Source organism: Chlorocebus sabaeus, chromosome 10, assembly GCF_047675955.1.
Source record: "Chlorocebus sabaeus isolate Y175 chromosome 10, mChlSab1.0.hap1, whole genome shotgun sequence".
In the NCBI taxonomy this organism is placed as follows: Eukaryota; Metazoa; Chordata; class Mammalia; order Primates; family Cercopithecidae; genus Chlorocebus; species Chlorocebus sabaeus.
The window spans coordinates 111,340,054-111,454,630 of record NC_132913.1 but is presented as its reverse complement, the minus strand read 5'-3'; the positions used below and the strand labels follow the sequence as shown (position 1 = coordinate 111,454,630).

General features: G+C 41.9%; 2 protein-coding genes and 1 pseudogene across 4 annotated transcripts; 1 reads left to right on the top strand and 2 right to left on the bottom strand.

Moving 5' to 3' along the window:
- Nucleotides 1-3,237: 3,237 nt before the first annotated feature.
- On the bottom strand, nt 3,238-16,103 carry MRPL44 (mitochondrial ribosomal protein L44). Of its 3 annotated transcripts, none has more exons than XR_005241194.2 (5): nt 15,832-16,068; nt 13,135-13,603; nt 8,902-9,080; nt 5,234-5,462; nt 3,238-3,468 (listed from the first exon to the last, which is right to left on the bottom strand). XR_005241194.2 is itself a non-coding variant. In XM_038000620.2 (5 exons), the coding sequence occupies exons 1-4, from the start codon at nt 16,008-16,010 to the stop codon at nt 5,291-5,293; spliced, it is 999 nt and encodes a 332-aa protein (XP_037856548.1). In that variant the 5' UTR covers nt 16,011-16,103; the 3' UTR covers nt 3,238-3,468; nt 5,252-5,290. The 3 variants fall into 3 exon arrangements, 2 of the variants coding, with proteins under 2 accessions (XP_037856548.1, XP_072876206.1); XM_038000620.2 differs by having other exon boundaries at nt 5,252-5,462; nt 15,832-16,103; XM_073020105.1 differs by having other exon boundaries at nt 3,238-5,462.
- Nucleotides 16,104-29,704: 13,601 nt separating this feature from the next.
- On the top strand, nt 29,705-98,581 carry WDFY1 (WD repeat and FYVE domain containing 1). Its single transcript, XM_038001459.2, has 12 exons — nt 29,705-29,919; nt 56,961-57,028; nt 62,701-62,774; nt 68,953-69,007; nt 73,716-73,866; nt 76,007-76,119; nt 79,439-79,565; nt 80,701-80,806; nt 90,686-90,787; nt 93,113-93,243; nt 94,976-95,084; nt 97,149-98,581. The coding sequence occupies exons 1-12, from the start codon at nt 29,783-29,785 to the stop codon at nt 97,206-97,208; spliced, it is 1,233 nt and encodes a 410-aa protein (XP_037857387.1). The 5' UTR covers nt 29,705-29,782; the 3' UTR covers nt 97,209-98,581.
- Nucleotides 98,582-114,409: 15,828 nt separating this feature from the next.
- The window catches only part of LOC103217956 (chromobox protein homolog 1 pseudogene), a 1,043-nt pseudogene continuing 875 nt past the window's right edge, over nt 114,410-114,577 (bottom strand).

Here is a 114,577-nt window from a genome sequence, read left to right as displayed (position 1 = left end):
TTTAAATGAGAAATCTGCAAAATCAGAAATCACCGTTCTTCATCACACCAAGTACACTGTTAATGTTTGCAGATAACATTATTATTAGGGGCCTGGTGCAGTGGCTCACTCCTATAATCTCAATACTTTGGGAGGCCCAAGGGTTTGAGACCAGCCTGGGCAACCTAAAAAAAAAACAAACCCCATCTCTAAAAAAAAAAAAAAAAAATAGGTGGCAAAATGAAAATGAAATTTTAAATTTCTAAGTGCTATACCCCCTTCATCTGAAGTTTATAACCTCTTGCCAAAGGTCAAGAGAAGAGTGGCAGGCCTCCATGCCTATCCTTCCTAGACAAAAAACAGTAAAAAATCCCAGGACCAAGAACGGAGTCCTGGGGGTGGACGGCCAGGAACCCCACAAACATCACCGTCAAGTCAGTTCATCTGAAGATGGTCAGCTGATGTTTTAAAATTAGATTTGTCTTATTAACTGTGTCAGTCTATTGCTAAATGTCTCCTGGCCCTTACTGATACGTCTTCGTGTGAAAATGCTGACATCAATAGTTGATGCACAGGAAGCATCGTCAGAAAGTCAAACTCTTCCCCTCTCGGAAATATTCTTCCAATGACCTCTTTACTCACGTCTTCTGCAAAAAGGAGGATCAGAATAGAGCAAACTGAGTTCATTTGAAATTTTTAAAATTTTAAAAATAAAATAAAATAGGGACAGGGTCTTGCTATGCTGCACAGCTGGTCTCACTCCTGAGCTCAAGCAATCCTCTTACCTTGGCCTCCCAAAGTGCTGAGGTTACATGCAAATGAGCCTCTGTGCCAGGCCTTCATTTGCGATTTTAATATGCAACAGCTCAGATGAAAATATACGCTGAATAATCAAATAATGTAGTTAGTTCTTCCTCAGTTGAAGAAGGAGTAAGTTAATGTTTTTAATTTTCCCAACTGTTTTTCTCCCAGAAAGTTTTCTTAAACCATTCGTCTTCTGTAGTTAGCAAACACTCATAGGCAGGCAGATAAATGAACAAGCAAGTATTCATAGAAAGCACAAACACCACCAACGCCAAAACATCTTTCTTTTTACAGGAGCATGTGTGATTGTGATTTTTGATTGCATAAGTTCCAGGAAAAATTGTGATTAGTTTGCATGATGGGATTAGATCTAGCAATCATTCTTGGTATTATACAGAGAGAACCATGGCTTTCAAGTAAGTGCTCTGATACCCAACCAAAGTTAAGAGCCTCTAGGTCCCAGAGGAAACGATTGAGGGACTTTGCAAACTAAGGCTGGGGGAGATGGAACAGGGATGAACTGAGGGGAAAAAAAACAAAGTGGGCTTAGGATGGAGAACTTGGGCAGCATGCCAGCAGCTGAGCATCCTCAGGGCACACCCCTCTGCTGAGGGATGCTGCGAGCTGGCCGCCCTGATGGGAAGACTGTCTACGTCTGGCTTCAGGAACTGTCCCGATGGACACAGGATTCCCTTGCCTCCGCAGTGCATCTTCTCCTATCAACAAAAGGAAGTAGGAAGAAAGAAACAGCAAGAAGAGGCCTGCAAAAAAGTCTTTTAAAAGTTTTATCTATGGCAGCCCTGCAGTCTTCCTTCTTTTCAGTGAATAGAAAAGAGCTCAAAAATCCATACCTTCACATCAGAGGTGCACTGTCCATACATCAAATTCTTGTAACATCCAAAGGCGAGGGAAGAACAAGGTGAGCTGGCTCCTGAAGAAGTATTCATGGAATATTAGAGCCGAAAGGGGCGTTGAAAAGTCATATTTCATGGTAATCCTGTGCCATATAGACATAATCTTTCCTGTATCGGTAGAAAATAGATTCCCCATAATGGCACAAGTCACATACTAAATTGTGCAATAGGATTACAGCACCATCTTGTGGCCAAAATCAGTACAGCGCTGAACACAAAAAGCTCCCATTTGTTCCATTCTTACTTGGAGTTTAGTATTAGTTTCTAGTTTACTTTCTTGTGACCACATACAACATTTTGAGAAAAATATTCCTCATTATACATATGCATACAATAAAGAGTATGAATTTAAAAGAATAGGGGTTATGTAACCAAGTTTGTAGACATTAATGTTGCATTTTTAGCTAGGGGATGTTTTTGGTACAACTATACTTTGGGCACAGAGAACTAGAGTGGGAAAAGGTGGAAAAAGTCGGAATTTCAAAGTAAATGACTAATGGCTTTCTCTGGTGTGAACCAATCCAAATGTCAGTGCTTCCTTCCAGTCTTATGACTGTCTTCTCAACATGGACGAGGCATTAGTCAAAAAGCTTCACGTGGTCACTGAATGCTCTTGGTCACGTGCACCATTTGACGCCACCCTTGTACTCACATGTTCCTTCTGCCCACGTATCATACTTACGTAGTTAGGCTCATAGGACAAATAGCTACTCAGAGACTGGTTCCAAATTTCAAGCTATATTTGATACGCAATTGAAAATGTATGTCAATTTTTCTAAATTTTCTACATTTCTACCCTATTTTAGTGGGTGCTTTTAAAAAGTACAACTTAAGTTCAAAGAAGCCTTTACTTAGAAATATGTTGAAATTACATTCTACGTGAGGCATATGGATCTCTACTTGCAAAGCAGTTTTATCAACTAGAGCTAGACTTGTCCCACATGTAAATTTGGAAGCATTCAAGGTTTAAAAGCTTGAAAACCTAAAAGGATAGTTCCCCTCCAAGATTGTAGGTTAAGGTCCTGCAAACTCCCCTGAGCAGGCGAAATTTGGGAAGGCACAATCAGCACTATTTAGTGGGGGTGAAAAAGGATTACTGGGTTTGCAAATGAATTATCTCTAGACTTTCTTAATGTTTACCTTAAAAAAAAATTAGAATCATACTACAGTTAGATTCTACCATCTCACAGACGCTGAGGAAGTGGTCATGTCTTTTGCTTTCCAGAAAAGTTCGTCATACAATCTCCTTTCTCCTACAGTGCCAATGAGATGCTTATCGAATCATGTTTACTTGTGAGTAACACACATAAATGGCATTTTACCACTGGTTTTGGTCCTCTATCCTTGTGTTTCATTACTAGGATTTGAACTCTGAAAAAAAGGTAAAATATAGTTGACCTTTGAACAATGCAGGGATTAGGGATATTGACCCCTCATGTAGCAGTAAATCTGTATATAACTTTTGACTTCCCAAAAACTTAACTCCTAATAGCCTATGGCTAACTGGAAGCCTTACTGATATTAATAAACAATCAACACATTTTGTTATATGTATTATAAACTTTATTCTTACAACAAAGTAAGCTAAAAAATATAAAGGAAATCAAAGGAAGAGAAAATATATTTACGACTCATTAAGTGGACATGGATGATCAAAAAGTTCTTCATCTTTGTCTTCACGCTGAGTAGGCTGAAGAGGAGGAGGAAAAGAGGATGGTCTTGCTGTCTCAGGGTGGCAGAAACAGAAGAAAATCCCCGTATACATAGTGATCTGCAAAATTCAAACCCACGTTGTTCAAGGGTCAACTTTAACTTACTTTTAACCTACCAATTCAGTCAACTAGTTGTTTTTCAAATGTTCCCCTCCAAAAACAGTCTCTGCTTTACCTTTGGGAGCTATAAACCCTGTAATATAACTGAAGTTCCACTTTCCTCGCCATTAGGAAAGGCACTTCAAAGTTCCTTTATCTTTCTTTATAAAAAAATGTCAGGCCGGGCGCAGTGGCTCACGCCTGTAATCCCAGTACTTTGGGAGGCCGAGGTGGGCGGATCACGAGGTCAAGAGATTGAGACCATCCTGGCCAACATGGTGAAACCCCGTCTCTACTAAAATACAAAAAATTAGCTGGGCATGGTAGCATGCACCTGTAGTCCCAGCTACTCGGGCAGCTGAGGCAGGGGAATCCCTTGAACTCAGGAGGCGGAGGTTGCAGTGAGCTAAGATCGCACCACTGCACTCCAGCTTGGGCAACAGAGCGAGACTCCATCTAAAAAATAAATAAATAAATTCATGGTAAAAGTGCTGTTGGTTTTAACATTTTACCTCTTTTCTATTTTCAACTCGTAGGTCTTGCTATTCTTGTTAACCCCTGCAAGTGACTACTGGAAGACTCAAACTAAAAATAACTGTTGCCAAAAAGTTTTTAAAAAATGATAAATCAAAAGGAATTTGCAGTTAGGGGATTATTGAACTGACCACAAAGGATTAGAACACCAAAACCTCTCTACTGAATTAAATGTGTTCCAATACTTAGAAGAGTTCTTGGTACATACTATTATTATGACTAGAATACTAAATTGAACTGAAATCTATGCTTTATTTTCCCTTCACCATTAACATTTTAAGCTGTTTTTGAGTTTCAACTTCTTAGAAAAGGCAATTTCTGAGAAGCATAACATTTGCCTTTTCCTGCTATTTATAATAGAAACTGAATAAGAAACATACTAGAAGTATACAGAATTTTAAACTTAGAATGTGGGGATCATGTAAATAGCTGCCTACTTATAATCTATACCATGCATTTCCCAAAGAGTTTTAACATTACTATTTCAGTTAAAATTGTATTACAGAAGCAAAGTTCATCAACCTCCTGCCATTACTGGGTATATCAAATTAAAATGCAATGTAACATGTGGAGAAAAAATGTATTGGTATTACAGCAAAAAATTCACATGAGATACATAAATTATGATACCTCAAAGCTAAAGGCAAATAAAATACACCTAATTATACAAATTCTATACAATTAAATCAAGAACTTTAGGAAAATTTCTTGTAAAAATGTCAAGAAAAGATTTGATCTGGTTGGGCACAGTAGCTCATGCCTGTAATCCCAGCACTTTGGGAGGCCAAGGCAGGCGGATCACCTGAGGTCAGGAGTTCAAGACCAGCCTGACCAACATGGAGAAACCCCATCTCTACCAAAAATACAAAAATTAGCCGGGTATGGTGGCATACGCCTGTAATCCCAGCTACTAGGGAGGCTGAGGCACAAGAATCGCTTGAACCTGTGAGGTGGAGGTTGCTGTGAGCCGAGATCGCACCAGTCCAGCCTGGGTGACAGAGTAAGACTCCATCTCAAGAATAAAAAAAAAAAAAAAAAAGATTTGATCAAACCAAGATTTTACAAAAACAAAATCAAAAACACTGTGACTTGATTAACATTTATTTAATTTTGGGAACACAGTAAAAAAGAAAAACAAACCAAAAAGCCACCTATTTCTTCACAACTTTGAAAATGTCTGGCTTGAAACACCTTTGACATTTATCTCACTTTCAGTCTCAAGTTTCAGGCTGCCACATTCATGGCTGGCTAGCTGGCAGTGATGCTCTTCTCTGCTCTCAAGGTTTCTTTGGGCTTGGAATAGTTCCAAGGCCGTCTATTCTCTGTGAATCCATAAAGTTTTCTAAGGGCCACTCGAGCAGCCTCTTCTTCTGCAACCAATACTGTTTCCCCAGGTCCTTCTGCAATCAACTTTTTATCACTAGAAAGAGAACAAATAGTAGTCTTAAATTACATGGAATATTATAAGACAGTACATAAAGCATTTATAAAGCAATTATGCCTTCTACATCTTATTTCAATAACACACATTAGAAGTAACACAATAGCTTTGATAGATCATCTTTTGGATTTTAACTAGATTTGTTGCAAGTTCATTATATATGGTAATCAGACAAAGATACACTCATGTTTCATCAGAAATATATACAACTCTATCAAGTCAAAAAAACAAGTAGGGGCCAGGCACGGTGGCTCAAGCCTGTAATCCCAGCACTTTGGGAGGCCGAGATGGGTGGATCACGAGGTCAAGAGATTGAGACCATCCTGGCTAACACGGTGAAACCCCGTCTCTACTAAAAAAAATACAAAAAAAGTAGCTGGGCGAGGTGGCAGGCGCCTGTAGTCCCAGCTACTCGGGAGGCTGAGGCAGGAGAATGGCGTAAACCCAGGAGGCAGAGCTTGCAGTGAGCCGAGATCCAGTCACTGCACTCCAGCCTGGACAACAGACTGAGACTCCGTGTCAAAAAAAAAAAAAAAGGAAAGTAGTATCTATATTTTCAATTGTTGATGAGAGAATTGGAAGAATATGTAATTAAATAAGTCCTTACAAAACCCTGAAACTAGTAAAAATATTATCAGGAATTATGACTATTTTTATTTTTAATGTGTGATATAACTTGGGAAAAGATTCTGTTGAAAAAATTATGCCTTTTGAGTTTTTGAGTTTGTCATCTAAACTTTAACACAAAACTGAGAAACCAGTTCTATATTTCAAATTAAGAACTTTAGGCCGGGCGTGATGGCTCACACTTTTTTTTTTTTTTTTGACAAAGAGTCTCACTCTGTCGCCCAGGCTGGAGTGCAGTGGTGCGATCTCAGCTCACTGCAAGCTCTGCCTCCCGGGTTTACGCCATTCTCCTGCCTCAGCCTCCCAAGTAGCTGGGACTACAGGTGCCCACCACCATGCCCGGCTAGTTTTTTGTATTTTTAGTAGAGACGGGGGTTTCACTGTCTTAGCCAGGATGGTCTTGATCTCCTGACCTCGTGATCCACCCGCCTTGGCCACCCAGTGGCTCACACCTTTAACACCAACACTTTGGGAGACCAAAGCAGGAGGATTGCTTGAGCCCAGGAGTTCGAGATCAGACTGCACAACAGAGTGAGACATCCAAAAAAAAAAAAAAATAGTAAATGAAAAAAAAAAAGTTAGAGCTTCAAAACAGGCTCAGATTTTAAAAGTATTTTATATATTTCTAATCCACTCTAATTTATTTCCAAGTGAGGTAACACTCAATGTTGGCTATGAGTATTCTATTGAAAAATCTAAGGTAGGTAGGTATTCCTCTGCTTTATTGGTATTTCTTTTTTTTTTTTTGAGACGGAGTCTTGCTCTATCGCCCAGGCTGGAGTGCAGTGGCCGGATCTCAGCTCACTGCAAGCTCCGCCTCCCGGGTTTCCGCCATTCTCCTGCCTCAGCCTCCTGAGTAGCTGGGACTATAGGCGCCCGCCACCTCACCCGGCTAGTTTTTTTTTTTTTTTGTATTTTTTAGTAGAGATGGGGTTTCGCCGTGTTAGCCAGGATGGTCTCGATCTCCTGACCTTGTGATCCACCCATCTCGGCCTCCCAAAGTGCTGGCATTACAGGCTTGAGCCACCGCGCCCGGCCTATTTCTATTCTATATCATAATGATTTATCTTCTTAAAAAACGTGAAATGTTCCTTCAAGGGAGCAGAGAATGTAGAGTGTGCACATCAAATAACTATAATCCTTTTTGTTTTGCTACTTCTGAAATATATTTAACTACTTCCTGGAAATTTTCTGACCTAAAATTTCATCTGTGCCACTAAAAGAAGCATCTCCAGAAAGTTTCATGCACAGCAACTGCATTTACTAAATCGGATTCAATATAAGCTGATTTGAAAGTGAAGACTAAAGCCAAATTAAAGAAAAACTAGTGAAGCTACACAAATAAAAGAACAACAATATTGAATAAATTTGCTAAAAAATATCTGTTATGACAATAATTGGAAATGAAACAAAGGTTATATAAGTTAAACTTTATAATAATAAACACAAATTTGCACAAATCTTGAGAAACAGAAAAAGTCATCTTAAAGTGAGTAACGAGCATAGAATTTTGTTTTTAGTCTAATGTTGCTGGTTTTATCATTGATCATGTTTTAAAAAGTCTTTAAATTAAATCTATAAAGAAGTCATTAAATTAAAATCTACAAAAACACGACTACCCAACAGTAATCACTGTAGTGATATGGCAAATGACTTCTTACATTTTTTTTTTTAGATAAAAGATCATTCTCTAAAATGTAGCAATCTCATTAAAAATTCTTTTAAAATGTTGCCTGTAATAGCTGTACTATATATTACATCATGTACATGTATCATTTCCCTCTTGTGGAATATCAAATTTATTTCTAATTGTTTTTCAGTTCAACAACTATTTACTGACCACCACGTCCCAGCAACTGTTCAAGGTATGGAGCTTAAAGAGGTAAACAACAAATGTCTTTGTTCACAAAATTCCTGAAAATTTAAGGCAAACAACCAAAAGTTGAAATACCAAAATCAAAGAACATAAAAAATTTTCAGATGCTTGGCATTTTGTCAAAATTATTCACAGAAATATGGTACATTTTTTTCCTACCAGCAGTGTATAAACTGATGATAAAAGATATGTTTAAAAGGCTTGCCAATCAGATAAGTAACAAAGAGTAGCTCACTGTTTTTGCATTTCAATAAATAAAACTTTTTACAACACTATCCATTTTCCCCATGTGGTAACTTCTATTTTTTTTATACTTATAAAGTCTTTCGTGATACAAGGATTAGAAAAATATTTACCTAAATCTTAATATAGCTATTTTAAATATTCACTATTTACATTTAACACTTTAATCTTAACATCTGAGATTAATTTGGGGCAGGTCAACTGTTTGCTAACAAAACTAAAAAGCTCTCAACATGGGTTGATTTATACATTTTGATGGATAACTAAGGCCCTTCCTTTTCCAGATCTAGGCTCAGTTGAAGCTACTGACAAGAATGGATTAAGGTTAAATCTGTAACATGAACAAGTCGACATTTGTACTTTTACACAGAAAAATTTAAGATAACATACTGAAAGTCTACAGCAAATATTATTGGCTGACAAAAGCCACTATTAGCAAAACTCAGATTCTTCCCCTAAGCATAAATAGCGGGAAGGGAAGTAGTAAATAATAACATGGGGAAGAGTTCTTTTTTAAAATCTGTTAATGCAATTAGAAGTTACGTTAAGGAATTTGAAGAGGTTATGTTAACATTCCTTATGGAATGTAAGAGTCTGTTTTTAAGGCTTTGTGAGGAGTCTGTTTTTAGGATTTCCTCAAAGTTATAAAGTTATGATTAAAATTTCACTAACCAGTATAAGCCAACAAAATACAAAGGCAAAGCTGTGGTGCTACCAGACTGCCTTGTAAGTCTTGATTCAGGGGCTGAAATATTCCTTTTCTTCAGTTCTTCTACCAATAGCCCCATGGGATCTATTATCTTCCACATCTCAAAGAGCTCTTTTCCAGTCATTTGAGTAATTAAGAAGTCCTACATATAAAAATACAATTTATACATTTTAATTAGTAGAAAGAACATTAGGACCACAATTCAAAATATATTCTTTACACTTTTTAAATTAGAGAAGCCACAGAGTACATTTTTAACAGAAATTTAAAACTTAATGGGAAATGAAAGACAAAAATGTACTATTCTTTTTCATTCCCCCAGTTTTTACACACATTTTATTATTACAAAAATCATAGTTGGATTAAAAAAACTTGAAAGCCCAAGAAACCTATTTCAAGCACTATGATCTACCAAAATTCCACAGAAGTTAGAATCCTGTCATTTTTTCTTTTCTTTTTTGAGACAGGGCTCCACTCTGTTGCCTAGGCTAGAGTGCAGAGGTGTGATCACAAGTACACCGAAACCTCAGCCTCCTGGGCTCAAGCAATCCTCCCAGCTTGGCCTCTTCAGCAGCTGAGACTACAGGTGCACACCACCATACCCGGCTAGTTTTTAAATTTTTTGTAGAGACGAGGTCTCCATAAGTTGCCCAGGCTGGTCTCAACTCCTGGCTTGAAAGGATCCTCCTGCCTTGGCTTCTCAAAGTACTGGAATTATAGGCATTAGTCACCACACCCTGCCCTATCTTATAATTCAGAATTATATTCCTACTAGTAAAAAAAAAAAAAATTTAAAGAATTGAGTTAACAAATAAAAAGTAGTAACTTCTCACAGAAACTCATGTAAAATGGCACTCAGAGCCTCTAGATAACAATATTTCCTCCATTAATAATGTTTTTAAAAACTTGGCCGGGCAAGGTGGCTCACACCTGTAATCCCAGGACTTCGGGGGACCAAGGCAGGTAGATCACTTGAGGCCAGGAGTTTGAGACTAGCCTGGCCAACATGGTGAAACCCTGTCACTACTAAAAATACAAAAATTAGCCAGGCGTGATGGTGCACGCCTGTAAACCCAGCTAGAAGGGAGACTGAGGTGCAAGAATCACTTGAACCTGGGAGGTGCAGGTTGCAGTCAGCCAAGATCATGCTACCACAGCACTCCAGCCTGAGCAACACGGCAAGACTCTGTCTCAAAAAATAATAATAAATAATTTTTTAAAAATCGCTTAATAATTTCACATAAACTTTTAAAACTGTAACATACTAATAATTATTTATATGACTAAGATAACTGAGAAATTATGAACATTCAAAGCAGAATTGATTTTGCCAGTAAAAAGCATTATGCTGTATAGAAACTATGGAAGCAAATATTAATTTACAGCAATTTACATATTCCAATTAACTTGTATTAACAAACATTAGTAATACGATAACAGGATGGATGGATGGATGGAGGCAGGAGGGAAGAAATTTAAAAAGACCCCTTAGTTCATGAAATGAAGTCAATTCAATACAACACTCCTCCAAGCACCAGAACACTTTCAACTTCATTAATAAAAAATATTAGGCCAGGCATGGTGGCTGATACCTATAATCCCAGCACTCTGGGAGGCCAGGGTGGGAGGATCAATCACTTGAGATCAGGAGTTCAAGACCAGCCTGAACACCATAATGAGATAGCGTTTCTACAAACAAAAAATTTAGCTGGACATAGTGGCGCATGCCTGTGGTCCCAGCTACTAGGCAGGCTGACAAAGGAGGATGGCTTGAGCCCAGGAAGTCGAGGCTGCAGTGTGCTGTGATTGTGCCACTGCACTGCAGCCTGGACAACAGAGACACTGTCTCAAAAAAAAAATTTCTAAATCCATTCTCAGTAGGGGATTTTGAAATGTTTTAATGTACAGAAGTAGATATGCCTTATGGGATATGTATGTATATGCACATATACAAAAATCACTGAACTGCTATCTGTCATATAGAATAACCAAGTGTAAGATACGGAAACACAACTCTTTCCCATCATCGAAGATATGAGTAGGAATACAGAAAGAAAGCTCAATTTTTCTTAAGTGATTACCTTCTATTTTTTGCTATTTGCTCCTGGTCTTACTAATTTATTATCATAACTTTCTAGTAGGGTGCAAGTTGAATACTCCAATCTCACCTCCCGAGAATAGGGAAGGGGTATGAAGAAATGATGTTTCTAAAATGCGCATTTGATCATTAAAAACCTCCCACTTAGAACAACTCCAGCTGTCACTATATAAGATCATCAAAATACATACTCCGTAGCATGGCTAAGAGTGCTGTTCTCATTTCCAGATGCAGAGATATCACCTGGAGAGCTACTTAAAATACAGATTCCGGCTGGGGGCGGTGGCTCACGCCTGTAATCCCAGCACTTTGGGAGGCCGAGGCGGGTGGATCACGAGGTCAGGAGATCGAGACCATCCTGGCTAACACAGTGAAACCCCGTCTCTCTCTAAATATAGAAAAAATTAGCCAGGCATGGTGGTGGGTGCCTGTAGTCCCAGCTACTTGGGAGGCTGAGGCAGGAGAATTGTGTGAACCCGGGAGGCGGAGCTTGCAGTGAGATGAGATCACATCACTGCACTCCAGCCTGTGCAACAAAGCAGACTCTGTCTCAAAAAAAAAAAAAAAAAAAAAAACAAACCGGTTCCTAGGTCCTACTCCCAGAGATTATGTACTCTGAGGGGGTGCCTGAGAATCTGCATTTCTATCAAGTTCTCCAGTGACGCTGATACTGACGCCCAAACCACTTTCTGAGTAACACTGTTGGCTCTTCTGTACACTGGCTCTTGAAGGTCCAGACTCATCTTTGATCACTTCTCCAAATGCAATATGATTCAGTCACAAAAAATTAACTGTAGTTCCCAAGCACACGCTCACCCTTGACATTGTCTTCCCAAAACATCTTTTTTACGGGCACAAATCGCTTCTATAAAACCTTTCCTACCCTTACTAAAGTTGGTTGTTGCCTCCTCTGAATTCACTCTGCGCCTTAACACCTCTAGGAAAGCACTTCCACATTGCATTCCATCTAACTAATGAGCTGTGAGTAGGATCAAATCCTATTTAGATTGTGGCTCCAGAGCTCAGCAGAGTGCCTGGCCCATAGTAAGGCACTCAACATTAAGTGGATGAACAAATGAAACAGGACAATCCAAACCTGTCAATTCTACTATGAGAGACATCAAAGCTCAACTTATAAACAGATATTTGAATTATCTATGTTTCGTAAGTACTTGGAACTGTTAAGACGCATTAAAATATGGTAAATATTTCCAACACAGTTTCATGACTACCTTGTAGAATTTCAAAACGGTGACCAAAAATTATTTAAACTCCAAAGAGGTTATAGTAAAGAGAATGGAAATCAAAGAGGACTTTGTCAGAATTTCTATAGAAAAAATTGGGGGGAGAAAGATAGGTCTTACGTATGAACAAAGTCTGAAGTGTCAGTAAATACAGATATTCTCTTAACAAAATTATCAAACTTGGTATCAAAACTAAATGAACAGATTCCAATAGCATGTGATGCTGGTTTAAGGACTGAATGTCAGTTAGATAGATTCTTGAATCAAAACTGTCTTTATGACTTAAAGAGATTGTGTGGACTCTCTATTATCAAAAAAAGTGAACAAAATCTCATGTTTTCATCCAATGGCAGAGGATAAAACTTCTCCCAGTTAATAAATTACAAAAGGATAGTGAGAGTCAAGTTGTACCAATTAAGAAACCGAATTAGCTAAGTCACTAGCTAACAAAGAGTTGGGCATCAGAGGGACTTGAAATCCAAGATTTCATCACTTAGAAGAGCAGACAGCAGCTGGTACTGAAGCACAGGCCTCTGCATACTGTCCTTTGACTTCATTCATTCACCAAACATCTACTGAGTATCTCTCATGCAGGCAGTATCCTTGGCCCTAAGGATGTCATGGCTTGTGGTCCTTCAGAAATCACAACCCACAATTTAATATTCACTTTTTATGATATCCATAATAAGAGACAACTGGAATAATTACAGCCCTTCCATAAAAAAGTTTTAGGTTTTTCTCAGTTTTTCTTGGGACAAACATTCACTACCAAGGTGATGTATCAAAGAAGCGAATTACAAAAGAAAATTTTCCCTTCTGTCTTTCTCAAGCATGTCCAATTAATAATTACGTACCCTGATAAAAAGTGCAGTCCTCTCGGGTCCACTGCTCTGTAACAGGGCTCCAATAACTGCAAAGAAAGTTTGCTGTAATACAGTCGGGGGCACTGGGAATTCCTCACTCAGTGTCAACTGCTCCACAGCCAAGTTTCTAGCCACGTGACACACGACTTCCTCACCAGTGAGAAAGTCAACAAGATTTCTGATGCCTTCAGTGGGCAAGTCTGGGAACTCATCTTGAAGAAACTGTGTGAGGCAAGTCTGTGAAAAAGATGTCCCTTGTTCAGATAGTTCCTGATTACTTTTAAGATTCAGAAGTACAGTTTCTTTCTCTATCCCAAGTCGTTGGCGCTTGGCCTCCTCACTTTTAATATAGCAGCTATTAACAAATGCAGTTTTGAGAAGATCTAAGGAAAAGTGTTCCTGTAACCGATGTCCAAAAGCTTGTATTTCTGCATGGTAATCCCAGTTCGGCTTCTCGGAACTGAAAATGTAAAGATAGTAAGAGATGGTAAAGAGAACAACCTGTTACTGTGATATAAAAATTTTTCACTGTGTTGTAATGTTATTAATTATATAAAGGAAATGAAAGAAGGTTATATTTCTTTTTATTTTATTTTATTTTTTTTATTTTTTTTATTTTTTTGAGACGGAGTCTCGCTCTGTCCCCCAGGCTGGAGTGCAGTGGCCGGATCTCAGCTCACTGCAAGCTCTGCCTCCCGGGTTCACGCCATTCTCCTGCCTCAGCCTCCCGAGTAGCTGGGACTACAGGCGCCCGCCACCGCGCCCGGCTAATTTTTGTATTTTTTTTTAGTAGAGATGGGGTTTCACCGTGTTAGCCAGGATGGTCTCGATCTCCTGACCTCGTGATCCGCCCGTCTCGGCCTCCCAAAGTGCTGGGATTACAGGCTTGAGCCACCGTGCCCGGCCCATATTTCTTTTTAATGCCAGGCTGATATTCTAAATGTTAAGACTGAAGTCAGATAAATACTGGAAGTCCCTTGCTATATTCTACATATATGATCGGATTAATTTTCCCATTGATCCAATTGTCACATGAAATTGGTTCTTCAATATAAAAGACTAAGCCATTAGCCTAACTTTTAGGTTCCTTATTTCTGCTCTAATCATGAAACTGTTTTATACCTAAGTATGAAACATAAACGATAATTTCACAGATTCAAGCCATAAACACTAGGTATGTTATATTTACGGTCATCCCTCAGTATCTGTGGGGAATTGGTTCCAAGGACTCTCCTGAATACTGAAATTCATGGATGCTCAAGTCTCCCATATAAATGGTGTAGTACAGGCACACTTCATTTCACTGTACTTTGGTCTATTGTGCTTCACAGATTTATTGCATTGTATTTTTACAAATTGAAGGTTTGTAGCAATTCTGCATGTGCTCACTTTGTGTCTCTGTGTTAGCATTTTTTTGCAATAAAGTATTTTAAATTAAGGTACATACATTGCTTTTTAGACAAAACTACTGCATACTTAATAAACTACAGAATAGTATAAACATAACTTAGGTATGCACTGGGAAATTTAAAAAGTCACGTGACTCGTTTTATTGCCGTGGTCTAGAACCAACCCTACAATATGTATGAGGTATACCTGTATTTGTATATAACCTATGCACATCCTCCTGTATACTTTAAGTCATCTCTGGATTACTTACACGTAACACAATATAAAACCCCTTTAAGAAACAAAGGGAAGCAAAGTATAAAAAGCTGGGTTGAAAGTCATAAGATATACTATACATATAATATATACACCTATATAATCTGTACAAACCATAAAGTTTCTTCCAACTTTGAGAGCCTAAAATACTTAACCTTATAATAAACAAGGGAATGGGAATTAAGAAGAGATTTTATTTTTTGCCATAAACTTATGTGTTAGAAGACCGTTCCTACTGGTAGGAGTACAAAGTGGATCAACATTTTTTGGAGGGCAACGTTAAAGTACTAATAGCATTCAAAATTACACACTACATATGCATCCCCAAAGGTGAAATAAAGATATACGCTGTTACATAGGTTTTAATGGCAATAATATGGAGCTCGTAGGTCCATAAACAGAGCCATAAAAAAGAGTGAGGTACATCTATTTGTAACGGCATGACAACATGTCAAAGACACATTATTAAAGAGAAAAAGGAAGATGAAGGAATTTAAATTATGTAAAGTATGATCTGATTTGAAGCCATAAAAACCTGTCTCTTTGCCAAACCTGTTACCAGAACAACATTAATTAGAGCAAAAATCGAAAGCTAACTTTTTTTCCTTTTTCTCTAGACAGTAGACTTCAGGTTGTAGATTCATTTTTTTTTTCTCCTTAATTTACAATGCTGTGGACTGCTTTCTTCTCGCTTATCGGAATTCTCAGGTATTACAAATGGGGGCTACAACACCCAAGTCCACATAAGGAAGACCCTCCGGCCAGCCCCATTTCTCCCAATTTCCAGTAGACAAAATCCTAAATGGTAGTTTCAAAACGTCGAGAGCAGCCTGAAGCTCTACCACCCGCGGCACAAATCCATTTTCTTTGCCTCAGGCCACGCGCCCACAGCTCACGGGTGTCTCCATCGCAAACTTCCTAAAGCTTAATCCAGGGGCGCATCAGCCGCAGGCATAACGCCGCGGGAGGAAGACCCAGTGTGTGCGACCGCCACCCTGACACCCTTCCCGAGGTGTCTCCTACCGGCGCACGGGCGGCGGCGGGCACCGCAGAAGGCGCAGCCGCTCTAACTCCTTCTGGAAGCGGAAGGCGGCGCGGAATCCCTTCTTCACTCCCCGAACCGGAGGGACCAGCTTGGGGACGACTGGAGCAAGGAGGCAGCGAGGCCCCTGCTGCAGCACTCTTACCAGCCCGGACGCCATTGCACGGGAGAGAGCGATGAAGGACGGAACGAAAGTAGTCGGGCCAGTGTCCCCGTAACACACTTCCCCCGGAACCCGGGACGCGGAGAGAGGACAGGGACGGAGACCGCCCCCGGGGCGGGGCGACTGAGAGAGGGCGGGGGCGGAGACAGCCCCGGGGGCAGGGCGACTGAGAGAAGCGGGGGTAGAGTCGGCCCCGGGGGCGGGGCGACTGAGAGGGGCGGGGGCGGAGACAGCACCGGGCGGGGTGACGGCGGCCGCGTTGGTGCTGCGCGTGCGCTGGTTCTCTCCTCTATTGGAGTTACTTTCCAATGATCGGGCCTGAGGGCGTTTGCGTCCAAAAGTTTCTGGGAGAGGTTGCTTCACCCTGTCAGTTACTCTCTTGTTCCTTCTTCTCTCGTTACAGCAAAACAAAAAATAATCTGTTTCACGTTCAAGTTAAGGAAACATTTAAATCCTCAAAAACAAAAACATTTTTATTTATATTTAGTGTTCCAGACCATCAGTACTGCCATTATTGAGCAGGTATTTACCGAGCTTCTATTTTTGACCCAGCACGTCTCCAAAAGCCTTAGTTTTGGAAACCCTAGACTCAGAAATATTGGCTTATCCAAAATTAACATTTTTCTTTAAAAGCAATCTAATAGTACATTTCTTTTCTTTTATTTTCTTTTGAGAGGGAGTCTCGCTCTGTCGCCCAGGCTGGAGTGCAGTGGCCAGATCTCAGCTCACTGCAAGCTCCGCCTCCCGGGTTTACGCCATTCTCCTGCCTCAGCCTCCCGAGTAGCTGGGACTACAGGCGCCCGACACCTCGCCTGGCTATATTTTTGTATCTTTTAGTAGAGACGGGGTTTCACCGTGTTAGCCAGGATGGTCTCGATCTCCAGACCTCGTGATCCGCCCGTCTCGGCCTCCCAAAGTGCTGGGATTACAGGCTTGAGCCACCGCGCCCGGCCCAATAGTACATATTTTTAAACATCCGGAAAATGACTGGAAAAAATCATAAAATGGTAACGGTAGAATTAGTTTCTTCCTTCTTTAACACTCTGTAACAGTGTAATTCTATTGCTTTCCTATCAAACTGTTAATACAGTACAATTTTTAAAAGAACATATTAAGTCACAAAGGGAGGCTTGTTTGAATTCCCCGTTTTGAGTTGCCTGCTGAACATCTAGACTCTCAAAGGGGCAATGCTTTCTGAGATCTATGTTTTAAAGGCATCTGTGTCCCCAGCAGTCACCCAGATTGAACTCCTGTGTCTTTGATTGTTCTTTCCACAAACCCCCACTTCGGTCCAGTTACCACCAAGTGGTTTTTCAATTTATTTCCACTGGAGGTACCTGGTGGCTCTCCTCACCTCTTTCCGTGGTTACTGTAATTGACCTGGTACCAGCTCCGTTCCCCAGATACAGCTCACCTACATTCATCTCTCTGAAACACAGACCACAAAGCATGTTATGACTTAGCTGGAGAACCTTCAGTGCCAGGATCATACAACTCAGTTTGGGTTTCTCAGCTTGACCATTTCCAAAGGGAGAATCTAAATGGTTCATCTCAGCTTATAAAAGGGTTCCCTTTGGGAAGAGAGAGAGCAAAAGAGGGCCTGAGCACACACGGTTGAAGGAAATTCTGCAAGAAGGGGTGAAAGGAGGTCACAGTTGACCTTGTTATAATGTATGTAAAGTATTGAAAATTCATGAAACATCAATCCAATAAATGGATTAGGAGAAAAGGCAGGGAACTGTCATTTCTGTAGAATTTCATTTATTAGGAAAAATAATCTAAAGTCAGTTGTAGCACAATCATGTTAAGTTAAAATGAGGTGTTTCCGTGTTGAGAGTTTCTCAGTCATACAACAATGAAAGCATCATTTGCAGATTAAAAAATGTAGGTCCTCAAAAGATTTACTAATGCCCTTCATGGAGCTCAGGAATTAACCAGTTTTTAAAAATTTGCTCATCCATTTGTTAATTTATTCAATAAACACATAATAGGAGGAGCACTTGGTTCTAGGACCCAGGCTCAGAAAACTTTAAGGAAGAAAAAGGCTAATGTGTTTTTTGGCCCTCAAAAACCTGATTTTTCCTTTAACCTGCTGGTAGCCGTAATTTGATCAAAGCTCACAGATGTCAACAACTTTCAGGTTTTCACTGGGTAAGGGTCAGGTGCAAGGGTGGGGAAAAGTCGCACTTAGGAAGAGGAGGTAAGGCGATTGAGGGTTCACTTTAACCCTTGGGGAACACTTCAACCTTTTGTGTTTTGATGCCAGGGATATTGCTTATATATTCCTTCAGTGATGGTGAGGGCAGCTGGAATACAGGGCACAGAAAGATGGATAACAAAGTTAGTGAATTCTGCTATAGGACCTTCCTGGACAGTGAAGCAATTCTGAACCCCTGAGATTACTTGCCACTACTTCATAGATTAGCTAAGGAATAACTACCAAATAGTGGCCTTTAATCCAACTCATAAGGAAAATTACAGACAAATAATTACCATAGGATGAAAATTATTATAGTTAAAACTGTTCATAATACAAAATTGGAGTTACTGATAAATATCGATATAGAATCAGTCTTCACCAAAGTTATATCTGTTCAACCTAGCTTTGGAAAATTTGACTTGATGGAAATTTTGACTTGATAGATCTAAAAGCCACAACAGAAAACTCATGATAGTAAAACTGATTAGCAAAAAGCCCTAGTAAACCTGAGCAACAAACAACATCTTAGGAAACAAATGCGGAAAAAAAATTCAAGACAAGACATTAAGTAAGCAATATAAATATGAAAATACAATTAGAAATAGGATACTTGAGCTGTATAGAAAATTGATCAAGACATTTAATTGGTTTCATGGAGCTTATTCCAGAAAACATTTTCTCAAAAAAAATGCATCAATGTTAATATAACTCTGTTAATTCAGAATTGTGGAAGCAAAACCTTTTTTGGTGTGTTAGCAGCCAGCAAGATGGCGCTCGACAAGCTCCACCTCCTGGTACTTACACCCTTGTATATTCCCCTCTCACATTGTGCTGGGATTCGTCTGTGTAACCAATAGACCATGGATGTTTTTATCAATTCTGGGGTTAGGTAATAAAATACATCATGGCTTCCATTTTGGTCAGATACCTTGTATTTCTTGGATTAGGCTCCTATCAGGAAGTCAGCTGCTATGTTATGATGTTGCCTAAGAAACTATGTGGAAAAGCTTATGTGATGAGTAGCTGAGGCCTCTCACTAACAGCCGTGTGAATGAATGAGCCGTCTTAGAAATGGATCCTCCACTCCCAGTCACACTTTCAGATGACTGCCTACTGGCCAATGTCTTGACTGCATCCCCATGAGAGACCCTCTGCCAGAATCACCCAGCTAAGCTGCTCCCAAACTCCTGACCCTCAGGAAATAAACAAACATTTGTTGCTTTATGCCACTAAGTTCTGAAGTAATTTGTTACATAGCAACAGATAATTAATACACTTACGGTCAAATCAACTGGATGAAAATGGCAATATAAAAAATACTCTATATTCATGAGACTTAGGGGATGGCCTCAGAGTGCTGGGTCTAGATGGAAGTGTGGATTTTGCTGGATGCAGAAGAGATGGCAAGGAGGAACAACATTCCATAACATGCACAAAGTCATCAGGAATGATGAGGACTTAGTAAATTCCCCTCCAAAAAGTGAAAGCTGCCTGACCCTTTAACCCCTGTAGGTACAGATCCTCTTTCCTGTCATTAGGGATACTTTTGAGAAACAAGTTCAGGAAATATCAGGGAAGATGTCGAGTGCGGTGTTTCTACTTTACCCATGTTCCTTGATGTTTCTGCTAAACTGAGCAATGTTTGGATCTGAGAGAGGGATGCCTATTACAGGAAAAAAGGAATATTTTAAAGGGTCATAAAACTAAGTAAAAACTGGTAATGAGGGGGAAAGTAGAGATATTAGACCACTATGACTATAATATTGAAACTTTACACTTTTGTTTCGCTTTTTAAATAAATAAAACATTGTAAAAGTGGTTTCAGATTTTTGCAATGTGATCATTATGCTGGTCTGCAGTGTAAACCTTGGGTAAAATCCAGAGGATGGGTTAAAAGAACTCCTGGCAAAACCACTGAACAAAATTACCAAGTCTTCTTTCCTCTCTGGGGTGAAACTGTGTCTCCAAATCTTTTGTGAAGGCCCAAGGAGACGAAGCATGTCCAAAAGCAATAAATCACTGTAGACTTCATTTTCAGTCTATTGCACAGATTTAACATGTATTGAATAGATAAACATTGATTAGGTATACATTATAACAACTATTGAAAGACACTGATAAGTTTTTGAAGTATTTCCTCTTGATTGGAGTTAACCAAATTATAGCCATTACAAGTTATAAATTTAAGAATCTGGGCCGGGCGCGGTGGCTCATGCCTGTAATCCCAGCACTTTGGGAGGCTGAGGCAGGCGGATCATGAGGTCAGGAGTTCAAGACCAGCCTGGCCAACATGGTGAAACCCTGTCTCTACTAAAAATACAAAAATTATCTGGACATGGTGGCGTGTGCCGGTAGTCCTAGCTACTCAAGAGGCTGAGACAGGAGAATTGCTTGAATCCGAGAGGCGGAGGTTGCAGTGAGTGGAGATAGCGTCACTGCACTCCAGTCTGGGTGACAGAGCAAGACTCTGTCTCGGAAAAAAAAAAAAAAGAATCTGGATAATCTGGATACTGCATACTAATAAGTTATTCTTTATGAGACTATCATTTATATCATTATATGGTTTATATCTTTTTTGAAAATACTCAATTAGTGAAATATTGCCTTATAATTTACGTATGTAATGTCATGTTCTCAGTGAGTTATGTCCTGCAATCCTCATGATGGCGTTAAAAGAAAAACTGTAGAACAATTAAATTTAAGAGTTTGAGCAAAGAACGATGAATCAGGCAGCCCCCAGAACCAGAACACATTCAGAAAGACTCCAGGACTGCCACATGGTCAGATAACATTTACGGACAGTAAAAGGAAAAAGTATGTACAGAAAATGCAAATGAGGTACGGAAACAGCTGGTGTCTGCTTTATTTGAATAGGGCTGCCTGTGGTTGGGTGAGACTCAGCTACTTTTACAAGAGCAGGTGACAGTCTTTTACACATCAAGTTAGGTTAGAGTTCACTGGGTACTGAGAAACCTTTAGGCCAAAATTAAAATATGTACGGTGGAAGCTTTAGTCCAAACTTAATTTAACAGTACTATAAGTTAAGTAACAGTATCACCATAATTGTATCAGTCAGGGTCTTAACAAGAGAACAAAGGCACACCAGATGCTCCAGGAAGGAAATTTAATACAAGGAACTAGTTATAAAGGTGTTAGAAGAACTGAAAGGCTTAAGAGATTAGGGACAGCAAGACGGGAGAGACAAAGGGAACAGATGGTAACAGAGCACAGGAGTTAGGTAAGCCCAATGGGACCAAGAACCCCAGCAGAGACTGCCTGTTGAGGGCTGGGACAAAAGAGGGAAGCTATAGCCAGTGGGGACTGGAGCCACAGAGAAGGCACACTCCCTAAGCAGAAAGAGTGGAGGAGAAATACCCTGGTTTCTTCTCTCCTCCTACCTTCCAATGTCCCACCACTGCCTCCATCATACAAACTTATCAGGAAGCAAGTCTGGGATATGTAGTTTGCATAAGTCAACTCCCGGCAACATAGACCAAGCAAGGTACACATAGAGTGGATCTGATAGCAACAGGCAAATGGCTAGCCTGTGATGACACTCAAAGTATCTGAAATGTGAAGAGTAGAAAGTCAAGGCCACATTAGAATGCTGACCCATGAAGCTAACATACCTTAGTTCATCCAAATGTTGAAGGTAGGAACTTATTTATTATTATTATTTTTTTGCATAAAGGAATATAAAACTATTAACAACAGTTCACCAGTATTTACAATAAAGTAAACAATATACAGTTGGATAATACTCTGATTACTACAAAGTTGTTCTTCCTGGCTTTTGTTGAACCAGTAAAGCAAATAACTGAAGATTGAGCCTACATGTAAGGAATGAGTTGGGGTAAAGAAAAAACATGCAGGTCAATAGATTACAAAAGGTTGTTCATACATTTGTGGCAGCAGGTCCTAAACTGCCAACATCTCTAACCATCTGATTAGGTTTATATGAGCCAAGCCTTACATATTCCATTCATCATGACCTTTTAGTCAATTTAGCAACAGGGATTTCAACATTTTGTTAAGGAATGGCCCGCTAGGGAAATTTTTAAATGTTGATTTAACTTAGTTTTGTTTAGCTAGTTAAAACACACTAGCATTTGTGTAATTTCCTTATCTGGATGAGGAAACCTGCTGTGATGGCAGTGATAAAATTTTTCCTTTTAGGAATTTTGCAAATAAACCACTGCAATTATAGATAGTTTTAAATTATCCAATTTAAATTATCCTATTTAGAATTACTTATTTCACTTGAAATGTATGGCTTCAGGAAAATAGGAACTTCTTATTACAAGAAATAATATTGGCATTTATTATTATCATCATTATCATTCTTACAGTACAACTATAAAATACTCCCTTAAGGAAGTCTAGCATGATACAGGTATTTAGAGTCAGAAGAGGTGATGGCGGGACAGATATTTTGAGATTAAGGTCCAAGATAGGGGCTAGACATGGTGGCTGAAGCCTGTAATCCTAGCACTTTGGGAAGCCGAGGCGGGTGGATCACTTGAGGTCAGGAGTTCGAGACCAACCTGGCCAACATGGTGAAACCCGGTCTCTACTAAAAATACAACAGTTAGCCTGGCATGGTGGCATGCACCTGTAATCCCAGCTATTCTGGAGGCTGAGGCAGGAGACTCATTTGGACCAGGGAGGCAGAGGTTGCAGTGAGCCAAGAAGGTGCCACTATACTCCAGCCTGGGCCACAGAGCGAGACTCCATCTTAAAAAAAAAAAAAGTCCAAGGTAAGAAGCATGAGTTAACAATAAATACCACACATTATCTCTGCAACACCACTAAAAGGTTACTTTATTATTCTTACTTTAGAAATGCACAATTGATAAAGACACAGTTTGCCAAAGATTTCACTGTTAGTTAACAGCAAAGCTCTCTGACTATAAAGACCATGCTGTTTCTACTGTTAGGGTAAAGTGACTTGTCCAAGATCACATAGCTGTCAGTGGATGGTAGAACTTTATTCACAGATTCCACCTTCTAACTCAGCAGGGCAGCTCAGAAATCAATTATCTCTGTGTCTGGGAGCTAAGCTATGATGACGCAAAGGCATAAGAATAATACCATAGACTTGGGGGGAAGGTGGGGGGTCGGTTAGGGATAAAAGAGTACGGACTGGACTGGGTATGGTGGCTCATGCTTGTAATCCCAGCACTTTGGGAGGCTGAGGCTGGCAGATCACAAGGTCACGAGTTCGAGACCAGCCTGGCCAATATGGTGAAACCCCGTCTCTACTAAAAATACAGAAATTAGCTGGGTGTGGAGGGGCTGCCTGTAGTCCCAGCTACTGGGGAGGCTGGGGCAAGAGAATCACTTGAACTTGGGAGGTGGAGATTGCAATGTATCGCACGACTACACTCCAACCTGGGCAAGAGAGCGAGACTCTGTCTCAAAAAAAAAAAAAAAAAAAGACAACACACTGTGTAGAGTGTACACTGCTCAGGTGACGGGTGCACCAAAATATCAGAAATCACCACTAAATAACTTATCTATGTAGCCAAACACCACCTGTTCCCCAAAAGCCTTTGATATAAAAAAAAATTCTCTTTGTGTACCTAGAGTCTTTCAGTTCCAAGAGGCTGTGCTAAGGCTCTTCCATCACCACTTGAACCCACTCCAATCAGATTTTACCCCTGCCATTCATGGAAACTTCCATTCATTTCATTTCATTTCATTTCATTTGGTTGATCTGCAGCATTTGACACAGTCGATCACTTCCTCCTCCTTAGAACACCTTCTTCCTTTGTCTTCAGGACAACACACACAATATCCATTTTCCTCTTACCTCATGGAGTCGTGGGGAAGGGGAGCAGGAGGAGGCTGGCTCCTCTCCAGTCTTTTTTTCTGGTTCCTCCTTCTCTTCCAGACTTGTTGATGTTTCCGAGGCTTCTGTCCTCGTACCTCTTCGCTATTTACACACATACTCCTTCTTGGATTTCATGTACTCTTACGAGTGTAAATGCTATATGCATACTTGATAAAATCATTTTGTGTTTAAGCACTGATTTTGCAAAATGTATAAAGGTGAATTAAATTTAGAGCTTAATTTGTTTATGTAAATTGCCTTCAAAATACGTTATAGCTGAGATGTTTTCCATGTGTTTTGGAAGAAATCACACAGAGTAACTGCTTTTTCAATAAACTGGATCCGTGTTACATCTTTGGGTCAGTTCACTGTCATTGTGCAAGATGAGAGTTATGTGGGCCTTACCTTATTGTTCACATTGAACCATTCTGGGTGATGATTTTTCTTATTTGTAACACAATTCAATACATAAGGCCTATTATAAAGGTAAACTAGGCCAGGTGCAGTGGCTCTCACCTGTACCAGCACTTTGGGAGGCTGAGACAGTTGGATCACTTGAACTCAGGAGTTCAACACCAGCCTGGGCAATATGATGAACCATGTCTCCACTACAAATACAAAAATTAGCCCTGCATGGTGGTGCACGCCTACTCCCAGCTACTCCAGTGGCTGAGGCAGGAGAATTGCTTGAACCCAGGAGGCAGAGGCTGCAGTGAGCTGAGATTGTGCCACTGCCCCCCAGCCTGAGCGACAGAGTGAGATCCTGCCTCAAAAAAAAAAAAAAAAAAAAAAAAAAAAAGAGGGCTGGGCACAGTGGCTCACTCCTGTAATCCTCACAGTTCAGGATGCTGAAGCTGATGGATCACTTAAGGCCAGGAGTTCGAGACCAGCCTGGCCAACATGGTAAAACCCCATCTCTACTAAAAATACAACAATTACCAGGGCATGATGGACACATGCCTGTAGTTCCAGCTACTCAGAAGGCTGAGGCACAAGAATCGCTTGAACCCGGGAGGCAGGGGTTGCAGTGAGCTTAGATCCCAGCAGTGCACTGAAGCCTGGGTGACAGAGTAACACTCTGTCTCAAAAAAAAAAAAAAAAAAAAAAGTAAACCAAGGCACAATAATATTTTAAAGGGCTTATATGTGCAAACAGCAATTCATGAATTGGGCTGCTCTAAACCGGAAGTGTTTCCAGGGCTCTGTTGGAGCAGCTTGGAAGAGTGAATGCAGAAATAATGCAAAGAAAATAATTGATTACAGGTATAAAGTGGTTTTATTTGGTCTATCCTGTGGGAAAATCCCGAGTTATTTAATTATAAGTCTGTTGACTGCATCTGAACGGTTGAGCTGAAGTTTTGTTTTTCTTTAATACAGGCATTTACAAGAAATAGCTTAAGTGAAGTTTCACTTACGTTTGCAAATCAAGCAAGGTTAAGATCACTTAGGAAGACTGACTGACTTTGTCTCTTCAGGAATTCTTCAGCCCTGGTTTCCATTTTAATTTTGTTTAACAGGCAAAACCCTGATTAAAATTTTTGAACAATTATTTGTAGAGAGCCTTTCTCTCACTTAATTTTGACCATCCTGCTGCCTTAAGATCAAGCATAAACTTGGCTCCTGTACTCTGCTACCACCCAGTGAGCATCTGCTGATCCTGCAGAGGGTGGCCCAGCATATTCCATCCCTGTGCATTTAACTCCCAAAATAATGGCTGCAGTCCAGACCTCTTTACTCTTCAGTAGCATATACAAAACTCCTATATTCAGGCTGGGCACGGTGGCTCACGCCTCTAATCCCAGCACCTTGGGAGGCTGAGGCAGGTGGATCACCTGAGGTCAGGAGTTCGAAACCAGCCCGGCCAACATGGCAAAAGCCCGTCTCTACTAAAAATACAAAAATTATTCGGGCATGGTGGCACGTGCCTGTAATCCTGGCTGCTGGGGAGGCTGAGACAGGGGAATTGCTTGAACCAAGGAGGTGGAAGTGCAGTGAGCCAAGATCGCACCAACACACTTCAGCCTGGGCAACAGAGCAAGACTCCATCTCAAAACAAACAAACAAACACCTCCTGTATCCAACTGCCTACTCAGCCCCTTCACTTGGAGACGTAATACTCATCTCAAGCTTCCTATGTCCAAAAGTGAATTCTCCTTCTTCCCTTCCAAACCTGCTCCTCCTACGTCTTCCACAGATCAGTAAATGGCAGCTCCACTTTTCCAGTTGCTGAACCCACAAATCTTGGTGTCATTCTTAACTCCTTCATATTCCATATTCAACAAATCTCACTGGCACCACCTTCTAGATAAGTCTAGAATCTGATGTCCTCTCACCAGCAGCACCCTTAGAAAGCCACATCATTTCTCAATTACCCTGTTAATTTCTCAATTAACTTCCTGACTGACACCTTGTTTCTACTCTTGCCTTTTAAAATTGAAGGCAGATTAGCCCAGGCGCTGTGGCTCATGCCTATAATCCCAGCACTTTGGGAGGCCAAAGTGGGTGGATCACGGGGGGTTGGGAGTTCGAAACCAGCTTGGCCAACATGGTGAAACCCTGTCTCTACTAAAAGTACAAAAATTAGCTGGGTGTGATGGTGGGTGCCTGTAATCCCAGCTACTTGAGAGGCTGAGGCACGAGAATCACTTGAACCCAGGAGGTGGAGGTTGCAGTGAGCCAGGATCGCACCACTGCACTCCAGCCTGGGTGACAGAGTGAGGCTTGGTCTCGAAAAATAAATGAATAAAAATTTTAAAAAATTGAAGGCAGATTAAACCAACCTTCTGTTCAAAACTCTCCAATGGCTTCCCATCTAATTTAAAGTAAAAACCAAAGCCCTTATCAATGGTCTCTGGGCTCAACATGGTCTGTCTGGTGACCTGTGTGTACTGTCTTTCTCTGAGCACTCCCTCACTCTGCTCCAGCCTCATGGGGTGCCTGGCTGTCTCTACAAAACCCCTGGCATGTGCTCACCTCAAGGCCTTAACACGTGCTCTTTTCTTTTCCAGAACAGTACTTGGCCCACATTTCCACAAGGCTTACTCCCTCCTCTCCTTCTTGGCTCAAAATGTGACTTTACAGTGAGGCTTTTACTGGCCACCTGTCTCAGGTTGCATTCTCCAGCAGCAGATATGATGATAGAGGTTGGCTCAGAGGGTATTTATTAGGAATCAATGCCTGTGAAGGGAGGGGGAGGTAACAGGATTAGGCAGGAGAAGTCAGCTGCAGTACATGCCTTACAAAGCCTTGTCCAAGCTAGGAGGGAGTTCTAGAGCAAGTGTTGCCCATCGGTCTGTCTTGATGGTCAGGCTTTTATCTTCCTATCTTGTTCAGTTACTGAATGTAGGCTTCCCTGTGAAGGGAACAACTGAGACCCAGTGGTTCTCAGCATCTGGGACAGTCCCTGAAGGAGCTGAAGGCTGGAGGCTCTCTGCTGACCACTCTTCTTCCCTGAAATCTGATCTGTGCAGTGTATTCCTGAATCTATCACACCATCCTATTTAAAATCGCAACATTACCTAGTGTCCCTATCACCCTTCCCTGCTTTATATTCTCCATAGCATTTAATAGCATTTAACATCTTCTAATATATTATATAATTTATTTTGTTTACTATCTGCTTCCTTCACAGGTATGTAAGTTCTAACAGCAGAGGTATTTTTGTCTCTCTTGAGCACTGCTGCATTTAGAATGGCACCTGGCTCACATCAGGCACTTGGGAAATGTTGGTGGATTAAACAAAGTTGTTCAGTAGCCTGTCTAGTCATTATATTGTACAGCCTCACAAGAACCATGCCATATTAATCTCATCAGCATACAGCATATAGTAAGTGTGCGATATATGTCTGTTGAGTACATGCATAAATAAATTCATGAATGTTTGTTAATAACTTCATCATGAGAAAGTATTAGTACAATGGTGGCTCATGCCTGTAATCCCAGCACTTTGGGAGGCTGAGGTGGGCAGATTATTTGAGGTCAGAAGTTTGAGACCAGCCCGGCCAACATGGTGAAACCCTGTCTCTAGTAAAAATACAAAATTAGCCAGGCATGGTGGTAGGTGCTTGTAATCCCAGCTAGTTGGGAGGCTGAGACAGGAGAATCCCTTTAACCTGGGAGGCAGAGGTTGCAGTCAGCCGAGATCGCACCACTGCACTCCAGCCTGGGTGACAGAGCGAGTCTGTCTCAAAAAACAAAAACAAAAACAAAACAAAACAAAAACAAAAGTTCTAGTACATCACTGTACATAGAAGTACCATGGGATTCACATCTGTAATTTAAAGTTTTTATTAGCTACCTTAAAAAAAAAGAAGCAGATCATATTAATTTTAATAGTATCTAACTCAAAATATCCAAAATAGTATCATTTCAACATGGAATCATTGTAACAATTATTGATGAACTATATTACATCTTTTTTGTTTTGTGCTAAGTCTCTAAAATCCAGTAGTATTTTGCACTTGTACTACATCTCAATTTGGACAAGCCACATTTCAGGTGCTCTATAGTCATGTGGATAGTACGGTTCTAATGCAATTCTGCAATTCACGTGTCAGAATAATATAGTGGGGTCAGACTTTTGGAGTCATTGACTTCCTGAGTCCAAATCTTGGCTCTTGAACTTACTAGTTGTCAATGACCTCTAGCCAAAAACCACCAGGAACAAATGGGGTTGATTGCTGGTTGGAGGGAGAAGACACACCATTGGGAATGGTGAGGTGTCTGGGTAAAGTACAGTTTTATTAAAGGATTTGTATTGGTGTTAGGTGACCTGGGACGGCTTAAGGAAGAGAGGTTCTCCTCTGGACTGGATGTTGTCAGGAAATGGGTATAATTCTAAGGTTGCATATCTTAATAAATCTTATGTAAATAGAGGAAGACTAGATAGCGGTTAACATTATAATTAATAAAGAAATACGAGTCACTCATATGAGCCAGGATAGGGGGACGTTTGGTAATTTGTGGCTTGTACATCGCTCATATTTTGGCTGTGTTTAGATGTGATTATGGAGTGGCTTCGTCTGATGTTTATGTTCCACAGGAAGTAAGCACCTCCTAGCAACACCAAAGCTCAGCTGATAGTACCAGGCAGCTCCTGGAGATCAAGGGCTGCTTTTCTTCCTCTCATAGCTATGCAATCTTAAGGTAGTGATCAAACTTATCTGGTTGTTTTCTCATCTCTAAAATGGGAATACAAGAGCATCAATTTCTTCATCTCTTAAGATTATCAGTATTAAATGAGATCCAAAAGCACTGAGTTAATGCCTGGTATATGGTTACCACTCAATGAGTGCCATCTATTGTAGTTCAAAGAGTCTAAGATGCACTATATTTTTTCACATTTTAACATTTCTGAAAGTGTGTGTCTTTCAAACAATGGCTTCTTCGAATGGATGAAATGTAGTATTGTTATTTCTGAAATCTCTGGTTTGGCGGACAATTCCTTGTCCCCTCCAGGTGCTCAATTTATTCCTGGGAAAATGGCTTTACTTTTAAACCTTCCTTACTTTCCCCATTTCTCCGCAGGCGCCCTCTGGGGTCCTCTCCCAGCCACAGACTTTTAGTTTGCGCGGCATCCCCAGGCAATACGGGCGGCTGGCGGCAGCACTCGGGGGCTTACGGCGGCGCGGCGCCCACGAGGCCCCAGCAGCAGAAGGGAAACCGGAGCGTCCGCGCCCGCCCAGTCGTCAGCTGATGGGCGGCCTGCCGAGTAGGCAGCCGCTGTCGCCGCGCGAACATGGCGGCCGAGATCCACTCCAGGCCGCAGAGCAGCCGCCCGGTGCTGCTGAGCAAGATCGAGGGGCACCAGGACGCCGTCACGGCCGCGCTGCTCATCCCCAAGGAGGACGGCGTGATCACGGCCAGCGAGGACAGGTAGGCCCCGGGCGCAGCCGGGGCGGCCCGAACTCCGCGGCGACGGGGTGTGGGGGCAGTGGGGTCCGCGGCCCCGGTCCTTCCTGCGTGAGGGGGTTCCCCCCGGCAGCGCGGCCCCACACCCACTCTGTGCCTCTTAGCTCCGCCGGGTTCCTAGTTCCCTCCCGCCGGTCCTCCAGTCTCGACTTGCACCTTTCCAGCCTGGGACCCCGGTTCCGCCGCGCCCCTCCAGCCCGGATCCCCTGTCCCACTGCGCTCCTCCAGGCCGGGAACTCTGTCTCACCTCGCCACCCAAGCCCGGGACCCCTGTTCCAAAGCGTCTTTCCAGCCCAGGACCCCTGTTCCAGTGCGCGCTACCGCGTCCCTCCCAGCCCACCTCGCACCTCCAGCCCAGGACCCCTGTTCCAGTGCGCCCCAACGCGCCCCTCCAGTCCGGGACCCTTGTCCCACTGCGCCCCTCCAGCCCGGGAGCTCTGTCCCACCGCGCTCCTCTAGCCGGGATCCCCTGTCCCACTGCACCCCTCCAGCCCAGGAACTCTGTCCGACCGCGCCGCTCAAGCCCGGGACCCCTGTTCCAGTGCGCCCCAACGCACCCCTTCAGCCCGGGAACTCTGTCCCACCGCGCTCCTCCAACCAGGGAACCCCGACCCGCGGTGTCGCAGTAGCCTGGGACCTTCGTCCCGGTCTCTCTCCCTTGCGGGGTTTAGCCTGGTACTCGGAAGCTGTTTCTTGGCCCTCCTGGGTCAGTTCCAAATCGTCTCCTCTGGAAGCGTGGAGGACCGGCGGCTGGTCACCGCGGGCACTGGTGCCCGGGTGTGCTGCTTTGCGAGGAACCTCCAGCCACCTTCGCTCTCTTCCTTCTCGTGTACTCAGGGATTTCACGCCACGCCAGCCCTTTAGATCAGTTATTTTTGCCATGGCTGCTAGAATACCTGAACTCTTATTTACTAAATAGGTTTTTGTGAAAGTGACTCATTTTTAAAAAGATTTAGATGCGTTTATTTTAAAAGGAAATTTTATTTATATCATTAGGAAAACATTACTCGCCAGAGTAAACTGATAACTAAAACGTGTTAATTGGCGTGCACACAGAGTCCTCTCTTGTACTGTGACATGGGGCATTGGATGCCCACCGCGCTTTGGGAAACACTGATTGGGTCCAGTTTTCTCATTTCTCCTAAGAGGACACCGAGGCTGGTGGAGGTGTAGCTTGTCGCTAAGTCACAGAGATACTGGTGAAGCCAGAAATGCAGTCCAGGACTCCCACCAGCTGTGGGCCTGAGTGATTGGATTGGAACAATATTTATGATTCGACTTTAAACTTTAGCGTCTTTCAGATCCTAAAGGTTTACAATGTCAGTAGCTTTCCGGTGGGAATTTGAAGGAAATGACTGATGTTTATTGAATGAAACTGTGTTTCCTTGATGCAATGAGCCGTCTTAAATAGGGATAGTCCACAAGTCCAAAGGCTTTCTGGAGGATGGAAGGTAGTGCTGTACTTTTAAAGCTGAAGGCGTAGTCTCTAGCCTTGTGTAATTATACCATTTGAAGTAACTTTGACCCTGTCCTGAATGGGAAGAGAAAGCCTGAAGCCCCCAACTTCTGTTGGTGCTTTGGATTTTGCTTTTGAGTGAGCTTGTGCCTGTTTCCTCAATTAGATAACAAGCTGGTTATGAGCAGGCAGTGGTCTCTCCTTGCTGGTTCACCTGTAGCTGACTTCAAACAAAGAGGGGAGTGATTGGTAGGACCTGGGTGTGGGTGTGTAAAGCAGAAATGAGTGAGAGAGATTGAGTGCATGAAACATGGGGAGAAGATGGGGACCTGAAAAAGGCAAGGGCAGAATAATGACTTTTTTTTTTTTTTTGAGATGTTGGCTTGCTCTGTCACCAAGGCTAGAGTGCAGTGGTGTGATCTGGGCTCACTGCAACTTCCGCCTCTCAGGTTCAAGCGATTCTCCTGCCTCAGCCTCCTGAGTAGCTGGGACTACAGGCGCTCACCACCACGCCCAACTAATTTTTCTATTTTTGGTAGAGACAGGGTTTCTCCATGTTGGTCAGGCTGGTCTCAAACTCCTGACCTCAGGTGATCCACACGACTCCACCTCCCAAAGTGCTGGGATTACAGGCATGAGCCACCGGCGCCTGGCCAGAATAATGACTCTTGCATGATGTGAATGTAGATGCAACAACAGTCTTTAAAAGTTAGCAGCCTTTATTCAGTCAAATATTTTATTCATGACTCATGCGTGTTGGGTAAGTTGCTGAATATTTGAGATTGCTGGTTAGGAGCAGTGCTGATAAATGTTTTTGGAAAGTGATTACTAAGCTGCTCTGGGACTGAAACGTTCTAGGGGAGCTTGCATCTGCTCGCTTTTTCACTCACGCACTGCTGTTATTGCAGAGCCCAGGTAGATGACTGGACCGGGAGGGGGTTGGCGTTTGAGGTTTCTGTTCTGTTCAGGCTCTTGCAACTTCCTTGAAGGGAGAACAACCCTTTTAGTAGGTGCTACACTTCATGAGATGTAATGAAAGCACATGGGCGTGGGTTTTTTCTTGGTGTTGGCCATGGTGGTTTGTTTTCACATTGTCATAAATACGTGTCATGCTCTTCACTCATTTACTCATTCATTTAGAAAAAGTTTTTTGAGTGTCAGGCGCTGAGGATACAACAGGGGTCAAAAGCCACAGCACCTTGGCCAGGCAAGGCAGCTCACGCCTGTAATCCCAGCACATGTGTGGGGCCCATGCTAGACCTGTTGGGGAAAGAGACAGCTGACAGCTAAGTTGCTCTTTCCCAAGGGCTGAACAGTCTAGTGAAGAGATGGCACCTAAGTAGTCAGCATCCGGTGCTGGGAAGACATAGGAAGAGGAGGCTCTTTGGGCTGGGCCAGTTTATGGGGACAGCCTCCTAGAGAAGGTCTTTGAGCTGGTCTCCATGGATAGAGGAGTGGCATCTAGCAAAAAGGAGGGATGCACCCCCATCCCAGGCAGAGGAAGGAGGAAAGGACAGGAGGGAATTGTAAGAGAAAGAACCATAGCTATTTCTAGGTGACCAGAGCAAAAGATGTGCAGTGACAATCACTTGAACCCGGCAGGCGGAGGTTGCAGTGAGCTGAGATCACGCCGCTGCACGCCAGCCTGGGCAACAGGAACAAAACTTTGTCTGAAAAAGTTTTTGTTTTTTAGAGACAGGGTATTGCTCTGTTGTCCAGGCTGAGCGCAGTGGTACGATCGTAGCTCACTGCAGCCCAAACCCCTGGACTCAGCATCTAGTGCTGGGAAGACACAGGAAGAGGAGGCTGCTTCAGCCCCTCAAAATGCTGAGATTACAGGTGTGAGCCACCATGCCTGGCCAGCATCCAGTTTTGGAAAGGTCTTCCTGTGTGCCACTCTTAGGAATTTGGACCTTATTTTTCAGGCAGTGCAGAACCATCAAAGAGTTCAAAACAAGCAAATGATCGGAATTTGTAATTTAGAAATAACAATAGCTAACCTGTTGAAAGTCCCTTTATGAGTACAGAATTGGACCTTATGTGTTATTGGATTCAATCCTCACACTCCCTCCCTATAAGGCAGATATAGTCCCCTTCTCTTATCAGCAGTTCCAAAATTTAGTGCATTCTAAACGTCAAAAGTGTGTATATGTGTGTGTAAATTGGACCTGCAAACTCCTTTGGTGCTAAAATTTGGCCTGAACAAATGAGACTATTTGTAATCTTTATTTACTTCATGCATCACAGTGGTGTGATCTCGGCTCACTGCAACCTCCGCCTCCCAGGTTCAAGCGATTCTCCTGCTTCAGCCTCCTGAGTAACTGGGATTACAGGCACTCGCCACCACAGTCAGCTAACTTTTGTCTTTTTAGTAAATACAGGGTTTCACCGTCTTGGCCAGGCTGGTCTTGAACTCCTAACCTCGTGATCCACCCACCTCAGCCTCCCAAAGTGCTGAGATTACAGGCACAAGCCAGTAGCTTTTTACATTTAAAGTAGGGTCCAGCTGAAGTGAATTCATTTTACAAATGCTGAAAGCAGTGAGAACTAGCTGAGAGCATTTTGAGAGGAAAAGTGAAAGGTATGAAGGTCTTCCTGAAGTTAGTGTCTGCTTTTGTAAAATCTAGGCCAGTGGTTCTGGGCCAGGGGTGGTTTTTACCCTCAGGGGACATTTGGAAATATCTGGAGACATTTTTAGTTGTCATGACATCAGGGAGGTGATATGGTTTGGCTGTGTCCCCACCCAAATCTTATCTTGAATTGTAGCTTCCATAATTCCCATGTGTTGTGGGAGGGACCCAGTGGGAGATAACTGAATCATGAGGGCAGTTTCCCCCATACTGTTCTCGTGGCAATGAGTAAGTCTCAGGAGATCTGACGGTTTTACAAGGGAAAACCCCTTTCACTTGGTTCCCATTTTTATCTTGTTGGCCACCGTGTAAGACATGCCTTCTGCCTTCCACTATGATTGTGCGGCCTCCCTAGCCACAGGGAACTGTGAGTTCATTGAATCTCATTTTGTTTATAATTACCCAGTTCCTGGTATGTCTTTACTAGCAGTGTGAAAATGGACTAATACTATATGTGACTAATACTGTCATCTAGGTAGAGGGTAGGGATGCCTCTCAGTATCCTTTTATACCCCACACCAAAGGATTATTGAGCCCCAAATGTCAATAGTGCTGATATTGAGAAACCCCAGTCCAGGCTTCATGTATGTGTTTATCTGGCCTCTCTAGAACACTGGTTCTTTAACTTGAGTGTGCATCAGAATCACCTGGAGGTCCTGTTGAAACTCGGGTTGCTGGAGTTAGACCCCAGAGTTTCTAATTTAGAAAGTCAGGTGGGGCCTGAGAGTTGGTATTTCTGCCGAGTTTCCAGGTAATGTTGATACTGATGCTGCTAGTGTAGGGACCACACTTAGAACCACATCTCTATGAGAAAGGAGGGTTATTTGTCACTGGGCTTGCCTATGTATAACCACCAAGAAAGAATACTGAACACAAAAATTAGCCAGGCATGGTAGTGTGCACCTGTAATCCCAGCTACTTGGGAGACTGAGACGAGAGGATCACTTGAACCTGGTAGGCGGAGGTTGAGGTGAGCTGAGATTGTGCCACTGCACTCCAGCCTGGGTGACAGAGCAAAACCCTGTCTCAAAAAAAAAAAAAAAAAATAAAAATAAGAGAATACTGCTTACATTTTATCCCTTTTTTTTTTTTTTTTTGGTCACTTTCTGGGGTATATTTACCTGGGGTCATTCACAGATAGCCACCTAGTTCACTGTAATCAAACTACATATGACAAAGCTAGATACAATCAGCCCTCCAAAAAGTATTAAGCAAATATGGAATATCAAAGCTTAATGCCATTGTATCTGGGAGTCACAGGTCTTTAGTGGTTTGGGTGGTCAGCTTATGGTTCTGCTTAGAAACCTTTATGGATTAAGGTGTCATGAATGGTTAATAGAAAATGGTACTTCTTTTTGTATGAAGTCATCTGTATTTTGCTAAAGTAATAATTACCTTAAGCTCTTTAAATTTCACTCTTTTGCTAAACCTAAATTAGTATTTTTAACTTTAGTTTAAATTTCCTGAACTTTGGAACTAAGGATTTTTGTAAAGTATTATTAGGTTTTTTTTTTTTTTTTTTAAGGAGATGAGGTCTTACTGTTTTGCCCAGGCTGGATTTGAACTGTGCTCAAGCGATCCTCCTGCCTCAGCCTCCTGAGTAGCAGGGACTACATTGTTTGTGCCGCCATACCTGGCTAAAATTCTTTTTGTTGTTGTTGTCTTTTGTTTATTTTGAGGCAGGATCTCACTCTGTTGCCAAGGCTGGAGTAAAATGGCGTGATCTCCACTCACTAGCCTCTACCTTCCAGGCACAGCTGATCCTCCCACCTCAGCCTCCCAAGTAGCTGGGACTATAGGCACGTGCCACCACGCCCAGCTAATTTTTGTATTTTTAGTAGAGACAGTTTTTTCATGTCATCCAGGCTTGTCTCAAACTCCTGGGCTCAAGCAATGTGTCCACCTCAGCCTCCCAAAGTGTTGGGATTACAGGCGTGAGCCACTATGCCTGGCACCGGCTAAAAAGTAGGACCGTCTTTCTATCCAGAAATTGTATTTTAAAAAAAAAAGAAGGAAACAAAAACAAGATAACTTCAGTAGTAAGTTTAAGAATTTGAACTACAGTGGTGCCTTTCCTGGTAGGGGAAACAGAAGATAAGACTCTGCTTTCAGAACAGAACTAAAATGGTGAGACAGTAGGAACCAGTATGTTTGCTTTTTGGCCTTTTTTGCTGTGGACTGCACCAAAACTGTAGACAGTCAGTTGATTGATACAATTTTTAAAAGGTAAAAGCTTTATAAAGCCTTATAAATAAGTTAAGGCTATAGGCCTACTGTCTTCCCTTTTGAGAAACAGAGTTTGTGGATGGACGTGCTTATACTGTTGCATTAGGGGATTGTAGGCCAAGATTGGTTTCTGTAGGAAACTCATTTTGTTTGTCCCAAGTTAAAGATAAATCTCATGTGATTTAAACTGTTTTAAGATACTGCACTTAGGCTGGGAAAGAGTAAAGATTACAGAAAACCAACTTTTAGATGTTTTTTAGCATTTTCCTTTTTTAAGAATTATACCAAATATTTAATATATTTGCTTCCACTTAGATATATCTAAGTTTATTGAGACAGTTTGGGGAAAAATTTGTATATTTACTAATTGTTCACATAGAAACAATCTTAAATAAACAACTTGATTTTTAAGTGTTATGCCTGGGAGGAAGCCTGGCATAGCTGGAATTCATTAGTTAATACAGAAAACCAGGATGTTAACTGCTGTATTTTCAGTTAACATCTGAAAGTAGAGCCTACAAGTAGACTTTAATTTGTGTTATAAAATAAACTGAAGACCTGAGAAGGCAGGAAGCCTGGGCAGCCACACATTTACTCCTGTATTGTTAGAGTGATCCTTCATGGTTACAATCATTTTCTTTTTATAGCATAGTTAAGAACAAAGGCTTGGGAGCCAGAATGCCTGTTTGAATGCCAGCCCTGTGAGCTTAGACAAGTTATTTAACTTCACTGTATCGCAGTTTTCTCATGTGCAAAACCTGCTTTACAGAGTTTTGTGAGGATTAGGTGAATTAAATAATGTGGAACAGTGCCTGGCCCAGAGAAAACATTATACAGTGTTAGCTGTTACTGTTTTCATTTCCATTTATTTTCCATTTAATTGCTTTCATCTTACAGAGACTAAACTGGCACAGATAAAGCACTATAGAAGTGTTTTAAGCTGCTATTATTTTCATTCCCATTTATTTTGCATTTTATTACTTTAATCTTATGAAAGAGTAATGTTTCTACTTACTCTGTATGCATGTTTGTGTGTGTGCGCGCACGTGCATGTGTGCAAATAAAAAAAATTTTCCTGTTTGAATAGGACGATACCATTGGAGGGGTTATTTACAATCCTAAATTCTTAGAACTGTCTTTGAGTCATGGCTTTTCTTTTTTTCCATATTTGGTTGCTTGCATGCCATGTTAGTGAGTAGTTTCCCTGAGACATCTTTCCCCTGCTGTATTTGAGATCCTCAAGATCGGGTTCATTGATTCACTAGAAAGACTGACACGTTATAGTCATACACATGGCTGTGATTTATCATAGCCAAAAGACGCAAAACAAAATCAGCACATGGGATGAAATCCAGAGGAAACCAGACACAAGGCTTCCAAGGGTCCTCTTCCTGTGGAGTCACAGGACATGCTAATTCAGATTGAATTAAGATAACATGTGTGAAATATTGTTTATCAGGGAAGCTCATTAGAGACTTTATTCAGTGTTAGAGGCTGGTCATATAGGCACCCTTGGCCTAACATGTACCAAAATTCCAGTCTCCCAGAAGGAAGGTAGGTGGTCAGCATAAACTACATATTTTATACAGGCACGAAGCACAGTGAGCCATTCTTAGGAGTCAGGGAATGGTGAGACCCCCTCTGAATAAACGAGGTCCCAGACACCTGCCAAGGGCCAACCTTGCAAGCAAGCCTTTCTAAGGACAGCAGCGTCAGGCCTGCTGTGGAAACTCTTTTCTGCCTACCTGCCCATAATTACCTTAGTGTTTGTCCTCATCATCTTTTAAACCTCATCTTTCAAAGCCTGTTAACTGGCTTCCTCGAGTTCCAGCATACTGTACTTGGAGCTGTCCCACCAATCTCATATCTTTAACCAGGCTTTTATTGTGTCTTTCTCCTGCTCATGACCTTTCATTAGCTCCTTCTTTAATCATGTCTGTAAAAGGACTTTGGGGGCCGGGTGCGGTGGCTCATGCCTGTAATCACAGAACTTGGGGAGGCTGAGGCAGGCAGATTGCTTGAGGCCAGGAGTTTGAGACCAGCCTGGCTAACATAGTGAAACTCTATCTCTACTAAAAATACAAAAATTAGCCAGGTGTAGTGGCACATGCCTGTAATCCCAGCTTTTTGAGAGGCTGAGGCACAATAATTGCTTGAACCCAAGAGGCAGAGGTTGCAGTGAGCTGAGATCGTGCTACTGCCCTCCAGCCTGGGCAATAAAGCCGCAAGAATCTATCTCAAAAAAAAAAAAAAAAGACTTTGGGAACTCCATAACTGGTCCCTGCTAAGCTTTATTTCCACCTTTTATCTCTCACTTATTACGGTTCTTTTGTGTCCAGTAAAGTCAATGTGTGTTCTGCCCCGCTCACATCTGGTACATTTCCCACCTGGGTGCCTTGGCCTTCCTCACCAGGAACCTCCCTTGCCCTCTCTCCTGTATTCAAACCCTCCTTTGTCTCGTAGATCCACTTCAAGTTCCACCTCCTCCGTTGAATAATTCTTCCCAGCCCATCATTCTCTGTCCTTTCTGAGCTTCCCTCAACATGCCTAGTATATTACTGATGATGCCTAGTTAATTACAATCAGGTATTAGTTCCTGTTGCTTTGTGTTTATTCACCTTATCTTCCCACATAGTCTGTACTCCACCAGGTACTGCATAACTAGCCACTGGTTGAATGATACAGACTTAACTATTTCGGCACAGTAGACATTTCCTCCGCTGTGTTTACCTTTAATAATCTGCTAGTTCTTTCCTAAGAAGCAGATTGTAATGTAATGAATATTTGTTTCTAGAATTTAGGTATTCATCTTCCCTCTCTACAAAGTGTGCTCTGTAAATCTTTCTGAGAGTTGTTAAGATATGAGCACATATATACTGATTTCATGATGTATTTTTGTCATACTTCATGGTGAAATAATCTCTTTAACCATTCATTTTTCTTTGTCAACCACATACTACTTTGCTGAGAACACTTCTCTTCAAGGTCAAGGTGAATCTACAGCAGACCACCATCAAAGAAATTTTAAGTAAAAAGTTGACTTTCTCTTTCTTTCTCCTCCTCTTTATACTTGATTTAGATACTTTCCATCAGTAGAGTCCAGTTTCAAAGGTTAATGGGGAGATGAGGGTGCTTGTAGTGAAACTAGTATTGATGGGGGGCATTTTTGGTTTCTAGGTTATGGTTTGTAGAAAATACAGCCTAGTATGGAATTCCTGGGATACCTGCAGTATCCCAAAGAGGCTTCTTACTACTGTGCTGCTCTCCCTCGCTGAAACCCTCTTCTCAGTTTCGTTTGCTTAGCTCCCTCTCATCCATTCGAACTTCTTCTGCAATGTTTGCCAAATCCCCCAACCCACTATCCCACCGTTCCCACTCTCTAACATTAATCTACCCTTTTGTTGTCCTCATAGCTCTTACCACATTATATTATTATTGTCATTCATTTACATATTTGCCTTTACTAATTAAATGGTGACCTTTAAAATTTTTCTGGCCGGGCGCAATGGCTCATGCCTGTAATCCCAGCACTTTGGGAGGCCAAGATGGGTGGATCACCTGAGGTCAGGAGTTCGAGACCAGCCTGGCCAACGTGGTGAAATCCCATCTCTACTAAAAATACAAAGATTAGCCAGGCATGGTGGCGGATGCCTGTAATCCCAGCTACCGGGGAGGTTGAGGCAGGAGAATCGCTTGAACCTGGGAGGTGGAGGTTGTAGTGGGCTGAGATCGTGCCATTGCACTCTAGCCTGGGCGACAAGAGTGAGACTCTGTCTCAAAAATAAAAAAATAAATAAATAAAATTTTTCTAACATGTAAAACAGTGTAAAACTTATAGTAATGTCTCAAGTGTTAGTTTGATTGAATCAGTCAACAAATCTGTTAGGAAAAAGAAGCATGGAACATAATCTAAAAATAGGCCACTGTCTGGGTGTTGTGGCTCACGCCTGTAATCCCAGCACTTTGGGGCGCCGAGGTGGGTGAATCACTTAAGGTCAGGAGTTTGAGACCAGCCTGGCCAACGTGGTGAGACACCCTGTCTCTACTAAAAATACAAAAATTAGCTAGGTGAGATGTTGTGCGCCTGCAGTCCCAGCTACTTGGGAGGCTGAGGCAGGAGAATGGCTTGAACCTGGGAAGCAGAAGTTGCAGTGAGCTGAGATTGTGCCACTACACTCCAGCCTGGGTGACAGTAAGATTCTCTTTCTTTAAAAAAAAAAAAAAAAAAAAAAAGCTCCTGTTCCTTATTACAAACTGTGCTTCTTTGTGGTTCCTTTGTGTTTCGAGACTTCTAGGCTATGGATAGAGTTTGAGACTTTTTTTTTTTTTTGGAGACAGGATCTCACTCTGTCTCCCAGGCTGGTGTGCAGTGGCACGATCAGAGCTCACTGCAGCCTCCACCTCCTGGGCTCAAGCGATCCTCTCACCTCAGCCTCCTGAGTTTCTGAGACCACAGACATGCACCACCACTCATGGCTAATTTTTGATTTTTTTGTAGAGATGGCGGTCTCACTATGTTGCCCAGGCTGGTCTTGAACTCCTGGGCTCAAGCGATCCTCCAGCCTCAGTCTGCCAAGTAGCTGGCATAACAGATATGTGCCACCATGCCCGGCTAACTTATTTTTATTTTTTGTAGAGACAGGGTCTTGCTATGTTGCCAGGCTGGTCTCAAGCCCCTAGGCTCAAGTGATCCACCCACGTTGGCCTCCCAAAGTGCTGGGATTACAGGTCTGAGCCACTGTGCCTGGCCAGACTTTTTGTAATGTAAGAAAGTATTGCCTGTATTCTCCATGTACTCCAGCCTGTCTAGATTATTCCTGCTCTTCAGTGATTAGAGTAGTTTCTAGACTTCTTGATGGCACAAGGATGACAAAAAATTATTTTTATGCTAACAGTGAAGAGATTACAGCAAGAATTGTTTTGAGAAAAAAACCAAACAACAACAACAAAAGACATCTGCAGGTTTTCAGCCATCTGGCTTCTGGAAGGGTGGTATTTGTTTAAAGGGGGTGCAAATGCTGGGGCCACCTGGTGGCTTCCTCCCTGGATAAAATCTGCCTGTGGTGACATCAGCAGTCTAATTCTTGGTCACAGACCCTTTAAACTGTCCAGTAATTCCTCCCCTAGATTGTGGGAGGAGATGGAAATTTCTGTTTTTCTCAGCCAATCTAATTCTCCTCTACAAAATGAGGCTGGTTTCTCTGCCTTTTAATTTAGAGAATAAATTCAATAACACTCTAGTGTTTTCTCTCTCCATTACCAAAGGAGAAAGACTTCTTTTTGCAGCGAGAATGAACAGGGCAGAATTCCGGAGACTCGTTGGAAGGAAATTGCTATTTATTCGATAAAAACAGATGGCACTGATGGCTATGTTGTTGCTTCTCCCTTTCAAGCAAACGTCTTAATGTTATAGAAACCATCTAGCATGCCAGAAGTACACTTTTTTTTTTTTTTCTGTATCCCCTGGAAGTACTGTCAGACTAGGAAAAAATATCCTTTGCTATAGGTGACAGAAATGTTCACAGATTTACCAAGATTTGAATTAGTATCAGCATCTCTAAGAATGACCAGAAATTCACATTTTCTCAGAATTACTGTTTGCCCAGAGTTTAAAAGAAATCAGGGCTTAATTTGTAACATATAGTATGCCCTTTTTAAATGATTAGTTGATCTCTTTTTATCAGTTTAGAATTTAAAGGTGGTTAAATTTCTTTAATTCAGCTGTTTCTGGAGTGATTAGGGTGTGTTTTCAAGAAAGTTTAAAGAAGACTTTCAGTTTCAGAGATGTTGCTGTTTCAAGCCAGGTAGAACTTGTCGTGATTTTATAGAAATAATTATGTGCTAGTTGAGTCTGCTTATTAAAGCATGGACATCAATTTCAAGGTAATTGACTGGGCACAGTGGCTCACACCTGTAATCCTAGCACTTTGGGAGGCTGAGGTGGGAGGATCCCGAGGTCAGGAGATGGAGATCATCCTGGCTAACACAGTGAAACCCTTTCTCTACTAAAAATACAAAAAATTAGCTGGGTATGGTGGCGGGCGCCTGTAGTCCCAGCTACTCGGGAGGCTGAGGCAGGAGAATGGCGCAAACCAGGGAGGCGGAGCTTGCAGTAAGCCAAGATCGCACCACTGCACTCCAGCCTGGGCGACAGAATGAGACTCCGTCTCAAAAAAAAAAAAAAAAAAAAAAAAAAAAAAAAAAAAAAACAGGTACTCATACTGGTAATACATACTAGAAAATATGTATTGAACCCAAATGTATATCCTTATGGAATTATAGGTTTAAAAATATTTCCAGTGCCCTTTTGGTATGGGGGGAAAAAGAAAAAAGAAAAAATATTAGGCCAGGTGCAGTGGCTCACGCCTGTAATCCCAGCACTTTGGGAGGCCGAGGTGGGCGGACCACTTGAGGCTAGGAGTTCAAGACCAGCCTGGCCAACATGGTGAAACCCTATCTCTACTAAAAATACAAAAATTAGCTGGGTGTGGTAGTGCACGCCTGTAGTTCCAGCTACCTGGGAAGCTGAGGCGAGAGAATTGCTTGAACTTGGGAGGCAGAGGCTGCAGTGAGCTGAGATCACGCCACTGCCTTCAGAAAAATATTAATGACTCCTGCGATATGCCTCCTGGTTTGTGAGCCAGTGGTTTTCAGAGGAAAAAAATCGTACCTTGAATCTATCTTTGCTCCTACTATATTGTGGCTTAAACAGATGAGGCTTTCGAGACTTAGTGATTCCCTTAAATGTATTTTAACCTTGTTTTTAATTAGCTCTTTGATAGAGTTTAAAAGTAGAAGAAATAAGGAATCATTCTACTTATGATCATCAGGCATATATTTCAGCAGATCAAAGATTAATCTCCCTGGAATCAACACTTTATTCTTAATTGTAACTGTGGTTATAACTCCATTTTTCATATATCTACTATGGGAAGGTAAAGCATGCAGAAGTTTTATCCTTGGTAGACAGGATGACAAACATTGTATGTTATTTAAGAGTAATAACTTTATTTTGTACTTCCAGTGACTGCTTGCATTTTTAAGGATTCAAATTAGCACTTGTGCAAAATGGGAATCCCATATTTCAATTAAGAGTTGAAATGGAGTTATTTGTACTATCTACTTTGAAATCCTTGGCATTCAATAAATGCCAATTGCTTTTTATTTTTAATTTTAACCTCAGATTCCTACATATTCTTAAAGGTATATTATTTATTTGGAACAGAAAGCATGGTGTCAGTTAGCTCGTGCAGCATAACAAACCACCTCAAAACTCAGTGGCTTAAAACAGCAGGGATTTGTCATTGTCATGAGCCCACGGGTCACCTAGGCAGTGCTGCTAGCCTCAGCCAGGCTCACTCATGCTTGTGGCCAGCCATGGGCCAGCTCTGCTGAGCTTAGCTGGACTCCTTCTCATGCCTGGGAGTGAGCTCACTACAGGCAGGCTGAGGATGGCTTCAGCTGGGACAGTTGAGCTCTCTCCCATGTCGTCATTTGTCCTCTGGTAGACTGGCCCCTGTGGTTTATGTGACGTGGCAGTCTTCCAAGACAGGGAGTGAGAGCAAACCAAGCCTCTGGACTCAGTACTAGCAACCCATTCAGCCACATTATTTTGAACATAGCATCACTAGCCAACCCATATTCAAGGCTCAGAGAAATAGGCCAGGTGCAGTGATTCATGCCTGTAAGCCTGGGAGGCCAAGGAGGGCAGATCACATGAGGTCAGGAATTCGAGACCAGGCTGGTCAACATGGTGAAACCCCGTCTCTACTAAAAATACACAAAATTAGCCTGGCGTGGTGGTGCATGCCTGTAATCCCAGCCACTCAGGAGGCTGAGGCAAGAGAATCGCCTGAAACCTGGAGGGGGGAGGTTGCAGTGAACCGAGATCAAGCCACTGCACTCCAGCCTGGGTGACAGAACCAGACTCCATCTCAAAACAAAAGCAAGGCTCAGAGAAATATATTCCATCTCTTGATGGAAAGAGCTGCAAAATGGCTGATTGTAAGGAGCATGGATACAGAGAGGAGTAAAGAATTGAGCACATTGTGTTTTAAATCGTTTCACCACAGGCACTTACAAACTGTATTGCACACTGTAGCTAGACTGGGCTAAATCTAGACCTGGAGGTAGTGAGAGACTGTTGGAATCACCACTCCTATTTAGCACAGAGGTCAGTATTTCTTTGAACCAAGTGAGCTTTGAAGTTAGACCTGAACTGTTCCATACTCTGATGTATTTGGGGGGAAAAAGTAATTTAATGCTTCTTATTTCCTTATTGTTTAGGAGTTACTGCTTTGGTGGATAAAGTGTCGATTTCTAAAAAGCCTTTTAAGAAGTTTTACTTATTTACCATATAAGGCTGCTTTGCTTTGAATTGTTTACTTTGGTAATGTTTTGAAAGATGAACTTCCACCATCTTCTGATAAGAGAGAAAGTTGGTCAAGCAACTAACTGAAGTCAGTCTGATGCAGTGCTGCTGTTGGTTTCTATGATTTTCAGACTATGTCTCCTTGCTTCTGCTTCCTTAAGTGTAAAATGAAGGCAGAAGTGCCTGTCATCCCTGCTATCATGATGTGGCACCTCGTTCTCAACAGACCACAAGCTTTTCATAAATCTCTCTCTCTCTCTTTTTTTTTTTTTTTAGAGAAGATGGTAGAGTAGAGGGAAGTTCAGGGAGGTGTAGGGAGGTGGGAAATCACAGAGTTGCTTTTCATGAATCTTGATGTATGTCTAGAATGCAGGAAGTAGCCTTGTGTGTGCCACAATATTCAGTGTTGTGAGCTTGCAAGAAGTTAAGCAGGAGGTTGGGCGCGGTGGCTTACGCCTGTAATCCCAGCACTTTGGGAGGTCGAGTTGGGCGGATCCCCTGAGGTCAGGAGTTCAAGACCAGCCTGACCAACGTGGTGAAACCCCCTCTCTACTAAAAATACAAAAATTAGCTGGGCATGGCGGTGGGTGCCTGTAATCCCAGCTACTAGAGGGGCTGAGGCAGGAGAATCACTTGAACCCGGGAGGCGGAGGTTGCAGTGAGAGGAGATCGAGATCGCACCATCACACTCTAGCCTAGGCCTAAAGAGCAAAACTCTGTCTCAAAAAAAAAAAAAAAAAAAAAAAAAAGAAGTTAGAAGTTAGGCAGGGACACATGTTGCTGGAGGCACAGTTTATTGCCTTGTAACTTTCAGGCCCAAGAGGTAGGTGCCTTTTGGGAACATCTTCTCCTTCACTGTCCTTCTGCATCTGATGTCTTTGCCAGCTCTGCTGGCCCTGCCTTCTGCTCACTGCTCCTTTGGGAATGATGCTGTCAAGGCCCCCGGCTACCCAGGCACCTCTAGTCTGGTGTCCAGGTCCATGTCTCCTTTTTGGTGCTGGGGCTGTCTCACCTCTGCAGTAACATCTGCAGACATGTCAAATCCCCTGACTCATTGGGGGCAGATGGTGCTCCAGAATCCCAAGCCTGCCCCAAGGCACAAGTTCATGTCGAAGGCCAGCATAGGCCAGGGTGAGCATCCTCAGTGATGGACAACTGAAGCCTCTCCTGTCTGCCTTATTGAAAAAAGGAAAGTCGTGCCACTATATTTGAAATTGCTTCTGATTCCAGTGACTTCTGTTTTTGCTTTTGGTGGGGACAGCAATTTAAAGGATACACTCTTAGGGAGTGGAACATTTTTACATGTAGAATTTTAGGTAGCCACTCTTGAAAATCAGACAAAATAAGTCCCTAAGTGCCTCAAGGCTCATTGCGCAAAGTGTTTAATTGTGGCTCACTGGGGAAGTCAGCAGGTACCCTGCTGTTCTGTCAGAACTCAGCCTCCGCATCTTTTCTCTGGGGTTCTCACAAGAAGCCTAAGACATTGTCTGCCGTGGAGGGGGGTTCTCTTCTCCTCCCCTTCTCCTGTCCCTTATCAGGCTCCCTACCTGCCCTGCCCAGCCTGATGCAGTGTGGATGCCTAATTTAGTTATATGATTTGATACAAGCATACTTTGTTTTATTGTGCTTCTCAGATACTCCATTTTGTACAAATTGAAGGTTCATGGCAACCATGCATCAGGCAAGTCTATCTGTGCCATTTTTCCAATACGTTGTGCTCACTTTGTGTCACTGTGTCACATTTTGGTAATTCTTGCAGTATTCCAAACTTTATTATTATATCTGTTGTGGTGGTCTGTGTTCAGTGATTTTTGATATTACTATTGTAATTGTTTTGGGGAGCCACAAACTGTGCTCATATAAGATGGCAAACTTAAATGATAGTGTGTGTGATCTGAATACTCCATCAACTGGCTGTTACCCTGTGTCTGTCTGTCTGTCTGTCTGTCTGTCTCTCTCTTTCCCTCCTTCCCTCCCTCTCCGCCCCCTACCTCCCTCCCTCCCTTCCTCCCTTTCCCCCTCTCCCCTCAGGCCTCCTTATTCCCTGAGACACAACAATATTGAAATTAGGCCAGTGAATAACCCTACAGTAGCCTCTGAGTGTTCGAGTGAAAGGAAGAGTCACATGTCTCTAACTTTAAGTCAAACGTTGGAAATGATTAAGCTTAGTGAGGAAGGCACATCAAAAGCTGAGACAGGCCGAAAACTAGGCCTCTTGCACCAAACAGCCAAGTTATGAATGCAAATGAAAAGTTCTTGAAGGAAATTAAAAGTGCTAATCTAGTGAAAACATGAGTAAGAAAGCAAAACAGTCTTATTGATGATGTGGAGAAAGGTTTAGTGATCTGAATAGAAGATCAAACCAGCCACAACATCCTCTTAAGCCAAAGCCTCATCCAGAGCAAGGCCTTAATCCTCTTCGATTTTTTGAAGCCTGAGAGAGGTGAGGAAGCTACAGAAGTAAAGTTTGAAGCTAGCAGAATTGGCACATTAGGTTTAAAGAAAGAAGCAGTCTACATAACATGAAAGTACAAAGTGAAGCATCAAGTGCTAATGTAGAAGCTGCAGCAAGTTGTCTAGAAGATCTAGCTAAGATAATTGCTGAAAACAACTACATTAAACAATAGATTTTCAATGTAGACTGAACAATCCTTTTGGAAGAAGATGCCGCCTAGGACTTACATAGCTAGAGAAGAGAAGTCAGTGCCTGGCTTCAAAGCTCCAAAAGATAGGTTGACTTTCTTCTTGGGGCTAATGCAGCTGATAACTTTAAGTTGAAGCCAATGCTCATTAACCATTCCAAAAATCCTAGGACCATTAAGAATTATGTTAAAGCTATTTTGCCATGTGCTCTATAAATGGAACAACAAAGCCTGGATGACAGCGTTTCTGTTGACAGCATGGTTTACCGAATATTTTAAGCCCATTGTTGAGACCTACTGCTCAGAAAAAAAGATTCCTTTCAAAATATTATTGCTTATTGGCCAGGAACGGTGGCTCACGCCTGTAATACCAACACTTTGGGAGGCCAAAGCCGGCAAATCACTTGAGGTCATGAGTTTGTGACCAGTGTGGACAACGTGGCAAAACCCCGACTCTACTAAAAATACAAAAATTAGCCAGGCATGGTGTTGCACATCTGTAAGTCCAGCTACTTGGGAGACTGAGGCATGAGAATCTCTTGAGCCTAGGAGGCAGAGGTTTCAGTGAGCTGAAATTGTGCCACTGCACTCCAGCCTGGGTGATGGAGTGAGACTCTGTCTCAAATATATACATATATATATACACACATATATATCTACACATACACACATTTGTATATATATAAAAATGTATACCCACACACACACATATATATATTTACTTATTGAAAATGCACCTAGTCACCCAAGAACTCTGAGGATGGAGACATACCAGGAGATTAATGTTGTTTTCATGCCTGCTAATACAACACTCATTCTGTAGCTCGCGGATCAAGGACTAATTTCAACTTTCAAGTTTTATGATTTAAAAAATATACTTTTGCTGGGCACAGTGGCTCATGCTTGTAGTCTCAGCACTTTGGGAGGCTGAGGTGGCAGGATCACTTGAGCCCAGGAGTTTATGACCAGCCTGGGCAATATAATGAGACCTTATCTCTACAAAAACCTTAAAAAAGTTAGCCAGGTATAGTGGTACGTGCCTGTAGTCCCAGTTACTGGGGAACCTGAGGTGGGAGGATCCCTGGAGCCTGGGAGGCATAAGTTGCAGTGAGCCATAATTGTGCTACTGCACTCCAGCCTGAGTAACCGAGGGAGACCCTGTCTCAAAAAAAAATTTTTTTGTATAAGGCTATAACTGCCATAGATAGTGCCTCTGATAGATCTGGGCAAAGTAAGTTCAAAACCTTCTGGAAAGGATTCACCATTCTAGATGTCATTAAGAACATTCATGATTCTTGAGAGAAGGTTAAACTGTCAATATTAACAGGACTTTGGAAGAAGTTGATTCCAACCCTCATGGACAACGTTGAGGGGTTCAAGCCTTCAGTAACTGCAGATGTGGAAATAGCAAGAGAATTAGAATTAGAAGTGGAGCATGTAGATGTGACTGAATTGTTGTAATTTCATGATAAAAGCTGAATTTATAAAGAGTTTCATATGCATGGGTACAGAAAGTGGGTTCTTGAGATGGAATCGACATCAATGAAGATGCTGTGAACATTGTTGAAATGACAGCAAAAAATTTAGAATATTCCATTAACTTAGTTGGTGGGGGAGCAGCAGGCATTGAGAAGATCGACTCCAATTTTGAAAGAAGGCCTTAATCTTCTTCAATTTTATGAACCCTGAGAGAGGTGAGGAAGCTACAGAAGTAAAGTTTGAAGCTAGCAGAATTGGCACATTATGGGTAAAATGCTATTAAGTTGCATTGCATGCTACAGTGAAGTCTTTTGGGAAAGGAAGAGTCAATCGATGCAACAAACTTCATGGTTGTCTTATTTTAAGAAGTTGCCACAGCCACGCCAACCTTCATCACCGACCATCCTGATGGATCAGCAGCATCAACACTGAGGCAGGACCCTCCACCAGCAAACTGATTACCCCTCGCCGAAGGTTCAGATGGCCATTAACTATTATCCCTCGCTGAAGGTTCAGATGGTCGTTAACTATTATCCCTCTCTGAAGGTTCAGATGGTCGTTAACTATTATCCCTCTCTGAAGGTTCAGATGGTCGTTAACTATTATCCCTCTCTGAAGGTTCAGATGGTCGTTAACTATTATCCCTCACCGAAGGTTGAGATGATTGTTAATTATTACCCCTCGCTGAAGGTTCAGATGATCATTAACTATTATCCCTCACTGAAGGTTCAGATGGTTGTTACCTTTTTTTTAGCAATAAAGTATTTTAAAACTAAGGTATGTATGTTGATTTTTAGACGTAATGCTACTTCACACTTAACAAACTATAGTGTAACCACAACTTGCGTATGGGAAACCAAAAATTTGTGTGACTCACTTTGTTGCGACATTTGCTTTGTTGTGATAAACCTGCAGTATCTCTGAGGGTTATAATAATCTCTGTGGTATGCTTTTTTTTTTTTTTTGGAACAAAAAAACTGACCATTTCATAAACATTTTCTTGGGACGCCAGGTCTTCATAACTATTTGTAATTATTATATAAGCTATTGAATTACTCTGGCATTAACCGATTTCATTTTTTAACATATTTTCCACGTTTTTGCTCCTTGGATAAGGCTTATATGAAGTTTTTTAAATTTGTAGGTCTTTTTTTATTCTACTAAATAATTTTTATAGAACCAATTTCCAATCCTGGAATTCCTTAATCAAAGTTTATCATTAGTGGTGTTGTCATTATTATTATTGGGCATTTGTATTTATTTCTCTCTATATTGGAGCAAAATTCTTGCCCAAGAGTTAGTTCTAATTTACAATTCTGACAAAGAAGTATAAGAGCCCTAGAAGTGGCATTTTGTTATTGTTTTGAGTTATTCATTTGCTTTCCCTGCACAGTAGTACATTTTAAAAACATTTAAATCTGCAATATTTAACATAAGAAAGAATCAATTTGGGAATTTTATTTACTTGGAAAATAAATGAATCATCTACAGTGCTGAACAATGATAAAGTGATGGGGCCAGGTGCAATGGCTCACACCTGTAATCCCAGCACTTTGGGAGGCCAAGGCGGGTGGATCGCTTGAGGCCAGGAGTCCAAGACCAGCCTGGCCTACATGATGAAACCCTGTCTCTACTAAAAATACAAAAATTAGCCAGGCATGGTGACACGTCTGTAATCTCAGCTGCTCGGGAGGCTGAGGCACGAGAATCGCTTGAACCTGGGAGGCAGAGGTTGCAGTGAGCTGAGCTTGCGCCAACTGCTCCAGCCTGGGTGATGGAGTGAGACTCTGTTAAATAAATAAATATGTAAATAAATAAATAAATAAATAAAGCAAGTAAGTGATGGTAGTGGCATGCATACCCTGTAAGTTATATATACAACATAGTCATATGTGGAGATACGTTTTCTCATTTGTTCCTGGAATATTTTGCAGCTGTAAGTCCTTGTTTCTCTAATTGAAAATGCAGAGGAGATAGATGGTAGAAGCCCTCCATAGGAATGGTAGCATGGAGAGGTTTGGAAAACATTTATTAGGCTCTGAAAGCAATGACACAGTTCCTTTCTAAGGACCTTCTGGAAAAATATCAGACTATTGTTTTAAAACAACTTAAAAATAGAGCTTGGAAAAGAATGAACACATTTCTAAGGTTGTGGTTTTAAGGAAAGATTTCTTTTTTCCAGATTGATGTGGTCCTGGAATATAAAAGAAAATCTAGCCATTAGAAAAAATAGGCAGAATAAGCAGCAGGAAAAACATTAGATGAGTTTATGTAGGTGTAAAATTGTCAAAATATTAAAGGAAAACATAAGCCATTTTATCTTAGTGGAGAGAGTGGTTTAGACATTCAGTCTAGACAGAACATATTGTGATTTCTACAAAAACAATACCATCTGATCTTGACACTTTAGTGATTAGATGGTTTATTTATTTATTTATTTTTTGAGACGGAGTCTTGCTGTGTCATCCAGGCTGGAGTGCAGTGGCGTGATCTCGGCTCACTGCGAGCTCTGCCTCCCGGGTTCACGCCATTCTCCTGCCTCAGCCTCCCAAGTAGCTGGGGCTACAGGTGCCCGCCACCATGCCTGGCTAATTTTTTGTATTTTTAGTAGAGACCGGGTTTCACTGTGTTAGCCAGGATGGTCTCGATCTCCTGACCTCGTGATCCACCCGCCTCGGCCTCCCAAAGTGCTGGGATTACAGTTTATTAATATCATCCTAGACTTTTAAATAGTTTGCTCCTGTAAATATTACTAAACTGTATTATGATGTTGCTTTCAACTTACTGAATAGTAGATTTTACTTCCAATTTACTGGATAGTAATTTTTTTAGTCTGGAATTTGTTGTATTTTAAATAAGTGGCCCAACTTAAAACTATTTTTACAACCATTTGGTAAATATTCTGGACATAATACAAAATGCATTCATATGTTACTCATAGAAATAAGCATCTCTGTTTAATAGATAGGGTACAATAGTGTTAAGGGTTAAACTTAACATTGGTCTGATTTAACTTTGGAAGAGGAAGGGTCTGGTTTGAAAAGGGTTGGAAGGGAATGCCAGGTGAAGGTGTGAAGACAAAGCTAGCGCCAACCAGCCAGACCAGTTGCCTCATTTAGAACCTGATTCCCAGACAAGGAGGGCCTTCTCTCAGCTGGGATGTGACTGACAGTTTTCAAAGAAAAAACCCCAGGAGATCGTGGAAGTCTTGACAGTTTCCTAGTTTATTAGTTGAGTCCTAGCATGGGTCCAATTTGCGCCAACCAAACTGTATGCTGATGTTTGTCTTCCAAAGGAAGTAATATTGTGTTCAAAATGCTGGAGTCTAAGTAGGTTCGATTTTGACTTTGGGCCAGTTTAAGTATTCTAAAGCTGTATGAAATTAACGTTAGACTTTTCCAGGTTAAATACTTGGTTGGAAGAGACAACCTTTAAGATTTTCTTCTCCCAGCAGAGTTCACTGATGTCTGAATTGTGCCCGCCCCCTTTCCACGAGCACCGAGGAAGAGCACATGCCACTGGCAGCTTTGAGCCACCTACACATTCATGACCCAAGATGCTGGGATTGATTTGAAGAGGTTTAGGACGTGTCAGCATTCCATTCTTCCTTTGACCTAAAAAAGTCGAACACACAGGCACCTGGCAGGTTTACTTTGTGATTGTACAAATGAAGCCTGTGAGTGTGAAGTGGTGCTACATGAATCCTTGATCTCCAGGTGCCTTGGCCTTCGTCACTGTGTGTTTGGAGGTGGAGGAGAATCCTTGAACAGGGTTAATGCTTAGCAGGAAGTTGGCCTCTTGTTTATTGCAATGGTTTTGGCTTCATCCCCTATGTCGGAATATATCCATAAACATTCTGATTTAAGTAATATGGAATATAGTCAACATACTGCAATAATAAATTGGTTGTTCGTGTCTAAGGATCATCATTGGATGGAAGCATCCACTGATTCTTTTAGATGAAGAAGTTATGCCGAGATGGCATCCATCCTGTGATCTGCCCAGAAAACACTGTCTAGAGAGAAGAGTTCTTGGTAGGGTGGGGAGGAAGGCAGATTTAGGGCATAACCTGAGCTGGACATATTTGGGGAACGTGAGGATGACAGCTCTCTGGGATGCAGGCTCTGGGATGGGGAGTCATAGGCACTAAGGTTGTCAGTTAAATCTGGATTCGAGACAACCACTGGTGGGTTCTGAGCATAGGAGCACTGTGATCCAGGTGGCTCCCTGGGAGAGGTAGCTGGGGGTCAGCACACTGGAGATGGAGCAGAGGGAGGCAAGAGTCCACTACTCCTGTGAGAGCAGGCTGACTGCTGTGTGAAAGATGGGACCTAGACTGTGATAGTCATGCTGAGGATGACAAATGAGAATGGCAAACGTGATATATAGGAATTATTGTTTACTTCTTAAAAAACAAACAGTGACACCATTAACACACCCAAAAGGAATGAGCAACAGCCAGGTGTGGTGGTACACACCTGTTGTCCCAGCTGCTCAGGAGGCTGAGGTGGGAGGATCACTTGAGTCCAGGAGTTCGAGGCTTCAGTGAGCTATGATCACACCACTGCACTCCGGGAGACCTTGGGTGACGGAGTGAAACCCTGTCAAAAAAAAAAAAAATCTTTCAAATATCCTCAAATATCTATACATATCTTTTAGTTTGAATTAGGATTTAACTAAGTCTACATATTTTAATTACTTGATAGACCTCTAAAATCTCTTTAATCATGGGTTTGTCTTTCCTCTCTATTTTTTTTTCCCTTGCAAATTATTTGTAGAAGAAAGTGAGTCATTTCTCTATGGAGTTTCCTGCAGTCTTGACTTTGCTGAATGGTGCTCAATATGTTCCCATGTCCTGTGTATTTCCTATCAATTGGTTGGTGAATCTAGAGGATTGATCCAGTTGTGTTAGCCCTAAGCCTTGTTTCTATCCAGTTCACATACAGAATAGTGTTAATCTCACTGTGGTGCTAAGTCATCTTATTTGTTTGGATAAATAAAGATCAACTACTAGTTTTACTTTAATCATATATAATCATGTGTACAGATCTTGGGTAGAGTTGGACAGGTTCTAACAAATACATATACCCGTGGTCACCAACACCCGGAGCCTTGCCGTTCCCCTAGGAAGTTTTCTTTCTTCCGGTTGCATTCAGTCTTCCTCTTACCCCAGAAGCAACCACTATTCTGATTGTCCCTCTGCTCTCTGACCAGTTTTACTTGTATTTTTTGTTGTTCTGCATCAGTGATTTTAATAAAGAAAAACAGGCTTCCGAGGGAAGATAACCAGGCCCACTGGTCTGCAGTCCTGTAAACAAAGTGATGTGATGCTTAGCTGAAGGCGAGGATAGCCGCTGTAGAGAGTACCTTGTGCTCCGTACGGTTCAGCCGCTCTGTTTTAAGCAAAGATAAGCCTTGCCCATCTTTTTCCCTTGAGGAGGGATGCATCCACTGAGGCAAGTGAAAAGTGAAAAACCCCATTTTTCACCAGATGGTTTTACTTTGAGCTCCATTTTCTTGTCAGGATCCTGCACCAGCCATGCCTAGTGAGACTTTGTTTTATTGCAAGGTTTCCCACTGCCAGCGTGGTCATACACAACGGGGCACTCTTCCTCCTGAAAGGAGAGGTGGCTCTGGAGGTTACATGCAGCTGTGCAGGTTCCACCCTGCTCTTCTCTTGGACAGCGACCCACGTCCCTTTCTGGGATGCGTTTTCGTGTGCTACTGAAAATCATCTTTCCATGTAAATGTTTTCTGGCATACTGCACATGTTATTAACACTTCCTCCTTAGGAGTTTCTGTCACGTTTCAGAAGTTCTGTCTATGTTTTGGCCACCAAGGAACATCCCTTTGCCATATACTGTGCAGCTCTCGTGGGTCTGTGGCCGCGTAGGCCCAGCCTGCTGGGTGCGGTGGGTGCTTCCTGATCCCCCCGGGCACTCTTGAGCAGCAGGTCACTGGTGTGCTGGCCCTGTTGGATATCCAGCTGCTGATGCTTCTTAAAGATCTTCTGAAAGCCTTCAAATCGCATACCTGTTGTCTTTGCGCATTTTCATGTTTGCATTGAAAATATTTCTTCAAGTTTGATTTTGCGTTGAATTTTTGCTTACAGCCACCAGCTGCACAGCTTTCCTCCCGTGTGAATGAGGACGTGGGGACTCAGGTGGTAGTCCCTGACGAAAGTCTTATCATGCCCTTCATTGCCACAAACAAATGGTCTCCGCCTTGTGCTCGCATAGGTCTGGCTTGCAGGCCTTGTGGTAATTGGCACTGCGTCGAGGAGGGAGTGGATGAACCTCCTGGGAAGTGCTGTGGTCAGGGGATGTGAGGGTCTCCCTGGTCTCAAGGGTCAGGGAGGACACTGCCTCCAGGACACGCTACTTATGCATCCCACCATCCAGTTTTACTTGGCCTCAAAACTGGAAACATATGGTATCAATACTTAGGCTTCATGTATTTTAGGTTAAGGGTGTAAACATTTATTCAGCTCCTACTGTATGGCAGAATCTACATTGCTGTTAGAAATATAAAAATGGGTCAGGTGTAGTGACTCATGCCTCTTAATACCAGCACCTTGGGGTCCTGAGGTGGGAGGATTGCTTGAGCCTGGGAAGTCGAGGCTGCTGTGAGCCATGATTGAACCACTGCACTCCAGCCTGGGCCACAGAGTGAGACTGCATCTTAAAAAATAATAAATAAAAACCGGGTGTGATGACTTATGCCTGTAATTCCAGCACTTTGGAAGGCCAAGACAGGCGGATCACTTGAGGTCGGGAGTTCGTGACCAACCTGCCCAACATGATGAAACCCTATCTCTACAAAAAAATACAAAAATTAGCTGGGCTTGTTGGCAGGCGCCTGTAATCCCAGCTACTTGAGAGGCTGAGGCAGGGGAATCCCTTGAACCCAGGAGGTGGAGGTTGCAGTGAGCCGAGATCGTGCCACTGCACTCCAATGTGGGTGACAGAGCGAGACTCTGTCTCATCAATAAATAAATGAATGAGAAATATAAAAGTGATTGTCACAGAGTTGGCAATGGGGACAATAAGCTGGTTATGAGTACAGAGGCAGAGCGGGGCGATCACCCGTGGAGTCCCCGGCGTCCTAGGGATGCAGGAGACGGAGAGGCCTGGCACCCAGAGGCCTTGAGAGTGCAGGAGCAGGAACCGCAGGGCTCCCATTGTTTCTCTGAGGTCATAAACCCGAATATTAAACTTTGGCTATTTTGGTCGTTTGTCATTTTCCTGCATGTGCACAGGATTTCCTCATCACCCTATGCGTGTTCCGATGAAAAAGATCCCCAGAGATGTTGTGTGGAATGATTTCCTCCGGGGGGCAGAAGGCAGAAAGCCATGCCCAAGCCTAAGCCTGCTGTGTACTCCCGGTGTGTGTGGCGCCTGTCTCCATACCACTCCTCCATGAGCCGCTTCCCACTCACAGCCACCACCTTCCTCTTGGCCCAGGCGGTCAACCACCAAGTGCACGCAATTTGTTTTTTACCAAGAAAAGCAGTTAACAGTTCTGTTTTCTTTCTATGTCATTATGTAATGAACTTTTTTTTTTTTTTTTTTTTTTTTTTGAGACGGAGTGTCACTCCATAGCCCAGGCTGGAATGCAGTGGCGTGATCTTGGCTCACTGTAAACTCTGCCTCCCGGGTTCACGCCATTCTTCTGCCTCAGCCTCCCAAGTAGCTGGGACTACAGGCACCCGCCACCGTGTCTGGCTAAATGTTTTTTGTATTTTTGGTAGAGATGGCATTTCACCTTGTTAGCCAGGATGGTCTCAATCTCCTGACCTTGTGATCCACCCGCCTGGGCCTCCCTTTGTGCTGGGATTACAGGCGTGAGCCACCGCGCCCGGCCGAACATTTTCATATTATTAAAATGAGTTGAAATCCTTACTCCTAGGTACTGCATAACTTATATCATCATACTTTATGTGACTATATATAGTATGTATATGTATATGATGTGCATATATGATATGCTATATATGTATCTGTATATAATATATATGTTATACTATATATACTATATATGTATGTGTACATATATGTATATATTTGTCCAGTTTGTCCGGTTAATTTTATAAGGTCAGTTAGGAAATAGTATTAAACAAATTTTAAAAATTAAGTTCTCATGGAACACAAAAGATAAAATTATTAAAAACAACTCCATTTTTCCTTTTCTTTTCTCCACAGAACCATCCGGGTATGGCTGAAAAGAGACAGTGGTCAATACTGGCCCAGCATTTACCACACAATGGCCTGTAAGTAGCTGAACTGTTCCATTTGAGAGAAATGTCTCTAATGTTATTGATGATTTAAATTTCAAAATATCGACTGGATACGGTGGCTCACACCTGTAATCCCAGCACTTTGAGAGGCCAAGGTGGGGAGATCACCTGAGGTCAGGAGTTCGAGACCAGTCTGACCAACATGGCGAAAGCCCGTCTCTACTAAAAATACAAAATTAGCTGGGCGTGGTGGTGTGTGCCTGTAATCCCAGCTACTCAGGAGGCTGAAGCAGGAGAATCACTTAAATCCAGAGTGGGAGGTTGTAGTGAGTTGAGGTTGCTGCACTGCACTCCAGCCTGGGCGACAGAATGAGACTCTGTCTCAAAAAAATAAAAATAAATAAGTTTCAAAATGTCTGATTAAATATTGCTTCTAGATTTCAAAATGAGTTTCTTAGTTGCCTAATACCTCTGACAGGCTCTAATAAACTGCAGGAAAAGTCCTTTTTTTTGCAAAGGAAGTTGAGTCTATGGCTTAACTGAATTAGACTTGAGCAAAACTGAAAAAAAAAATAGGAAAATGAACATGTTCTCCTCAGTTTTTCTTTGTCTTAACTTGGCCAACTTATATTAGTAGTAACTTTGTCCTTTGTAGTAGCCAATATCGACACGAAGAAAGGACTGTGCCCTCCATAGCGTCATGACTACCTTTGCCCAACCTTTTCACCAACCTCTGGACTATTGAGAGACATGGTCCAAGGTACAACACATTCTAAATAGAGAATTTTCTCAGCAGTCAGGTATGTTCTGTAAATAAATCTGGATGATGAAACTTCTGCTTGGAGCCTTTAAAGCAGCCCTGGAGGCCAGGCGTGGTGGCTCATGCCCGTAATCCCAGCACTTTGGGAGGCCAAGGCGGGTGGATCACCTGAAGTCGGGAGTTTGAGACCAGCCTGGCCAACATGATGAAACCCCATCTCTACTAAAAATACAAAATTATCCTGTAATCCCAGCTACTCAGGAGGCTGAGGCAGGAGAATTGCTTCAACCCGGGAAGCAGAGGTTGTGGTGAGCCGAGATCACACCACTGCACTCCAGCCTGGGCAACAAGAGCAAACTCCATCTCAAAAAAAAAAAAAAAAAAAAAAGAAAGAAAAAAAGAAAGAAAAAAAAAAGCCCTGGGATGTACTGACATAAAGTGACACATAAACTTTAGCCCTTGATGTGAATCTTAGCAGCATCACCATCCTTACCTCCTGCTTCTTTTCTTCAACCGTTCTTGAAAAGAAAGCCATGTAGACAATGCCTGGACGTCACCAAAGTTCAAGCAGGGAGTCAACTCCGTTATGCCAAGTAGCCAGATAGAAGGCCTCCGTAGCTGCTAATTTCCTTGAGGCTTGGTCCTTAATGAGTGATTTTCCTCAGTTAAGATTTTTAATACACAGAGGACCCTCCCTAAGAAAAGAAAAAAGACTTCAGTGCATGCTTGATGGTTTGTTACTGAAGACCATTATCAAGTTTTCCAAAGAAGAGCTCTTGACAGTGGTCGCAGATGCTGCTGATGCTGTCCACTGCTTTCTTAAGAGGTATTCCAGGGCTGTGGAGTTTGTTATAAAGACAGAGCAGCCCGTTATTCAGCAAACTACATCTCATCAGCTTGAGTCATCCTTTCAGGCACCTCTCTCCTCTGGTAGCATTTTCTCCTTTATACATATGTTTCATTGTGCATGCAGCATTTAGATCCTGTAATAATTTTCACAAAAAGTTCGTAGTTTATTAGGGTTTTTTATTTTTCTGCCTTCTACCAACAGCCTGAGCAGGCTAGCCAGCTTCTTTGTCTTGGTAGTCACTCAGTGAAATTGAGAGACCTTCTGGAACCCTAGTATAAAGATAACTATTATGAAAGGAACAGTAAAGCTTTATAATGCATAGGACATTTGAAGACTTCTTGAAAACCTGATCATAATTTATTGTGCCAAGCAGTGGCATCTCTTCTGTTACCCACGTCTGCATGTACTGTGGATGCATAACCTTGGTTCTCACACTAAATTCTCACCTTGAGATATGAAGTAACAGACATCTTAGTGAAGGTGTTTATGGAGCCTGTCTGATAAATTTACTTTGGAAATTTTAGCAGCAGGGTAGAGGTAGGTGGGACATCCTGGGCCTCTGAGCCCACCTGTGACCCAACCTGCCCTATTCTCCCAAAAAGACTTGTTAGGCTAATTCCTTACTTTCCAGTGACCCAGAGATAGATCTGAGAGCTGGAAGTAGCAACAGCCTGAGGAACACATATCAGTGCAGGGAAATGTTTTGTTATCATGGTGGAAAATGTTGTTAATACTGTGGCTGTTATGCTTCCCACTCTTCCCTTCCTTCATAATTAGCTTTTTGGTCATAGCTTAATCTCCCTGAGTCCTTAATCTTGAAGTTCATTCTCATTAGAATAGAAACAGAGACTGAGATGGATTTTGTCCCATATTTAGTTCAGTTACTTCTTGACTTGCATTTCCCCCAAATAATTTAGTACAACTTTCTGATGAATTTCTCTCCCAGGGCACCAAAACCTTAGCAGTAGAAATGTGTGTTCTCTCTTGGCTGTTAGATCTCGAGCAAGTGGCGGTGGATCTCTCTGTCTTCATCCCTTTCTAACTTGGCTTAACTGTCCCCTCCTGAAGGAGCTTCTAGCTCAGGAAGGAGGAATTTGAAAGAACAGACACAGCTTTGCAGTGGGTAGTTGACACCTGCATGTTTGTGTCTGCACATGTTCAGTGTGTTACTTCTAGATGCTTCTTTATTGCTTCTATTTGGACCTGTATCTGCTGATAAAACTGCAGGTACACCACAAGAAGAAAACAGAGTGAACGAATTGTGAAAAATAACTGCTTGTCTGTTTTAGAATGACTTTTTATTTCAAAATTAAATTTAGAATACGAAAAGTAGAATGCCATGTTAGTTCTAAAAGCTATCTGCAGATTATCCAATTTAGGATGTCTTAGTGGTTATATCCATCAATTTAAACTTTTTCCTGTGACTTGACAGAGTGATCAATAAGCCAAGCCTTATTATACTGCTATATGCAGTCCAATTATGTTCTTTCTATAACATTACCTCACATAAAAAAAAAGTTCAGACTCTGCTTTAGCTGAAAAAAATGGTAACTCTTGGCTTCTATCTTTACTGTGTATTTCGTGCCTTTTTTTTGGTAATATAGTTTTATGAAACCATCACAACAGCTATGCAAGGCAGATAATACTTTTACCATTTTGTGAACAAGCAAGCTGAAGTTAGAAGGGTTAAGTTGATTTCTTGTCATTGGAATTCCAATCCATGTTCATCTATGACTCCAAACCTATGCTTCCCACCACAGTGATGGGTAGGTCCACAAACTTTTTATGCAAAGGGCCAGACAGTAAACATTTGGACTACGTGGGCCAATCTCTGTGGCACTTACTCAAGTCTGCCTTCCTAGCATGCAAGCAGTCATAAATAAGACATAAATATGGCATGTGAGCAATCATAAGTTATACATAAATGTAGCATGCAAGCAATCATAAATGAAAGGTCTGTGTTCCAAAGGAAAAAAAAAAACTATTAACAAAATATGCAGTCAGCTGAATTTGGCCCTGTGGTGTGATCCAAAGTTTTAAACATTTGATTTTGGACTGCAATGATGGCTTTTTAAAAGTTCATTGACTTCGTTGGGCACTGTGGCTCATGCCTGTAATCCCAGCACTTTGGGAAGCCGAGGCAGGCTGATCATTTGAGATTGGGAGTTCGAGACTGGCCTGGCCAACATGGTGAAACCCTGTCTCTACTAAAACTACAAGAATTAGCCTGGTGTGGTGGTGGGTGCCTGTAATCCCAGCTACTCAGGAGGCTGAGACCGAGAGTCGCTTGAACCCAGGAGGCGGAGGTTGCAGTGAGCTGAGATGGCACCACAGCTCTACAGCCTGGGTGACAGAGCGAGACACCATCTCAAAAAAAAAAAAAAAAGAAGTTAACTGATTTGAAAGATGATTCCTGTTTTGCTTTATATCCAAACCCTCCCCTTCTATATTACATTTATATTGTTTATCTCAATTAGAAACCTCCTTTCCAGGGAGCCAGGATATCACTATATAATACAAAACAAACTAAGGAAACCCTTTTTTTCTTTTTAAATGTTATAATTGTCTAGCTTCATAAAATTACCCAGCACTTCGTAATTTTTACACAAGATTTTACATATTTATGTTGTTTGTTATAGGATTGGGCATTAAAAAAATTGAAGCTTAAAACTAATGCATTTAGTGCCATCTAGAAAGCAAGCAAAAATGATGACAGTGAATCTCTGAACGCATCAAAGCATGATTTGATTTGTCAAAGATAAGTGTGCATGGTTATTAAAGAGCATTTTGATAGTATAAAGGTATGTATATCTATCTTTGTGGTCATAATTCTTAAACTGGATTGTTCTTTTCATCTCAAACATCAGTATGGCGGATAAGGAGTATACAGGCTCATAGTCAATTCTAATTGTTTTGTGCACAATTTCAGTACGTACCTTTCAGAGTCAACTACGCAGTTCTTGGATGCAACTGAAACAGTCTCTATGGTCTGATCATGCAGTTAGCTATGTTTTCGCTTTGGGGTACAATCCAGTATTGTAGTTTACTTCCTTTTGTGAGGATATCGGCCTACGAGAGAGAGAACTTTAAACTATATTCAAATGGTGACTTCATTTAAAAGATGTTTTTTCTTTTACCTTTTTTTTTTTTTTTATTTTTGAGATGGAGTCTCACTATGTTGCCCAGGCTGGTCTCAACTCCTGGCCTCAAGCAATCCTCCTGCCTTGGCCTCCCAAAGTGCCGAGATTATAGGCATGAGCCACCATACCCACTCGTCTTTTACAAGAAGTTCTATTCCAAAGTAAATTCAAATTTGTTTGTTTTGTTTTGTTTTTCCCTAGCATGCATTTCCTTGTTTTGGTTCTTCCATTGCTAACTAAAATTCTTTAGGCTGAAACAAACCCAAATATATATTTTTTCAAATGTTCCAATTTATAAATCACTTTAATTCTAATTTTTGGTAAAAGACAATTTAGAATTTCTCCTTTCTGAAACTCATTCTCTAGCCTGTGATTTCTTTAAGCAGGTAGGTAGAACATGGAAAGAGTGTTTACATGAGGAGAGGCAGCTGTTCTCCCAGTCACATAAGACTGCTATGGACAAGGAAACCTGTCTGCACTTCACAACTCACATTTGCCATATATCTGCACCTCACATATGCTCACATATGCCATAGAATAGGAATTCTGGTGCTGGGAACCCATCTTTGCACAGATTCTAGCTACTCTTTGACATTTGATGGGAAGGGTGGCAGGGGCGGGATGACCTCCTGAGTGTGTGGGCAGCAGATCACACACTGCAAGCCCTGGTCCCCAAGGCTTGCCAGACGACAGGTAGGACTTTCAGTCAGATGAAACTTCGTGCTGGCTCGCTTCACCCAGCATTATAGAAATAACTGAGAAGATTTGTGAAAATAAGGTTTTAAACTAAGGCAACAGAGAGAACTTTAATAACATTTTCAATTTATGTAATTTTTAGAAAACATTTTTTCTCTCTCTCTGTGAACCTAAACTGTATAGTTCTTAATCAGTCACTTTGAAGAATGACTTAAAGTGCTTAGCTTTGCTGGTAATGTGCTCTTTGTCTTTCTGGCAGCTCCTTGCTCTGCTATGGCTTACCATCATGACAGCAGACGGATATTTGTGGGCCAGGATAATGGAGCCGTAATGGTAGGTAGCTTTTAGAATGTATTTATTATTTTCTTTATATTGACCTCCCATGTCCCTTATTGGCCAGTTAACTTTGGATTAACAATGGATGCTTGATTGTTTGGCATGAAAAATGTTTAATTTAGGCCAGGCGTGGTGGTTCACATCTGTAATCCCAACATTTTAGGAGGCTGAGGCAGACAGATCACTTGAGCCCAGGAGTTTGAAACCAGCCTGGGTAACACAGTGAGACCTCATCTCTACAAAAAATCAAAAAAATTAGTTGGTAGTGGTGCATGCCTGTGGTCCCAGCTACTTAGGAGACTGAGGTGGGAGGATGGCTTGAGCCCAGGAGGTCAAGGCTGCAGCTAGCTGAGATTGCACCACTGCACTTTCACCTGGGCAACAGAGGGAAACCATGTCTCAAAAGAAAAACAAAAAAAGTTTTAATTCAGTATAGATATTAGGTCAAAAATGGATTAAATTGTTGCTTCATTTTAAACTAGTTCCTTGGAACTCAGAATGCTGTTGTAATTGATAGCTGGATGCTCAGGCTGACCCACAGATCATAGCCTTCATAGAGTGAATATGTCACCTACAGCAGTCCCCATCCCTCAGCTGTGATGGTGGAGAGCCTCTGTGTGTGTGTGTGTGTGTGTGTGTGTGTGTGTGTGTGTGTAGCCATTCAGCCAGCAGCTCACAGAACTCTTTAAGGCAATACTTCTCAAACTATCTTTGGTAAAGGACGTGATATTTAAGTTTTAGTCTATTATAGATTGGCATTTTTGTGGGTCGAATTGTATGCATATATTTATTTTTTCTTAATTGAAATATAACTTATATAACAATTATATTTACCATTTTAAAGTATATAATTCTGTGGTCTTGTAGTATATTCATAAGATTGTGCAACCATTACCATTCTCTAATTCCAGAATATTTTCATCACCCCTCCCTGCAAAAAAATCCCATACCCGTTAGCAGTCCCTCTCCATTGCCCCTTCCCCCAGCTCCTGGAAAGCACTAATTTACTGAATGCAAGGATTTGCCTATTTTAGACACTTTAGATTAATAGACTCATACAGTATGTGTGGCCTTTTATGTTTGTCTTTCACTTAGCGTGATGTTTTCAAGGTTCATGCCTGTTTGAATTAATTCATTCTTTTGGCCGTGGAATAGTATTCCATACTGCACTTGGTTTATCCCTTTATTAGTTGATAGACATTTGGGTTGTTTTCACTTTTTGGCTATTATCGATAACGTTACTATGAAAATTCATGTACATGTTTTTTGTACGTATTCCGGTTCTCCAAATCCTTGCTAACACTTGTCATTTTCTGCTTGTTTTGTTTTGTTTTGTCATCCTGGTGGATGTGAAGTGGTACTAGATTGTGGTTTTGATTCGCCTCTTCCTAATCACTAGTAATGGTGAGGATCTTCTTAGGTCATTTATATCTTGTTGGTCATTTATATCTTCTTTGGAGAAATATCTATTTAAGTCCTTCGCCCATTTTTAATAGAGTATTTTTAAATTGTTGAGTTGTAAGAGTTTTTTCTGTATGTTAGATACTAGACCCTTATCAGATATATGTTCTGCAAATATCTTCTCCTAAGAGCTGCCTTTTTACTTTTTTATTTTTAAAGTTTAGTGAAGTCCAATGTATCTTTTTTTTTTTTTCTTTTTTTTTTTTTTTGGCTATTTAAGCTTTAGATACCATATCTAAGAAGCCATTGCCTAATCCAAGGTCATTTATACCTATAAAGATAGGTATAAATCAAGATTTACACCTGTATTTTCTTCTGAGAGCTTTATAGTTTAGCTTTACATTTAGATCTTTGATTTATTGTAAGTTAATTCTTATATGTGGTATCACAGAGGGGTTCCACATTTATTCTTTTGTATGTGGACATCCAGTTATCCCAGCACCGATTGTTGAAAAGACTATTTTTTTCCCATTTAATTTTCTTGGCATCTTTGTCACAGAGCCAGCCGGCAGAGAGCCAGGGAAGTTTCCAGAAGTCAGTATCCAGAAGACCCAAGTGGCAAGGATCTCTGTGCATCAGAGGACTCAGAGGAGGTTATAGTGGCTTGCTGGTGGGGGTGATAGGGAGCCACCCTAGGGCGATTGGAGAAGTGGGCAGAGGCCACCAGGTCGTGCAGGGTGTTGTAAGTCTGGGTAAAGCTTTAAATTTTAATGTAATTGCAGTGAGAAGCTGTTAAAGTGTTTTCACAGATGAATAGCATGATATAATTTACATTTTTCAAAGGTCCCTCTAGCTGCTGGGTGGAAAACGGATTGAGGGGCGGCCAGAGTGGCGGTGGGATAATCGGGCTCTTTTGGCGGTCTGGGTGAAAGGACAGTGGCCGTGAAGAAGGACAAGTGGATGGACTTGAGATAAGTCTTGGAGACATCTGAGATAAGTTGACTGTGTAGAGGAGAGGAAGAGAAGTCGGGTGACAGCCAGGTTTTTGGCTTGAGCAGTTGGGTAGGAAGTAGTATTGTTTGCTGAGAAGGGTAAGGCTGGGCTAGGGAGGCAGTTAGAGGGAGGGGGACAGTGAGAGCCAGCCTCGTTTGAGATACCAGTGAGCTTCTGACTGGCCATGTGAAGTTGGCGCAGGATAAACAAAACTGGAGCCCCAGAGAGGTCTGGGCAGAGGACATCATCATCAGGTCATTTTTCAAGCCACAAGAATGATTGAGTAGCTGGGGAGGGAATGAAAGAAGTCGGGGCCCAGACCTGAGGCCTAAATAATGACAGTGTTTTGGAGTGGAGTCGAAGAGGAGGCCAGTCAGGGAGGAGGGGAAGTGATGATCCTTGAGTGTGACTTTAAGGGGCCCAGACCACCTTATGTAAGCTGAATTTCCTGACCTTGCATAGTCACGCCTGTCATTGAGGGAACTTAACTAAAATACAGATTCCCCAGCTCTATACCAGACCCAGAGCTTCAGAATCACTAGGGAGGGACCTGGGGATCTGTGTAATAAGTAGCAAGTCCTCTAGGTGAACCCAAGGATCAAGTGCTTTAGGGAAACCACATGGTTTCGCTAAAACCATTGAGGAGCAGGAACAGGTTTCTGGTTTTTCTCAGCTCAGAAATGTGTAGCAGGCTTTGAAGGGACAAGGCTGAAAGTACAGGTGCCAGTTAGCAGGCGGCCTCTGCATCCCAGTGTGAGATCGTGAAACACCGGGGTGGGGAGGAGAAGAGGCTGTGGATCGTGAAACACCGGGGTGGGGAGGAGAAGAGGCTGTGGCCTCAAGAACTGTCTGGGAAGCAGGGCTGGGTGTTTGAATAAAGGTGCGTGTTGAAATAGAGAGCTGCTTTAAGATGACTTTCAGGTTTCTAGCCAGGAGTTAGCTGCTTCAGAGACAGAAAAGATGCTGATCTTTTTTGGGGAAAAGTGATGAGTTAAGTTTTGAGAACTGAACTTGGGTGTGTGTGCCTGAACCTCAGGGTTTGGTCTGGGCAGGGGTTGGGAGTTCCCTGAACGTAGACGTCAGTGGAAACTACAACGGTGGCTGCCGTGAACTAGACAGAGCTGGTAGATTGAGAAAAGCAGAAGGCCAAGGTCACATTCCTAGGGAAATATTAATATTTAAAGAAAAGCCAGAGGGCTGGGAGCCTAAAGGAGAGACAGGAAGAATAGGCAAAGAGGGAGGAGAGCCAGCCAGGACAGTGCAGCCACGGAAGCCAGAGGGCAGTGAGTTTCAGGGAGGAGGTGAGTAAAGGTGTCAAGGGCAGGAGGGAGAGGATGAAATTAGGCCTAGGCAGTGCTCTTGGGATGGCACTTAGAAGGCAGCTGCTGATAACAAGAAGAGCCTTTCCGTGCAGTGGGGTAGCCCTGGTGAGCCATGGACTTGAAGTGTGACTGGGAGATGAGGGAGCCAGAGAGCCTGAGGGTAACCAGGTGGGCTGGTCATTAGAGAAACTTTTGGCTGAGAAGGGGACAACGAAAGTAGAAGTATAGTTATGAGAGTTTCTTTTTTTTTTTTTTACTGAAAGCAGCAGCCTTGGACCAGGTGTGGTGGCTCATGCCGATAATCTCAGCACTTTGGGAGGCTGAGGCAGGAGGATTGAGCCCAGGAGTTGGAGACCAGCCTGGGCAATATAGTGGGACCTCGTTTCTACAAAAATTAAGAAAATTCGCTTATTGTGGTGTCATACCCATGTAGCCCCACTACTCAGGAGGCTGAGGTGGGAGGATCACTTGAGCCTGGGAAGTGGAGGTTGCAGTGAGCAGAGATTGCACCACCGCACTCCAGCCTGAATGGCAGAACAAGACCCTGTCTCAAAAGAAGGAAAAAAAAAAAAAAAAAGAAAGAAAAAGTAGCAGCAGCCTTGATGTAAGGGTCAAGAAGAAAGATCCAGTAGAAGGGACAGGCTCCCTGCCCATGCAGTTCACACAGCAGCGGGCGGCAGGCGAGGGTGCTGGAAATGCATGACACAGTAGTGAATGCCAAAGCTCTCCATTTTAGCCTTCAGTAAATGTTATGGGAATATCATGATGATGTGCATGCGCATATATAACGAGAAGCCACTAAGTACAAGCTTCACATAGCGCAGTAGTGCAGTGTTGGTGCATTTATCTCCCTAGGGACCCTTTTTGTGGCCTTCAGTTCAAGGGGAGACTGTCATTGTAGGATGGCACATAAGAACTGTTATAGTTGTTCAATGGAAAGGGGCAAGGCAAATCCAATTTAACATTAGTCAGCAGTTGATCAATTGCTCTTCCACTGAATACAGAAGAATATATACCGTGCTGATACATTTTTTCTACTTCGCAAAAACAAGATGGAGAACAAGAAATCTGTATTCTTTTGTGTGCTTTTTTTCCCCCTCACTCTGGTCTGTCAGCCATTCATAATATCCATGTCAATTTAGCATTGATCAATAATAGTATTCTTGGCTGGGCGCAATGGCTCATGCCTATAATCCCAGCACTTTGGGAGGCCAAGGCCGGTGGATCACTTGAGACCACGAGTTCAAGACCAGGCTGGCCAGCATGGTGAAACCCCGTCTGTACTAAAAATACAAAAAAAATTAGCCAGGTGTGGTGGCACGCACCTTTAGTCCCAGTTACTCAGGACTCCGAGGCACAAGAATCGCTTGAACCCAGGAGGCGGAGGTTACAGTGAGCTGAGATTGCATCACTGTACTCCAGCCTGGGTGACAGAGCGAGACTCTGTCTCAAAATAATAATAATATGATAATAATAATGGTAGTACTAGTAATTAGTGATTTTTCTTTAGAGTTTTATTTTCATAGTTTTATGTTGAGGTTGATTTTTTTTCAATAAAACGTATGTACTTTAAATTTCTTTTCCAAGTTATAAAGGATTACATCTATAGAAAATTTGGGGCCAGGTGCAGTGGCTCACACCTGTAATCCCAGCACTTTGGGAGCCTGAGGTGAGTGGATCACCTGAGGTCAGGAGTTCGAGACCATCCTGGCCAACATGGTGAAACCCCATCTCTACTAAAAATACAAAAATTAGCTGGGCGTGGTTATGCACTCCTGTAATCCCAGCTACTCAGGAGCCTGAGGCAGGAGAATCACTTGAACCTGGGAAGCAGACGTTGCAGTGAGCCGAGGAAGCAACAAGAGCGAAACTCTGTCTGTAAATAAATAAATAAATAAATAAATAAATAAATAAATATCGGAAAACACGGGAGTATAAAAAGAAGCCAAAAACCACCCACAATCTCAATACTTCTTTTTTGTTGTTTTTGTATGTGTTTGTATATTAAATAAGTGTACTTTCCCCCACTAAATTGCTGAGCTACCCAGCGCCCTGTTTTTACTTTGCTGAGAGCTCTGTTAGTGAGGGGTCTTTGCAGTTTTGCTTTAATATGCAGTGTCTTGAGGGGTTTTTTTGTGTCCCTAAGAGAATACAGTTTTGTAGTGGGAGGGAGAAGGAATACGGAGTGCTGATTTGGGCAGGAAGAAGTGGACACAAATCCCATGCTAGTCAGCAGCACTTACTTTTATTCAATTAGGTCTGTTCTCCCAAAGCGATGTTGGCCTGAGGACAGGTCTGATGAAAGAAGCAATTCATATCATTCCTAAATAACTCATCTTAAGTCCCAGGTCTTGTGAGAATCATTTTTGCATTTTACTTCATTTTTGAAAGTTAAGTTTCTGTTGTTTTATAAAACCATAACTCTTTAAAAAATTTTTATTTTGTGCATTTGCTTTTAGGAATTTCACGTTTCTGAAGATTTTAATAAAATGAACTTTATCAAGACCTACCCAGGTAATTATAATACATATTATCTTGCGTACACATACATGTAGACATACACAAAACTAGAACATCATCTCTTATGATGAAAATTAGATTTTCACATTAACTTGTTAGTTTTGTTACCCCCACAATGTGAGAGACTGTTGTCTTTTAGTGATATTTCAGCTTTTTCTTGCTCATTAGCATTTAAAATTTTGTATATCAGGTACATTATCAGATTTAATTAACCATTCTTTTATTATTGGATATGTGTACTGCTTCCATTTTTTTGATAACACACACTACTCTTCATACATGTATGTGTGTGTATATAACTGAGTGTGTGTACAGTTTTTTGATATGTGTATACGTGTGTGTGTGTGTGTGTGTATTCTTGAATAAGTGTATACACATATGTGGGGGGTATTCTTGACTGTTATTCTGACTGTAATCCTATAATTCATTTGTTTCGTTTTGTTTCGTTTAAATAGAGACGAGGTCTCAGTATGTTGCCCAGGCTGGTCTGGAACTCCTGAGCTTAAGTGACCCTCCCACCTCAGTCCCTCCCATTCTCAGCACCTTTGGGTGCTCAGAATTTAGCACCCAAAGTGCTAGAATTCAGGTGTGAGCCACCACACCTGGCCAAATCTGTAATTCTGATTATTTAAGACAAATCCCGAAGTGCTCAGTGAGGAATTATTTTTTTTTTTTAAAGACAAATTCCTACAAAGTGGAATAACCAGGTCAGACATTAAAAAGTTTTTTAAATGCCCTAGGTTTACTTTGCAAACTGCTTCACAGCAATAGTGCAAGTTTTTACAGTCCTGCGAATGGCGACTGAGAATACGTGTTCATGACGTCTTCACAACATTGCTGCCTTATAATTTCTTTTTCCTGTTTAATAGTCAAGAAAGTTCGCAATTTGAAAATGATTTAAGCTTTATTTAATGTTGACCACTTGTCATATTTTCTGAATATCTGTTTATGATTTTGTGCGTATTCCCAGGGAGGTGTAGTGTTTTCTAACTGATTTATAAGCACTTTTCACTACAAAGCTATCAATACTTTGTGGCATCTGTGACATATACCTTTTTTTCAGTTTTTACTTTATTTAGTAAATTTCAGTATTTTAAAACTTAACAAAAGCAAGATCCCAATGACAACTTCAGACTGAAGTTGCAAAACTAAAGCATTTTGGTTAAGTTGTGGATTCCCATCAGACCAATTAGCTGATTCCCAGAAACTTCACCAGAAGATGTAACATGTAGCCTCATTTTATTCACTCTATACTTCTAAAATTTTGTATTTAATGCTTGTGGATAAAGGTAAGAATTAGAGTGTAGATGTTTTACATACGTGTTCATCTTGATGCAATGTGGTCTAATGATAGGATACTTTATTAAGAAGGCCAAATTGCTTTTTCCTATGTATTGTTTCACCTGTTCCAAATTTAAAATAGGAGGAAAGCATCCAGGTGCAGTGGCTCACCCCTGTAATCCCAGCACTTTGGGAGGCCGAGGCAGGTGCCTCACTTGAGGTCAGGAGTTTGAGGCCAGCCTGGCCAACGAGGTGAAACCCCGTCTCTACTAAAAATAACAAAAATTAGCCGGGCGTGATAGCACATGCCTGTAGTCCCAGCTACTCAGGAGACTGAGGCAGGAGAACTGCTTGAACCCAGGAGGTGGAGGTTGCAGGGAACCGAGATCGCACCACTGCACTCCAGCCTGGGCAACAGAGGGAGATTCCGCCTCAAAAATAAATAAATAAAATAGGAGAACAGTGATGCAACAATGCCCGTACATTTGCCCTTGGAGTATGTTGGTCAGGGAAACTGTTTTGTGACATGAATAACACTTTCCAATCTTGCATTGAGTAATGTACTACTAGCATCATGGTGTTATTGTAACTCCAGAAACAACTTTGAATTCTCAGCTATCATGCACGGGTTTATCTTTAAAATAATCAAGAATCTGTAAGTTCCTTTACGAGGTATATACCTACAAGTTTGGAGATCTTTAAATGCCTGATTTGGAGACCCTTAAATGCCTGGTCAATGTTTTTGTCAAAAGGCAAATTCCTTAATAAATTATTTCACCTGGCCAGTTATAGTAGCTCCCACCTGTAATCTTAGCACTTTGAGAAGCCAAGGAGTTTGAGACCAGCCTGGGCAACATAGACCGTACCTCTGTAAAAAATTAGCCAGCCATGGTGGCACGCACTGTAGTCCCAGCTACTTGGGAGGCTGAGGCGGGAGGGTCATTTGAGCCCAGGAGTTAGAAATTACAGTGAGCCATCATCAGACCACTGCACTCCAGCCTGGGCAACAAAATGAGACCCTGCCCCCCGCCTTTAAAAAAAAAAAAAAAAAAAAAAAAGAGTGTGTGTGTGTGTTTGTATTTTTCATCTGTCATTAAGGATGAAATTATTTCATACTCACATCTCATGTTATTTTTATCTATATTTTGGCTGTCAAAGTTCTTTTTTTTTTTTTTTTTAAGAAAGAGGCTCACTCTGTTGCCCACACTGGAGTGCAGTGGTGCGATCTCAGCTCACTGCAACCTCCGCCTCCAGGGTTCAGCCGATTCTCCTGCCTCAACCTCCCTAGTAGCTGGGATTATAGGTGCGAGCCACCATGGCCAGCTAATTTTTTGTATTTTTAGTAGAGACGGGGTTTCACCATGTTGGCCAGGTTGGTCTTGAACTCCTGGCCTCAAGTTATCCACCCGCCTTGGCCTCCCAAAATGCTGGAATTACAGGCATGAGCCACCATGCCCCGCCAGTTGTCATAGTTCTTTTTGGGCTATAAGACAGCATAGGTTTCTTTTGCAGTGGTTCTTGGACCTTTATATTTCATTGACTAATAACATTTTAGAAAACTTTTGGAGGACTAATATAGGGATTGCTGTATTTTTTATTTTGCCAAGTGAGAGTTTAAAAACTAAAAATGAAGCAAAATAAGCATGACTATATCTCACCATACTTTCACAAAAGAAAAGGACATCTAAAAAATACAAAACAGCAGAAAGGATGTAATCTTAGAAATAGGATAGTTCTTCCCAGGAAAAAATAGTTGACTATTCACTACAGCATCTTTACCACAAACTAGTTTAAACCCTATGACTATTTGGCCCGAGTTTAACAACTACAGGTTTAGTGGAAAAGGTGTTTTGAGTCAGACAGACCAAATTAATCTATCACTTATTAGACTTTGGGCATATATTGATATTGATATTTAATTTATATTTATAAATATTTAATAAATACTTAATATTTGCTTCTCGGTTTTCTTATCTGAAAATCAGTATAATAATACACACCCTGTAAGTATTTATGCAAATTAAATATTAAAGCAGAAAAAGCATTAGGTTCCACATCAGACGCTGAGACAGATCTTACAAGACATGGTCTACTCAAATTTAATATTTTTTTCAGTTTTTAATTTTTATTTATTAATTAGAGACAGAGTCTCACTATCTTATCCAGGCTGGAGTGCAGTGGTGCAAACATAGCTCGATGTAACCTCCAACTCCTGGGCTCAAGAGATCTCCCACATCAGCCTGCTGAGTAGCTAGGACTACAGGCAAGTGCCACCATGCCCAGCTGGTTTTAAAAATGTTTTTTGTAGAGATGGGGTCTTGCTTTGTTGCCCAGGTTGGTCTCCAACTCCTGGCCTCAAACAGTCCTCCTGCCTCGGCCTCCCAAAGCACTGGGATTATAGGTGTTGAGCCACTGTGCCCAGCTGAATTTAAGATTAATAGCTATCATAGCATCCTTTAAGTTTCAGAATCCTTCATGAGTATGTAATTGTTCAATGTAACCTTTCAGCGGTGGATGAATCTGACTTTCACGTAGACTTTCCCCCTCAGTTCTTCCTAAGCAGTCTGTACAGCTGAGAGCAAGGTCAGCAGTCTCTCTGTCTGGCCTTTGACTTCATTCATCAGATTGGACGCTTATTAAACATCTACTGCATGCAAAGTTCTGTACCAGATGAAGTAGAAGGCAGGTAACACTGCCCCGGTGTGGCTTATAATCAACCTGGAAATATTTCCAGAGTTAGGTAACAGACAGAAAACCTTCCTCATTCTCAGCTGTTATTTTGGAACAGAGAACTTCACAAAAGCTTTGTCTTTATGAATAATAAAATGTTACACACTGATAAAAAGTATTCCAGAAACAAAACACATAACACCGCTTTTTAATTTTAGAAAACTGCCATTGCTCTTATTTAGAATGCCAGTGTTTTCGGAAGGTTCAAAGCACTGAAGTTACAGACGATTAAAAAAACATTGCCCTGTTACAACTGCTGCTTTCCACATGGTCCTCGTTCATAAAGGTTTTTAGAGCAAAGTAAAAATGTTCTCTTGAGCATAGCAAAAAAAGAATTATAATATATATATTTTTTATATATATTATATATATATTTTTTGTATATATAACATATATGTATATATTCTAAGCTAGTATTTGATTTCTCTTTGGGCATTACTCTTTAATGATTCCTAGCTTCTGGTGGCACGACTGTGGGGAGCAGAGGGCAGAGCCTTGGAGAGAGCCTGTGCTAGTGAGTTGTTGAGCTGGGGCGGGTTGTCTGAAATATATTCACAGAGGATAGGCATTTCCAGTACACTCTTGTATGCAGCTGTGTCCCGGCTGAGCAGATTGAGAGATTGAGCCTCAGTTCTTCCCCATAGAGTGCTGTTTCTGGAGATGACATCTCTTCACCTTTCTGGTCCTGCAGCTCATCAGAACCGGGTGTCTGCGATCATCTTCAGCTTGGCCACAGAGTGGGTCATCAGTACTGGCTACGACAAGTGTGTGAGCTGGATGTGCACGCGAAGCGGGAACATGCTCGGGAGGCACTTCTTCACGTCCTGGGCTTCGTGTCTGCAGTATCCTTCAGAGCCACGGACCTCTCCTTCCCCTGGCCTCTGCTTCTCGGTGTTTGGTTCTGAATCTCATCCCAAACTGCTAATTGAGATCTAAAGACTGAATGAAACCTATTTAAGTTTGGGCAAAAGTAATTGTGGTTTTTTTTTTTTTTTTTTTTTTTTTGGCCATTCAAAGTAATTGCAAAAATTGCAATTACTTTTGCACCAACCTAATACATATTTCACCGAAAATCCAAGAACTTCCATATTTGCTTTTCTTGCTGTAAATTGGGTTTCTTAAAAATAATAATAATGAAATGAATTGTTCTCTGCTGGGAGGTGCTATAGGTTTTTAATACATAATTGTGGAAAACCCAGGCCCATTAATGCAAACCCTTCCTCTCACGTCTTTGCATTTCTAATGGAAAGACTTTTTATTGTGTGAAGAAAGGAAAACAGGAACTTGTCTGCTAGTAATTGGTGATTTGCAGACTCTGTAAGTGTACATACTGAATATTAAGGGTTTATAGCCTTGAGGTTTGTTCCTAAATGGGCTACAAGGAGTTTTACACAAAACTTTTGCTTAATGCTTTTTTGTGTGTGGAGAGGACCCATAATCCTTATAAAACTCTCAAAGATGGCTCAGGATCCCCCAAGGTGCTGAAAATCAGTGCCTAAAAAATTCCTGCTACTACATGGAATTTGCTTCCTGTAGAGCTCACCCTTCCCTAAGGATCTCCCTGCGTGCTGTGTATCTTAGTGATGGCAAGATCAAGGTTATCAACAACAGGCAGACACCCCGTGGTAGTTTCTCTCTCAGAGTTAAATGTCTGGCATAGTAAAATTCCATCCATTGAAAGCCTTTCTTTACAATGTTTGCTACAAATGAATGCACAGCGTGAGATATTTAAAATAGTACCATATACTTTAGGATCAAACAAGCAAAAAATACTCAGATACAGTGTGTGCTACATAAGCATTTTTGTTATGTGCTAGGCCTCTGATAATGGATTTGTGGAAAATGACACAGAGTCACAGTCATGCCCTAGTTTACCGTGCTCCTTTTTGACTGTGTTTTGGAAGAGTGACAGTTATCCTGTTGTAAATAGCTTTCGTATTATAAATACTAGTTAATATGTTGTGTATAAATTTCTGGTTTTCCAGAAATATCTATGGCCACAAATTGAGAAAGTAATGAGTTGTGACCAATAGTTAATATATTTTCTAAATTTAAATGTACTACCGCCCCAAACAACTGCGTTTTGGATTATTAAACTATCCACAGTAATTTAAAGTGAATCATCCTCTTCATTTATAGCTAAATTCTCTAGGCCAAAAGAAACATGGATTCATGTCTTGTATTTACTGTCAGATTTGCGTTATTTTCAGAGATATTTCATAAATAACCATTATGTTTCAGAGCTTTCTTGCTGTTTTCAGTAGTTAGCATTCTTTTCTTTTCTTTCTTTCTTTTTTTTTTTTTTTGAGACAGTCTTGCTCTGTCACCCAGGCCGGAGTGGTGCAGTAGTATCATCTCAGCTCACTGCAACCTCTGCCTTCTGGGTTCAAGCTGTTCTCTTGCCCCAGCCTCCCAAGTAACTGGGATTACAAGTGTGTGCCACCACACCCAACTAATGTTTCGTATTTTTAGTAGAGACGGGGTTTCACCATGTTGGCCGGGCTGGTCTTGAACTCCTGACCTCAAGTGATCTGCCCACCTCAGCCTCCCAAAGTGCTGGGATTACAGGCATGAGCCACTGCACCCAGCCCAGTAGTTATGAGTTTCACTCTTTGACACTTTATTGTACTTGATTATGTCTACTTGTTTTTGTGTGTGTCTGCCCTACCAGCTCTTTTTTTATTGCCAGTTCCTGGGATCTTGCTTGATATAGTAACAGGCACTCAATGAGTTCTTGTTGAATGAATGAATATAAACTTTCTCAGTAATAACAGCTGTTTTAATGTTTACCTTCAGTATTTACATATTGCATGATTTTCAGTTGGGTATTTCCTTTTTTGTTGTAGTTTTAGGTATATGCTTATTCTCTTTAAAATGCATGTTTTCTAACTTTAGAAACTAACTTTGACTAATGCTGGTGTCTCTCTTATGAGAGGATTTTCGGGTGATTTCTGTTCTACATCCTTGACTGCTTCTCCTCAGATATGACTTTGACACTCAGTATGCTTTCGTTGGTGATTGTTCTGGGCAGATCACCCTGCTGAAGCTTGAACAGAACACGTGTTCAGTCATCACAACCCTCAAAGGACATGAAGGTAGGCTATAATATCACCCAAGAGTGTTTTTTGCCTAACTTGGGCATTCAAATTCAGTTCTCCACTACGTGGATTCGTGAATGCTCTGTTCCTCGTGATCTGTCAGATTTCATTTTGATTGGCCAGATATGGGATTCAGAGTGAAAACTAAGCGAAGGTGGGGTGATGGGTTCATTTCATATTGTCGAAATCCCTTCTAAATTGCTGTGTGGATACTACTTTCTATGTTGCTTACCTTTTTAAATTAAGTTATGGCTGGCACGTTGGTTCACACCTATAATCCCAGCACTTTTGGAGGCCGAATTAGGTGGACCACTTGAGGCCAGGAGTTCAAGAGCAGCCTGGCCAACACAGCAAAACTCCCTCTCTACTAAGAATACAAAAATTAACCAGGCATCGTGGTGCATACCTGTAATCCCACCCCTAGCTACTTGGAATGCTAAGGCAGGAGAATCACTTGAACCCAGGGGGCGGAGGTTGCAGTGAACCGAGATTACGGCACTACACTCCTGCCTGGGTGACAGAGTGAGACTCTGTCTCAAAAAAATAGAAATAAAAATAAAATAACTTATTGTATTGAGAAGACCTTTAAAATTACTTCTAACTGGTAAAACCTTTGGAAGAGTGGTTACTATTACTTTAAAAAAATTTATCAGTTTCTAAGCCCCTGAGCAAGACCTGATAAATACAATTAGAAGAAATGTGTGGGCTGGTTCAGCCTCTGCTTGGGAAACATACCCTGCGTAGGGACTGAGGGGAAAGAATTATTGGGTGGAATTTCATTTCTGTAGTGCAGTGGGTTAGTGAAGCTCTGTGGAGGGGTTTTTAAAGTCCGTTAATTGTATGTGACTCGCCACATATGCACATGTAATAAAGAGGTTTCATTAGATGCTGTATTGGGCCATTCTTGCATTGCAATAAAGAAATATCTAAGAATGGGTAATTTATAAAGAGAATAGGTTTAATTGGTTCGTGGATCTGCAGGCTGTACAGGAAGCATGGCACCGGCATGCTTCTGGTGAGGGCCTCAGGAAGCTTATAGTCATAGCACAAGGTGAGGTATGAACAGGCACATCACACAACCAAAGCAGGAGTGGGGGTGTGGGGGTGCCACACACTTTTAAACAACCGTATCAAGGGAGCTCATTTACTGTCTCAAGGAGAGCACCAAGGGGATGGCACTAAACCATTCGTGAGAAATCCACCCCCGTGAGCCAACTACCACGCCCCACCTGCAACACTGGGGATTAATTTAACATGAAATTTAGAGGCCGGGCCCGGTGGCTCACACCTGTAATCCCGGCAACTTGGGAGGCTGAGGTGGGCAGATCACTTGAGGTCAGGAGTTCGAGACCAGCCTGGCAACATGATGAAACCCTGTCTCTACTAAAAATACAAAAAACATTAGCTGGGCGTGTTGGCGGGCGCCTGTAGTCCCAGGTACTCAGGGAGGTTGAGGCAGGAGAATCTCTTGAACCCGGAAGGTGGAGGTTGCAGTGAGCCAAGATCATGCCACTGCACTCCAACCTGGGTGACAGAGGGAGACTCCGTCTCAAAAACAAAAAGATAAAATTAAAAAAAAATATATATATATCAACGAAATTTAGAGGGGACACATGTCTAAACTGTGTCAGATGCTAAGCCGTAATAGATTGAAGTTTCATACCGATCACAAGATCAAATTCTGGTATGTGTCACAAAATACAAGCTTTGAGGCCCTCTGGTTTATGGAGAACGGGGGAGTTGCTGAAAGAATTAATGATGAACTTATTTATGACCATAGTTAGCGTTTTAGTTGTAACAAGTTATAATAAATGTACACTATGCTTTCTATGTAATCTATTTAGGTGAAATAGAGTATATCAAATCAAGGACCCTGTAGGGGAAAAGAAGAAAAGAGAACAGCAAGTTAAAATGGATTTGGGCAGGAAAGCAGAGGCCCGTGAAGAAACCACTTTCCGTTTATGACTAATTCTCTCATGACCCCCAGGCCTGCCAGTTTTTTCAGGGTTGCTAAAGGCAGAATGGGTCTGGTAACTACTTAGTAGTTTTCATGTTGAAAGACCGTATTTATCTGCTTTTAGGCCTCTAACTGAAATGGATGGCACATAGATTACACAGGGTCAAAAGTCATGTGAAACTAACCCCTGAAGCCTTTGCAGAATATTTCTTTGTTTCTACTTTTGTTCTGTTTTTGGAAAGGATATGTGAGAAAGTAGTTTCTGTTTGCTTTTGAATATGGCATCATTAATTTTCTGTATACCTACCAAAATTATTATTAGCTTGTGTGGCTGGTTCAGTTTTACTAAGTTGATTAATAATGTTTTTTCTAGACAAACAGCAGTCGATGAACAGGGAAAGGATCTACTGAAAGATCCACCTGTATGTAGAAAGAAAGATTTCCTCAAGGGTTTCCAATTTGATAAGTTAGCCAATATAAAGTATGAAATGGGAAGTTCAGATTTTTCACTTAAATTACTTGGCAGAATTGTGTAGTATACAACAGACTTTTTTCTGTGGTACTTAATTTTCTTAAACATAGACATCTTGGGGTAAAACACCTGAAAGGTTTCAGAGACCCGGAATAATCTAGATTTTTTATCTTGTGTAGGTTGGACACAGTAAACTTTACTGGTTTTTCTCACTAAATATTACTAGCATTTTTTTTTCCAGTAACTTTTTCTGAACATTTCATATGTAAACTACTTTATAATTTTTGGACAGAACAAGGAAGAGCTTGTTTAAAAATCTTTGTATTACAAGCAGTTTTTTTTTTTTTTGAGACAGAGTCTGCCTAAGCTGGAGTGCAGTGGCGCTATCTTGGCTCACTGCAACTTCCACCTCCTGGGTTCAAGCAATTCTCCCTCCTTAGCCTCCCAAGTAGCGGGGATTACAGGAACCCGCCACCATGCCCAGCTAATTTTTGGTTTTTTGTTGTTTTTGTTTTTGTAGAAACAGGGTTTCACCATGTTGGCCAGGCCTAGTCTCGAACTCCTGGCCTCAAGTGATTCGCCCTCCTCGGCCTCCCAAAGTGCTGGGATTACAGGTGTGAGTCACCATGCCCGGCCCCAAGTAGTTTGATGCACAATTGAAAATTCTAATCTTACAACTGTGGGTAATGGTGCTGTGTCTCCTGTATGACTCATGATGGCATGGTTGAATGACCTGTTGTACACCATGAAGGTACCTTTTTGCTTAAAGACTCAACTGGTCCTAGTTTGGTCTTCAGCTGTCAAATGTGTGCCTCCTGATGTCGAGTTATATTTTACCTCTCCTCCCTCCCCTCTCCCCTGCCTCCCTCTCTCTCACAAATCCCTAGGTAGTGTCACCTGCCTCTGGTGGGACCCTATTCAGCGGTTACTCTTCTCAGGAGCATCTGACAACAGCATCATCATGTGGGACATCGGAGGAAGAAAAGGCCGGACGCTCTTACTTCAGGGCCATCAGTGCGTGACCACTTGTGGGGGTGGGGAAAGAATCCGAGTTAGTGGGGAGCTAGTGAAAGGCATTAGTAGTCTGATAACACTTTCTGCAAACCCCGCCTTCTAAGATGGCAATTATCACTGATAGCGCTCAGTTCACTTTTAACTGCTTTCTGTCAGCCCCAAGTGTCTGATGTTTAGTAGCAAAACAACAATAACAAAAAACGAGTACAGGGCTTTCTTCCTTCTTAGTCCAAAGAGCACTTGCCACTTTCTCTCTTAAGGAGTCACCCCGTTGAAATATCTGATTAAGGCAGGCATAGAACAGAGATGCAGGTGAGGACTTTGACCATGGAAGGTTGCATGTAACGTGATACTAAGCTGTTCTTGAGCTGGGAGCCTAACTCGTTTTTCGTTTTTGGTTTTTTTATTCTAAAGATATTGAATTGCGAAATAATGTCTAGTTTGACAATGGAATTCACCTGAGTAATACTGTTGTATATTTAGGATCTTGCCCTCTATCCCTGAAAGAAAAAGAAATACCTCTTCACCCCGCTTTCCTTTCTTTTCTTTTTGGCTAGACTGCAGCTGTTACTGTAATCACAGTCAAGCTGAAAATTAGCTGAGGAAACATATTGTACACTATAACAGGCCAAGAGCTTGTTTCCTTGGGCATCCTAAAGAGTAGTATGACAGGCATGCAGGAGGGACAGAGATCTTCACCCCATCTGTGTGTGTGTCTGTGCATACTAGCGATCTTTGTGGTGTTGGACTCCTTGTTCATATGAATTATGTTCAGTAAGGGACTTATACCTCCTTTGTCCTTTTTTGTTTCTGAACAGATAGATAAATCTTATGCATCTGAACGGGAAATCATGGTGATTGGTCCCGAAAACCATAGCCCTCATCAAATCTCTGGCCTACAATTCTTAATGAGTGATTTGAAAGTAGTCGTATATTTTATAGAAAGTATCATTCTGTATTATGAGTTATAAAATGCCAAGTAAAGTTTATACTAGAATTCGTTTTACCATGCTGGATAGTCAGTGGTAAAATACCACTTGCTGGTTTTAATGAGGAGAACGATTTGAGCCTAAATGAGATAGTTCCCGTGTTTTTCCACATGGAGACAAGTGACTATTGTGTGTGCTGTTTGCAGTGACAAGGTGCAGTCGCTGTGCTACCTTCAGCTCACCAGGCAGCTCGTCTCCTGTTCCTCGGACGGCGGAATTGCAGTGTGGAACATGGATGTTAGCAGAGAAGAGGTAAGAGACAAGGGCAAGTCCAGGCCGAACGGGAGAGACCGCCAAGAACCTGGCTTCTTGGCTTTTCACCCAGTGAGCTGTAAATGCTGCCAGTCCAGGTGCAGACAGTCCTAACTTCCCCTTCTGCTAATGGGTTATTTCTGACAAGGTCCTTTGTGTCATTGTGCACTGCTTCCTTCCTCTACTCATCTGAGAGTTTCTACCAGTGACATGCAGTATATACAATCAGCATTTAGGCTGGTTCTCAGCCTTGAGCAATACACTGAGAGAACACTTTGAGACAGATTTCTGGCATATCCAGGGATATGGACTCCAAAGAGGTCCTCCGAAGCACCATTGTGGTCCCATAGCATTCCTGTAGGAAACCCTGCGGTATGCATCAGTGACTGCTGTCAGGGACGTAGCTAAACACTTGACATGTTTCTAGGAAAATATGTTTCCATTGCTCTGCTCTTACTTCCCATTGAGTTCTAGTTCACTGAGGCCATGTCGACATAGTATTCTTTTCAGGTGGCCTAATTTCTAACTTGGTTGGGCCACTAACTAGTTGTGAGACCTTGCTTGGTTAAGTGCCTTAATTTCTCTAAGTATCTGTTCCCTTCTACATGAAGTGGAATTGTGGAATCAAATGACTTCTCAGTTGTCTTCCAGTTCTTTAGACAGACAGTCTAATTGTCTAAACAATATCTCTCTCTCTCTCTTTTTTTTTTTTTTTTTTTTTTTTTTCTGAGACAGGGTCTTGCTTTGTCACCCAGGCTGAAGTGCAGTGGCATGATCTTGGCTCTCTGCAGCCTCAACCTCCCAGGCTTAAGCGATCCTCCCACTTCAGCTTCCTGAGTAGCTGGGGCTACAGGCATACGCTACCATGCATAACTTGTTTTTCAGTTTTTTTTTTTTTTTTTTTTTTTTTTTTGGTGGTGACAGGGTCTTGCTGTGTCATCTAGGCTGGTCTCAAACTCCTGGGCTCAAGCGACCTTCCTGCCTCAGTCTCCCAAATTGCTGGGATTATAGGCATGAGCCACTGTGTATATCCTTTTTTTAAAATATTTTGAAGAATGCTGCAGTGAATACACTTGACCTTGTCATTGTGTGATTGATCATTTATTTCAGAAAAATTTCTGGAAATAGACCTTCTGAGTCCAAGCATATATACATTCTTAAGGCTTTTTATAGATGTTGTCAAATGATTTCCAATCAAGGTTTCCATTCTCGTCTCTGCCTGCACTGGCATTATCTTTCTTTTCTAAGTGGCATCTATAACTTATGTTGTTAGCAAAAAAAGTTGATTCCAGAGAAGATTTTAGACCATAAGGGACGTTAATGACTTACAGTTTAACTTTGAAAATATTTGTTGGGCACCTATAGGGTGTCCGTACAGTCGGGAAACATAAGTGAATTTATATAATAAATGGTTTATTGATATTGCATTGCAATACGTACTATGTTGTACGACATAACATGATCTGCTCAGGATCCTGTCCTTTATGGCAACATGTTGTTCAGTGTGCTGTGCACCATTATAACAGACATTTTGCGTTGATGCAGAATTCCCACCAATCCCTGCACATGTGTCTGCTTTGTGTTGTCTCTGATTCTTTGTGAGTCTGATTCTCACTGATTAAACCTTCATTTTTACCATATTCCAGTAGAAGTAATGAAGGGGGCTTTCGTCTATTTTTTTTAAATGGTGACATTAGTCATTTACAGACTTTATGGCTACCGTACACAAAGATACTTGCCACAAGAAATTTGTAATCTAGTGGAAGAAATAGACTACCCTATAAATAATAAAATGCAATCCATAATCCGGAGACGTACTGATTGTGAGACTTTCTTTGTAACTTTGTAAGACAAGTCAAATAGAGTAAATTTGGATTACAAATTTCTGGTTTATATCTCTTTTTGAATTTTCTAAAAAATATTTGGTAAGGCTTAGAATATTTTATTATGAAATGCAGATACATTGGCTCAATAGTATAGGATGTGGCTGGCACAGTGGCTCATGCTGTAATCCCAGCGCTTTGGGAGGCTGAGGCAGCTGGATCACCTGAGGGTCAGGAGTTTGAGACCAGCCTGGCCAACATGGTGAAACCCAGTCTCTACTAAAACATATAAAAATTAGCCAGGCATGGTGGTGGGTACCTATAATCCCAGCTACTTGGGAGGCTGAGGCAGGAGAATCACTTGAACCCAGGAGGCGGAGGTTGCAGTGAGCCAAGATCATACCACTGTGCTCCAGCCTGGGTGATGAGCAAAACTCTATATAAAAAGTGTGTGTGTGTGTGTGTGTGTGTGTGTGTGTGTGTGTGTGTGTGTGTGTGTGTATAAAATAGGATGTATAATACTGTATTTTCAAAGATTTATTTGGACTGTGTTTTATGTTTATCAGCTACTAGTTATATGCACCAAGAACAGCTAGTATACTGTTGTGTTTCCTGGCTCTTGGCCTATTGTTTTTCAGTCTTATTCTGAGAGAGCAGAAAACTCAGAGAGAGAGAGAGGCTGTATTCCCTGGATGATGAGGGGAGGAGACCATTGGTGCCCAGCACTGCTGGTGGCTTTCCTGAGGGTTTCACAACTTAGATTTTTAACCTGCTGTTTTTATCATTGGTAAATTCTTTTAGAAAAAGTATTTAGAAAGTAGAGGTGGGATTCCTGCCTTCGAAGTGCATCATTGTGGAGTGTATTTCTATATCTAGGGAAAGAAAAAATAGTCCCATCAATCAAGGCGTTTCCTGTGTGCACAATTCACTGCATCTGTAGGAGAGACAGGAAGGCAAGTTGTGTCAAAAAGATGCATTATTTTTAGTAGATTTTTTTGTTTGTTTTTTAATAACTGAGAAAATGTATTGCAAGGATAAACAGGCTGTAATCTATAAAGTTCTGACCTGGCCTTAGGGTTTTTTGGGCTTTTTTTTTTTTTTTTTTTGAGGCAGGGTCTAGCCCTGTCACCCAGGCTGGAGCGCAGTGGCAAGACCTCAGTTCACTGCAACGTTCGCATCCTAGTTTCAGGTGATTCTCCCACCTCAGCCTCCCAGGTATCTGGGACAACAGGCTCATGCCACCATACTGGTACCTGGCTAATATTTTGTATTTTTAGTAGAGAGGGAGTTTCACCATGTTGACCAGGCTGGTTACGAGCCCCTGGCCTCAAGTGATCCGCCCGCCTCAGCCTCCCAAAGTGCTGGGATTACAGGCGTGAGCCACGGTGCCCAGCCTTTAGGGTTTTATAGGACTTTCTTAGACTAGGGCATAGAGGATTGGTCCCAGATCCTCTAGCTCTGCAATGCTTGCCTGGCATTTCTCTCCAAGTCCCCTGTCAGTACTAACTGGAGCATTTACTACCCACTGTGGCTTCAGCCACTATGCTGTCGAGTTGGAAGCAGATTTGCCTCCCTGCCAGATCATAATAAGGGATCATTTTTTGGAAGTAGGCACAAAATATATATGAGCAAGAAACAATAATTAGAGAGAATGAATCTTCTTGAAAAGATAACTTTATTTTAAAATTAATAGATTACAGAATGTATAGCATTTTATATACTAGTGCAATGTGACGAGTACAGCAATTAGTGGTAGTAGAACAATGGAATTTATTCCTGTCATATCTTTGTTCAGATTTGGCAGGTGGAAAAAGATGTGGAAAAGAGAGTGACGCAATTATAATACCTAATTAATACTCTCTCTTGCTCTTCTCAGCACAAAATGAAAGCTTCTCCTTAGATGATAAGTATATATTAGGATGGCTCATGTTAGCTTATAGTGTAACGCTATATTCTGAGTATTAAACGAAATAAAGTTAGGGTATCTCTTATATTAAGATGTTCTTAAAAGCTATTTGTTTCTGATTTTGATTTTAGTTTGTTTTCTTAAATTATTTTAAGCATATATTTTCGTCACTGCAACCTCTGCCTCCTGGGCTCAAGCAATTCTCGTGCCTCAACCACCCAAGTAGCTGGGACTACAGACATGTGCCACCATGCCTGGCTAATTTCTGCATTTTTAGTAGACGTGAGGTTTCATCATGTTGGCCAGGCTGGTCTCGAACTCCTGGCCTCAAGTGGTCCACCTGCCTCAGCCTCCCAAAGTGCTGGGATTGCAGATGTGAGCAGCTGTGCCCAGTCAAAGTTACATTCTTTCTTAAACCCTTAAACAGAATCATGCTTCTTGAGGCAAGAGCTCAGATGTGTAGGTTGCCATAGCCCAGGACCATGTTTGGAGACCCCCACATGTAGAAGTGGATAGGCCTCGTATGCAGAGACTATGTGGAGCATAGGGATACACCCAGAGATGCAGGCTGGACTCCTGGATCTCCCCAGGATCTGCGTCTACTCACTGACAGTTGCTTTAATCTCTGAGCCAGTTTCATTGCCTGTAAAATAGGGATCGTGTTGCTCTGTATCTCCTAGGACATATGAACATTAAGTAAAATAAAAAAACATGAAACACTTGGCACATTGCCTGGACTTAGATGTCACTTACTGTATGCCAGGTAGTATTCTGAACACATAATATTAACTCACTTAATCCTCACAACCTTATGAGGTATGTACTACTGTTATCCCATTTTACAGATGTATTAGTCTGTTCTCATGCTGCTAATAAAGATATACCTTATACTGGATAATTTATAAAGGAAAGAGATTTAATGAACTCACAATTCCACATGGCTGGGGAGGCCTCACATTCATGGTGGAAGATGAAGGAGGAGCAAAGTCATGTCTTACATGGTAGGCAAAAGGGCATGTGCAGGGGAACTCCCCTTTATAAAACCATCAGATATTGTGGGACTTATTCACTACCAGGAGAATAGCATGGAAAAAACCCACCCCCATGATTCAATTACATCCTACTGGGTCCTCCCATGACACGTGGGGATTATTACAATTCTAAGTGAGATTTGGGTGGGGACACAGAGCCAGACCATAACAGTGGATGAGGAAACCTAGGCACAGAGAAGTTGAGTCACGTGCCTGAGAACAGTGCTGACAAGTGGCAGAGCCAGGATTTAAAGGCAAGAGACCTGACTCCTAGACTTGGTGATTATAGCTATGACTATTAGAAATGAATTGAGAGGCCAGGCACAGTGATTCATGCCTGTAATTCCAGCATTTTGGGAGACTGAGACAGGTGAATCCCCTGAGGTCAGGAGTTCGAGACCAGCCAGGCCAACATGGTGAAATCCCAACTCTACTAAAAATACAAAAAAATATCCAGGCATGGTGACAGGCATCTGTAATCCCAGCTACTTGGGAGGCTGAGGCAGGAGAAACACTTGAACCCGGGAGGCAGAGGTTGCAGTGAGCCGAGATCATGCCATTGCACTCCAGCCTGGGTGACAGAGCAAGACTCCATCTCAAATAAATAAATAAATAAATAAATAAATAAATAAATAAATAAAATTGAGAATTTAGGCCGGGCATGGTGGCTCATGCCTGTAATCCCAGCACTTTGGGAAGCCGAGGCAGGCAGATGAGTTGAGGTCAGGAGTTCGAGACCAGCCTGACCAACATGGTGAAACCCCCATCTCTACTAAAAATACAAAAAATAGCTGGGTGTCGTGGTGGGCGCCTGTAATCCCAGCTACTTGGGAGACTGAGGCAGAAGATTTGCTTGAACCTGGGGGGCGGAGGTTACAGTGAACCGAGATCACGCCAATGCACTCCAGCCTGGGCAACAAAATGAGACTCTGTCTCAAAAAAAAAAAATTGATAATTTAAAAATGGCTTATCTGTATATATTTTTAAAATCCTTACTTGAAATTGAATCACTTGAAAACATTAAAATGTTAGGAAATCCATTGATGTACTGCTTAACAGACATTGCTGGAGATAGAAGCCTTTTGTGTTAAAGGAGTGCTCTGGGTGATTGAAACATAATTCACATGCCAGCCCCTTATGAAGACAATCACTTCGATGAAAATGTACAGCTGGGCACAGTGGCTCATGCCTGTAATCCCAGCACTTTGGGAAGCTGAGGCAGGCAGATCACTTGAGCCCAGGAGTTCAAGACCAGCCTGAGCAGCTTGGAGAAACCCTGTTTGTACAAAAAGTTTGCTGGGCGTGGTGGTGCATATCTCTAGTCCCAACTACCAGGGCAGCTGAGAGGAGGGAGGATCGCATGAGCCAGAGGTTGAGGCTGCAGTGAGCCATGATTGTGCCCCTGCAGTCCAGCTTGGGTGACAAGGCGAGACCCTGTCTCAAAAAAAAAGAAAGTGTAATTTTGATGTAATTTACTAATTTCTTTTTTTTTTTTTTTTTTTTTTTTTTTTTGAGACGGAGTCTCGCTCTGTCGCCGGGGCTGGAGTGCAGTGGCCGGATCTCAGCTCACTGCAAGCTCCGCCTCCCAGGTTCACGCCATTCTCCTGCCTCAGCCTCCCGAGTAGCTGGGACTACAGGCGCCCACCTCCTCGCCCGGCTATTTTTTTGTATTTTTTAGTAGAGACGGGGTTTCACCGTGTTAGCCAGGATGGACTGGATCTCCTGACCTCGTGATCCGCCCGTCTCAGCCTCCCAAAGTGCTGGGATTACAGGCTTGAGCCACCGCGCCCGGCAGGCTCACCATTCTGACCACAAATGTTGCATGCGTGTTTCATGATAACGCAATTTTGTATCTGTGTAGAAAACTATTTCATGTAGGACTGAGAACGTTTTTCCGGAAACTGTCCTTGCCTTCAATTCTACCCACCTTAGTCCCTTTAATCTGTTATGTCCTAGGAAACAAATTTTAAAAATTTGTGGATCACACCAGGCCAATAATGTCATAAATGAGAGGCTAAGCGGGGAGAAGATGCAGACATTTCTTTCAGTGATTTTTCTTTTTTTTAACCAAATTTTAGCTCAAGAAAAATAGAAAATTTAATCCTCCCTGTGTTTTGGTTGAGAGCAGATTTCTGAATTCCAGATCAGTAAAGTTTGTTTTAAGATTTTTGTGTTAAGTAATACCTAACAGACACTGTGTGGTCAAGGGAAATAGAAAATCCAGCCATTAACTGGAGACAAAAGAAAGAAGTAAATTTCTAAAGCACTGAGCAATAATGGGCAAGTTTGCAAATCAGTTCTTTTTTACACTTAACATTTTTGTGCACTACATTAAACATCGAATTCCCTGCTGCTAAGTATGGGAAGTATAAACTGGAACGAACTTTCATCTATTGTTCTGTTTCCATTAAAGCCTCCATTGTATCGTCCTTAAAGCACATTAGCTCTTACTGGAGTTGTTTGGAGATGGCTTAGTGAATACATTTGTGTGCTGTTTTTTGGTCCACGTGACTGCGGTTTTGCGAGAGTTACATTTGGGCATGTCCCAGACATAAGATTAGGAGGTTATACTTACTTTCCTTCTTCCAGCAATTAAATATCCTGTGCCCCTGGCAGCACAGCCTGCTGCGTCTCTCTTAGGGCCAGTGTCCCCAGGTAGTATCCCCACGCAGCCGCAGCCTCCATCACCACCTGCCTTCTAGTGATCACAGAAACAAAGAAGTAATTCTATATCAATAAAATAATTTTTCTCACATAGATACACATCTCTTTATTCTTCTTTCATCCCTTCTCACCTCCAACATTCCCCAGTTATTTAAGGAAACCTTTCTTCTATCTCAGCCTGTTTCAGTCTACTTGTGAGTGCCTTCTGCACCCCCCCCCCCCCAAAAAAAAAGACCTTTCTAATGTCTGTTATATGTAGAAATATTTCTAGTGACAGATCCAGAATAAGAAATAGGAAGGCCAAAAGTTTTGATGCAATAGGAGACAAAATGAAGAACTAGGGGCACCCATCATTCAAACCACCAAATATATTAATATATATTTTAGAAAAAAATGTTTTCTATCTGTTTTTGTTGCACCTATATAATGTTAAGTGATTGGGGTTAAACAGGCTTTTTTTTTTTTTTTTGAGACGAAGTTTCGCTCTTGTCGCCTAGGCTGGAATGCAGTGGTGCAATCTCTGCTCACTGCAACCTCCACCTCCCGGTTTCAAGCCATTTTCCCACCTCAGCCTCCTAAGTAGCTGGGATTATAGGTGTGTGCCACCATGCCTGGCTAATTTTGTATTTTTAGTAGAGATGGAGTTTCACCATGTTGGCCAAGCTAGTCTTGAACTCCTGACCTCAGGTAATCTGCCTGCCTTGGCCTCCCAAAGTGCTGGGATTACAGGTGTTAGCCACTGCACCCGGCCTAAACAGGCTTTTAACAGGTTTGTCTTAGAATTGGGTATAGTTTGTAATTTTTTGTTTAGAGAAATATTTTTAAGTTTTTGTTTTGTTTTGTTTTGTTTTTTGAGACTGAGTCTTGCTCTTGTTGCCCAGACTAGGGTGCAATGGTGTGATCTTGGCTTGCTACAACCTATGCCTCCTGAGTTCAAGTGATTCTTCTGCCTTAGCCTCCCAAGTAGCTGGGATTACAGGTGTGTGCCACCACGTCTGGCTAATTTTTGTATTTTTAGTAGAGACGGGGTTTCACCATGTTGGGCAGGCTTGAGCTCCTGACCTCAGGTGATCCGCCTACCTCGGCCTCCCAAAGTGCTGAGATTACAGGCGTGAGCCACCACACTTGGCCTATTTTCTAAGTTTTTTAACAAATTAATTTTGAGACTGCTTCTTCTGTTTCAACAAAAAAGCATTAAGAACCTACTGTGTGACAGGCTGTGGATAGATCAAGATGAATAATACCAAAAAGTAACTCACTGGTTAGAGGGGAGAAGAAACGTGCACCAAGATCTACAAAACCAGAGCTTGGTGCTCAGTGAAGGCTGCAGGACTCCTGTGTGGCCCCAGGAGGGAGGGACCTGCTGCTGTGGCTGGGAAGGGAAGGGTGGCCAATCTGCCGGCATAGTCCCTACCCAGAGCAACTAGGTGATGGGATTTTGTCGGATCTCTTCTGTTAGTCACCTGTGACCCTGCAAGCCTTTCCCAGTGGTAGGTCACCAGATTCTGCTGCATGCATTGGGTTTTTACTCAACTGGATTTAGAGTTCAAATATTTCCAGCATAAAAAAGAAATACATAAAGACAACCCTTAAGGGTTCACAATAAAAACTGATTTACTCCCTCCTATCTATAGATTACAAATTGAACAACCCTGTAACCGTGGCTAAAATTGTGATTACTTAACACACAATTAAGGCTGGGCGCAATGGCTCATGACTGTAATCCCAGTGCTTTGTGGGGCTGAGACAGAAGGATTACTTGAAGCCAGGAGTTCAAAATGAGCCTGGGAAACATAGTGAGACCCTGTCTCTACAAAAAAAATAAAAATAAAAAATGAGCTGGCATGGTGACACACACCTGTGGTCCTAGCTATTCGGGAGGCTGAGGCAGGAGGATCATTTGAGCCTGAGAGGTCAAGGTTGCAGTGAGCCATGTTCACGACACTGCACTCCAGCCTGGGTGACAGAGTGAGACCCTGTCTCAAAAAAGACCCTCCCGCACACACACAATTAAACATAATATTGAATAATTAAACATAATATTGAATATGACAACTAGCTAGAATATTTTGTGGAATTAAAAAGAAATACTAACTGGCTGGGCATAGCTGCTCACGGTTATAATCCCAGCACTTTGGGAGGTCAGGAGTTTGAGACCAGCCTGGCCAACATGGCAAAACCCCAAGTCTACTAAAAATACAGAAATTAGCCTGGCGTGGTAGTGCATGCCTGTAGTCCCAGCCACTTGGGAGACTGAGGCAGTAGAGTCACTTGAACCCAGGAGGCGGAGGTTGCAGTGAACCGAGATCACATACTGCACTCCAGCCTGGGCGACAAAAAAAAAAGAAGAAAAGAAAGACTAACCCCGTCAAGGTCTAGAACTGTCGTATTAATTTTGAAACGCGGAAGTAAACGTAGACACACTGATGTTGGCTTTGACTTTCTGCTCCCCCAGGCTCCTCAGTGGTTGGAAAGTGATTCTTGTCAGAAATGTGAGCAGCCCTTTTTCTGGAACATAAAGCAGATGTGGGACACCAAGACGCTGGGGCTGAGACAAGTGAGTAGCCACTGTTGAGTCATCGCTGGCTTGATTGTGTATTTCACTATTTGCATACTTAATCTGGGGCTGTTTTGAATCACACTTTGTTTTTGCAAATGCTATTAACTCCTACATTTTCTGTGTCTTTATCATTGTGTGACTAATAATGAGGAAGACCTTTCCCGGGGCCAGTGAGACTGTTACCTCACTGTTCGGTTGCTCGTCCTGTGTTGGAAAGGCAGGGGTGCGTAGAAAACCCTGAGAGCCTATTTTTAAATAGATAAAAGATCTTTCAGTTTAATACTGTTACTTATTAAAGTCAGTGTTTTATGCTAGCCAAGAACGAAGTTGGAATAAATTAGGTCATACAGTTATATATACCTTATGTTGTCACAAACAGATTAAAAAGTAATAATTTAGTCCTCACTTGAACGCCTGACCCTATGAATTTTAGATTATTTTAAATTGTTCCCTTTTAAGCATACCTGGAACGTTTCTATTAAGCATGTTTTGAGTACTGTTTTTAAAATTTTTTAAATTAAAGAAATATGTTCCAAATAGCCTGTAGATTTCAAAGGTGCTGTTAACTTCAAGGATTCTTGTAATACTAAAGTTCTACAAAAAAACAAAAAACAAACCCATTTCCACAGCAGCCTAGAAGGTAACCACTCAGGGTAAACATGAATTTGTGCAGGTAAGTAAAAAAGATGCTAATTTTATTCCTTTTATTATTGGTTTCACCTCTATGAGAGATTAGCCTAAAGTTTGTATGTGTTAAATAAACTTTTTTGGCCCTGCTTGGTGGCTCATGCCTGTAGTCCCTGTACTTCGGGAGGCCGAGGTGGGTGGATCAGCTGAGGTCAGGAGTTTGAGACCAGCCTGGCCAACATGGCGAAACCTTGTCTGTACTAAAAATACAAAAATTAGCTGGGTGTGGTGGCGGACACCTGTAATCCCAGCTACTCGGGGGGCTGAGGCAGGAGAATCACTTGAACCTGGGAGGCGGAGGTTGCGGTGAGCCGAGATCGCACCACTGTACTCCAGCCTAAGTGACAGAGTGAGACTTCATCTCAAAAAAATAAATTAATAAATAAACTCTGAAAAGTTTTACAGAGCTACTCCACAGTAAGGTCTCATATGAGACTGGCAGGCAAGAAGGGGATTATTTTAGTGCTCAGACCATTATAAAGCTCTGAAATAGCACCTGAGTTCTGTCTGTTGTTAGCCAAGTTCTCACAATGCAAGGCTGATGGTAATTAGTGCAGTATAATTAATAGAAGTATTCCCTACTTCTAAAGGAAGCACAGAGAAATGGATTTTACTCCCATTTATTAACAGTTAAGAGAGAAGAGGTGCTGGTCACTAAACTGTTGGTGGTAAAAGAATATGTCAAAATCAGTAATAATAATTGGACTGTTTTGTAATGTTCTTGAGGCTTATTTCCAGAATCACAGTTTGAGAGATTTTAAAATATAGCAAAACATGATTATGGGCATTAGTTTCTTAATGAGAGCATAGTGCATTTAAAACTTATTTTAGGCCTGGTGTGATGGCTTACGCCTGTAATCCCAGCACTTTGGGAGGCCAATGTGGAAGGGTAGCTTAAGCCCAGGAGTTTGAGACCAGCCTGAGCAACATGGTGAGACCCTGTCTCTATAAAAATAAATAAAACTTATTTAAAATAATAATGCCTTTTTTATGATGGAGGAATAAATTTTTCTTTCCCCAATCTACAGTGATTAGGTTCCTAAATGAACTAAATTTGGTGTTAATAGTATTGTTTGTTAACATGTAGACAGATAATATAAATGAATGAAAAGCAACATTTGACCAGTGCAGCAAGGTTTTTTGGAAATCCTTGACTAGTGTCAAAATCGTCTATTTTGTGAGCGTTAATTGATACGTTGAATTGGTGTGATTACAATTCAAGGCATATCCTCCCCACTCCTGTTCCCTTACTCTAGAGGGAAACCATGTGCTTTAAAGCAAAAGCTAGGCCGGGCGCTGTGGGTCACGCCTGTAATCCCAACACTTTGGGAGGCTGAGGTGGGTGGATCATGAGGTCAGGAGTTCGAGACCAGCCTGACCAAGATGGTGAAACCCCATCTCTACTAAAAATACAAAAATTAGCCGGGCGTGGTGGCAGGTACCTGTAATCCCAACTGCCCAGGAGGCTGAGGCAGGAAAATCGCTTGAACCCGGGCGCCAAAGGTTGCAGTGAGCCGAGATCATGTCACTGCACTCCAACCTAGGCAACAGAGTGAGACTCCATCTCAAAACAAAACAAAAAACAAAAAGGCAGAAGCTAACACCCTGTTTTCCTCCTCCCGGTCACCCGTGAAGCATCACTGCAGGAAATGCGGGCAGGCTGTCTGCGGGAAGTGCAGCAGCAAGCGCTCAACTTACCCAGTCATGGGCTTCGAGTTCCAAGTCCGGGTGTGTGATTCTTGTTACGACTCCATCAAAGACGAAGAGTGAGTGTTTGCATATTTTTGTCTCATTGCCTCTTATTACATCTGTCTAATGGTTCTCTGAAATGTGAAGAGCTTCAGAAGTGATACGGATATGTTTAGCCATGTGTTTGTTTCTCCTGAATTTCCTAAGCCATTTTATTTGTTATTTGTTTGTTTTTTGAGACAGAATCTTGCTCTGTCACCCATGCTGGAGTGCAGTGGCGTGATCTTGGCCCACTGCAACCTCCGCCTCCCGGGTTCAATCGATTCTCCTGCCTCAGCCACCCGAGTAGCTGGGATTACAGGCGCCCCCCCACCACCTGGCTAATTTTTGTATTTTTAGTAGAGATGGGGTTTCACCATGTTGGTGAGGCTGCTCTCGAACTCCTGACCTCAAGTGATCTGCCCACCTTGGCCTCCCAAAGTGCTGGGATTACAGGCATGAGCCACCGCGCCTGGCCCGTAAGCCATTTTTGAAGAAAGGACCTGCCCTAGCTTTATGACTTAAGACACCGCTGTGTATCTGAAGCTGCCCCTCTGACTGGGCAGCTTTCTCCTGAACATGGTGAGGAATGCTGAGTTACATGGTCCAGTAACTGAGTGGACATCCTGAGCCTCCACATCCCACCGACTGCCATGCAGGGATAAGTCCATGCACCTGTGGATGGCAGTGGTTGAGCTGGTTCTCTATAGAAGCATCTAGTGCCTAGACCTTTGTTCACACATGCATGTAAATTTACTGGGAAAACTCTAGAGACCAATGTTCTTTCTTTCACAAAAATCTGGCCTAGCAGTCTATTTTTAAATTGCTCTTTGTGTGTAAGACACATCTGTTTGTTTACTCCACTCTGCACTGATTTTTAGGCAAATCTATTAGGACAGAACCACCATTTTCTTTCCTTCCCTTTGAATCATCTTTTAAAGCAGCAGAGGCAAATGTTGGCAGAGGTCCACATTGGAAAGCTAGTGCATCACGACTGGTGTTGGTAAATGAACTAGTGATGGGATTGGAGCAGCTGGGCTTTGGGGCAGAGTTGAAGCCGGTGCTGTAAGAGGCACTGCTCCTGTGCATGGCAGAGGTTTCAGGGAAAACTGCAGCTTTCTGATGAATGTTTTGCCCATGCTCTATGATTTTATCCAATGCAGTTCTTCTTTTATATTGAAGATTCTTGTTTTTATATCTAGGAATGTATCAGCCTTTCCAGTTTAAAAAAAACAAGAACAAAAAAAAAAAAAACGGTTATTTTGGGAGTTTTATAAAACAGTCTTGTGATTTATCATGCTTTCTGTCATCATTAAATTATAAGGTTAGTTTTCAAAACCATAGCCACAATTTTAGGAGCAAATTTTCACACTATAATAAGCATTTGCTTTTTTATTTTGGAGACTGAGTCTTGCTTAACTGGGCTGGAGTGCAGTGGCATAATCTCGGCTCACTGCAGCCTCCACCTCCAGGTTCAAGCAATTCTCCTTGCCTCAGCCTCCTGAATAGCTGGGATCACAGGTGTGTGCCACCACACGGAGCTAATTTTTATATTTTTAGTAGAGACGGGGTTTCACCATGTTGACCAGGCTGGTCTTGAACCCCTGACCTCAAGTGATCCACCCGCCTCGGCCTCCCAAAGTGCTGAGGGTACAGGCATGAGCCACGGCACCTGGCCATATTTGCTTATTTTATGTTGCTAAAAAGGCTTACCCCATTAGCTCTAGGTACAGTCAAGAACATTTTCAGTGATCTCTTTTCTCTTGTTAGTCGGACTTCTCTAGCGACCTTTCATGAAGGAAAACATAACATTTCCCACATGTCCATGGACGTTGCCAGGGGACTGATGGTGACCTGTGGGACCGACCGCATTGTAAAGGTAAGCTGGCTAATTGTCTGTCAGCATCTCAGTTGAGATTGCCCATTATCATGCTGTGAATGTCCAGGAGACAGTCACTCTTTCTGATTGGCAAGCTTTATAAGCAACTGATTGCCAGTTTAAAACCTTGAGTGATAAATTGCTTGCCTGCGAGTTTCCATGCACTCAGTGGTGGTCAATCCCAGTGGCACCTCCCTCTGCAGTGTCTGTCTGGCGGAGTGAGTCTGGCACCCTGTATATCCCCATGGGTGGAGCTCACCTCAGGGTTCTCCCTTGCTGACCTGGGCCCTCACCCCTGACCCATCTCAAGACATTCCTACCCTTGCCAATGTTCCTTTTCATCCTGGGCAGAATGCGTCCTCATTATAAGGAATAACCACACATTTTAAAAATTAAATCCCTGGGTCACTAACACATAAATTGAAATGAAGTGTTTTATACTTAATACCACTCTTTTATTTTTTTGAGATGGGTCTTGCTCTGTTGTCCAGGCTGGAGTGCAGTGGCACCATCACTACTCACTGCAGCCTTCACCTTCCAGGCTCACGCAGTCCTCCCACCTCAGCCTCCCAAAGTAGCTACAACTACAGGTGCCTGCCGCAGGCTTAGCTAATGTTGGGGGGATTTTTTGTGAAGATTGGGTCCTACTATGTTGCCCAGGCTGGTCTCAAACTCCTTGGCTCGAGTGATCCTGCCACCTCAGACTCCCAAAGTACTGGGATTGCAGGCATGATCCACAATGCCTGGCCTAAGTACCATTCTTCAGTGGTGAAACTGAGATATTTATATTCTTGATGGGCTTTTCTAAAAAAAAATTTGAATTTATATTAAAACATTATTATAATGTAATTTTTATGTGTAAAGACACTACCTATATGCTTTATTCACATTTTAGTGGACTACATTGTTTTATCTTTCTAAAAATCTTTTTGTTTGAGACACGGTCTCGCTCTGTCACCCAGGCTGTAGTGTAGGGGTGTGATCTCAGTTCAGTGAAACCTCTGCCTTCTGGGCTCAGGTGATCCTCCCACCTCAGCCTCCTGAGTGGCTGGGACCACAGGCATGTGCCACCACACCAGGCTAATTTCTGTAATTTTTTTTTGCTAGAGACAGGGTTTTGCCATGTTGGCCAGGCTGGCCTCGAACTCCTGGGCTCAAGCGCTACACCTGCCTCGGTCTCTCAAAACGCTGGGATTACAGGCATGAGCCACCGTGCCCAGCCACCTGGCCTCTTTCTATAAATCTTTTTTTTTTTTTTAATACTTTAAGTTCTAGGGTACATGTGCACAACGTGCAGGTGTGTTACATATGTATACATGTGCCATGTTGGTGTGCTGCACCCATCAACTCGTCAGCACCCATCAACTCGTCATTTACATCAGTTATAACTCCCAATGCCTTCCCTTCCCCCTGCCCCCTCCCCATAATAGGCCCCGGTGTGTGATGTTCCCCTTCCCATGTTCAAGTGATCTTATTGTTCAATTCCCACCTATGAGTGAGAACATGCGGTGTTTGGTTTTCTGTTCTTGCAAAAGTTTGCTGAGAATGATGGTTTCCAGCTGCACCCATGTCCCTACAAAGGACACAAACTCATCCTTTTTTATGGCTGCATAGTATTCCATGGTGTATATGTGCCACATTTTCTTAATCCAGTCTGTCACTGATGGACATTTGGGTTGATTCCAAGTCTTTGCTATTGTGAATAGTGCCGCAATAAACATATGTGTGCTTGTGTCTTTATAGCAGCATGATTTATAATCCTTTGGGTATATACCCAGTAATGGGATGGCTGGGTCATATGGTATTTCTAGTTCTAGATCCTTGAGGAATCACCATACTGTTTTCCACAATGGTTGAACTAGTTTACAGTCCCACCAACAGTGTAAAAGTGTTCCTATTTCTCCACATCCTCTCCTCTTTCTATAAATCTTAAGGAGGTGTTATGAAAGAAGAGAATGAGAAAATTCGTTATTTTGACACCTTTTCGGGTTTTGTTTCTCTGTGTTGACTCTTGCCATTAGACCTGGTTATCACTGCTGCCTTTTCCGTGTTCCTTCCTTGTAGATCTGGGACATGACGCCTGTGGTGGGCTGCAGTCTGGCAACTGGGTTTTCTCCACACTGATCTGAGAGCTGGGCGACATCCACAGCTAAGAACAGCAGCTCCACCAAATGAAGTCCTTCCTGTGCAGCTCCACAATGCTGTCTTGTGAATGGACAGTAGCCACTTACAAACAAATCAACATTTTTAGAAAGCAAATGTAAAGGTGTGTTTTGGGGCATTTGTGGAACTTACCTATGGGGACTAATATGTGAAAGGTCTATCCGTAGTGGTTCCCTGAAGACTGGAATTATTTCAGTGAAACTTCCCCATGAACAGCGAGCTAATATGTAGTGAAAAAATGAGCTAGCAAATGAGTTTTAGCGGGGACAAAAAGTCAAAAAAGTGAACGCTTAGAACTTTCTCAAAGCAAGTCACAAGTACAGACACTTCACTTAGCCTAGGGGGCCTTCCAGGGTTCTTGTGGCTGTTGTCAAAACAGGAGCTGGGGGAAGGAAAACTTGTTCTCTCTTTCTTGAGGGGTGGCATTAGGAACTTACGAAACCAGAGACCTTTCCCTATGAGCTGGCAGTATGTGAATATCCTCTACACTTAGTTACTGATAAACTTCTTAAAGAGATCTGTTATTTTCAGGTAGTGCCATAATCTGCGCTTCGCATTGGCTTTTTTCAATAGTTTCTCTTCCCAGCCAGTATGCCACAGGTGAACTTTTGAGGTTGTCATTAAGTAAGTTGTGAAATTTCTCTAATAACCAAGGCAGTCCACATTCTTCCCTTTCCCCCAAATTCCGAGGACAAAACTTTTTTATGGTGCTGTTAACATGGGAGTCACACAAGCCGCCTGACTTTTCCTCATTGCCGTTAGTAATAAGTGATGGGAAACCCAGCCACCATCGTGATGCGAAATGATCCGTCTGTTGCCAGGAACAGCCCAGTCCTCTTAACTGAAACAGCATTCTACTTGTTGTTCCAAGATGAGCCTCTGCAATATTCTGGCAATTTAATATACCCCCCACAAAAGCACTCTACAGCTTTTACACTATTTTGACTTTGAGTTATAACTAGTATTATTCATGTTTTCATAAAAAGAAGTTAGTGACCCAGAGCTGTCACAATAATTCCCAACTCGTAAATTGCTTTCCTAACAACTAGCAAAAGCTGTTGTTCATAATGGCATTTCTAAAGCTTTTGGGCACTGTGTACCAGGATGAGGAAGAGAAGAAATGAGGAGCCTGTCTTGTAATATTCCAGGATGTGTGTGTGTGATTTTTCCTGACAACAGTACATCATATATCTATTTCTCTAGGGATATGGAAGTAAGTGGAGAAGGGCCTACCTTTTTAAAGGACAAATATAAAAATAGATAGCAACAGTATCTTTGCTAATCTTACTAATGGATATTGATTTAAAAAAAAAAAAACAAACCTCAGTACTGCATCACTGTGTTGGGATCATACCAAGACAATAGGGTCATTCCATATGATAAAACTAAAGGACTAAATCTGTTTTATAATGACGTCTTAGAGGGACTGAAAAGTTTAAGGAGGCAATTAAACTAAGATGTCTTAATGGCTGTGTGACACACGTAAGGAAAGGAAAGGGGCTCAGGCGCATCATGTACTGGAATGATCTGCATTCAACGTTGACTTATCTTCAGAAATAAGACTGAAGAGTTTTGTTGTTCCTTAGAGTTTTCATGTTACATCACCTAAAGAGATTTCTTTTAAAAACTTTCTAAGCTATTTGCAAAATGTATATTACTAACATAGTTTGGAAGAAAAATTGAGTAGTGGTAAGTTTTGTTCGAACACAATGTTGAATGTTAAGCTTCCTGTATTAATTTTAGTTCAGTTAATGGTTCAGCCCATACAAAGGTGCTATCCTAGGGATTTTATGAAGTCCTGAAAGGAAAATAGAATATGATCAATTCCTTGCCCTGTGGAAGAGTGCAGAACTGTGGTTTTGTTTTCCTTTGACTTCTGTAAAATGTGACCGTTTGACATCTGTGGTAGTTTGAACAGAATATCTCACAGCTGCTGAGTTTACTCCAAAGCTTTCAAACCTTTTTTATTTTAAGAAATTCTTGAAAAACCCTATGTTCCATGGGAACATAAAGTTATTATAGTGCCTCCGAAGGGGTTAATATAAATCAAGGAGGAAATTTATATTGAAGGAAGAATTGGAATGACGTATCTTAGAAAAGGAAAGGCAGATGTTTCTGTACAGCTTGTCCTCCACCAGGCCTATCATCGTTTTTCTTTTTAGAGACAAACATGACAGGCTTGTCTTGTCTCTCTCACATGCTAGGTAGCAAATGGGGTGATATTTTTATAGAAGTGGGCCAAAATTATTTTCTCAATTTTACTGAGTAGGCACAGAAGAGAAAAGTACAGATAGGCTGATCGTTATTGCCTTATTTTGACAGCATTTCTCTTAAATGGGTCATTTAAATTAGTTCTTCAAGTAACAGTTTACTGGTTGTTCCATTCCTGAATATGCAGGCTAATTTGTACAGACAGGGATTAAGGAATACAGACTATTAGAGAAGATCCTTATATTTAGATCTAGTACATATGTGATAAGGAAATGCCAATTCTTCATTATAAACAAGGTTTAAAATTACTCTTAGTCCAAATGATAGCAATACCCCTATAGCATTAGGTAGAAACAAATTATTCATTACATTGTAAATCTCTTTACCATGTCCTAGCTCTGTCCTGCTACCTAAAGGACATAAAGAAATCATACTGCTCTAGAATGTATCACTGTGTTTTCCCATGAAAGAATTCCGTTTGTTAGTACCTATATTTTTAAACTGGTGAAACTGACCCAAATATGTAATAAATACCATAGTAGCTCAGACCCGAGGAGATATTTTTCTAAAATCAGTTTTCATTAAAGTACTTTCTACTTCCGTTATTGGATATGGTATCTCCTAAAATGTAAAAAAACAAAACAAAACAAAAAAACCCAAACAAACAAACAAAAAAAACTGTTACTCTAATGATAAACCATCTGCTCATCATAAGTATGAGGCTTAACAAATAAGTAATACGTGCTGTATTTATTCAAGTGTCTATTGCTTAATTGTTAATTGTGAGCAGATTTATTGAATGCCTATTCTATTTTCTGCAGTTTACAATACAATAACTCTTGGAGTAAGCTGAAGTTTAATTGTGCAACACATTTGTATTAGAGTACAATTTAAAGTGTTTTTCTCTATAGCCTTTTTTGACAGGGGAAGCAAAGGGTAATGTTAATTAGTACACTTTGTTCTTGTACTAGCTATGTTTCTATAAAATACGGTGCCCTGTGTATCCCAGAGATGCTAGAAAACTTTGTTCTTTGCTCCTATTTGTGGGTTCTTTTTTTGTGTGTGTGTTTTTTTTTTTTCCCAGAAAATGCACACAATAAAACATTCCTTGCTTGTTCCTATGTTTGCCTAATACCACTTTTGTTGTAGTCGGCCTGGACGTAGGGCAATAACAGTAGCAACCATTTATTCAGCACCCTCTGTGATGGGTGCTTTCACTCCATTATCTTACTCAATCCTGGCAACACCTGGGCAAGGCATTATTCCTCCCATTTTGCATATGAGAAAACCAAGAGAATTTGTGTTGTTAAGTCTGTCTGTCTGACTTGAAAGCACACGCCTTCTTCCTGCCTCTGGCCTGAATGTGCTAGCATGTCATTTGTGTTTTCTGTAAGGGAGGTGGGTATTACTGTCTCTGCTGCCTGAGGTAGCAGTCAGCATAGTGCAGGATATTTGCGCTCTCTGACTACACAGAGCTATCTGCTGATACCAAGATCAAGCTGTACTCCCCAGCAGCTCAGTTTTGTGGGTGAACGCGTGTGGTTCAGACCCAGAAGAACTGATACTTCAACTAAACCAATAAGAGATTGATTTAGAAACCAGCAAGGCAGTGAATAGTATGTTTTTCAAAATAGATACGGCTTTCTTTTCTCTCATCATCGAAATATTATCTTACTATAATAAAAAGAAAAGGAGGCCAGGCGCGGTGGCTCATGCTTGTAATCCCAGCAGTTTGGGAGGCCAAGGCAGGTGGATCACGAGGTCAGGAGTGCAAGACCAGCCTGGTCAAGATGGTGAAACCCCATCTCTACTAAAAAATACAAAAAATTAGCCAGGCGTGGTAGCACGCACCTGTAATCCCAGCTACTCAGGAGGCTGAGGCAGGAGAATCACTTGAACCCGGGAGGCAGAGGTTGCAGTGAGCTGAGATCGTGCCACTGCACTCTAGCCTGAGCAATGAGAGGGAGACTCCATCTCAATAAAATGAAGAAGAAGAAGAAGAAGAAGAAGAAGAAGAAGAAGAAGAGGAGGAGGAGGAGGAGGAGGAGGAGGAGGAGGAGGAGGAGGAGGAGGAGGAGGAGGAGGAGGAGGAGGAGGAGGAGGAGGAGGAGGAGGAGGAGGAGGAGGAGGAGGAGGAGGAGGAGGAGGAGGAGGAGGAGGAGGAGGAGGAGGAGGAGGAGGAGGAGGAGGAGGAGGAGGAGGAGGAGGAAAGAAGGAAGAAGCAGCAAAAAGTATAAAACAAGTTGTTTTTAAAATCATCTCATCCTACCACCTGGAGAAAACACCATTAAGCTTATCCTGTATATCTTTCCAATGTTTTTTTTAAATGTCTCCATAGATATGTAACACATACTTAGAGATACATTGTTTTAATGGGACCATACTTGTTTTTCTACTTGATACATTATGGATAGTTTGCCCATGTCAGAAAGTAGAGCTCCATGTTAGTATTTTTTATGACTGCGTTGTTGCAGTAGACATTCGCTCTTGCCATCATCTGGACACATGTTGGGATCCCACGTCTCCAGCTGAGGTCAAGAAAGGCCCTTGTAACTTGCTTTAGCAAATGAAACGTGGACAGAAGCTCCTTACTGCAGGTGAGAGGCGCTGGTACCATGACACTTTCTTCTATGCCCCTCATGAAACGTGAAGTGTAATGCTAAGCCATTCTACAGATCACAACCGCTCTAGGACTGCAGTGGACTTTGCATGATCGAGAAATAAGTCATTGTTTTAGCCCACTGAGGTAGGGGTGTGTGGTGTGTGTGTCAGGGATGGGAGAGTGGCTAGGGATTTGTGTGTGTGTTAACTACAGCATAATATTAGCGTGTATAGCAGTATTCCATTGTCCTACTATGTGGCTAAACCGTCATGTATTTTACCAATCTCATAAAATTAGATTATATATGTTTAGATTATCATTTTAATTAAAACACTAAATATTTAAAAAAATTTTTAATTTAAAAATATACAAGCTCAGCATGCTTATATGTTTATCGTGCCCACTTTTCCAATTATTTTCTGAGGATAAAGTCTTAAAAAGTGGGAATTGCTAGGTCAGAATATGCATGTTATTAAGTTTTTTATTGTTATTGATATTATCCTCACACTGTTGCCAAGATTTGAATTTGTGTTTTTGGATAGGCAATAAAAAGATATCTCTTAGTGTCTTAATTTATGGAATGGCAGTTACTTTATAGCGAAAATAATACCACTTTTCCAAGTGGAAAACTGGAAATTCTGAGGCCAAAGTCCAGCCTCCTTTTCTAGTAACCCTGTATTGCAAAGCAATTATTTACTACTTATATTCTCTAAAGAGCAGTGATTCTTAATTGGTGTTTTATAATACCATATTTTCTTTATTTTGAAATTTTTTTAAAAAATTGTACTTTAAGTTCTGGGATGCATGTGCAGAACATGCAGGCCTGTTACATAGGTATACTAATGGTGGTTTGCTGTACCCATCAACCCATCATCTACATGAGGTATTTCTCCTAACGCTATCCATTCCCTAGCCCCTCACTCCCCGACAGGCCCCAGTGTGTGATGTTCCCCTCCCTGTGTCCATGCGTTCTCATTGTTCAGCTCCCACTTATGAGCAAGAACATGCAGTGTTTAGTTTTCTGTTCCTGTGTTAGTTTGCTGGGAATGATGATTTCCAGCTTCATCCATGTCCCTGTAAAGGACATGAACTCATCCTTTTTTATGGCTGCATAGTATTCCATTGTGTATATGTCCCACATTTTCTTTCTTCAGTCTACCATTGATGAGCATTTGGGTTGGTTCCAAGTCTTTGCTATTGTGAACAGTGCTGCGATAAACCTACGTGTGCATGTGGCTTAATTCTTTCTAGAAAGTACATTTTATTTTTTTGTTTTTTGAGATGAAATCTGGCTCTGTCACCCAGGGTGGAGAGCAGTGGCATGATCTCGGCTCACTTCAACTTCCGCCTCCTGGATTTAAGCAATTCTCTTGCCTCAGTCTCCTGAGTAGCTGGGACTATAGGCGCATGCCACCATGCCTGGCTAATTTTTATATTTTTAGTAGAGACAAAGTTTCACCATGTTGGCCAGGCTGGTCTTGAACTCCTAACCTCAAGTGATCTGCCCGCCTTGGCCTCCCAAAGTGCTGGGATTACAGGCATGAGCCGCCACCCTGGCCTAATTTTTATCCAAAATGGATTAACATTAATGCACAGCAAAGAATGGAGGGGTGTCTCAAAATCGAGCTAATAAATTTGAAAGAATTTGGGACTCAGTCTTCTAGAGTACAGCTGTTAAACCTATGATGCTCTTAAAGGACTTTTACTTAAATCCTCTTTTGTAACAGGGATTATTATCTCTTCCTATAATATTGAGAATAGCCAATAGCTTTGCAGACTCTACCGTGAAAATCAAACACAACTAATAAAAGTTACAAAACAATCGCATGATTTATGATTTTAGTATTTCAAATTTCCAAGTATCATTCCTTTATTAAATAAATGTGATATTGAGTTTTGGCAAGATAATAGTAAACAACCAGATTTTTTAATAGCTATAGATTTCTTTGGTTAATTCTGTGATATCAAGATTTGTAGGCTTGCATAATTTGTTGAATTCAAAATACCTTGACTCAACCGGGCGCAGTGCTTCACGCCAGTAATCCCAGCACTGTTTAAGGCCGAGGCGGGCAGATCACCTGAGGTCAGGAGCTCAAGCCCAGCCTGGCCAACATGTTGAAACCTCGTCTCTACAAAAATACAAAAATACAAAAATCAGCTGGGCATGATGACGGGTGCCTGTAATCCCAGCTACTCAGAATGCTGAGGCGGGAGAATCACTTGAACCCAGGAGGTGGAGGTTGCAGTGAGCTGAGATTGTGCCACTGCACTTCAGCCGGGGTGACAGTGGGAGACTCTGTCTCAAAACAAACAAACAAACCTTAACTCAGAGAAAGGAAAATTGTTTTTGAACAATTTCACATTTATTTAAATGATTCTTCTAGATCTACCACATGCTTAAACTCTTGTTGTGGGACTCGACCCATGCATGATAATGGCCTGTAACCTGCCTTTCTACTCTAGCTTGGAAGCCTCTGGAAGACAGGGGCTGGTCTTTTTATCCTCAGTGTCCATCACACAAGACCTGCTCAGTCCCTGATCTTTAGACCTTTGATTTAGATCTTGTTTTCATTTATTCCACAGTTTGGAGAGCAAAACTGGATACGTTTCTTCCCATGCTTTGAAAATGCCTCATTAGGCTGAATGTGTGGAAAGTTCTGTTGTGCAATTTTCCTCAAGCTGTTGGGGTTAGAGGAACTCATTAAAGAGCAACTTTTATAATTAGGAGCATCTGGTTGAATGAACGCCCTGTGGTGTTAGGAAGAAAGGGAGAGAAAAAGGAAAACATATAGTCAGGCAGAAATGTGTTCATTTCTGGACTTACCTGTATAAAAATAGTTCTTTGCTCAGGTGATTTGAGGACTTCATTTCTAAGTTATTCATGTACTTTTTTTTTTTTTCTCGAGACAGAGTTTCACTCTTTTGCTCAGGCTGAAATGCGGTGGTGCAATCTCGGCTCACTGCCAACTCCGCCTCCTGGGGTCAAACGATTCTCCAGCCTCGGCCTCCCAAGTAGCTGGGATTGCAGACATGTGCCACCACGCCTAGCTAGTTTTTATATTTTTAGTAGAGATGGGGTTTCACCATACTGGCCAAGCTGGTCTTGAAATCCTGACCTCAAGTGATCCATCCACCTAGGCCTCCCAAAGTGCTAGGATTACAGGTGCGAGCCACCACGCCCGGCCTATTCATGTACTTTCATATTTCTTGTATTGTCAGGTGTCTATTATCTGTTGTCTGAGGGAGTCATATCAGCTGTTATCTGTCAAACAAATCTCAAGCTGAAACTGTGCCGACAACATAGGTGAGCTTGCAGACATAAACCTTGGCACAGGCCTAATGGCACTACCTTCCAATAGACCCCCAGAACAGCCACTTCTCACCATTCTGCTGCTACTCCTATGGGGCGGCCCACACTCATCTATTCCAGTAGCCCCCTGGATTAGTCAGGGTTCTCTAGAGGGACAGGACTAATAGGATCGATAAATCTATGAAGGAGAGTTGACTCACACGATTGCAAGGTGAAGTCCCATCATGGGCCGCAATAGGTCTGCAAGCTGAGGAGCCAGGAAGCCAGTCCAAGTCCCAAAACCTCAAAAGTAGGGAAGCCGACAGAGCAGCCTTCAGTCTGTTGCTGGAGGCCCGAGAGTCCCTGGCAAATCACTGGTGTAAGTCCAAGAGCTCAAAAGCTGAAGAATTTGGAGTCTAATGTTCGAGGCAGGAGGCATCTGACACGGGAGAAAGACAGAGGGCAGAAGATTCAGGCAGTCTAGGCCTTTCATGTTCCTCTGCACGCTTTTATTCTAGCCTTGCTGGCAGCTGATTAGATGGTGCCCACCCAGACTGAGGGTAGGTCTGCCTCTCCCAGTCCACCAACTCAAAGTTACTCTCCTTTGGTAACACCCTCATAGACACACCCAGAAACAGTACTTTGCATCTCTCAATCATGTTGACACTCAGTATTAACCATCAGCTGGGCACAGTGGCTTATGCCTGTAATCCCAGCACTTTGGGAGGCTGAGATGGGTGGATCACGAGGTCAGGAGTTTGAGACCGGCCAGGCCAACATGGTGAAACCTCGTCTCTACTAAAAATACAAAAATTAGCTGTGTGTGGTGGTATACACCTGTAATCCCAGCTACTTGGGAGGCTGAGGCAGGAGAATCGCTTGAACCTAGGAGGTGGAGGTTGCAGTGAGCCAAGACCGTGCTGTTGCACTCTAGCCTTAGCGACAGAGCAAGACTCTGTCAAAAAAAAAAAAAAAAAAAAAAAAAAAAAAATTAACCATCACACCCCCTAGCCACTCTCCTTGTTCCTGCCCCTGTCACTATCGGCTTGTTCTTAATGCCGCTATCAAAACATGATTCAAATCATGCCATTCCTGTACCAAAAAAAAACTTCACAGCTCCCCTCCCATTCATAGTAGAAGTTCCAGTTCTAAAATGTCCATCATTCTCTCCCTGGCATCTCCCACTAGTCTCCCTGCTGACTCCTGTCAAGCCACACAGTTCTCTGTGTTATCCTCCCTCTAACTTCTATAAGAACAGGGAATTTGTGCATCCAACAACATGAGCACAGTGTCAGGCATGTAGTAGGCACTTAATACCTAATGATGCTTGTATATGTATAATTTAGGTGCTCTATGCATAAATGAAAAGGAAATTATGTGGATTTGCTTAGGGAGTAAGCCTGTAGTGAAAGTTTTGAATGGCTGTTCCCCTATCGTGATCATTCCTACCCATCCCATTACACCTGCCAAGCTATCGTCACAATCTCCAAGGGCTGAAAGGAGCATTTAAAGGAAGGTTTAGGAGAGATTATAAAGCATAAATACATGAGGGATGTGATGAGATTTTTCTTGTCTTTCTAAAACATCAAACTCCAGTTCTGGGGGGTCTGATCATCATTAAGCCTTCTTTAAGACAACTCCACTTTGCAGCTTACGTTTATGTGTGTGGTGTGCTGGTTTTAAAATATTTCTGCAAATGTCTATTTTTTTATTTTTTGAGACAGGGTTTTGCTCTGTCACACAGGCTGGAATGCAGTGGCATGATTATAGCTCACCGCAGCCTCAAATTCCTGAACTCAAGTGATCCTTCTGCATCAGCCTCCTGTGTAGTTGGGGCTAGAGGGATATACCACCACACTCAGCTTTAAAAAAAAAAAAATTGTGGAGACAGGGTCTCACTGTGTTGATCAGGCTGGTGTCAAATGCCTGGCCTCAGCTATTCTGCTGCCTCAGCCTCCGAAAGTGTTGGGATTACAGGCATGAGCCACCACACCCAGCTCTGCACATTTTCTTATTTATTTATTTATTTATTTTGAGACAGAGTCTGGCTCTGTCACCCAGGCTGGAGTGCAGTGGTGCAATCTTGGCTCACTGCAAGCTCCGCCTCCTGGGTTCACGCCATTCTCCTGCCTCAGCCTCCCAGGTAGCTAGGATTACAGGCGCCCGCCACCACGCCCGGCTAATTTTTATTTTTTGTATTTTTGGCAGAGATGGGGTTTCACCATGTTAGCTAGGATGGTCTTGATCTCCTGACCTTGTGATCCGCCCGCCTCAGCCTCCCAAGGTGCTGGGATTACAGGCGTGAGCCACTGCGCCTGGCCTAGCTCTGCACATTTTCAGACCTTCTTTCTACCTATTGAGTGGTGGGGTCTATGTGTCCCTCCCATTGAATTGGGGCTAATCACTAATAGAATCACTAACAGAATATGACAAAACTGACACTGTGCCATGTCTGAGGCTAGATTAGAGTATGTCATGCAGTTTATATCTGGCTCTCTACGGGAAACCAGCTGCCTGAGACTGCCAGGTGTTCTGGTTGACAGCTGAGCTGAGTTCCCAGTCGACCACCAGCAGCATCAACTACCAGCCATGTGAGTGTGCCATCTGGACATCCAGCCCCACTGAGCTTGCGGTGCAGTTGCAGATCCAGCCGGCAATGGTTGCAGATTTCATACAACAGCGTGAAAGGCCCCAGGTGAGGATAGTCCAACTGAGCTCTTGAATTCCTGACCCACAAAATAGTGATCAAAATAAAATGGCTGTTTTAAGTCACTAAGTTTTGGAGTGATTTGTTACACAGCGATACTAACCTGAACAATAGGCCCCTGGTCTCTTCATTCCTCATCTCGGGGGCAGAAGGCAGAGCAGTTTTCCAAGCAGAAAAAGTGATGTGGTTAAGGAACCTACCCAACCTAGTCAGTGTAGAGCCAGGATTCAATTCCAGCCCTTGTTGGCTCCAATGTGTGCTTATTCTTTCTGCTAGAGCACTCTAGAAACATTCTTTCTCAACTGGAAGCTTATGTGCTGGCATTCTTAGTGTTTGCTGGTTTTGTGTTTGTTTGTTTGAGTTGGTGCTTCCACTCTGTCACCCAGGCTGGAATGCAATGGTGCAATAATGGCTCACTGCAGCCTCCAACTCCTGGTCTCAAGTGATCCTCCTGCCTCAGCCTCCCAAGTAGCTGGGACTACAGGCGTGCACCACATGCCCAGCTAATTTTTGTATTTTTTGTAGAGACGTGGCCTCCCTATGTTGCCCAGTCTGGTCCTGAGCTTCTAACTTCAAGTAATCTTCACACCTGGCCTCCCAAAGTGCTGGGATTACAGGTGTGAGCCATGGTGCCCAGCCTGCTGCTTTCTCACATTTACTGCTGTCTCTATATAAGTCAGAATTAACTATTGCTTAATGGATGTCACTGCTTTCGGAATTTCCCCTTTCCCATATCAATAGATATTTCAATATCTTTATATCTACAGTCCACTTAATTCATTTACCCATTTATTCAATTTGAATGGTCTCTGTTGTTGTTTACTGTCTGGTATAGCTTGAACGCATTGCTACTTAAAACTGTTAAAGCCAGGTTGCTTTTTGTGCTAACTATGATTTTTAAATTGTAGATAAATAATTTCTAACTGTAAGTATTTAAGTATCTATGGTTTCCAAGTATTGGTATGTAAATGACCAACCTGTAGTTTATCGTATTTTTGCTGTGTTGACTTCTGAACCATTATATTTAGTTTTTATGTTGTTTACATTTTTACATTTATTTTTACACTAATAGCACCAGATGTTCTGTTAATCAGGAATGCCAGATAAAATATGTTTTTACATCTTGCTAGACTTCTGTTAATATTACATGGACGTATTTAATAGAACAAAGATATTGATGAAATGTGGAAATGTGAGCAGCTTAGGCCACATGAATAAATGCCTTTGCCTGCTAACATCTTCAGCCTTTAGCATGTGGGGTGTGGGGTGGGGGAACTAGTCTGAATACTTGGTTAGATGCCTTTATTGTCTATTGAGAAGAGGAGGCTACAGACATTTCATTATCCCATTGCAGAAAGCCATACCAAATATTTCATTTTAGAAGGGGGAATGTGGGCTGAGTGCTGTGGCTTGTGCTTATAAGAGGCTGGGGAGGGAGGATGGTATGACTCCTGGAGGTCGAGGCTGTGTTGAGCCTAGATCACACCACTGCAGTCCAGCATGGATGACAGAGACCCTGTCTCAAAGAGAGAGAGAGAGAGAAAAGAAAGAAAGAAAGAAGGAAAAAATAAATAGAAGAGTGACATTGTCCACTGAGAGCTCTGTGATGAAGACAGCCGGTAACTATAGTACTTCCTTAGGCATGTGGGCTACGTGCAAATTACAATGGCTTCAGAACACCTCAAGGCTTTTCAACCTTGACTTTTTAGTTTCAATTACAACTTAAATTCAGTGGAATCCTGTTCACCTTCAATCACTCTCTGGTGTCATCAATTGGTGCAAAATTTAAGGAGGTTCTGCCTCTTAGAATTGTGCAAGAGCAGGATTGATACCCCTCAGTCTTGACTCCTTAAATTCTCTACCCTAATGGCCAGGCTTTCCTCACCTTAATCCCAACCCTGAGTCACATTACCCTGATTTGCTTAGTATTTATCACAGTCTGAAACTACCCTGTTCATTTATTTACTAATATCAGTAAATTATTTGAGATGGAGTCTCCCTATGTTGCCTAGGCTGGTCTCCAACTCCTGGGCTCAAGGGATCCTCCCGCCTTGGTCTCCCAAAGTGCTGGGATAACAGATGTGAGCCACCATGTTCAGCCCATAGTCTTTTATTTTATTTCATTTTGGGATAGAGTCTTACTCTGTCACCCAGGCTGCAGTACATTGCACAATCATGGCTTACTGTAGCCTCGACCTCCAGGGCTCAAGGCATCTCCTGACCTCAGCCTCCCAAGGAGTTGGGACTATGGGCATGTGCCACCAGGCTTGGTGATTTTCTAATTCTGGCATCCTTCTACTTACATTAGCTGCTTTCTGCTGTAAGAAGACCTTTTTCTTTACCTCATCTGTTTGCTTGTTTATTTATAATAAATAAATAAATCCATATTGACCTATGTGTTTTTATTTTGCTCAAAAGATTATAATGCTTAATTATTACTATTTATTTTGTTGCTCAAATTGTTCTAAAATTTGCCAGTGGGAGCCCTTTCAGGCTGGTTCCCTTGTCCTCTTGACCTGTCACTTTCATTCTTTGTGTACTTCCTTGCTTTCTAGCACAAGGAGACATTTCAGATTCTTTTGGTACTCTCCTTGTGTCAGCTGTGGTATCTGCCATTTCTTCAAAAAGCTGTGGTTCCTTTCATGGTAATTAGAAACCAGATCCAGGTGCTGGGTGTGTTCATTGCTTCTGTGGTGTGCCTACTTCTAGGCCTTCTCAATGGAGAGAGCTTAGGAACTATTAATAGGTGTATATGTCTACACACACAGATAGACTTACACACACGTGTACCTACATACCTGCACACACAGATGTATATTTCTGTACCTCTATTCTGCAGTCTTCATGATAGCTTCAATTCCAATCCAACACTACAAGGCTCATATATCATCCTCCCTTTCTAGATTTATAACTCCCTTCCACTACTGTGAGAAACCTGTCTCCCATTATTCATAATAAATCTGTTTGTTGAATCCTAGAACATGCAGAAAATAGCTTCAGATCTCCTAATGCATACCTCCAAGAAGAAGAGGAGGAGGAAGAGGAAGGAAGAGGTGGAGGAGGAGGAGGGGGAAAGACAAGAAGTTGTTTCCTAATTCAAGTTCAATATTTAAGAGTTATTCATCTTGGCCGGGTGCAGTGGCTCACACCTGTAATCCCAGCACTTTGGGAGGCTAAGGCAGCTGGATCACCTGAGGTCAGGAGTTTGAGACCAGCCTGGCCAACATGGTGAAAGAAAAGGTAGAGGTTCCAGTGAGCAGAGATCGTGCCACTGCACTCCAGCCTGGGTGACAGAGTGAGACTCTGTCTCAGAAAAAGAAAAAGAAAAAAAAGAAATGTACATTTTAACATAGGGTTATTTCAAATCGTTTTTGTTTTTTTTTGTTTTTTTTTTTTTAGGCAGGGTCTCATTCTGTAGCCCAAGCTGGAGTGCAGTGGCATGATCTTGGCTCACTGCAACCTCCACCTCCCAGGCTCAAGTGATCCTCCCGCCTCAGCCTCCCGAGTAGCTAGGATTATAGGCATGTGCCACCACACCCAACTAATTCTTTGTATTTTTGGTAGAGACGGGGTTTTGCCATGTTGCCCAGGCTAGTCTTGAACTTCTGAGCTCAAGCAATCCACCTGTCTCAGCCTCCCAAAGTGTGCCACTGTGCTTGGTCCTTCTTATTTAATTATGATAAAAACAAAACTAAGTCCTAATTATGCAATGATGTAAAATGTGTGCCTGGTATCTGAGAATGTAAGGTATATATCATTCACATGACTCTTTACAAATTTTTTAGAAAAATTTTAAACATTGTTTTACAAAGACTGAAATTATATCTGTGTGAATTTGAACCATTTAAAACTTTGGTAACATAATGGATGAAGAGTAAGAAGGAACTTTTATGTATTTTTTTAGATTTTAAATCTGCAAAGGTAGTTTTTAAAAAAAATCTGTCTTTTTTTAAAAAAACTAAAATTTTTTTTAATCTAGTGTTTTATATGTTCAAATGTATTAACTAAGAATAGTACACAATTAAGCACCTAATTGTGTTGAAAATGCAATTGCACATTTAGAAAAATTCTCCCTGGTTTGTGAAGTTGTTTCTGTGCTCTTATAATCATTTCAATTGCTCTTTAATCTCTCTGTTTAAACTGTGTGTCTACATCTTAATCCAGTGGAAGCTTCTAATTAAGTGCATAGTGCTGGATTTATTTACACCAATTGCCTAAGTCTCAAAACCAAGTCACAGCAGGATCCGGGAAAGCAGTTACATCTCAGAGAATAAAACACCGTTACAGAATTTATTCCAGTGTTTACACTAGTGTCTAGAAGCCAAATACTGAAAAGAACCTAAAAGGAAGTGGATGTGCTTTGAGTAAGTCTTGAAGCCTACTTAACTTTTTTTTTCCCCCCCGCATCAGGGGCCTTATTAGAGTTAATTTAATGAACAACAAAAAAACATGATTCAGCCGGGCGCGGTGGCTCACACCTATAATCCCAGCACTTTGGGAGGCTGAGGTGGGCAGATCACGAGGTCAGGAGATCAAGACCATCCTGGCTAATATGATGCAACCCCATCTCTACAAAAAATTTAAAAATTAGCCAGGTGTGGTGGCACACACCTGTAGTCCCAGTTACTCGGGAGGCCAAAGCAGGAGAATCACTTAAACCCAGGAGGTGGAGGTTGCAGTGAGCCGAGATCACGCCACTGCACTCCAGCCTGGGTGCCAGAGCGAGACTCTGTCTCAAACAAAACAAAACAAAACAAAACAACAAAAAAACATGATTCAGTATATTCTTTGAGGCATCTCTGATGAAGTGAAGGAAATTGGTTATTACCCAAAGCCAATTGGTGATTTTAACAGAGTCAAGTTAAAAGATAGGGCATTGAAGATACAGATGGATCCCTGCCTCCTGGACATTACATTGCAATATAAAGAAATGAAACAGGGAAATGTAGCTGAAACTCTGGTGTCAAGTGACAATTGATAATCTATTTAAATCTTTTTTATATAAATCTATAGTTTTATTAAGACAAAAACTGACAGTGTAGTATAAGTTTACATTTAAACGAAGTTTACACATAAATCTAACACATGCCTAAAAGGATTTTACAATATAGCTCTAGATGGAAGTCTAGACAATATCAAGAACTGATGGATCTCATGACTCAAGACAGAGCATTTTGGGTATCAGTTACTTCTTAGGATTTCTTTAAAAAATTGTGTGTGTGTGTGTGTGTGTGTGTGTGTGTTTTAAAGTGAACCACTGCCCAATATGAAAGTTTAATCTTCTCCTGAGACCAAGGCTTTTGAAATCACTAAACTCTTGGATCAGTTCAGTGAAACTTGTGCTGTCAGTGACTGAAGTCTGCCAACAATGATTTCAGAGTTCAACGCTCAAAAAAGAGAATGACTCCAAGAGTTCTCCCCACTAAGAGCATGGGTCCTTGTCTTCCCTACTGTCTTATCTCCTCTACCACCCTCTTCCTCTTTCCTAACACCTCAGCCAGTGGCTTGGATGAACAAGCTGATATTTATAACTTCATTACTGGAAAAGAAAGGGTCTTCTAATTTCAGGAGTTAGCACCTCTGAGACAGAATAATCTGCTTGTATACTCTCCAATAAAAGACCTTCCCTCCTCATCAATTTCTATCTCCAAAATGGCAACTTTGTTAACTTATGAACTGACTTAGTCCTTTGCAGGAACAGCAATAAGTTTAGGCAGGGAACACCTTGGCTTATAGGTTTCAGACAGTCACAGCTTTTAAACAGTCACAATGGTGCCAATTACATTTTTTTTTAAGGTAAAATATTCTGGACATAGAAGCAAATCATTAGTTGTCTGTTCTTTTCCATTGCTTCACCATTTCCCTATCAGGCCCCAAATGTCAATCAAAATAATGCTACGCATCCCCCCTCCCCTCTCCCCATCCCTCCCTCCCCCAAATAATACACCAGTAATAGCCAAAGACTGCACACATGCTATGCTGTAAAAATGCAGAGTTACCACTATTGGGAAGAAGGCTGTGGGTTGTGGAGATGCTCTTTGAAGATCTACAGTATTTCTTTGCTCTCCCACACCCCCAATTCTGCAAGTTTTGTCCTTCATAGAAGGCCCTTTGCTTTTCTCAGCAAAGTGCAGAAAAGGTTGCCTTGAAACAGTTATCCCCTTTCCCCTCCACTGGGATGGGTGTGTCAACTATACAACTTGAAACGGCTTTAAAGCACTTGGGCTGCTGCAGGGCACAGAAACTATACTGGCTCTTCAAAGGACATCTTCTCAAGCCACCTGTATGGTGTCAAGACAAGTAGAACCCCTTACCTTCCCACTTGAAACCCACAGTCAGAGGTGACAGGGGTGGTACTCAGGAGCGTTAATTCTTGTCATCTTTTTTGTCATCATCCTCCGAGGGGTAGGAATGCCACGTCAGCCTTTCCTCATAGAAGGGTATGACAACCCGTGGGCACTTGACATTGGCTGCCTTGGCAGGGACCAGGAAGCCTCATCAGAGTTTTTCCCTTTCATCAG

Coding starts and splice junctions, on each gene's coding strand:
- WDFY1 (XM_038001459.2), top strand. CDS start 29,783: ATGGCGGCCGAGATCCACTCCAGGCCGCAGAGCAGCCGCCCGGTGCTG. Junction 80,807..90,685: donor TGGATGTTAGCAGAGAAGAG/GTAAGAGACAAG, acceptor CTGCTCCCCCAG/GCTCCTCAGTGGTTGGAAAG. Junction 90,788..93,112: donor AGACGCTGGGGCTGAGACAA/GTGAGTAGCCAC, acceptor TCACCCGTGAAG/CATCACTGCAGGAAATGCGG.
- MRPL44 (XM_038000620.2), bottom strand. CDS start 16,010: ATGGCGTCCGGGCTGGTAAGAGTGCTGCAGCAGGGGCCTCGCTGCCTC. Junction 13,604..15,831: donor CCGCCGCCGCCCGTGCGCCG/GTAGGAGACACC, acceptor TTACATTTTCAG/TTCCGAGAAGCCGAACTGGG. Junction 5,463..8,901: donor TATTTTGTTGGCTTATACTG/GTTAGTGAAATT, acceptor TTCTCTTTCTAG/TGATAAAAAGTTGATTGCAG.